The sequence below is a fragment of the Monodon monoceros genome, unplaced genomic scaffold (assembly GCF_005190385.1).
Source record: "Monodon monoceros isolate NGI ecotype Baffin Bay Population unplaced genomic scaffold, NGI_Narwhal_1 Super_Scaffold_13, whole genome shotgun sequence".
In the NCBI taxonomy this organism is placed as follows: Eukaryota; Metazoa; Chordata; class Mammalia; order Artiodactyla; family Monodontidae; genus Monodon; species Monodon monoceros.
This window is the reverse complement of record NW_021703769.1, coordinates 70136887-70271723: the sequence shown is the minus strand read 5'-3', so window position 1 is coordinate 70271723 and position 134837 is coordinate 70136887. Positions and strand designations below refer to the sequence as shown.

The following is a 134837-nucleotide window of genomic DNA, read 5'->3' as shown; positions in this document are numbered from 1 at the left end:
GCCACACTCTGGAGCAGGCTGCCTTGGTTCAGTTTCTGCCTGTGTGACTGGCCGCTTTCTTCATCTGAGCCATAGGAGTCATCACAGTGCCTGCCTTCGAGGGTGGTGGTTTGACCTGCATCATCTGTGCAGAGCTCTTACTACCGTCCTGGCACGTGGTATGAACTGAAGTGTTCACGGCTGCTGTGATCATCAAGGACAAGATCTGGAAACACGGCACTACTTACTATTAGGTGTCTGTAACGGACAAAGCAATTTCATGTCAAGCTCACTCAGGTAGAAGTTGACTGCACTGCAAGGAGAAAGGGAGGACAAAGTCCTCACTTCCTCTAAATAAATAATAGAAAAGCATCAACAGCGTATCACTTTGAAGGTGCCTCCGATGGCCGGCCTGCCCAGGGCACCACCCCTATGGCTTGGGACAGTCCGGGAGGAGGCCCCTGTGGTGGGGAGAGAAGGGCTGTAAGAGCTCAGCCAAGGGCACGGTCTCTGAGCAGAGGGCCCTGTGGAAAGGAGGAGGAGGACATCTGTTTTCTGGGAGTAAGTGCTGGCTGTGTGAAAGGGAGCAGCATGGAGGGTCAAGGTTGGGAAAGTCCCAGACTCCTTGCAAAGGCTGAACAAGAGCTTGGGCTTTGGCCTGTTGGCAGCAGGGAGCCACACACAGAAGGGTCTCGAGCAGTGGGGCTGTGGTCTGGCTATCCTGGGGAAATTGCACACCTCCGACCTGCCCCCTAGAGGTTCAAGGACAGCCTCATATCCTCCCCTACCCCGCAGAAAAGGTCAGGAATAGGGTTGGGCTGGCTCGGCTTTGGTGACCCTGGTCTTCTCCTGTCTCCAGAGAGATCTTGGTGGAGGAGAGCAACGTGCAGAGGGTGGACTCGCCAGTCACAGTGAGTACCCGCTGTCCCTCCACAGCCTGGCTTGGTCTTTTAGGCACGTGGTCATTCCCGTTAATCTTGTGGGCTCTGAGGTCTACCCCTCATCCCTGAGAGCCCCATCTTCAGGGGAGCTTTGCTAGAAGAATTGGCTGTTATGGGCAGGGTCTTTGGAGTCGTTGGAGGGATGCTCTTGACCAGGGCAGAAGAACTCAGTTTGGTGAGTGATGACTCCATGTGTTCCTGTGTGTTATTAGTGACTTTATCCTGGGTGCCTGGTGGGGAGTAGGGAGAGGAGGGGGCCAGGTCCTCTGGGAGCTGCAGGTCTAGCTGGAAAGAATTGGCTCTAGCTCTTGGCACTCAGTGCGGGATGGGGGGATTGGAGTAGGAGAGTAGATTTTTGGCCCTGAGAAGCAGAGGCTTAGCCGAGAGAGATAAGGATCTTCTCAAGCAGTGGGTGTTTTGAAGGACAGCCCCTGGTAGCAGAGGCTTTCGGACTGTTGAGTTTCGACCTGCTTTCTCACTTCCAGGTATGCGGTGACATCCATGGACAATTCTATGACCTCAAGGAGCTGTTCAGAGTGAGTGTGGGGAAACAATGGGAAAGGTGACCTGGGGGATGACTGGAAGACCCCTTTAACTGAGAGTGGAAACTTTCGAGTTTGGTGAGTGGAGTGGAGGCCAGAGGCCCCTAGTCAGGTGGGCCCATTGTGAAAGAAGGGCCTCGACTTGACTGGAAATGGGCCACCACAGTGGGTCGGGGACAGTTTAGGACCAAGCAGAACCTTCTTCCTCCCTCCCCAGGTGGGAGGCGACGTCCCTGAGACTAACTACCTCTTCATGGGGGACTTTGTGGATCGTGGTTTCTACAGTGTCGAAACGTTCCTCCTGCTGCTGGCACTTAAGGTGGGACCCCCCGACTTCTGGACCCCAGACCTGGGCCACCTCAGGCCTGACCTGTCTGCATCCTTTCCGCCCTCATCTCCTGCCCATCCACCCCCAACTCTTGAGCTGTGCTGCTGGTGACGGACACATTCTGCTTGGGTGGTCAGAGAAGCTTTCCTTGACTTGGGGACATCTGATTGGGCCCCTGGAGGATGAGGTCAGAGGGACGGCATTGTAGGGGAGGAAATAGAGGCTCATCCAGTTCAGAAAGTGGCAAGGAGTTGAGTTCAGCTGGGTGCATTATCCATTGGGGGAGAGAGGCTGTAAGGGACTAGATGACAAAGTGCTCTGAGTGTCTCGCTAAGGGCTTGGTCTGTACCTGGTGGATGAAGGAGGGGCCATTAGGTTTGTAGTTGATGTGAGGGGGGCAGGAGGTGGGAGAGGATTCAGCTTTGCATCCTCTGGAGGAGGGACTGGGAGTGTGTGAGGTGGATGTAACACAGTTCAGGCAGAGGTGACATGAATCTGGGCCACGGCAGTAGTGATGAGGATGGAGCGGGGCTGGCAGATGTGAGGACATCTAGGAGCATGAAGCAGAGCCTCGACCCCAGGCCTGGCATGGTGCCTACCTCCAGGTTCGCTATCCTGACCGCATCACCCTGATCCGGGGCAACCACGAAAGCCGTCAGATCACCCAGGTCTACGGCTTTTATGACGAGTGTCTGCGCAAGTACGGCTCAGTGACCGTGTGGCGCTACTGCACTGAGATCTTTGACTACCTCAGCCTGTCGGCCATCATCGATGGCAAGGTAGGCCCGCCACACAGCTCCCGGGGATGGGAGAGATGGAAGAGGCGCTGGGCCTCAGCCTCCCTTCCCACCTGTCTCGCTCTCCCCTGTAGATCTTCTGTGTGCACGGGGGCCTTTCCCCCTCCATCCAGACACTGGACCAGATCCGGACAATTGACCGAAAGCAAGAGGTGCCTCATGACGGGCCCATGTGTGACCTGCTCTGGTCCGACCCTGAAGGTGAGGGCAGGAGCTCTACTCTTAGTTTAGTGGGTGACTGAGGGGGTCCTGTGGTTAAAGCAGGTGCCTTGAAGGGACAGCCCGAGCCGGTGAGTTTGGGGCAGAGCAGAGCGGGGCTGGTCCTCACTGGCGTCCGTGCTTGATGGCCAACTGGCTGGCACCCTTGAGGAGGAGGAGAACATGGGGAGCTGGGTGCCTTGAGCTGGGGGATTGGTGGGGATGATTGTCATTGCTCAGGGGCTTGTTGAGGACAAAATCATCGGCTCCCTGAATGTGAAGGGGCTTCTGCAGAGGTCAGACTCCCAGAATGGTAGCCCCCTGAGGACCCCTCACTTTGTGGGCCTCCTCAGCTAGTATGGAGCAGAGCCGGGATGAAAGCCAAGCCTCCTCATCCCCGTCTAGGGCTCTTGTGCTGTAACAGCAGCCCCTCGCTGCCCTGTTACTACCTCCCTGCCGACTGGGCAGCCCGGGGTCACAGGTGCTGTCCTGGTGTGGTTACTGTCAGCACCTCCTTTCGCTCTTGTGTGTACCTGTTTGGACAGTAAATTACATGGTCACCCTGATGGTGAGGTGGCTCAACTATCAGGAAATTCTTTCTTCTTTGGAGCTTATCTGCTTCAGCATTTGCTGTCCTGCCCCCAGGCTCCCTCAACGCATTCGGGCCCTGTGCTCCTGCTGCACAGGCCTAACTGGGGGAGGGACAGGGCACTCTCCTGCAAAGGGCCGCGGATAGCCACTGATGCCCTGAAGACACCCTCTCGGCATCCCTACCCTCATCTGCCTCAGACACAACAGGCTGGGGCGTGAGCCCCCGTGGGGCTGGCTACCTATTTGGCAGTGACGTGGTGGCCCAGTTCAATGCAGCCAACGACATTGACATGATCTGCCGCGCCCACCAACTGGTGATGGAAGGTTACAAGTGGCACTTCAACGAGACTGTACTCACTGTGTGGTCGGCACCCAACTACTGCTACCGGTGAGCTGCCTGGGCCGGGAGGTCGAGGTGGGGATCGAGGCTGACCCGCCCCGCTCCTTTAACACTGCTGCCCTCCGACTTCCAGCTGTGGGAATGTGGCAGCCATCTTGGAGCTGGACGAGCATCTCCAGAAAGATTTCATCATCTTTGAGGCCGCTCCCCAAGAGACACGGGGCATCCCCTCCAAAAAGCCCGTGGCTGACTACTTCCTGTGACCCCTTTGGCCCCTGCCCCCTCCAGCCCCTCTGGCCCCTGGACCACTGTGACTCTGCCCTCTTCAGACGAAGGCTGGGGGGCTGTCCCCGGCTATGCTGTCCCCCCAAAAGAGGGCACTTCGCGGGTGAGGACTTTTCTGGAGAGGCTTGGAGCCTTGGCTCCATGTTCCTCCTCCTGTGTCTCCCCACTTGAACCGTGAAGTTTCCAATAATTTTGTTTTTCTTTTTTTTTCTTTTTTTTTTTTGTTTGTTTTTAGATAAAAATTTTGAGAAGAAAAAAAAAAAGAAAAAAATCTAATAAAAGAAGAAAAATGGTCTTTGGCTTTGTGTCAGAATTGATTGGGGATGAGCAGTGGTGCCAGCGCAGCCTGGTAGACGTCAGGACATTGACTGCCCTGGAACCCCAGTCCTGCCAGCAAGGTGCGGCTCAGGCCAGTCAACTTGCCCAGAGCATCCTGGTCCCCATCCAGTGACAGTGACCGCTCCCCAGGGCTTCCTGAGTGCTAGGTAGAGGGGCGGGTTCTCAGGCAGCCCTATTTAATTCTCAGAACATTGAGTGTCAAGACACTGATTCCCCCGTTTTCCTGAAGAGGAAACAGGCCCAGAGTGTTGATTTACATGCATAAGGTCAAGCAGCTGGAAATGACAAGTCTAGACTGGGGCCTGGGTCTCCTCACAGAACCTGTGCTCACACAGCCCCACTCGGGCCGAACACCATCAGCTCAATGTTTCCAGAACACTGATGTCTTCGGAGTTTTATTAACAAAAGGTACTCTAGTCCTGAGAAGAGACCGGCGTGGCTTGCACTGGGGCGAGGGGGTAGAACTTGCCGGGCCCAAGGGTGAGGCTGGGAGGTGGGAGTGCTGGTCCCAGGTCCCATTTGGCCAGGCAGAGCCTCCCTCCATTCACACTGAGGTGAGAGCCGGGAAGGGGAAGCTGGCCCCAGCTGGACTCCCAGCGGCTTAGCCAGAGCTTTGAAGCCAGAGGGGGGTAGGAGTGAAATCAAAGTGTGAAGTGGGGTGGGGGAGGCCCGAGGCAGCCATTTGGCGTGGGGGATGGGGCCAGTGGAAGTGAGGGGGCAACAGGCCTGGGGGAGGGGAACTGGAGGTTTGTGATGGAAGATGGGGAGGGAGGCAGAGGGGCTTAGCAAAGGCTCAGTACATTGGTTTGGAGCCCACATCCAGGTAAGCCCCAGGCCCAGGGTAGGGCAGAGGGAAGGGGCCGCCTTGGAGGAAGTGCGAGGCAAAGGACGCTGGGGGTGCCGCTGCTGGGTATCCTGAGCCTGGTGGCCCGGGCTGCAGCTCCAGGAAGGCAGCTGAGTAGGGGGCTGGGCGCCCAGAGTCTGGAGCCTCAGGGAAGCTGGGGTTCCTGAAGTGCAGAGAGGAATCAGAACAGGGGAGAGGGATCCCCAGCCTGGAAGAGCCCAGCCCTGTGCCCTTGTCCCACTCACCTGGTCGGAAGGTGACCAGGGGCCCCGTGGAAAGCTGCAGGGTGCAGAAGGTAGGCCTCAGCACTGGGGCCACCACAGGGAGGAGCTGGGGCCGGGGCAGCTTCCCCGGGCGCTGGGGCCTGCTCTGGATCTGACTCACGAGCGTCCCCACCCAGTGTGGAATCACAGGGACCACCCGGTGCATCTGGGGAGACAGAAGGGACAGTGTGGGCTAAGGAGGATCAGCATCTCAGGCCTGGCCCCATCACCACTGGGCCTACACTCACCACTCCCATAGGTCGCTGTGGCTACTGGCTCTGGGCCCCGCAGTTTCCTCTTCACACGGGCGTCTCGCTCCCTGGGGAACAGTGATGATGATGATTGATGGTGATGACGATGACGATAATGGTGATGGTGATGGTGGTAATAAGAGCACTTACCAGGTGCCAGGCATTTCACCCAGGGACCCTATCAGGTAGGTGCCACTTTATACCCATTTTACAGAAGAAGAAATGGAAGGCCAGAGAATTAAATGACTAGGAAATAGCAGAGCTGGGATTTATTCCCCACTTACAACTTTCTAATGGTTTCCTATTGCATTTAGAATCCATGGAGACTCCTTCCCAAGCAACAAGGCCAGGGCATGGTCTGATCCCAGCTCATGCCACCTCGTTCACTCTGCCCATCTCCACTAGCTGCCTTTCAGCCACACTCTGGAATCCCCGTCTGTCCCCTCTTCACCTGCTTTACTCCTCCTTCTTGTCTCAGTTCAAGCATAACTTCCTCAAAGGAGCCCTCCTGACTTGCCACGGCACCACACGCCCTCCCTGATAACCTTTGTCGAGAGTGATACTGTTATATTTGTTAGGGTGATCCTTGAATTAATATCTATCTCTATAGCCTGACTCTAAGTGTCTCGAGGGCAAGGGCCAGCTCTGAAGGGGTTAGTTAGAAGCCAGTGTCCTAACGAATGAAACCTTTACAGCCCACCATAACCTGGCTACCCATCACCTCTCTCACTCCACACCCACCATACCGCAGGCATGCTCCCACCTCAGGGCCCTGGCATGTTCCCAGATATCCACCTGGCTCCCTCCCATACTTCCTCCGAGTCTTTTCTCAAATGTCCGCTTAGTGAGGCATTTCCAGGCCTCTTATCTAATAAATACCTCTCTCCAGTCCTGATCCTCACTTGCTTTCTTTTCTCCTTAGAACTTACCCCTAACATATTATATATTTATTTCTCTTGTCTACTCCGCCCACTAGAGTATCATCAGTTCCATGAGGGCAAGGGCTTTGGTTTGTTCACTGTTGCATCCTCACTGCCTAGAACTGTGCCTGGCACATAAGCTGGTGCTAAATAAGTATTTGTCAAATCAGTGAGTGAATACATGCTTTTACTTACATTGTGTTCCTGGCATCCAGCACAGTGCCTGGCACACAGTGGACGATTAATAAACATTCGATGAATGAATGAATGAATGATGCCCACCTCTTACAGTTTCTGCCATTCTCCCGGAAGCCCTTGGCAAAGGGGTTGGCTGCGATCTTCAGTTGTGTGATCTGGGGGTGCACATCCAGAGTCAAAACTCCCACAGCCTGGGCAGGGCACGGCCACCCCCTCAAGCAGGGTCACTCACCCGTGGGTTCTGGTAGGCTGTCACGGAGATGAACATGGTCTCGGGGAAGCGGAAGGAGGCAACGCCCCCCCAGTGTTGGCTGCAAAGCTGGGCGGCCCGCACCAGGTGTATGCGGGGCTGATACTTATGCATGGAGTGCAAGATCAGCTGGGAGGGAAGAAACAGGAGTGACCCCCTACCCTGGTCCCACCCCCAACCCTTATCCGGGGGTCCCAGCCTGGGCCTCACGTGGCCATGGGGGTCCAGCGTGCTGTTGGTGAGCTTGACACGATGGAAAGACACAGGCTGCCGCATCCAGTGGGCACCGGTGGCAGGAGAGTCAGGATGAATGTAAACGCGGTCAGGCAGGCGGGGCTCTGCCTTGCCGCTGGGCTCCCAGCGCCGGCCCTGCCAGCGGTAGCGAGCCCCGTCCACCGGAACCACATCCAGAAGAAACAGGTAGCGGGCCTCGGGGTCCAGGCCAGTGACTGATACTCGGCAAGCAGGGAACATGCGCCTGCACAGGGGAAGAGATGGGAGAGGCCTGGAGCTACCCAGTGGCCAGCGGTGGGCACAGCACTCGCAAGAAGGCATAGCCACTGGCTCACGCAGTTGTCACAGAAAATCGAGGGATGCGGAATCAGAACTTAGAGGGCGGGATCTTAGAGCTATAAGCTTGTCTCATCCCATTTTACAGATGAGAAACAGGACCAACGGGGTCAGGTGATCTGACCAGAGTCACACAGCAGGTTAGGAGCAGAATCCGGACTCCTGACCCCTGGCCCCTCAAACTCCATTTGCAGAAGCAGGAGTGACACACTTTTCTTCTGGAAATCTTGCCAGGAGCCTTCTGCTCCCCACCCTGGTCTCCTCACTTCATCTCCAGCACCAGAATCTACAGCTGCTGGACAAACTTGCTTCAGAGAAAATAAAAAGGGGACTCACCATGCTAGTGCCTGAGCTCCTGGCCTACATAAAGACTGCACACTGACCATATCCCTGCCTCCAAGGTGACCCCCTGATCCTGGCCAGACTTCCCTGATGCTGGTCAGTGGCTGGCCCTTGACCCCAGTCATAGTCTGAATGCTGACTCTAGGCACAGACTGACCCCTGATCTAGGCCACGTACTAACTCATAACCCAGCCCGACCTTCTGCCCCCGGCCCAGACTGACCTAGGACCCTTGCCATAGGTTAGTCCCAAAACCAGCCACAGACTCCACAGACTGACCCTTGACACTTGCCACAGAATGACCCCTGGTCCAGCCACAGAAGAACCCCTGACCCAGGCCACAGTCACACTCTGAACTCAGGCAGAGCTCTAGCCTTCCTAGGAATCCCCACACGTAGCCCCATCACCGGGGACTCTGCCTTTCCCAAGAGACCCCCACCAGGAACACACTGGGTCTTCGGACCCTGGCCCAGACCCCTCACCTCCCAGCTTTGGTGATGATCATCTCTGTTCCCACGGAGTTGAACTCTTTCCACAACTCCCGGTTGTCCAGGCTCAGGCTGACTCCGGGGAGTGGATGAAGGCTCTCTGGGGCTGGAGGGGGCGCCTCAGTGCCCAGGGTTGGGGGCAGCGGGGGTAGAGGTGGGGGAGCGGCCAGAGTTCGGGGAGCAGCCTCAATCCCGGAGAGGAAGCAATCCAGTTTGGGAGTGTCCAGATCTGGAGATGGGAGGAGAATGAGCCAGCTGAGGGCCACAGCCTCCACCCCAGTTCCTACCCAGGAGCTGCTCCCACTGCTCACCAGGGTAGCGGTAGCCCTCTGCCAGGGCAGGCGGAAAGCTGGAATCTGCTCCGGGCTGGGGGGCCCCTAGGCGGTAGCCGGTCCCCAGGGAGGGGTACAACTCTCGTGGATGGTACATGGAGTAGTCCTGTCTGGCCTCAGGTCACGCTGCCTAGAGTGCCCCAGTGCTGAGAGATGCCCCCTTTATAGCTCACAGCTCAGCCCCTTCCAGACCCAGGATCACAGCCCCTCCCCTCTTTGGGGCCCTGGAGTTAGGCTGGGGTGGAGACCCCTGGGGCCTGGAAGGGGTCCGAGAGCGGGCCGGATACCTGGGTACCCTCCCCTCCCCCCCAGGCTTCATTAGCCCCGACCCCCTGCCCCCTCATTACATAATTAACTCCTCGGCCTGATTGATCCCCGGGGCTCGACAGGGACGCAGTTTGGCGCTTCCGGCCAGCTGGTCCCCGTTCCCACGGGGGGAGCCCCGGCTAGGGATAAGCTACTGAGGGGCGGGGCCTGGACCCTGGGATGGAGCCTGGAGTCCTGGGGCAGACCTTGGCGCCCCAGACTTTTCTGGCAGGTGACCCCCCCCCTTCACTTGGAGGATGAGACTTGGAGGGACGAAGCATGACTGGAGGGAAGGAGCAGGGCTGGAGGGACGCGACCAGAGCTTGCTGTTAATGCGGGGCACCGGGGACCTCGAGGAGTCCGCAGACGAGGCCTGAACTCTGGAGTCCTTCCCAGTTCCCATTCTGAAAAACCTCCAGCCTCGGCCAAGTCTCAAAAGTTTAGAGACGCCGACAGCTCGACGATCTCTGACCGCTGACGCCCGGGTTTCCCAGAAGGTCCCGCGTTGGGGAACCCTCGGAACTACACTTCCCAGCAGGCCCAGGGCCGAGGTTTGGCGCGAAGGAGACAGGCAGGTGCCGCTGGGGCCGCTGGAAGTTGTAGTTGGGACGAGGGGGGGGGCCGTGAAACCCGCGGAGCAGTTGCCTCTCAGGAGAGCTGCCCCTAGGCGGCGTCAAAACCTTTAGGCTGAGAAGATGCAGATCAGCTGAGGTCAAGGCCTAGCGAGCTAGAGTGGGCGCGGGAATCTCCACCTGCAGTGAGATCCGCCCCCGGTGCTAGAGAAGGTAGCTGAGCCCCAGGAGCGAAGGCTCCCAGCTTTGGCCGCCGTGCCTACCACCCCATGTTTCTGGGACTCAAAGGGAACAGGTCTATAGAGGCAGGCACCTGCATTTGCGTCCCCCCCTTCCCGGATTCCACGTGAGCCTGGGGCTGTCTCCACTCCATGGTTTTATTATGTACAAACGCTACAGAACAAGGGGAGCAGACACGTGTGGGGTAAGAGGTGCCCGGTGGGAGGAGAATTTCACAGGGCAGATGGTGCACTGGGGCCAAGAGAGAAGCACACAGGCCATATCTATAGGGCAGGCGGGGCAGGAAGGGGTTAAAAATGAGATCCAAGCCAGCCAGATCGCAGGGAGGTGCGGGGGTGTCGTCCACCTTGTCCACCTTCTGATCTCCCCCCAAGGTCACAGTGCATGCAATAAAATATATGTACAGGAGCTGGATCCTTCCTCTGCAGAGGCCCTGATGGTCCAGAGCTCCGTTCGGGTGAAGGGAAGCCAGTGGCGCCCCCTGGCGGCCAGACAGGGCTGGAGCCACATGCATCAGGAGCAGGGGTCAGTCCCAGCCATTGTCTTTGATCATGTGGTTGAGTTCAATGATGTACTTCCCCTCTTTGTACTTCTGGCTGCTCTCGAAGGCCTGTTCCTGAAAGGAGGGGAGAGGCTGTCATCCCTGGAGCTAGGGCCTTACCAAAAGGAATAGGGGTTGGGGAGTGGACATGATTGGCCTCATTTTACATATGAAGAAACTGTCAACCAGAGAAACCAAGCCACCCGCCCACAGACACAAAGCTGGTAAATGGTAGGGCCAGGTTTCTCACTAAGAGGGGATAGACAGAACTCTCTGAATCCTAGGTACTTTTTAAGTACTAATGTTGGCTCCAACAGAGAGGATATGGAAGGTTCTGAAAGATCCAGGGATGGACTTCCCTGGTGGCACAGTGGTTAAGAATCCGCCTGCCAATGCAGGGGACACGGGTTTGAGCCCTGGTCCGGGAAGATCCCACATGCCACGGAGCAACTAAGCCCGTGCGCCACGACTACTGAGCCTGCGCTCTAGAGTCCGCGAGCCTAGAGCCCTTGCTCCGCAACAAGTGAAGCCACCGCAACGAGAAGCCCACGCACTGCAACAAAGATTAGCCCGCCCTCGCCGCAACTAGAGAAAAGCCCGTGCACAGCAACGAAGACCCAATGCAGCCAAAAATTAATTAATCAATTTTAAAAATAATAATAAATAAGTAAAAGATCTAGGGACTACAAACTGGTAGCCTGAGGGCCAATTTTGGCCTATACATGTGTTTTGTTTGGCCAACAGAGAGTTTAATAAAAATAACTTTCAAACAGTAAAATACGGGGCAGGCCATGCTCATTCCAGTTTGCCAGACTGACCCCCTCTCCAGATCTATGTTGCCCCTTTTGCAGATCCACAGCATCTGCTTGGCCCTGCAAGCACTTGAGTTTTTGATCTCCGGATCAGGCTACTTCTTTATTTTACTGAGGTCCAGAGAGGTCAAACCACCTGTCCAGGGACACAAAGCAAATCTGTGGCAGGGCCAGGGGTGAACTCAGGTCACGGTTCTGTCTCTGCCTGGGGCATCCACCTCACAGAGGCACCACAGCTCCAAAAGATGCCTGAGGATTCCTGTCACTTGCAGTTTCCCAAGAGCATCTTCTTTTGCTGCATCTAATCTGATCCCCGTAACAATTTTGGGTGCCAGGTGGTGGCTTTATCCTCCACTGCCAGATAAGGAAATGATGCTCAGGGTGGTGAAATCAGACCCTGAACAACAGCAGTGGCAATGAGGGCAGTGGAAAAGGAGGCTCATGGACCCAAGCTCCATGTTGCTGTGGGGTCTTGGGCAACTTCTCTGATCCTCTGAATGGCAACAGAAGCTGGGGGTCAATGGTTTGGCGTTAAAAAAAAAAAAAGACAAAACGAGGATTCTGGTCCCTATTCTGTTACTTACCAGCTGTGTGACCTTGGGGAAGTTACCTAACATCTCTGGGCCTTCCTTTCTTCTTCTGTAAAGTGGAGATAATAACAGACTACCTACAGGATTGCTGTAATGAGTGAATGAGATAAGATATGCCAAGTACATAACAGTGCCTGGCACATAAGCATTCAATAAATGGTAATTCTCATTATATATCCTCATCTCTAAAATGGGAATGTTTGTGCCTGTAAGGAGAAGGATGAGTTAAGAGAAAAATTCTAAAAGCCCTTGCAGGATGTGAGAGAAGAGAACATGGTCTGGGGATGAAAAGACAGTTTGACTTGGGTGAACTGGGCCTATACAACCTGAAAGACTACCAGATGACTGCTGTGAGGAGGAAGTGATATGAGGTCAGGTCAAAGGCTACCCTGGGGTCAGAGGTCACTGACTCACATATTTCCAGCCCAAAGTGGTCTTGCAGTTTTCGCAGTGGATGTCAGCAACAGCATGGAGGCCTGTCAGCAGCACCCGCTCCTCGGCTGGCCCGCAGCCCACGTTCACCCTGTGGGGACACGGGGGCAGTCCCAGGGAGGGTCCCCACCATCACAAAGCCCGCCTCTAGCTTGTATCCTACTGTGTCTGTCCTTAGCATCCAAAAGAAAGGCGATCAAAGCTTCCTGCCCAAACCAGGGGACTCTGAGAGTCTCAGTATGATGCCAGGGGTCACAAGTCACAACAGAGGTCAGGGAAAGAAAGGGAGATTGAATACTCACACAGAGTTGAAGAGGTAGGCACGCCCCTGACTACCCTGGAAGGACTAAAGGGTGGGAGGGAAAAAGGAGAGGATGTCAGGGCTCTTGGTGGGGAGCTGCCAGGCAGCCCCTCTAGCCTCCCAGTCCAGCCCCAGCTGTGACCTGGTTACCTTGGAGATGAGGTCGTCGTGGTTGGCCAGGTGAGCACGGCAGTGGGCACAGCTATACCTCCGGTGACAATCATCCAAGTAGGCCTGAAACGTCTTGGGCTTTGAAATCCGCACCATGGCGGGGGCCGGGGGCAGTGGCCCCACGCGGGGAGCGGCCCACGGGGAGCAGAGGGAGCCCAGTGCCTGCAGCGGAGGGAGTGGGCTGTCAGGACCCGGGCCACACACATGCAGGCATGCCCTGGACCACGGGGACTCTCTCTGTCACACTTGGCTGCTTTCTCCTCTCCCCAGAGCCAGCAACCTCTCCAGGGGCCAGAGCTATCTGAGTTTTGACTCACTGAGGAGTGCTCAAGTTGCATCAATGGGGAAACTGAGGCTAGGAGGAGCCCAAGATGAGTCACCCACCTACTTTCAGCCTCACCCCCGCTGACCTGGCAACTGAAGCTGGAGGAAGGGGCTCTAGAGTGGATGAGCTGTCAGTTCTCCGTTTAGGGGGAACATGGAGGGGGTTAGAAATTGTATGGTCCTTAAGACCTCAGCTGAACTGCCGGAGGTGGGGACGACTTCACTTGAGGCACAGGGAGTTCACCTGGGGAGAGGATGCCTCACCCTCCTGGAGAAGGCAGGAGGCCTCAGTGAAGGTGGAGGGTCACCTAGGAGGGGACGGGCTCTTACCTGGGGGCGCTGAGGCCTTGTTTATGCCGAGGGGATCTTACCTGCATCGCGGAGCCTTACCTGAGACCCTGGGGCTCACCTGGGGCGCGGGGACGAGGGGCGGGCGCCGGGAGGGGGAAGGGGGCAGTGCTCGCCGCGGGACCGCGGGGCGACGCGCAACCCTGACTTTGCGGGCCTCACCTCGCCTGGGCGCGCGGGGGTCCAGTCCGCCGGGGTGGCCTGGCCTGCGAGTGGGGGGCGCTCCTGGTGGGCGCCGTCCCCCCCCCCACCCCGGCCCGGGTTCGCAGCCTCCGCGACTTGTTTACACCGAGACCAGCTGCTGCCGCCGCTGCGGCGGGAGGGGGAGGGGGACAGCCTCTGGTCCCGGCGGCCGCTGTGGCCAATCGGCGTGCAGTATGCAAATGAGGGGGGCGCGTCACACAGCGGCCAGCGCAGGCCTGGGCTGCCCTTCCCCCCCTGCTCCTGGCTCAGGCCAGTCCGGAAATGCGGCTGCGGCCCGAAACCCAGGCGGCTGGCCCCACGGCCGGGGCCTGGTAGCCCCCTTTTCCTCCCGCGGTCCTCGAAGGGACGAGAATCTGAGGTACCTGACCTGACGTAGGGTTAGGAAGGAGATGGTGTCTGGACGCACGACCCCGGGAAATAATAGTCATAATTATCTGCGTTTACCCACCGCCCGTGCCCCACTCCCTTAATCCCCACAGCAGTCCTAGGAGGTAGCTTCTGCTATTGTTCCCATTTTACCGGGAAACTGAGGTCCACAGAGGTCTAGCAGCTCTCCAAAGCTTATCCAGCTGATAAGAGGTAAGGCTGAGATTCTCACTTTGGCCCGATTCCGTGGTTCTTGCCACAGCATCAGGCCCAGGTTCTTGGATGGGAAGAGCTAAAGGTATCCATCCGTGTTAGAACCCTGGGAGCCAGAGCCTCAGAACAAGCCGATTCCTACTGTTGTGCATCACCTCCTCCTGGCAGTCTCCTGATGTCCTGCCCATCCAGGCTGGGTTAGGTGTCTTTCCCTCTCACCTCTGAACTGGGTTGAAAATGACAATGTCCATTTAAACACGTGCCTGCCATGCTAGGCTTGTCTTGTTCCCTGCACTGGCCCCAGTACCCAGCCTGGCCTATAGTTAATAACTTCTTTGTTTAATATGTGATTCATTAAATGAATAAGGTAGTAGGGCTAACGAGGGTTGAGGAATTCGAGAAGCTTCTGGAGTGGGACACCTGGTAATGGAAGGTTGGAATGGCTGAGGTAGCAAATGGGCCAGCCATGCCCATCCTCTGAAGCCAGGTGATGTGGCTTACAGGGGCAAGGCAAGTCTCTTGCTGTGTGCTTGGGGCTCTTAATGTCCTCAGGAGAATGGAACCATTGTCTGTGGCTCTGAAGGGGCAGGGGGCCTTGCAAGGGACATTCCTGAGGAGAGTGGAGGCCAGGTTGGCACAGGGTGTGGCATTACTCTGGGTCTGGAATGTGGTAGAACCAGTGGGTCAGGGTGGTTAGGGCCTCAGACTCTAGCCCTCAGCGGGCCTCTTCTGCCACAAGCTGCCATCTTTGTAGTCTTCTAGAATATAACCCCTCACACCTTCCCCGACTCCCCAAGCACAAAGACGTGACTGAAAAGAATACATTTATTGGGGAAGAGAAATAGAGGAGAGGGTGAGCACCTCTGGGTTAGGAGGCCGGGGCAGGTGGTCCATGGTTGTCCAGGTAGCGCCTCAGGGCTGTCGGGTAATCAGTTATGACGCCAGTGGCCCCCAGGCGGAAGGCCACTTCAAAATCTGACTCTTCATTAAGGCACCAAAATACCACCTAGTGGGGAGGGAGGGGCTTGTAGTTTCCCAACAAGTTTACCTAGCGCTTCCCCTTGTATCCAGATGCTGGGAGCTCTCCTCCTCTGTGGAGACCTCCCAGCAGTGCTATGCTGGAGCTGACTGTCACATTTTCAGGAATTTTGAAAACTGGTTATTAAATACAGTCATTATTAAGTATTACATTACATAAACATACAATTCAATAAATTATATTAAAAACAAAGGTAATAAATACTCAAAACTCATCACTTCCTAATTATTTTACCACATTTTACTGTTACCCATGTTCTGGAGGTTATCTACATCTATCGAATGTATAAGACGGAAATAGTATATAATGGTGTGCTACCACACCACACATCTCTTCCCCACTCTGTTCTGTGAATTCATGTTGGTAGCCTGAAATTAGCCAAGGTGGGAGTATATACAACAGGGAAATTACCTAATGTTCAAATCAAGGGGTTTCTTTCCCCCTGGGACAGCTGGTAGTGGAATGTTTACCAGCCTGCCTCCCAGCCTGCCTCCCAGCCTGCCCATATCCTGCTGCTCTACATCTTCCCTGCCTTCTGAGTCCTCTCCTGTGGGCACTGAAGTAGGCTGAGCTGGTATTTGTACCCTGGGCTAAGTCACTGGATGGACATCTCAGTTTCTTAATTTCACAAATGAGAGTGATGGTCTATCCTCCCAGTGTTACGGTGAAGACCGTGGAGCAGGAGGCCTGACCTGAAAGAGCTATGTCATCCCCATGCCTTGCTCACCCCAACATCCAATCAGTGGCCGAGTCCGGCCCGTCTGTGACTTAACCCTTCCATCCATCCCCGCTGCTGCCACCTAAGCCTCAGTCCTGTCAGTGGCAGCATCAGGTGCCTAGTGAGACTCTGCTTCCACACTGGCCCCCACAATCCCTTCTCCACGTGGTGGCCAGAGTGGCCCTCACTCGACAAGGCTTAATTGAATCAGGTCTCTCGCCTGCTTAAGGCCCTCAAAAGCTTCCCTCTCCTTTGGGCTGAAGTCCAGGTTCCTTACTGAGGTTCACAGGCTGCCTGCCGCAGCCTCTCCTGCCTTCTCCAGCTCCCCTGGTGCCACTTCCTCCAGACTGCAGCCTGGTGGGACCCCTCTCAGTTCCTCTGCTGGCCTCTTGCTTCTCATGACCTTCCCACATGCTGAGCCTCCTGCTGAGATGCTCTCTCTTTCCCCTCCCTGCCAGCCGGCTCCTCACTGCTTCTAGAAGGCCTTCTCTGACCCCACAGACCACAGCACTCTTCTTCCTTTCTGTCCACTGGCTGCCCCTGCGATGCCTGCTTTTCCTCATCCTCTGCCCCTGATGGTAAGCTCCCTGCTCCTTCCCTGGGACCACGGTGCCTGGAACTGTGTTCTCAACACAGTCAGTTCCCAACAAAGGTTTGCTAATTAAATGACCTGGTCAGAGCTGATGCTCAGTAGGTTGGAGGAGGGGGGGTGGCCTGGGCTGGTCTTCCCCTTTTCTGGTCTCTTCCCAGCCCCTCTCATCAGGGATCAGGACAGTTCAATACATCATCATTATCGTAACGGCTAGCCTTTATCAAGCCCTTACTAAGTATCGGCTACATATCCAGAAGAATTAAATATATCATTATCCCCATTTTACAGATGAAGAAACTGAGACTCAGAAGGTGATCTGTCCAAGTGACCCAGCCAGTTAATAAAAGAGCTGTGACTGGAATGTCGTGCTGGGCCCACACTGTGAACAACCCACTTGCTCACCTGCACCCCTCGCTGCTCCAGGTGTTGGATCAGACTTTTCCTCATGATGAGCCTGGTGGGGGGCGGGGTAGCAAAGGCTGTGATGAGAGGGGACTAAGGAGAAGGGCGGGTCTCTGTGGGATCCCTCCACCTAGCCTTCTCGCCCACCTCACCATTTGGAAACCACAGCCGCCAGCTGATTCAGCCCAGAGCAGGAAAATGGGAAGTAGGTCCTGTGGAGAGGTGGTGTCGTGGTCAGCCCCTTGGGTCTCTCTCTGTCACAGGGGTGGGGTGGGGGTGGTAGTGACCGCCCCCCCCAACCCGTATAACCCTATTCCCTCTAGAAGAACCTTTGCGGCTGCCCAGAGGAACAAGTCACCCATTGCTCAGTGACTTCCTACTCCGGTATCCTTGACTCCATGCTTTGAGGGTGTGCCCCTCCCCTCACCGTTTTACAGAAGAAGAAACTGAGTCTTGGAGAACTAAAGTGACTTGCCCGAGGTCACACAGCAAATCCATGGTGGGGCCAGGGCCAGGACCCAGCTTGATTCCCAAACCGTATACGCAGCTAGAGGTCCTCCTGGTTAGGCCTGACCAACTTCCTGAGACCAGACAGCATTTTATTCGGTCGGCTACTTGTCCCTAACTGTTCCACTCCAGAGTGACTTTATTTATGTTTTTTTAATGATGAATTTTTTTTTGTTGTTGTTATTGTCATTTTTTGTTTTGTTTTGTTTTGTTTGGCTGTGCTGTGAGGCATGCGGCATCTTAGTTCCCTGACCAGGGACTGAACCCGTGCCCCCTGCAGTGGAAGAGTGGAGTCCTAACCACTGGACCTCCAGGGAAATCCCGGGGTGACCTTAGAGGCTTTCACAGTGTCCCAGGGCAGGCTCTGCTGTGTGACCTTGGGCAAATTACAGAACCTCTCTGAGCCTCAGATTCTCCATGGGGGTCATGATTCCTGTTATCTCCTGAGGGTGCTGCAAGGTAAGGCTCAAATAAACTAAAGGATGTGAAAACACCTTGCAAACACCATATAAAAAGTTAGGTATACCAAGTTTGTAGTATAATGATCTCTTTGTGGCAAGGGATGATGGGGGCTGGCTGGGAGCTTCCCTCAGGACGACAGAGGGGAGCAGAAAGCACTGGGGCCGCCACAGAGGAGGTCTCAGAAGGCAAAGGGAGGCTCCTGGCCTGAGAGCTGGTGAAGTATCCAAATTCCTGATACTTTGCCCAGCTGTTACTTTGTTAATCCTTGTCCCCAAGCAGGAAAATGCTTGCCTTTCTGTTTGAGAATCAGAGTGATGCTGTAATTAATAAATATTTGTCTTCCCACCCAGACTGTAAGCTCATGAAGGGCCTCTCCCCACCCACATTGGTCTTATTTACTAGTGTAAGTGCACCTGAAACAGAGTAGGCATTCAATAACTCTTTGTTGGATGACTAGATGAACAAATGAACCCTTGTCCTAAAACTCCACCCACATCAACGCACATTTGCATAGGATTTCAGGGGGTTCGTGTCCCCTTTAGTATTCATGAATGCTTGGTGAGACCACTGTCTTCAAAGGACCCCGGATGGGAGATTATCCTTGAGGGTAGCCAGGGAGCTGGGGACACTGGATCTCCTGCTCCACACGGGACCCTGCACAAGGGGGTTTGAAGTGGGGGGTGTTTTTTGCTTTTTTTTTAAACTTTTAATTTTATGTTGCAACATAATTGATTAACAATGTTGTTTTAGTTTCCGGTGTAGGGTGGAGGGGGTGTTTTTGAGGACAGAAGTCTGGGGGAGAATGAGGAAGGGAGACGGGGACCCTGTAGGTACCTGTTGATGATGGTGGGCAGGAAAGAGATGAGGAACCTCTCAGGGATCGAGATGAAGGGCAGCAGCCCCAGGTAATAGAGCAGCAGCACCCAGAATCCTCGGCTTATTGTGAAGGCGGTGGGCATCTCAGGGTTCTGGAAGCCAAGGGGAAGTGAGAAAGGGGATCAGTCTGCTCCTGCGGAAGCGGAGAGGAGGCTTGGGCTGCACAGTTTTCAACATTCAGGAAACCCTACTACCTGCAGGATCAAAGCCACATCTTGGCCCAGCGTTCCAAGCCCAGAGCCCGCTCCTGTCCCTCTGGCATGCCTTTGCTCACACACCTTCCCCACCTCCCCCGCTCTCCAAATCCCACCCCTGGAGACCCTGCTCAGGGCTCCTGCAGAACCCCCAGACCCCTCTGGCCTAAGCCCGTTTGGGAGGGGCAGTGGGCGCAGGGAGGGATAAGGGACTCACAGCGGCCTTGCACTTCTTCATGACTGAGCTCTTCTCCGAGGCCCAGATGGTGATTTCATCGCGTTCATAGTGCCTCACCAGGCCCGCTATCTGGGAGGAGGAGGAGGTGATGGGGAGTCAGGCCTCCATCCAACCCTGGGCCCTCGCCCACACCTGCCCACAGCACCACCTTGCAAATGAGCTCTTCATTTTCCTCTTTGACCTCCACGCTCATGGGCATCCGCGGAAACCTCCGGAACACGTCCTCCAGACGCACCATGTGCCTGTCTGACCCGTGTGCAAAGCGGCCTGAGGGGTTGTGGGAAGAAGGATCAGAGAAGGATTGCTGGGGTGGGGGGCTGCAAGCCTGGGGGGTGGGCATGGGTCCCAAAGGGGAAAAGAGGGCAGGAGGTTGAGGCCGTGACCCCACTCCAGCTGGCTCAGCCCGGCGCTGACAGCCCACACGCTCACCCGGCGAGAAGTAAACCTCCAGCTCTTCCTTGTAGAGGGGCAGCTCCTATAGGGAGAGCAGGGAGCATGTCACCAGGAGTCACGCGTGGAGGCACGGTGGTTCTCTGGGCACGGTTGGGGTGCTGGGGCAAGGCCCACCTCAAAGTCCAGGCTGCCCACATCCCTGTTCACGCCTGACTGGCGGGACAGGTTCTTGTCGTGTGACACCACCACCACGCCATCCCGAGTCAGCTGGCAGTCAACCTCCAGGAGGTCGGCTCTCTGGGCCACGGCGCTACGGGAGCGAAGGTCAGTGAGTGGCCGAGGGATGGGGGATGCGCCAGACAGCAGGGCGGTGGGGGTGTTTAGGGGAACGTGAGGCAGTTCTGGCCGGATGTGCAGGCTGTGCCCTGCACGACTCCAGGGGGCTCCAGTCACCCAGAGCAGGAAGTGAACGGCGCCCCTTAGCGTCACGCCTCGCACAGCTGGCACAACCTTACCCGGCAGCTTGGCTAGTCAGGTGGACTCACTTTTCCATGGCCTCCATGGTGTTCTCCAGGCGCTCTCCAGATCCTGTGTGGGGCATCCAGGGTGGGTTCCCGCGGCCGGGCCCCGCCCCCTGGCCCCGCCCCCTGCCTCATCAGCCCCAGGCAGGCCGGGTTGAGCAGCCTCTTCTTCCCTGTTCACATCCTGCCCTGCCACCCGGCTCTCCGCCCACCTCGAACTCTGCCCTCCTTTAACATCCTGCCCTTTGGACCTACCCCTCTCTGCTGTCCACCCTGGCACCTGCCTTGCTATCCTCACTCCATCCTCAGAAGCTCCCACCCCGTCTACCCCAGCCCAGCTCACCTCCCCGGTGGGCCCCCAGGCGGGGACAGAAGGCTGAAACCCAGGGCGTATGCAGCAGGCGAGGTCGGCGCAGGAAGAAGATGGAGAGCATGACATAGCTGCTCAGGGCGGGCAGGGCGTAGTACAGCAGAGGGCTCATGGCCGCGCCGCTGCTTCAGGCCCTGGCTGCCGCAAGCCGAGCCATTCCCGATGGGCTGTGTTGCCTCGCTGACTGCCCGGCTGATGTAGGCTGGCTCCACCACCGGCTGCCACCACACCCCTTGGGACCTGCTGAGCCTGCTTCTGGCCTGAGGCCAGACTGCAGGGCTCAGCTGGGGTTGGGGTAGAGGCAGGAGTAGAGGCCAGGCAGCTCTGGCCCGCGTACCCCCAGGCCCTTCACACACCCCAGAATCCCTCTCTCCGTGGCCACACTGGGGAATCAAGTCCCCCCCCCGCCCCCCACCAGCTCTGCTACAACACTCCCCCTTCCCACTGGTATGTGCGCCCAGGGTATGTAACATGCCACCCCTTGCCATTTCCAGAGAAGCCGGGGGTGTATAGTGTGTCCCTGAGTCACTCCAGAATCACCCCCAGCCAGATAAGACAGGAAGCCATTAGAGTGGGGACAGAATAGTGACTAAGGGGGAGACTGACCCCACTCCGTCTAGGAGTCTGGAACTCCTTACACTCCCAGCCTCAACCCTGGCCAGCGGGGGAGCCAAAGGCCACCACTCCAGGTAAAGCCACAGGTGGGAAGCAGCGGGGCTGGAGACTCAGTCCTCAAAGCAGCAAGGATTACGGTCAGGGCATCGGCGAACACAGACAGAGCCAGGGCCATCCATAGACACACCTCTATATTTATATATTAGATACAGGCACGGGGTGGGCAGGGGCACTGGGCTCTCCACGTGCCCCGCCTCCACTTCTGTTCACCCACACACAGAAGCAGCGGGGACGTTAGATGTGGCAGCTTTGTGGGGGAGGGTTTAGGTCTGCTCCTCAGGAACACTAGTCCTTGAGCCTTAGGAATGTTCCTTCAGGGAAAATGGGGTGGGGTTTTAATGGGCTGAGTGGGGCAGGGCTGGCCCTGAGTCCCCACTCAGTGTCCTCCATGTCCCTCCCCCACTGCCCCTCAGTAGGTCTCGGGGCAGCCAGAGCCCTTGAATTCCAGAACTACCAGAGACTGGGAGAGCCGGGCAAACGGTGGCAGAGCAGCAGAGGGGAATTTGCTTTGGGGCCACCTGAGCCCCTCGGGTCCTCAGGTGAGGGGGGAGGGCGCGTTGGCCTGCCTGAAGCAGGATGCCTGAGCAAAGCAAAGGGAGGTGGCCAGGCCTGCCCTCTGCCTCGACCTGGGCTGTCGGGGTCTGGGCTGGGCACAGAGTCCATTTTCTAACAGTCCGGCAGGGGAGGGGCAGGCAGGAGGCAGGGCCTAAACAAAAAGGCAGGCAGGAAAGGAACCATTAGCACCCATGAGCGGACCTGCCAGAGCCCCGACCTCCACTTCCCTCATTTCGTCCTCACAGCCTGGCCTCTACTCCTGCCTCACGGTGAGTGTGATGCGGCTGGGTTTCCTTTCTGTGAATGCGGATGACATTAGTACCCATTTCAAGGTACTGCTATAAGGACTAAGTGAGTTAATACATGCAAATCTCTTACAACAATGCTTGGTGCTCGGGAGGTGTTTGCTCTCATTATCAGGACTGTGTCCAGGAAGCTGAGCTGGAGAAAGGTGAGGTGTCTTGCACAATATCACACAGCCCTTATTGAGTATCAGAGCCGGGCTTTGAACCCAGGTGTGTCTGCCTTGCTGCTATCAGGCCACAGCTGGCCAGAGACAGAGAGGAAACTAGAGGAGGGACAGAGAGCAGTGTGGGTGGCGGTAGCCCCAGCCGGGTCCCCCAAAGGTATGGGAACTGCTGACCTGGACACCAGGTGTGAAAAAGCCTGGCATGTGGGTCAGGCCGGATGCTACCGGCTCCTCCCAAAGCAATTACTGCCCCACCTGCCTCTCTGCCCATCCTGGGGGAGCCAAAGCCTGGCTCCGTTCCTCAGATGGGTGAGAGGGGGCCCTCAGTGACCTGGGGCTGGAGTGTGCAGGGTGTTGACAGGTGGGAGACATGTGGGGCTGGGTGACCACAGGTCTGTGGCTGAGGCAGGCTCTGGCCCTTCTGTTGCCACCGTACACGTGGCTCATGGACGTGAGCAAGCTTGTCACTGCATGGAGGCATGCTGGGCACCCTGGTCTCAGGGTGAATCTGTGCGTGGGTGGTGGGGAGCACTCACCAGGCCCCAGGGAGCAGAGGCATCTGTCCAGGTTAGGGGGCCTCCAGCACCCCAGGCTGGAAACGGGCTGTCTCCTGGAAGATGAGCTCCTTCAGCCGCTCCTTGGGTAGATCATCCAGCTCCATGTCGAAGGTGAAAGGTTCCTCGGCCACTGGCTGGGTGGCAAAGAAGTGGGGAGGCTCAGGACAGGGACTGAGGGATGCCCACCCATCCACCTACCTGCCAGCCCTGCTGCTGGTGGCTGGCCCACCTCATCTGTTGGGTCGTAGTACTGCTCCAGGTAGGGGTGAGCCAGTGCTTCTTCCACTGTGATCCGTTTGTTGGGGTTAAAGGTCAACATCCGGTCCAGCAGGTCAAGAGCTAGGGAAGCGCAGGTGTCAGGGGTCAAAGGGAAGGTCAGAGGAGCTCCCAGAAGCATTGCTTTTCTTCTCTGTGTCCAGAGGCCCAGGTAGCTACTGGGCCCATGTACCTTCTTCTACACCCGGTTTTTATCACACACCAGCCCCCAAGTCTCTCTCACCTTTGGGGTCCGACTTGGGAAAAAGCTTGGCCCAGGCCACCTTGGTCTTGGAGGGTAGAGACTGTAGGTAGTTTCGGGCCTTCATGTTGATGATACAATTCAGGTCCTCCTGGGAGGGGGAGCCCAGGATACCTGTAGGTAAAGCAGGTGACTTGGTGAGCAATCTCTCCCTTCTGGGAACAGAAGGCGCCAGGAACAAGAGCCTCCACCAACCTGCTCCAGGCCACCAGCCAGTACTATGGTGGTGAAGAGCAAGGGGTCTGGATTCGGGCGGCCCTAGGTTCAAATCCAGGCCCTAGCACTTCCTAAGCATGGGGTGTATGTAGCCTTACTGTTCCCATCTATCAAATGGGGACAGTATCTATACCTCAGTGAACTACTGTGAAATGCTGTAGGGGCCCCACACATGGTCGTCCCCCTGACCTGACTCCCACAGACTCACTGACCCTGACCCTAAAGAAATCTCACCTCCAATAAGTGAAAACTCCCTCCCACTCAGCTGGCCAGTCCCCCCTCACCCAGAATGTGGTTGAGCTGGTCCAGGTAGTGCTTGCCCGGGAAGATGGGCCGGTTGGAGAGCATCTCAGCCAGAATGCAGCCCACAGACCAGATGTCGATGGACTTGGTGTAGCCCTGGGGAGGAGGAGAAAGTGGTGGGCTCCTGGGCCAGCCTCAACCTGTTGTTGAGCCAACCCTGATGTTTGCGCCTACCCACAACCCCCGACCTAGGTTCAACACCAGCCAGGGAGGCAGAGGGCAGAGGCCCAGAGGAGCTAATCCACAGTTTCTTTCCAGAGCCCAAGGACCAGAATAATGTGACAAGGCCTGGGGGTAGACTTCCTGCATCATGGGGATCACTGCCTGGCTTAGAGGCGGCTCCAGGGCTTTGTGGGACACAGCCCCTTCCCTTCAGGGGTGGGTGGCCCCCCTACCTTGGAGTTAAGCATGATCTCTGGGGCCCGGTACCAGCGTGTAGCCACGTATTCCGTCAGAAAGCCAGTGTGGTCGTGCTCAGGATCGGCAATCCGGGCAAGACCAAAATCACAGATCTAGAATGCAACCCAGGCTACTGAGCTCGGTGCTCAAGGCCTCCTGGGCCCAAGTAATCATATCACCGCGTCTCTGCCCATGCTGTTCCCTTTGCTTGCGATACTCTCCTACCTATGGGGTGGGGGTAGGGGTACTGGGCACCTGCAAGCCTGAGACCCCAGGGGTAGGAGGAGACCGGCCCTCAACTCTCTGACCTTAAGGTCGCAGGTGGTGTTGATAAGCAGGTTGGAGGGCTTTAAATCCCGGTGGAGCACGTTGGCGGAATGGATATACTTGAGGCCCCGCAGGATTTGGTAGAGGAAGTAGCAGATGTGGTCGTTGCTCAGCTGCTGGCTTTTAAGCAACTTGTACAGGTCTGTCTCCATCAGGTCTTGCACAATGTAGCTGAGGTTGGTGCCAGAGACCCCCCAGATGGGGGCAGCGAGAGGCACTTGGTTAAGAAGAAGAGCCTTTGGTGAACAGGCTTCATATCCCTCCAGCTGATGCCCCTGGGACTCAACAGATCTGCCAACTCATATCATGAGCTGGGCAAGGCCCATACTTAGCAGTTGGGCTCAAGGCCTCTGCCGGTTCTCAGCCAGGGACCCTGACCAAAGCACTTCAGTTCTGTGGCCTCAGTTTCCCTACTGGGAGAATAGGGCTACTCAACTGTGGGAAGCAGGAGAATGTCCCATTTAAGAGCACTAACTCTGGAGTTCACCTGCCAGTGTCTGAATCCCCATTGCCCTGCTCATTGGCTTTATGGCCTCAACCTGTCTGCACCTCTACTTCCTCATCTGCAAAGTAAGGGGAAAAAATTGTTCTTTAGAAAGTGGTTGTGAAGATTAGCAGAGAGATGACCCATGCAGAGCAGCCAGCCCAGTGCCTGGCATGTTGTAAGTGCTCGGCAAACATGAACTAGTACTGCTGTTATAAAAGCCTGAGCCGCATGGCTCTTGAGAAGGTTAAATGAGATAATGTATGAACACCATCTGGCATGCAATAAATGTTTGCTTAAAAATAAATGCCTGCATTATGGGAATGGTTTGTGCAAGACGATGAGGAGAAACTCCCCATTGCACGCTCCTACTCAGGGTGCTTGGCCATACATCCAAAGACAGAGGAGTAAATGTCCTTTTATATTCTAAGATAAAAAGACTACACATAAATAAACAAATAAATGTCACGTGGTTTGTTTCTGGAAGACTAAATTAGGGCTGTCTTTCAGAATCAGCCTCCAAAGGGCCTTCTGAGAACACCTGGACCAACCCTGCTGTTTTAAAGATGAGGAGGCCCGACACGATGCAGTGACCTGGTTAAGGTCACACGGCAAGCTGGGGGTGAGCGTGGAGATTTCCTGCCCTCGGTTTGTGGTGGAAGCTGCGAACGGTGCAATACTAATCCTCACTCTTGGGTGGAGGACTGGAACTGGCTGGGGTGGGTGGGGCAGGGGAGAGGTGATGGGTGTTATAAGCTGCTCACTGAGCCAGGCAGGAAGTGGACAACAAACTAGGAAAGCAATATGGGGGGAGGACAGCAAAGGCAAGGCTGTCCCTCCCGGGGCAAGGTGCAAGTCCACAGGGGATTGGGGTGGGGCTCTGAGCGGGAAGTCCCAGAGAGAGGACAGGTTCTCATTTGGGGGAGAGGAGGAGGTAGCAACAGAAGCACTTGATTTTATTGAGGCTTTCTGAGTCTCAGTTGCTTCATCTTTGAAATGGAGCTGATGAGACCCATCTTATAGGGCAGTTGGGAGTTAGAATAAGAAATGTCAAAGCACTCGGCTTGCACTGCACCAGACTCATAGTAGCCCCTCCAAAAAGGGCAGTTTTCTTCCTTCCTGCCTTCCTTCCAGTCTGAGGACCCAGAGGAGAAAGAATCACCATCTGTTAAACAAAATAACTGACTGTGGGCAGAGGCTGGATCTCATCAGAGAACTGCAGATGTCAGAAGACAAAGCTCCCATAGAGACCATCTTGCCCAGCCCCCTACTGAGGCAGAACTCAGAGAACAGACTTGCCCAGGGCCATACTGCCTGGTTGCAGCAGGCCAGGACTCATCTGAGGCCTCCCCGTCGTCCTCTTACACTCTGTGGCCTCTTTACTGCTGGAAAGTTTCTTTTACTGGGTTTGTTTTGGAGGGTGGTAGGGAAGAAGGAAACAGAAAACAAGCCAACAGTCACCCAGCCCAGCTCTGAGGCTGTGCCTGGCCAGCCATCTGGCCAAGGTGAAGGATACACATCCCTCATGGCTTCCAGGGTGGGTGCCCGCAGAATGTCTCGGATGCCGATGACGTTCTCATGGCGGAAGCGCAGCAAGATCTGGATCTCTCGCAACGTACGCTGGCAGTAGGTCTGATGCTCAAAGGGGCTGATTTTCTTGATGGCCACTCGAGTCTTGCGCACGTGGTCGTAAGCTGAGCTGAGAGGGCCAGAGATGTTGTTGGCATGGCCTTACGAAAGGGGGAGTCCAGGCCCGGTGGCCCCACCCAGGTCTTGGCAGGGAGGGGAGGGAGCAGGAGAGGCTCTGGCCAGTTATAAACAATGCTGGTTCCTTCCTGCTGTGAAGGCCTGGGATCTCCAGGGAGAAAGCTGGGGACCAGCCAGGCAGCCCTTCAGTGACTTCACAAACAGAGGAAGAGACTGACCGATCACTGACTTCCCCTCTCCTCAACCCTTTCCATTCTAGTTGCCCTGACCCCTCATCCTCCCCTTCCCAGGATGGGCTCCCTCAGCCCAAGGCAGGTCCAGGGGTTGGGAGGTGTGGAGGACGTACAGTGAGGTAAATACAGTGAGAAGGAGGGAATCATAGGAGGGACTGGAGAGAAGGGATAGGCAGGGCAGGGGTGGGTGTCAGGGGGAGGTTCCTGGGCAACAGAGTTATTCCCAGATGAACAAAGGCCCAGAGCACCCAGTGGGGCTGGGAGAACTCACAGACCCCTCCTAAAAGTTGCAGGAAGGCATTCCTGGACCCCTCATTGCTCACTGGGTCCCTGGCCCCAGGCCCAAAGCCCCACCCCACCCTGCCTAGCCCTGAGCTCTGCTCTTTTCTCCCAAACTCCTTGACAAGCCTCACTGAGGGGGTGTTCCAAGGCATCCTCTCCCCAGTGAAGGGTCCTTCACTCCTTCTTCACTAAGGATATTACCTCCCCAAGAAGACTAATTCTCTTCTCCTCACCCCGTGTCTATAGGGCCCCCAAGGCCCCCACAGCTCCCCCACATATACTCAGATGCCCCTCCCTTTATTACAGAATGGTGGGTTCAAAGTTCCCAAGCCCCCTCTCCTTAGATTTTACGCAGCGCCCCCTCCCCCAGAAAGCACTCAAAGGCCCTCTCCCTGGGACGCTCCCCAGCCTCCTGAAGCCTCAGCTTCTTCAGGATGCTAAGAGTCCCCAAGGCCCAGAGAGCTCTCAGCAACCCTCCCTGCCCCCTCCCTCGCAGCCCCCTCCCCAAAGACGCCCCCTCCCCCAGAACGCCCCTCACCTGACCATGCCATACGCGCCCTCGCCGATGTACTGCAGCTGCGTGTAGCGCGGGCCCACGTCGAACGGCTGCCCCTTTACTATCTCTACTTCCCCCGGGACCCCCGGGCCGACCCCGTCAGTTCCCCGGGGCTCCCCGCCCCCGCCCCCCTGAGCCGCCGCCGCCGCCGCCGCCGCCATCTCCACTCCTCCCCTCCCGCCCGCCCGCCTGCCTCCCCCCGGCGGCCCCGCCCTAGGCCCCGCCCCTTCCCGCCCGCCCTGTCACCCCCGGAGCCTGGCGCTCCAGGCCCCGCCCCTGCGCGTCCCCGTCACGTGACCCACCACCCCGCGCCCAGCTTAAGGAACCTGGTCCTTGGCACCTGTCGGCTCCGTCTACTCCAGTCAACCTTAGAAGCTCCCCAGGACCATCTTGAGACTGTCCAGACCCTCCCCCCGAATGCAGACCAGTAGGGCCGCCCGATGACCTCACCCAGAGCCACCCAGCAAATGAGTGCTGGACCGGGGACCAAGACCGGGCCACGTGGCCCCGCTGCCCCCGCCAGCCCCACTCAGCCGGAGGAGTGGCCCGGGCCTCGAGATGGAACCTTAAGGGAACCCTCACCAGCCCTCTGGAGTTTGGCCTCCCGGAGCCAGGCCCGATGCTAAGTGATCCAATGCGTATTTCACGGTGCCGGTGGGAGATGGATGCCTCACAGATGTGGCGTGCTTTTCACAGATGAGGAAACTGAAACCTGAGCTGGACAAGGTGACTTGAGAGCTGGAAAACCCAGGCTTCCAGACTCCCAGAGTAATGGCTTTCAGAAGGAGGCCTATCTGAGTGGGCTAGGGACCTGGCCTCAGCAACCAGGCTGTGCCTGTATCCTGAGGACAGATACTCCCAGCCTATCCTTACATGGAGAGCAGGGGAGAGGTGAGAGAGCTGCGTTGACTGGGTTTGGTGAAAATATACTATTAGGTTTTTCTGAAAAACAGCAAGATAGCTAACGTTTTTGTTGTAGTTGGGTTTGGCAATCCTGTCAAGATCGTCATCTATTGATTCTGTACTAGACTTTACACAATACTTGGTCCACTTCAGTTTCTTCATTAGGACAACCCCACAATGCAGATGTCATCTGCTTTTCTGAGCTGGATGAGCAGGAGCCATGTCTGTCTTGTTCATTGCTGTATCCCCCACCCCTACACCCAAACTCAGACCCTCAGAAAATTTTTTTTTTTTTTTTTTTGCAATACGTGGGCCTCTCACTGTTGCGGCCTCTTCCGTTGCAGAGTTCAGGCTCCGGACGTGCAGGCTCAGCAGCCATGGCTCACGGGCCCAGCCACTCCATGGCATGTGGGATCTTCCCGGACCGGGGCACGAACCACTGCACCACCAGGGAAACCCCTCCTCAGAAACTTTTGAATGGATGAATCGACTCTTACAGAATGGGAAACCTGAGAGTTGGGGAGCTGAGACTCAGCATGGTATCTTCTGACACATAAGTAGATGCTCTTTTTCATTTCATTCTGTCTCCTGGAATCATAGTCTGTTAAAACTGAAGAGAGGGCCCTCAGAGACCATCCAGTCCATCTCCCTCACTTCACAGTGAAAATGTGAGCTGGGACCTTCACAGAAACACACCTCCTAGGCTTAAGTAATGTTGTTTTTGTCTTCCTTAGAAGCTGGGAGTAGGTCCTTGTATGCATTAAAGATCAAGAGACAAAATGGAACTGTAATTATGATTCTGAAATTACTCATAATTAGATCTATGGTGAGGCTCTAATTCAGATTGAGACCAAGTTGCTGGTTCCCAGTAACCCACAAGTCAGTGAAGGTTCAAGAGGTGCTAATTAGGACTTCCCTGGTGGCGCAGTGGTTAAGAATCTGCCTGCCAATGCAGGGGACACTGGTTCTGAGCCCTGATCTGGGAAGATCCCACATGCCGCGGAGCAACTAAGTCCATGTACCACAGCTACTGAAGTCCGTGCGCCACAGCTACTGAAGCCTGCACGCCTAGAGCACATGATCCGCAACAGGAGAACCACCGCAATGAGACGCCCGTGCACCGCAACGAAGAATAGCCCCCGCTTGCCGCACGGAGAGAAAGCCTGCGCGCAGCAACGAAGACCCAACACAGCCAAAAATAAATAAATAAATAATTTTAAAAACAAGAGGTGCTAATTAGATCCTTTTTTTTTTTTTTTTTAGTTATTCATTTGATAAGCTATTGAATGGTACTGTGTGCAAAGCTCTGAGCTAGGCACTAGGGCTGATAAAAGATTACTGTATAGTGTGAATTAGTGGTGAAGAGCAAGAGCTGTCTGGTGTCAGATTGCCTGGATTAGAATCCCATTTTTGCCACTTGCTATGTTATCCTGGACAGATTACACACTGGCCTCTCTACTCATCGAATTTCTAATCTTAAAAAGAAATGATAGGACTTCCCTAGTGGCACAGTGGTTAAGAATCCTCCTGCCAAAAGCAATTATACTCCAATAAAGATGTTAAGAAAAAAAGAAAAGAATCCGCCTGCCAATGCAGGGGACATGGGTTCGAGCCCTGGTCCTCCAGGAAGATCCCACATGCCATGGAGCAACTAAGCCCATGCGCCAAAACTACTGAGCCTGCACTCTAGGGCCCTCGAGCTGCAACTACTGAGCCTGTGTGCCACAACTACTGAAGACAGCACGCCTAGAGCACGTGCTCCGCAACAAGAGAAGCCACTGCAATGAGAAGCCCGCGCACTGCAACGAAGAGGAGCCCCGTGGCAACTAGAGAAATCCTATGCGCAGCAACAAAGACCCAACGCAGCCAAAAAATAAATAAATAAGTAAATAAAATTAATTAATTAAAAAAAAAGATGCACATACAGAAATCAATTTAATACAGGATAGATGGATGTAATATATGTGATATATAGTTGTAAGATCACTCTAGAGAAGTGAGGAGGGAATAATGGAGGAGGTAGCATCTGCCTCTCTGAAAAAGAAGTAGGGTTTCAGAAGGACAGTAGGAGGAAAGGCATCAAGAAGAAGGAGCAGCATGAACCACCCATAGAGGCAGGAGCATGATTTGTCCCGTGTGGCTGCGGTTAAGGGGAGTTTAGGCTGGAGAGGTAGGTTGGGGCCAGGTTGAGGAAGGCCTCCGATTCCGGCAAGGAGTTTGGATATTACTCAGTAAGCAGTAAAAGCCTTTCAGGGACTTTTGCCAGATCATTTTGCAACTATGGGAGAACATAGTGACTCAGGGAAAACACCATGGAGTTGAGCGTGGAGCCAGGTTTCCTGAGTAGGAGTGAGTTTCCCGGCATGGGAAAGGCTGGTGTATCCGGAGGGGTGCCTGCCACCTCAGCTGTATCTGAGCCTCATTTGAAGACGTGTGACTGAGCGCCCCCTCTAGTGGCTGGGGTTGGTACTTCCTTCTTCCTTCTAGATTGGATTGGGATTTCTTAGTCTATTTCATAAATTCATATTCAACTAATAGAGACTGAACATCTATTCTGTGCCAGACACTTATTTTCTTAATAGTTGGAGACTTCAATACTCCACTTTTTTTTCTTTTTGTTTTTCTTTTTTGGCTTGCTGCACAGCTTGCAGGATCTTAGTTCCCTGACCATGGATCAAACCCGGGTTCCTCCTGGCTGTGAGATCACCAAGTCCTACCCGCTGAACGGCCAGGGAATTCCCTGTGCCAGGCACTTTTATGCACTTTATCTCCTGTCATCCTCATAGCAGCCATGTGAAGTAGATACTATAAACATTTAACAGAAAAAAAATAAGCAGCAGCTCACTGAACTACGGAGTTGGAAGGAACTTTAGAATCATTTCCTCTGTCAGGTAGTGCAGTACCTCCACAGCCTCTGGATCTACCCAGACTAAGTCTTTTTAAGTCCTTTTTTTTTTTTCTTTTTGACCACACCACACAGCATGCAGAATCTTAGTTTCCTGACCAGGGATCGAACCCTCGCCCCCTGCAGTAGAAGCATGGAGCCTTAACCACTGGACCACCAGGGAAGTCCCAACCCAGACTAAGTCTTAAACCAGCTCTTATCTCTTTGTGATGTCAAGGTCACAAGAGAGGCCAGTTGGTAATTTGCTCAGGGTAATACAAACGAGTAACATTGGAAGAACACAAATGAACAATCCCATTTCAGCTAACTCAGCTCACCAGCACAAACCGAGAAAGGAGCAAATGTACAGGAATAGGGGTCAGAACACAATGAATAATTTATTAAGATTTAAATACTGATCTCTGTTTTAAATCCAAAAAAAACCTCATTATAATTTTCTTGTGACACTTCTTCATATATGAGAGATTAGCTGGGTCTAAACATCTCTCCCCTGGTATAAGCATTTTCAGCTGATCCCTTCTCTGAAATCTTTGTGGTCAGCTCTGCCTGCCCCCACTGGGCTCCTTGCCTGGGCTGTCCTCACCGGCCTTCTTTCTTGATGTCTCTCTCTTAGTCATGTCATACTCCTGTGACATCAAGTTTTTCCTTTATGTTAAATCTCTCCTTAGCCATTGCCTTTCATCCAAGTTCCAGTTCCAAAATTTCAGTGTTTGATAGACATATTCACCTGGAGACAAGCTGATATAGAAAATTTAGGATGTCCAATGAAAGTCATCCGTTTTACTCCCAAACATGCTTCTCTTACAGACTCTGTTTCAGGACAACCACCATTCTCTCAGAGTTGAACCCTGTTATTTTCTCATTTTCCATTTCTCTCCACGTCTAGCCAACTCCTTGTCATTTTATTATCACAATATTTCCCAAAGCCATCTCTTCTACCATTGATCAAACCCTAATTTCAGGGACTTCCCTGGTGGTCCAGTGGCTAAGACTCCACGCTCCCAATACAGTGGGCCAAGGTTCCATTCCTGGTCAGGGAACCAGATCCCACATGCCACAACTAAGACCCGGCGCAGCCAAATAAATAAATAAATATTTTAAAAAACCCTAATTTCATGTTTTTATTCTTTTACTTTCTAACTCTTTAACTAACTTCAGCACTTACCAAAAAGTTGCAGAAATAGTTCAAAAAATTTCTGTATACCCTTCATCAACACTCCCTAAATGTTAACATTTTAAATAAACATAGTACAATAATTAAAATCAAGACATTAACATGAACAGAGTTAATCTACAGGTCTTTTTCAGCCACCTGTCCCCATAATGTCCATTTTCTAGTTCAGGATCCAAATCAGGATCACAGGTTGCACTTAGTTGTTATCACTCAATTTCCTTTAATCTGGAATAGTTCCTTAGTCTTTTTTTTTTTTTTTTTTTTGTCCTTCTTGACCTTGACACTTTTGGAGAGTGTGTCTGATGTTTCCTTGTGGTTCCTCCTTTCACTTTGCCTCTACTATTGTGTGATGCTACTACTATTGTACTAACCAGCCTCCTTTTCTTCAGTCTTCTTCCTCCTCAGATATGCCTAAAACACAAGAGCTTATAAGGTGTGTATGAAGCAGGAATCTTTCAGTAACAAGTGGTTAAAGATCAGCTCAAACCCACTTAAACAAGAAAGGAAATTTATGGGTTTACTTACTGAAAAGTTTAGAGGTAGATGTTAAGGCACAGTTGGCTCCAGGGACTTAAACAATGTCATCAGTACTTTGGTCCCACCTCTGACCTCTGCTTTCTTCTGAATTGTTTCCATTCTCTGGTGGTTCCTTTCATGGTGGCAAGATGGCTGCCAGCAGGTCCAGATTCATATCTGATGTTTTTTCCAGTAACTCCAGCAAGGGAAAGGCTCATCTCTGTCTTTCTGTCTCCTTGTAACAAAAATGCCAGATTTGACTCCCATTGGTTATTGGCTCTGTTTGGAGCCTGTGCAAATCCCTGAACCAATCAATGTAGAACTGGGGATTTAGTTATCTCTACTTGCATGACATGAACTGGTCTGGGGGAAGGGATGGTTTTCCCAATGAAAATTGGTGTGCTATCCTCAGAAAGTGCTGGACAGGCAAAATAACAGTATCATTACAATGTTTCTCTTTAGAGATTCTTCATTCCTCCTTTAACTACCAAATTAAGTCCAAATTCCTTACCAACATCCAAGGTCCTACTTCCTTTGATCCAAATCCTACCTTTCTCAGGCTCATTTCCTACATGAACATTTCTCTCTAGGAAAACTGAATTTCTCAATGGCTTTCATGCCATACACATTCCTGCTTCTGTACCTTTGCTCATGCAATTTCTGTTATTTGGGTTGCCCGTTATGCAGGTTTTTCAATAAAAGGAATCCTTTCCATTTCCAGGATGAAGTGTTTCCTGGTATCCTCCAGATACATGTGCTACATCTGCAGCTCTTATGTCTTAGAGCAAATGTCAAATGTGTATTATATTTATGTGCTCATCTTGCCCTTCCTACTAGATGGTAGAATTTCTTGAAGGCTGTAATGATGGTGTCTTTACTTTGCAACCCTCTTCAGTACCAAGATGTGTTTTGCACTCAATAAATATTTGTTGAAAGAGAGAATTGAATATTTATGGAATGGTCTCCACACTCTTTGTCAGCTGGGATGATGCACTTTTCTGTATGAGCTCAGGGTTGACTGTGTTCCTGTTAAAAATGCAAAACCCAAAATAGAATACCATTTTCTATATGTAGTCTGACCAGTGGGAGTACAGTAGGAGTATTGCTTCCCTTGTATTGGTCCAATATTTTATTCTCTTCCACACAGAGACTTTCCCTGAACCTCATATGCCTCCTCACAGTGTTCTTTTCTTTAATGGGACTTAGCACAGTTTGTCAGAGATTTACTTGTGAAGTGGTAGAACACAGTAATTAGAAGTGTGGGGACTGCAAGTTCTCTTCTCTTTCTGCCTCCGTGAATTCACTTTCCAGAACTGCAGAGAGATGAGCTATAATCCTATTAACTGCAGAGGCTTGGGTTATTTTATTTCAACACACAATGAAATTGAGTACGTTAGGGCCAGGTAGGCAATGGCTAAACTGAAGGGGAAAACTGAGTGCCTCCCAAGTGCTAGATTTTTGAGGGCACATGATCTTATTTGATATTCACACAAGCCTTGTGAAACAGATGTCATCTTCTTTTCACACATGGGAAAGCTGGGGCGGAAAGCTTGGGTGACTCGCTGGAGACCATACCTGTGATAAGTGTCAGGCCTGGGACTCAAACACCTGTCTATCTGATTCTTCACTGGATGCTGTAAACAGGTAACTCAAGGCCATATTCAGCCTGCAGATGTATATTACTTGACTCATGTCATTTTGCTTTCCTTTAATTTAAAAAAAATCAAAAAACAATGCAAAACAAAAATTCAGGTCCTGGAATCAAACTGCTGGAGTTTGAATCCTGTCACCGCTAATCAGTTGTTTAACTTCTTCCTCAGTTTTCTCATCTGAAAAAGAGGATATAGTACTTACTTCATAGGGAGGCTGAGATTTAAATGCTTTTAATATGTGAACCTGGGTGGGTGGCATAACTTTTCTAAAATTTAGTTTTATCAAATCCAAATATGGGATCATAAATTGATTCTGTCTACTTCACAAAGTTAGGTACAGTAAAGTTTTAGAGATTTTTTAAAAAATAAATTTTATTTATTTATTTTTGTCTGTGTTGGGTCTTCGTTGCTGTGCACGGGCTTTCTCTAGTTGTGGTGAGCAGGGGCTACTCTTTGTTGCGGTGTGCGGGCTTCTCATTGTGGTGGCTTCTCTTGTTGCAGAGCACGGGCTCTAGGCGTGCAGGCTTCAATAGTTGCGGCACGCGGGCTCAGTAGTTGTGGCACAGGGGCTTAGTTGTTCCATGGCATGTGGGATCTTCCCGGACCAGGGATTAAACCCAGGTCCCCAGCACTGGCAGGCAGATTCTCAACCACTGCGCCACCAGGGAAGACCCTAGAGATTTTTAAATATGGAGGCCTTAAAAACTGCAAAAGATATATAGACGTTATATGTCTCTTATCATAAGAGGTAACTCCCTAAGCTGACATCAAATTTTTGTTGTTTTTAAAATTAAGATGTTAATTACAATCAATAAAATCCACCCATTTTACATATACAGCCTTGATGAATTTTGGTCATTCAGTACAATTATGTAACAGTCACCTCAATCAGGATATAGAACAATTTTTTCAAACTAAAAAGCTCCTTTCTAGGGACTTCCTGGAGGTCTAGCGGTTAAGACTCCGCGCTTCCAATGCAGGGGGCATGGGTTCGATCCCTGGTGAGGTAATAAGATCCCATATGCCCGTGGTGCAGCCAAAAGACTTAAAAAATAAAAATTAAAAAAAAAGCCCCCTTCCAGTGATTCTCTCTTCCAGGCAATGACTGATCTACTTTCTGTTACTTCAGTTTTGCCTTTTCTAGGATTTCATATGAATGAAATCACAAAGTCGTGTTTATGTTTCACTTCTCATGCTTAGTATATTTTTAGATTAAATTACGTTGTGCACACTAATATTCAACTTTTGAATTGAGATATAATTCATATACCATAAAATTCACCTTTTTTTTTAAATTTTGGCCACGGCTTGCAGGATCTCAGTTCCCCAACCAGGAACTGAACCCCAGACCACGGCAGTGAAAGCGCTGAATCCTAACCACTAGGCCACCAGGGAACTCACAAAAGTCACTATTTTAAAGTGTACAATTCAGTGGTTTTCAGTATATTTACAAGGTTGTGCCACCATCACCACTATCTAATTCCAGAACATTTTAATTACCCCCCAAAGAAAGCCCGTACCCATTAGTAGTTACTGCCCATTCCCCCAACCCTGCAGCCTGGCAACAATTAATCCCTCCTGTCTCTATGGATTTGCTTATTCTGAACATTTCATATACATAGAACCATATAATATGTGGCCTTTTTGCATCTGGCTTCTTTTCCTTAGCATGTTTTCAAGATTCACCCAGGGTTTGGCATATGTCAGTACTTCATTCTCATTTTATGTCTTAATAATATTTCATTGTATGCAGATACCACATTTATATATCTATTCATCAGTTGGTGGACGTTTGGATTGTTTCCACTTTCGACTATTATGCATAATGCTGCTGTGGACTTTTGTGTACAAGTTTTTGTGTGAACATATGTCTTCTGTGCTCTTGGGTATATATCTAGGTGTAGGGTTGCTGCATCATATGGTAACTCTGTTTAACCTTTTGAGGAACTGCCAAACTCTTTTCCATGGTGGCTGCACCATTTAACATTACCACCAGCAGTGCATGAGGGTTTCAATTTCTTTACATCCTTGCCAACACTGTTATTATCTGTCTATTTTTTATAATACCCATCCTAGCAAGTGTGAAATGGTATCTCGTAGTTTTTATTTGCATTTTTCTGAAGGCTTTGTGCTTACTGGCCATTTGTATATCTTCTCTGGAGAAATGTCTATTCAAGTCCTTTGTCCATTTTAAAATTGGGATGTTAGTCTTTCTGTTGTTGAGTTGTAAAAGTTCTTTATGTATTCTGGAATATTAGACCCTTATCAGATAAATGATTCACAAATATTTTCTCCCATTCAATGGATTCTTTTCATTTTCTTTAAGCACAAAATGTTTTACTTTTGATGAATTCCAATTTATCTAGTTTTTCTCTTGTTGCTTGTACATAGGTTTCTTAGATAAGAAACTGTTGCATATTCCAAGGTCATGAAGATTTATGCCTATGTTTTCCTCTAAGAGTTTTATAGTTTTAGTTCTTACATTTAGGTCCAGCTGTTTATCTTATTGTAACCCCCTTGCATGTGATAATTTTTTTTCTCTTGCTGTTTCCAAGATTTTCTCTTTATCTTTCAGTACTTTTACTATGATATGTCTGGATGTGGATCTCTTTGCATTTATCCTACTTGGGATTTGTTGAGCTTCTTGGAGGTATAGATTAACACTTTCCAGCAAATTGGGGAAGTCTTTAGCCAAGTTTTCTTCAAATGTTTTTCCTTTCTCCTTTCTCTTTCTCCTCTCCTCTGGTACTCTTATTGCACATATGTTGGTGTGTTTAAAGGCATCCCACATTTCTCTGAGGCTCTGTTCACTTTTCTTCATTCCATTTTCTCTCTGTTCTTTGGATTCCATAAGCTCTATCCATTTATCTTCAAGTTTGTTGATTCTTTCTTTTGCCAGTTCAAATCAACTGTTGAGCTCTTATAATGAATTTTTCCTTTTGGTTAACATACATTTCAACTCCAGAATTTCTTTTTGGTTATTTAAAAAAATAATTTCCACCCCTTTATCTCTGTTTGATAGCCTCTGGTCTCTATTTGATGAGACATCATCATCATACCTTCCTTTATTTCTTGAAGCATATGGTTTCCTTTCATTCTTTGAACGTGTTTGTAATAGCTACATTGAAGCCTGTTAAGTTGCACATTTAGTCCCTCTCGCAGGCAGCTTCTGTTGCCTGCTTTTTTGTCTGTGCATAGGTTACACTTTTTCTTTACGTGTCTCATAATTTTTGTTGAAAACTGGACATTTTAGGTACTATAGCAACTCTGGATAGTGATTCCCCTCCTCCCTCCCTGGGGTTGTTTTCGCTGTTGTTGGCTTGTTTGTTTTGTGACTTGACTAGGCTATTTTAGTTAGTTTTCCCTCACCTTGAAAGCTCTGGTCTTGCTCCTTGAAGGGCATAGCCTTGGACTCTGCCTTCCTGTTTCAGCTCTTGTCACCTTGGGGTGACAGGGGTTATAGGAGGCTCTCCATGTCTCTTTCCCGATTTCTCTGGTAAGTTGTCTGCTTCATTTGATATTACACACTGCCTATTAGGCTCCACTGATTACTGGCTGATTGCTCTATTGTTTTTGACAATGCCCTGGGGCATATATTGCTCAGCAGTCTGATTCAATTAAATTTGGGCAGGGGTAGGTGTTAAGGCTGGTCTTTGAGGTTTGTTCTGACCCCAGGAAGGCTCTTTTTAGCTGTCTCTTTCACTGGTTCTCTCTGGTGAATTAAGTGGCTTATGGTTTAGCCTTGTGGTTCTTAATTAAGAAGAGCTTTTTTTTTTTTGCGAGTGCCCTTAGGCTTGAGCTTTCCTATACTAAATTTCAAATAAAGTCAATCCCTTTGGGGAGAGCCTCAAGTCTCTTTTCTATGCACTGTCTCTCCCTGGGCAAAGTCTCTCAACTACTGCTCTGGGCACTGGCTAGGGCAGTAGCTTCTGGTCTTCTTGGATTGCTTCTCCCAGCACTGGATCTCTGCTCTACAAGCAAGCTGGGATGAGGATGGTTGGGGCCCCAGTGTCCTTGGACCATCACACCAGGGACAGAGCCTCCACCCTATGAGTAGGGGCTGCATGGGGGAAGGGAACCCCCTACTTCTCTGCCACACTCACCAGAAATTTAGCCTCTTCAGCTTGGAGTTGGAGGGGATGAAAAATGCTGGCAGCCTGTCCCTCATGAGATATGGTAAGGCTTGATTGGGAGCTGAGGGGAGAGGGAACCCTGTCTTCTTGGCCACACCTACCTGGGGCAGAGTTTCCTTTAAGATGAGCTGGGGGGAGGGTGGGAGGGAGAGAATTCTTTTGGCTCCAATGCCACGGTCTCTTCCTAGTTTTACCAAGTTTTAGTAGATTTTCCTGAGTAAATGCCTCTTCATTGGCTATGTGCCATTAGTACAACTTCCAGAAATTTTAAGTTTTTTAAAAAATAATTTCCATCAATTTTGCTTGTTATTCTGGGGAATGGAAATGCAGAGCTCCTCACACCGTCATCTCAGAGCTTTGATCTCCCCTAGCTTTTCCTCTAAAGCTTTTTGGTTAGTCCATTGTTTGCCCTAACAGCTATCTACTACCTCAGGCAGATGCAAAGTTAAAACACTTGCCTTTAAATGTTTTTGACAAATGACCCCTGGGAAGAGGACTTCTCACACTGGGCAAGCTCCAAGTGAAGTCAAATACAGACAGCCTTGTAAGCTGGGTCTTCCAAGGAACCACAAGACAGTGCCAATAATGACAATTCTTTGGAAATAAGACTTGGAAAGAACTGTGATAAACCATAATGGAAAAGAATATGAAAAAGAATATATATAACTGAGTCACTTTGCTGTACAGCAGTAAGTAACACAACATTGTAATTCAACTATACGTCAATTAAAAAAAAAAAAAAGATTTGGAAAGTGCTCCAGCTCCATTCTCTTCCCTCCAGTGTCTTCCAGGTTGTACTGGGAATGGGGGCTATTTTTCAAGGTTTCAACAGAGCTGGAGAGTTAGAGGACAGGACTTAAGCAAGTTAAAATGTCACAAAGCTCAGTGTTCTCACCAAGATTCAGCAATTTTTCTTGAATAAGCATTCCTCAAGTTGCTGTTAGCCTTTGGTTAATTTATAGAGTTTTTAAAAAGTTGATTCTGACCATTTTTGCTGGGTTCTTTACTGCTCTTATGTAGGAGTGAATTTTCATAGGTCCTTTCTCTGTCATTTTTCTGACATCACCAAAATAAGCATTTAATTAATATTAACATTCAAACTACTACAGACCCACCAAATTCCTGAACTCATGACCACGTTCCTTTATATGATCTGCAAGGATGTCCTGAAAGACTGTGCTTGCTCCTTGAAATCAAGGTAGAAAGCAAATAAAATCCTAAGGGTTCCCCTGTCTCATCGTGGGATAACCCTATCATAACACTATGAAAAAGGGAAAAGAGGTTTATTTAACATTAGTTCTCACTACTTGGTGCTCACAAATAGTGCTCACAAATTATCTGAAGAATATAGGATCTAGACCCTTGTCAGGGAGACTAATACCAAAGTCATTGGTGAATAGTTTTAAAAATCACTTTTTAAAACTTCTTGAAAGTAAGAATGGTGTTTGCCTATCTCCGGTACTTTTCCTATTTTCTAAAATTTCTCAGAGTTTGTCTACCATGGTTCCCAAACCATATCTCCAGTTTCCTTCAGTATCCTGAGGATGGATTGCATGCAAATCTGGGGTCTTGAACATTTTAATTGAGTTAGTGTTCTCATATCATTATTCTTCACTTTTGGGGCTTCAATTTCCTCTGAACCACAACCTAAAACCATTTTAAAATCTTGAGCATCATTTTCTTTATAGAAGGCAAACCAAATGAAAGTTGAGAGGTTCTGCTTTCTCTTGGTCATCTGTTAATATTACACCATCTACCCTAAGCAATGGGCCCATTTCTTCCTTCTTCTTCTTGCTCCAAATATAGCTTTAAAAGCCCTTTTTGTTGTCTATAGCATGTTTCACAGTCTCAGCCATCCTGATAATATTCGTATAGGTTTATACCAGTCTTGTGTGTTTATCCCTGAGTAGGTAGCTCTTCCATATTCTCTTGTAGAATTTCCTGTGCAGTCAACTTAGTTCCTTTAAATGTTCTCCCATTGCATCATCATCAGGATCTAAAGGGGATGAAGGAATGACTTCTTTTTCTTTGTTTATTTTTGGTTGGATGTTCTTGAAGTGATAATTAAAATTACACATATTAGTTTAGTATTGGAACATAAAGAGAAAATTATTTAGTACATGCAATGAAATAATTGTTTATGCATCAATTTAGCACCCAATGATTAATTCAGCATTGTAATGGTTGTAGGCATTGTCTTCTTCATGCTGAGTACATTAATACATAATTACTTGCCACTATTGCCCTTAGCTTTTGTTTCATTTATTACTCTGTAACACACCATTCCAATACATATATATATATTTTTCTGTATGCGGGCCTCTCACTGTTGTGGCCTCTCCTGTTGTGGAGCACAGGCTCCGGATGCACAGGCTCAGCGGCCATGGCTCACGGGCCCAGCCTTTCCGCGGCATGTGGGATCTTCCCGGACTGGGGCACGAACCCGTGTCTCCTGCATCGGCAGGCGGACTCTCAACAACTGCGCCACCAGGGAAGCCCCATTCCAATATTTAGTGGTATAAAACATTTTTTTTTTAAATGCTCACTGACTCTGTGGGTCAGTAATTTGGAAAAGGCATACACTATACTCAGTTTCATGATGTCTGAGTCTCAGCTTGGATGACCTGAACAGCTGGGAGTGACTCTGCTGGGGTTGGAACAGCTGGGACTGGGGGATCCACTTCCAAGATGGTCTCTTCACTCACATGACTGTGGCCTGGGCTGGGATGGCTGAAGGACAGGCTCAACCATAGTGCCTATGGGTGTCCTTACCAACATGACTGTGGCAGGGTAACTGGACTTCCTACCTGGGAGTTCCAGACTCCAGGAACAAGTGTTCCAGTGAGCAAGGTGAAAACTGCATGACCCATCCTTGGAAGTCACCCGGCATCATTTCCACCACACTTTTTATTGAAGCAGTCACAGGCAGCCTAAATTAAAGGAAGGGGACATAGATCCCACCTCTTTTTTTTTGGCCGCGCGGCATGACTTGCGGGATCTCAGTTCCCTGACCAGGGATTGAACCTGGGCCAGGGCAGTGAAAGCCTGGAATTCTAACCACTAGGCCACCAGAGAACTCCCCCAGACACCACCTCTTGATGGGAGGAGTGTCAAAGAGTTTATGGCTCAGAAGAACTGTTCAACCAACCCACAGAATTGTAAGCTCAATAAAATGAATATTGCTTTAAGCCATTAAAAAAAAAGATTTTCTGGCCATATTTTAAAACTGCCTCAGCTTTACAAATAATTATTTACATTTATAAAGGTGAAGTATATGTCCCTGGCTAGAAGGTTGCCAAACCAGTGACCAGAAATACTTTTCAACCAATTTTTTCTTTTGATCCATTAAAACATCTTTTCATAAAAAATAAATATATGCTTCTTATAAAAATGCAGACATAGGGGCTTCCCTGGCGGCACAGTGGTTAAGAATCCGCCTGCCAATTCAGAGGGCACGGGTTCGATCCCTGGTCCGGGAAGATCCCACATGCCGTGGAGCAACTAAGCCCGTGCACCACAACTACTGAGCCTGCGCTCTAGAACCGGTGAGCCACAACTACTGAGCCCACGTGCCACAACTACTGAAGCCCGTGTGCCTAGAGCCCATGCTCTGCAACAAGAGAAACCACCCAATGAGAAGCCTGCACACCGCAACTGAAGAGTAGCCCCCGCTCACCGCAACTAGAGAAAAGCCCACGTGCAGCAACAAAGACCCAACGCAGCCAAAAATTTTAAAAAAAAAGGATCCTGCATGCCACAGCAAAGATCCCATGTGCCACAACTAAGACCTGATGCAGCCAAATAAATAGATAAATAATATTTTTAAAAATCACCTTAAAATATATATATATGTATAACTGAATCACTTTGCTGTATACCAGAAACTAACACAACATTGTAAATCAACTATATTTCAAAAAAAAAAACCCAATAAAATGTGTGTTCCTATGGTCTTCTCTCATTCTCATTGTTCTTGTGGTTTTGTGGCATTAGAAAAATCTTCTTACTGTCATTTTGTTATAGTTCTGGCAGGAAGAGGGGTAAATACATGTGTTAATCTACCATCTTTAACCTGAAGTGCTCCTTTTTTTTTTTTGGCTGTGTTGGGTCTTTGTTGCTGCACGCGTGTTTTCTCTAGTTGTGGCAAGCGGGGGCTACTCTTTGTTACGGTGTGTGGGCTTCTCATTGCGGAGCACGGGCTTTAGGTGCGCGGGTTTCAGTAGTTGTGGCGTGTGGGCTCAGTAGTTGTGGTTCATGGGCTCAGTAGTTGTGGTGCACGGGCTTGGTTGCTCCACGGCATGTGGGATCTTCCCGGACCAGGGCTCGAACCTGTGTCCCCTGCATTGGCAGATGGATTCTTAACCACTGCACCACCAGGGAAGCCCTGAAGTGCTCCAATTTTTAAAAGTAAGCCTTTTCAAGGGAAGACTGCCTCCATGTCATGCCTGCTATCTGCCGTACATGGTGGGGTGTCACTCGACCTTGTTTCAGACATGTAAGATTCCCCCATCCATTAAACCATTGATGTCTGTGAAAGAAAAAAAAGTAAGGGAATTCCCTGGTGGTCCAGTGGTTAGGACTCCACGCTTTCACTGCTGTGGCCTGGGTTCAATCCCTGGTCAGGGAACTAAGATCCCACAAGCTGTGCAGTGTAGCCAAAAGAAAAGTAAACCTTTTCTTGAAGTATAAGATGCAGACATCCAGTTTGTTTATGACTGAATTGTTTTGATTCCTAATAAATTATTTAGAAATTCAGAAAAAAAAATAACTTCATGGAAAAAAATGGAACTTCAGGGAAATGGGCTGGGTTTGGGTAGGTAAAAGGGAGTGATGATAAATACCAGATGAATTTACCTCAAGTGAAGAGGTCAAGAATAAGAGTTGTGTGGAGAGGACTATGAGAGGCAGATTACAAAGAAGCTCTGAGGACTAAAGTCAGAAGGTTGGATTTTCTGCTAGAAGAGAGCGTTTTATCACGTTACTCAGCTTCAGAGGGTTGCCAAAAAAAACGTTTACACATCTCAATGTTGATGAAGACATTTACAAATACAGATAAGATGTGATCATTTGTACTGTTTCCCAGGTGGGTGTTAGTGATGTCATTTGATTACATCAGTTGCAGCATGGGTGAAAAAGTAGAGGTTCAGGATGTCAGGATTATACCTGATGTTTGAGCATCCTAAGTGGATTTTAAGGAAAAGGAAGATGTTGTCAAGGGCTCAGCAATGCTGGAGACATGAATATGAAACTCATTTACCAACACATGCAGCCACTTTTAGGTTACGTGATAGATTTGAGGCAGAACATATCAGGTACTCATTTATGAAAGGAGGGAACCAGTGAGAGAAAGTATAGAAAACTAAATACTTGTCAGTTCAGGGGTCACCATTCTCAACAATCTTTGGAAATTAATGGTGAACATTTTGAGCATTTGCCTCTAAATATGTGTGCTATAATATTACAACATAATTTTAATTTCAAGTCCAAAGACACAATTTTCTCTGCTTATTCAACTCGTACACCTTTATAGGAAAAGCCAAGCTGTACCCAAGAAAAAGCATGTGCCACCTCTGCTTGAACCAACAGATGGAATTAATGGTTGTGTGCAATCGTTTTAGCATTATCAAGCATCAGCATTATCCCTTAGTCTTTGGTGTGTTTCCTGGGTTTGTGCTTGGTTTTGAGGTGTTTTACAAACATTGTTAACCCTGCTATGCCTCATCAGTGTTAATATCCTAGTTAGAGGGCTGCCCTGGTGGCGCAGTGGTTAAGAATCCGCCTGCCAATGCAGGGAACAGGGGTTCCAGCCCTGGTCTGGGAAGATCCCACATGCCGCGGAGCAACTAAGCCCGTGTGCCTAAATTACTAAGCCTGTGCTCTAGAGCCCGTGAGCCATAACTACTGAGCCTGTGTGCCACAACTACTGAAGCCCGCATGCCTAGAGCCCATGCTCCACAACAAGAGAAGCCACCGCAATGAGAAGCCCGCACACAGCAACGAAGAGTAGCCCCCGCTCACCGCAACTAGAGAAAGCTCGTGCGCAGCAACGAAGACCCAATGCAGCCAAAATAAATAAGTTAATTAATTAAAAAAAGACAAAATGGCAGTGACATTAAAAAATATCCTAGTTAGAAAATGTGGTAGTAGCAATAAATAGGTCATAAAAATATGGTGAATGGTCTTGCATACATGGGATGAATTTTTCCCCAAGAGAAATCCATTCTGAAGAACAAAGATCCAAATATGCAAAGTGCAAAAATGTGTCATTGACGTTTATCATCAAGAGAAGAGGAAAAGTGACTGGCAAATGCCTCTAAGACCTATTAGCTTGATATTCACTAGGAAAACAGGCAAAGGTTGGTGAAGGTACTGTTTGGAAACTTTAGTCACCTGACTCTGGTAGTTTCATACGTCAAGGCCCTTCCGACATAGCCAACATCCAAGTGAGTAACCAGGTGGCAAGTGTGGACATGTGTAGCTGCGAGGATTTCCCACTAACACCGAAATATCAAGGAAGGAGTTTTCCTTCTGCCACGGATGTCAACAATAGTATCTATAAAACATTAGCTGCGAGGAGGATCAAGGAGCTTGTTCTAAAGTTTGAGGTCTGATACACAGTCCTGTTTCATGGAAATAAACTAGGGAACACAGCCGAACTCCCACTTACTTCCTTACAAATGAATGGACATGGGAACTGCCCTCATGATCTAACCTCCTTGTAGATTAATGAACTTCTTTATTAGTTACCAAAGTTCTTTCTTCCAAGTGGGACATGTAGGGACCTTCCTGGTGGTCCAGTGGTTAAGATTCCGTGCTCCCAAAGCAGGGGGCCCAGGTTCAATCCCTGGTCAGGAAACTAGATCCCGCGTGCCGCAACTGAAGATCCCGCGTGGGGCAACGAAGATCCCACATGCCGCAGGTAAGACCCAGCACAGCCAAATAAATAAATAAATATTGTAAAAAGAATGGGACATGTAAATAATATTTATGGAGCATCCACCGTAGAGGGCACCCGGGAAGCAAAGATGAATAAGATTTGGGGCTTCCCTGGTGGCGCAGTGGTTGAGAGTCCGCCTGCCGATGCAGGGGACACGGGTTCGTGCCCCGGTCCGGGAAGATCCCACATGCCGCAGAGCGGCTGGGCCCGTGAGCCATGGCCGCTCAGCCTGCGTGTCCGGAGCCTGCGCTCCGCAACGGGAGAGGCCACGACAGTGAGAGGCCCATGTACCGCCAAAAAAAAGAAAACAAAGAAAAAACAAAAACAAAGATGAATAAGATTTGATCCTGCCCTGGAGGAAGTTACAGCCTAAGCAGGGATCCATGCAGTAAATGGTTCATTGTAATACTTTGTAAGTATGTCATTATTATTATTATTATATTGTATTATAATGAAGGAACCATTCAGGAAGTGCTATGGAACACAGATCGGAGAGTCTTCCTGGAGTAGGTGATGCCTAGGTCTAGTCCAAGAGAATGAGAACGTCATACTATGGACAGGAAGGGAGGTGAGAGGTAGCAGGGTGTGTGCAGGTGGGAGAATAGCTTCCAGCTTATGAGTGAGTCAGGGTGGGGTGGGGGTCAGGTCATGGAGGGCCACATGTTCTGCATTAAGGAGTCTAGACTTTATTTGGTTTTAGGCAACAAAAAGTCATTAAAAGTTTGAAGTGGGGTCTGACATCTGATTTATAATTTCGGTATTGTATTAGTTTTCTATTGCTACCCTAACAAATGACCGCAAACTTAGAGACTTAAGACAACCCACATCTCCAGCCTCACAGTTCTGTAGTGAAGAAGTCCAGGTCGGCCCAAGTGGTTTCTCTGCTCTGGGATCTGTGGGCTGAAGTCAAGGTGCTGGCTGGCTGGATGCCGGCGGGGAGGTGCTGGGAAGAATCCACTTATTCAGGCTGTTGGCGGAATCTAGCTGCTTGTGGTTGTAGGTGGGACTGGGGTCCCCACTTCCTTGCTGCTTCACCTGGGGGCCGCCCTGGTCTCCTAGGGTCCTCACTAGTGCGCGTGCGCAGAGCCCGGTCATCCCAGAGCCAGCAGTGGCTGGCGAATCTCCGCCTTCTTCTGCAGCATCTCTATTGCTTCCAGCTGGAGAAAGTTCACCGCTTTTAAGGAATCACGTGATCTGATTGGGTTCATCTGAATAATCCAGGTTACTCTCCCTATTTTAAGGTCTGTAAACTTAATCACACCTGCAAATTCCTTTTATCAATGTCAGGGAACATATCACAGGTTCCAGGGATTAGGTGTGGACATCCTTGCAGGGGCGTTATTCTGCCTGCCATGGGTGTCTAGGTAGGTTCTAAAGGGCACAGACCTCTGCTCACAGAGAAAACCAGACCCTGGTTTTCTTCCTATCTTCCTGGCTATTTAAAAAACAAGACAACAACAAAACGGCAGCCAAAACAAAAAAAACCATCCCAGCTTTATTGAGGTATAATTTACATTCACCCATTTTATGTGCACAATTTAATGACTTTTAGTAAATTTATGGAGTTGTGCAGTTTCATTACCACAGACTGGCATTAGAACGATTTCATCACCCCCAAAAGATTTCTCAGGCCCGTTTGCAGTCCACTGACTCTTCCTTTTTATTCTCTTTTCTAGGCTCCTTTGCATGCTTATGTTATCCAAGACTTTCTTTGGCTCTCTGGGAAATAGCCACACTTAGCATATTCTTTGCCAGGTGTGCAGGAAAACACATCAAATTGTTGACATAGTTTACCTGAGGGCAGTGGGAATGGAGGGTTAGTGTTGAAATGACTTTTTCTTTATGTATCTTTTGGGATTTAATATACAATTAGCATGTGTTACTACTGAGACTAAAATGCTTAATTATGAAAACATTAAATATGTAATTCTTTACTATTCTGTGGCTGAACATTAAAAGAGGTGCTTCAAATGCCAAGGAGCAAGAGAACCACCTGAATGTTTTGTGATAGACCCTTCAGACTCAGGTAGATGCCAAGGCCCCACTTCTCATACTCCGTGTCATCGTCTGACCCTGAGGGGGAGGTGAGCTGATGTCAGTCCACATCCAGGTCCTCAGATGGTCGAGGCCAGACTCAGGGAACACACTCTGTTTTCTTAGTTGAGTCTTTGAGATAGAAACTTCAGGAGAAAACCAGTTTTAGGAATGTTGGCAAGGCCAATACAAAATAGTGCCATGCAGTAGTTGTGAAATATTAACAAAGTTCTAAGATATGTTTAGGTCTAGAAAATGTCATAGGTACTGTTTTTGTTGTTTTAATTAAACTTGTTTTTTTAACTTCTGCAGAAGGAAGATAGAAAATTGTGTTGACTATCTCAAAAACTAAAAGCTGTATCAGCTTTTTACAGTTTGAAGGAACAAAAGAAATTTTGAATGGGAAATCTCACAAATGTCATGGTAAATCAGGATCATCTGAAATGATGGAGTAAAATTAATGAAATATCATTAAACTCCTACACTAACTGTGATTAATAATTTCTCATAATTATTAAAATATATTTCACCATTCTTGTTTAAAAAAAGGTTTATATTTTAGAGGGGCAGTAAAATAAGTTATTTTTTTGCCCAGCAAAAAGTCCTTATCTCTTTTCATTGAATGGTAGAAAAATATAGCATTTAATTCCTTAACATTAGGAAAATTAGAGTAAGGCCACATATAATCTATTTTTTAAAAAACAGCATTCTTGAAATATACTATATATTATATAAAGTTTACCTTTTTAAAGTATGCATTTCAGTGGTTTTAGTCCTTAGTATATTCACAAAGTTGAGCATCAATCACCACTAATTCCAGAACATTTTCATCTCCAAGAAAAAGAAAAATCTATACTCATAAGGAGTTACTCTCCATCCCCTGCCCAGACCCCATGTCCCTGGCAACCACTGATCCAATTTTTGTTCTATGGATTTGCCTTTTCCGGACAGGCCACATGTAAAGTTTTTGCTTAACCCGATTAGTTAATTTCTGGATTCCATTTTTTGCAGGTAGCTTTTCTTGTCAGCAAAATGAAAGAGACTGAAAACATAGTATCTGACCCCCTCAAAAGTTATTTTAGGTTCAAATGATTTATTTCAGCTTCCATTTAATTGAAGCCAATTTCTCATTAGATACGTTGGGGGACATTACTACCAACTACATAAATAAAAAGGATTATAAAGGAATACTATGAACAATTATATGCCAATAAATTAGATAGCTTAGATGGAATGGACAAAGTCCTAGAAAGACAAAAACTACCATCGAGAAAGTGAAAAACAACTCACAGAATAAAATATTTGCAAATTGTACATCTTATATAGGAATTATATCCAAAATATATAAAGAAATATATATATAATACAATTCAGTATTTTTATTTATTTATTTATTTTTGGCTGTGTTGGATCTTTTTTTTTTTTTTTGCCGTACGCGAGCCTCTCACTGTTGTGGCCTCTCCCGCTGCGGAGCACAGGCTCCGGACGCACAGGCTCAGCGGCCATGGCTCACGGGCCCAGCCGCTCCGCGGCATGTGGGATCTTCCCGGACCGGGGCACGAACCCGTGTTCCCTGCATCGGCAGGCGGACTCTCAACCCCTGCGCCACCAGGGAAGCCCCAGTGTATCTTTTTTTATGAGCAAGGAAATCTTTACATGAAGCACCTGCTAATGACTTCTTCTGGTCTCATTGGCCAGTTTGAGGCAAATGTCCATCTTTGAACCAGTTACTGGCACAGGAATAGGATTTCCCTGACTGACTAGTCATTGGAATGAAACGGAGGTTAGGTAGGCAACGATCATATCATCACAAAGGACTTGCAAAGGAAATTCTAGTTCCTATTATAGAATAGAGAATAGACGACAATCAGGCAAAAACAGCAGGTATCTCCTTCGCCATCAGAAACAGCTGCAATGTGGTGAGAAAAACCATTAACTTGGTTACTGGACGCTGCCGCTACATTACTGGGTGCCACTCCGTGCCACTTGCGGTCTTATTTCCCTGACCAGGGATCAAACTGTGCCCCCTGCAGTGGCAGCGCGGAGTCTTAACCACTGGACCACTAGGGAATTCCAGGCCCTTAGTTTCTTCCAATAAAATGGTTCCTTCCAGCTTTGAAATACGGCAATTAGCATATATATTGCCTTCTAGCAATGGAAAACAGCTCACATGCTTTTCTGCAACTCAGAGAAGAACATAAAAACAACCTTGGTAACTATCATTCAAAATCTTATTACCCTGATATATATGTACCGTAAGACTCCTATATCATCAGAAACATAGGTGACTGAGTAATAAAAGCTGCCTAAATCACGCAGTTTGGTCTGTATTTTTGCCTGCTAAGTGCTAGTCTTTCTTCTGCCCTGATTTTACTTGGGGAACTGTAGTGGTCATACTTGCCTCCCAACATTCATTCTATTTTAAATGATTGGTCTAAGCCCCTGTTCTCAGTCCTAGTGCTTTGAACATTGTTGACTCCACTGTCCCAACCTGAGAAGTAGGCACTTGACTGAGACTTGGCCACTCAGTCCATTCATCTCTCTGGCCACAAGGGTTGGTTCAAGGATGGGTAAGTGACCCAGGTTGGTCCCATGATAGTCTGTTCATGACTTTTGCTGGGAAAGAGAATCTCTCTTCTTCCAGGGTTGCCCATCTGTTAAGTTATAAACCTGGAGCTCTGGTGGTCGTCTTTGGTATCAATGGAGAGAACCTGCCCAAGAATTAAACGCATAAGAAAGAAGAAAGAGAATCCTGATGATCTTGATAGCATCATTTGAGCAACTGGATTCAGTCTCTGGACTTGTCAGTTGTGTGAACCCCTAAATTCCTTTTTTTTTTTTTTTTGGCTTATATTGATTTAAGCTGGGTTTCTGTAACTTGTAACCCAAAGAGGCCTGGCTAATGAAGGCAAATTCCTTGCTTACAGTTTGAAATAGATGCTCTGATGCTGTATAAATATGAGAGTAAAATCTGGACATAGACAAAAGGAAATGGGTTCAGAAATAGCCTCATATGAAGTGAAAAAAATAGTTTACTCAATAGCCAGTGCACCCCCTTTTCTTTCCCTGTTTGTTTTTATCCACCATAAGCAAGGAAGCAGGACACCTTATGGGTCTTTGAAAAAGCCTGAAGACTGGGTGTCTGTTTTGTGTCTAAGCTGCAGCTGGGTGTGAGAAAGAAACAAAGATCTTGTCTCAAACTTGGTAACGTTGTACTGTGGGAATCCACGCCCACAGCTCAGACTCTGTGACTCTGTCTAATTAACTGTGGTCTCTGGGTCTTGGTTTCATTACCCATAAAAAGAGGCAGCTGGACTAAGATCCCTTCTAGTATTAATGTCCCAAGATCTTATCGCAGAGCTCCCAAGGGAGGCTATAGGAGAAATTTGTGTCACGTGGAGAGACCCTACCTAGGGTTGGTGAGGCTTGGTTTGTCAATTCCAAAATGGAAGTGGATCAGTGGTGGGTGTGGTTCTCTGAAAATGCAGCATGGTTGAAATGAATCAATGTGGGCATTCTTTGATGAATGTCCTTGTTTTATGTGCGTATCAATTCTGCTTTTCAGACCAGTCAAACCAGGCCCCCAAGTCTAGCCAGAGGGCTGTTGATCTCACCTTGACTCTGAGAACTGGGAAAGCCTGGGATGAGCCTGGCATCATGCGAAACTACATCGAGGGGCTCAACAAGGTCATCAAATCAATCTCTCGGGCTTCCCTGGTGGCGCAGTGGTTGGGAGTCTGCCTGCCGATGCAGGGGACATGGGTTCATGCCCCGGTCCGGGAAGATCCCACATGCCGCTGGGCCCGTGAGCCATGGCCGCTGAGCCTGCGCGTCCGGAGCCTGTTGCTCTGCAATGTGAGAGGCCCACGTACCGAAAAAAGAAAAAAAAATCAATCTCTCCTCTTCTCTCTCCCCCTCTGTGTCTCTGTCTCTCTCTCCCCAACTCCTCATTCCCACTTGGTTTTTGCCTGTCAGCTTCATTCTCAGGAAGGCTTTCCCCACGTGGAGACAGAAATGGCAACCAGCAGTTCCAGAAAAAGACCCAAGGCAGACATTAAATGGCCCTGCTTCTACCCCTGAACCAGCTGGGCTGAAGAGGCACAAAACCTCCATCCACTAACCCTGTCCACAGAGTTTGAATTTTATTCGGAGGAACAAAGGAGGAATCTTAAAACATTTGAGTAGGGGATTGACATGGTCAGATCTGTGCATTAGGGAGGAGTCTGGCTGAGGCGCAGGGATTGGGGCAACAGAGGAGATGGAGCTAGAGAGACTTGTTAGAGGCTCTTGGAATCATTCTGGGCAGAAGTGAGCAGGGGTTGAACTAGACTACAGTAAGTCCCCTATATAGGCACGAGTTCTGTTCCGAGAGCGTTTGTAAGTCCAACAAAGTTAGCCTTAGGTACCCAACTAACACAATCGGCTATATAGTACTGTACTGTAATAGTTTTATAATACTTTTCACACAAACAATACACAAAAAATAAAACACGTTTAATCTTACAGTGCAGTACCTTGAAAAGTACAGCAGTGCACTACAACAGCTGGCATACAGGGGCTGGCCTCGAGTGAACAGGCAAGAAGGGTTACTGACTAGAGGAGGGAGAAGAGGGAGGAGATGATAGAGCTGAAGGATTGTCAGCAATAGGAGACAGAGGGCAAGCTGCAATTTCACGTGAACTAACTTACGTGATTGGACGTGCGAACACATGTTTGAATCTTTGAAAGTTCACCACTTGAGGGTTCATATGTAGGGGACTTCCTGTAATGGCAGTTGGGACGGAGGATGTATCAGTCAGGGAAGAAATTGGTGTCAGCAGAGTGGAAAAGAGTTGCTGGTTGAGGGAGGGTGGGAGGGAGACCCAAGAAGGAGGAGATATGGGGATATATGTGTATGTATAGCTGATTCACTTTGTTGTAAAGCAGAAACTAACACACCATTGTAAAGCAATTATACTCCAAAAAAGATGTTAAAAAAAAAAAAAAAGAGTTGCTGGTTGATTAGCAGCATTGGGAAAGAAAGAAGTGTTGTTTATCGAATGCCAACCACGAGTTGGGCCCTGGGCCTGGCAGTCTGGTGGAAGAGCTGGACCTGTAAACAATTACTATCCAATGTACTAATCACTGTGAGAGAGGGATGCATCGGGAGCCACTAGTACAGGGGAGAAAAGAAAGCATTTGAGGAGTGGCTGTGTGGGGGAGGGAGGTATGAGTCCTTAGCAAACAAGGACAAAGACATTGCAGGCCTGCGCCAAAGGCAAAGAATAGAGTCCAGAAATATTGTTGGCCAGAAAAACCACATCCAAACGAAAGATATGTATATATATATATATTTTTTTTTTTTTTTGGCTGAGTTGGGTCTCGGTTGCTGCGCGGGGTCCTCCTCTAGTTGCGGCGAGTGGGGGCCACTCTTCATTGCAGTGAGCGGGTTTCTCATTGGGTGGCTTCTCTTGTTGCGGAGCGCGGGCTCTAGGTGCACAGGCTTCAGCAGTTGTGGCATGCGGGCTCAGCAGTTGTGGCGCATGGGCTTAGTTGCTCCGTGGCATGTGGGATCTTCCCAAACCAGGGCTCGAACCCGTGTCCCCTGCATTGGCAGGTGGATTCTTAACCACTGCGCCACCAGGGAAGCCCCAAAGATATATTTAATTTTGCTCATCTAACATTTTTAGAAATTTTTGAATTGGTTGCCGATGTAAAGAGATCTGGAGCTTTCATTTAAAAATCCATATTTCTAACTTGTCTTGAAAAACCAGAAGCACCAGAAGGTTTAGCTACACAGTGCCCTCATTCTTGCCCAGTGACAAAGGGCTAGAGCAGCTGCAGTCCCTCCAGTCCCGATTAGAACTCACCTGGCCTGCATCAGCAATTCGCGTTACCCATGGTGGCTTAAAGATGGCTGCAAATCCTTTGTAACTCTTGCATCAAAAGGAGGAGTTAATTTTCCCTCTCCTGGGATCTGGGCTGGTCCTGTAACTGCTTAACTAAAAGAATGTGGTGGAAGTAACCCTATGCAAATCACAGGCCTATCCTCTTGGAGCAGTCTCTCAGGACACTCCCTTTCCAAACTCTAAAATAATGAGAGCTAATAAAGCAGTTATCATTTTAAGTCACAAAGTTTTGGAATGGTTTACTCCGTACAGGTAACTGGAACACCCACCTCCACTCCTTCCCTTGTAGACATCTGAGGGCTCAGCCTCTGGACCAGAGGAATGAGGGAGCATGTTGAGCTTGGGTGACGATGAACAGCAAGGCCAGAAGGGTGGATGGGGGAAGATCATGAAGGGCTTTTGATGCCATGCTGAGAGAGTTTCAGAGTTTTCCCAGAAATGTTCAGGAGCTGGTAGCGTTTTGTAAGGTCGGCATAGTATGACTGGGGAGGTGACTCTAGTGATGCTGTAGAACAGGGGTCCCCAACCCCTGGACCACGGACTGGTACCGGTCCATGGCCTGTTAGGAACCGGGCTGCACAGCAGGAGTTGAGCGGAGGGCGAGCGAGTGAAGTTTCATCTGTATTTACAGCCGCTCCCCATCGCTCACATTACCGCCTCCTGTCAGCATTATGGTGAGTTGTATAATTATTTTATTATGTATTACAATAATTTAAGTAATAGAAATGAAGTGCACAATAAATGTGATGTGCTTGAATCATCCCAAAGCCATCCCCTCCCGCCCCGGTCTGTGGAAAAATTGTCTTCCACGAAACCAGTCCCTGGTAGAAGGTGAATCAGAAGAAGGCGATCGGGCAGGGAGCTAGCACAATGGTCCAAGCAGCACAGCTCAGGCGGTGGTGGTGGGCATGGAGAGAAAGGGAGAGATTCAAGGTCAAGACTTTCTCCTCTTGTGAGGCTGTCCCTGAGGTCCTAATGGGACATGCCGGTCGAGCCATGGAGCTGCTAGTCAGAACTAGGGAGCACAGGCAGTAAGACTGAGCCACAGAGACAGACTGGGGACTGTCAAAGTTTGAACTTGTGGATGTGGAAGAGATGGTGTAGGGAGATTGGGCGCATTGGATGAGGTGGGGTCCTGGGAGCATCCTACAGACAGTTGTGTTAAGCAAAGGGAGAGACACCCTGCAGGGGACTGAGAGAAAGCTGCAGAGCAAAGAAGGGAACCAGGAGATGGTGGGGCCCAGACACAAAAGAAAGGAAAGTTTCTAGAGGAAGGGAGTGGTAGGTAGCATCAGATGATCACCAGAACGTGCTCATTTGACGTAATGACCAGGAGATCACTGGTGGCTGAGGCAAGGGCACGTCTGTGTGGAAAGGTGGGAACAGAAGCCAGACTCATGAGACTAAGTAGGAAATGAGGAAGTGAAGACAGTAAGTGTAAACAACTCTTTCAAGAAACTTGATTGTGAACCGTAAGACAGAGATAGGGAAGTGGTTTGAGGTTGCCAAGTCGAGAGAGGTTCCCCCAAAGACACAGGGGAACTCAGCTTGTTTTCAGATACTGAAGAGAGAGGGTCTGTGGAGAGGAGAACTTGGCAGTGCAGGAGAAAGGGGTTAAACGATGGAGTGAGGTCACTGAGGAAGTGGGAAGGAATGTGTCCCAAGAGGGAGGCATCAGCCTTGGGCCCTAGGAGGACACCTCCCCTGTAACGACAGTGTATGGTTGTTTCTAGGAGCTGGAGATGTTGTTGCTGTTGGGAGTAAAGGGGTTGAAAGAATTCTTGCCTCTTTTCTCCATAAAATAGGAGCAGTGATCATCTCATAAAGGTAAGGAAGGCAGCCTGAGGAGGTGGCTGGCGAGAAGTGGCCAGCAAGGTTGGCTTAGACCTGAGCCTGTGGACAAGGCATGTTTACGTGCCTCCTGCTTAAGGCCAGGATGGTTCCTGAATGTGGGTCAGGGCGGAGCCTGAAGGTGGATGGAGGACCACGGCTGTGAGAAGGCCTGGGGGCCACAGGGGCAGGGTCCAGGCTGTCAGAGTAACTTCTTGCAAATGAGACCCTGTCACTTCTTTACTTAGAGACTTGCATAGGGAGCAAACTCCTTGAGAAGACACAGCTTGAGGTCCCTCATGAGCTGCCTCCTGGGGATTTTCCCAGCTTCACCACTTTCCCCTTCATCCCAAGCACCTGAGCTCCAGCCATGGTGAAGAGCTCACCATTCCCTTAAAACGTCATTGTCCCTTCCTTGCTTTTCTTCCTCTCTCTTCTCTGCTTGGCAAACTCTTATTCAAGACCCAGTATAAGTGTAATTTCATTCACCCGTTCCACCACCATCTACGGACCATGCTTCAATCCTGGTTCGCCCTCCAGATCCCACTGCTCTTGGCTTTTGTGCCCTCCTCCGCTTCGAGAGGTCGACTGGTGTTGGGGAAATTAATAAAGCAGTCTTGTTCAGGCTTCAGAGGTAGAAGCAGGCCTCTGACCGACCGGTGACCCTGCCTGGACTGTGGGCTTACTTGCACACGCAACAATTGCTGCTAGCAAGTCAAGCAGCGCTTACGATAAGAAAGGGAGTGGGTCTTGGAATTCCTTGAGCCCTGGGGACCTGGCCAGTCCCCCAGGGTCTGGAAAATCTTGTGACCCACATGGTGAAACCAACAGCATTATTAAAGTAAACTCAGAGCTCCATCTTTGCACGCAAACTGATCGTATCGGTTTGCGGCCTGGAATTATAAACGGAAGCCCCCAGAACTCCAGTCTGAAGTCTCACCTGTGGGGTGGACGCACCGCCCGGGACCCTTCCCAACTGGGGCTCCAGATTGCTGTCCCTCGGGACTTCCCAGCTGTTACTTGGATCTGGAAGTAGGTGTCGGCCCAATTCGGTGATGTATATACCCTGTTATGTTTCTCTAATATTCTTGTTCCTTTCCTTCTAACGATTGTATATTAAAATTAAGTTAAATCACCTTTCATTAAAGAATTGATTAAAGCTGTTTATTTGTGTGAAACGAGTGGTTATTTTGTCAACAAATCCAACGAACCTTAAAACCCTTAAAACCGAAAGCAGGCTTTCGGCAAAACAACTGGAAACCGTGAATGGACTCATGGGTTTCAAGGGTCACACAGACTTGTATTTGGATCCCAGTTTGTGTGACTGTGGGTAGGTCATTTACTGCCTGTGAGCCTCATTTTGGTCATCTGTAAAAGAGGGGCAATAAAACACATCACAGAGCTCTTGAGACTCTTCAGTGATGGAATGTTGGTGCAGCACCAAGGACCCAGTGCTGCTTGGAGCATTCAGGACTCTTGGTTGTAAGTGACAGAATCTAATTTTTAAAAATCTACTTTTAGGGACTTCCCTGGTGGCACAGTGGTTAAGAATCCACCTGCCAAGGCAGGGGACATAGATTTGAGCCCTGGTCCGGGAAGATCCCACGTGCCACAGAGCAACTAAGCCCATGTGCCACAACTACTGAGCCTGAGCTCTAGAGCTGGCAAGCCACAACTACTGAAGTTTGTACACCTAGAGCCCGTGCTCTGCAGCAAGAGAAGCCACCACAATGAGAAGCCTGAGCACTGCGACCAAGAGTAGCCCCCGCTCGCTGCAACTAGAGAAAGCCCACGCGCAGCAACGAAGACCCAATGCAGACAAAAATAAATAAATGAATAAACAAACCAGGGTCTCCCTGCTTTAAAACTCATGCTTTAAAAAAAAAAAAAATCTCCTTTTACAGTTGATTTGTTTGAATCAGGATCCAGAGAAAGTTCACATGTTACCGTTAGTTGATATGTTTCTTAAGCCTCTTTTAATATATTTCCCCTCCTTTGAATGCCATTTATTTGTTGAAGCCAGATCGTTTATCCTATAAAATTTTCTACATTATGGATTTAGGTAATTGCTTCCTCCTGGTATTGTTTCACCTGGTCTTCTATCCTTTTTATTTCCTATGAACTAACAGCGAGATCTAGAGGCTCCATTAGATTCTGGCTGGTTATGATGATGGTGACAGGGATGGTGATGATTTTGGCAAGGATACTGCAAAGGTGATGCTACATACTTACTATATCATTTTATGGGAGGCATGTAATATCTGGGTGTCCTACTTTTGGTGATGTTAAGAGTCATTTCTGGGTTCTTTTATTCTTTTCTTTTTTTAGGTAATCATGGAGATTTGAACATAAATTGGGAATTAGATGATGTTAAGAAATTATTGCTAGGGACTTCCCTGGTGGTCCAGCGGTTAAGAATCCGCCTTCCAGTGCAGGGGACGCGGGTTCGTTACCTAGTTGGGGAACTAGATCCCACATGCCGCAGGGTAGCTAAGCCCACACACCGCAAATACTGAGCATGCACACCACAACTAGAGAGAAGCCCGCGCACCGCAATGAAAGATCCCGCATGCCGCAAGGAAGGTCCCATGTGCCGCCACTAAGACCCGATGCAGCCAAAAATAAATAAATATTTTTTTAAAAAATAAGAGAGCTTCCCTGGTGGCGCAGTGGTTAGGAATCCGCCTGCCACTGCAGGGGACAGGGGTTTGAGTCCTGGTCGGGGAAGATCCCACATACTGCGGAGCAACTGGGCCCGTGCGCCACAACTACTGAAGCCCCCACGCCTGGAGCCCGTGCTCCACAACAAGAGAAGCCACCGCTGTGAGAAGCCCGCGCACCGCAACGAAGAGTGGCCCCCGCTCGCCACAACTAGAGGAGGCCCACGTGCAGCAACAAAGACACAACGCAGCCAAAAGAAATAAATATTAAAAAATTTAAAAAAAAAAGAAATTATTGCTAAACATTTTAGGTATAATTATGTATTACACAGTGGTATTGTGCTTGGGTAAAATAAAAATCCTTATCTGACATACAATAACACGGATTAACTTCAAAACATTATGCTGAATGGAAAAAGACAGGCCCATACTGTATGATTTCATTTGTATGGAACATTCTAGAGCAGGCAAAACTAATCTATACTGACAGAAAGCAGGTCAGTGGTTGCCGGGGTCTGAGGGTGGAAACTGATTGTAGAAGGGTGTGAACTTTTAGGAGTGATGGAAATATTTTATATCTTGATTATGGTGGTAATTACTTGGGTATATACATTTGTCCAAACTAATTGAACCATGCACTTAAACTGAGTGTGCTATATTGTATGGGAATAAAGATGTATTTTATTGTATGTAAATAAAGTTGATTTTTGAAAGGAAATAAAATAAGGTTACAACTAGAATGAGAAGAATCCATTCAAAATAGCCACAAAACTATAATACACCTATTGGGGGGGGAGAAATTTAATGATATACTAGACCTTTATAGAGAAAATTATAAAATCATATTAAGGGACATAAAAGAAGACATAAATATATGGAGAAATACACTATATTCATGGATGGAAGTCTTAATATCCTTCTCAAATTAATCTATAAAGTTAATGCAATTTTATTAAAAACTCTAAGAGTTTAAAAGTCTTTATCTGTTGGAAATAAATGCAGAAGTACTTAAGTTGAAATGCTATGATGTCTTGGATTTCTTTTAATAGATGCCAAGAAAATAATGTGGAAGAAGGAATGAACGAGTATTGGCCATGTGTTGGTACTTGTTGAAGCTGGGTGATGGGTACACACTCTAGTGTAAGTGAGCAGTGCTGTGCACCTTTACTGGTGAGGAAACATCGCTGCGCTGGGGCAGCAGGAGAACCATGAAGGAAAGGTTCTCTGGGGCTGACACCATCATGCTCTACAGACCTTTAGGGCAGGACAGACCAGAGGAGGTCTTGTGGGCCTTGCTAAGGAGTTTGAACTTTATCCCGTGCTCAGCATTTCAGTCCCTCTTTACTCTGTGTATCTGGCACCTTGGAAGGGCCCCTGGTCCTGTCTCCCTCCATGGTGGGTGTACCAGTCAGAACACTTTCAACTGTAAATGCCAGACACCAACCCAAACGTAGTGACTTATGTGGAAAAAGGAACTTATGAAAGGTTAAGGGACTCAGGCACAGCTTGACCCCGATACTCAAATGATGTCAAGAGTATGGCTGTCTTCATATCCTGTGTCTGCAGTCCTCTGTGTGGGCTCATTCTGGGTGGCTTTTCCTGCATGGTGTCAAGATGGTCACTAGCAGTCCTGGGCTTACAGCCTTTTAGCTTACTAACCCCCAGTGGAGAGAGGGCTCTTTTTCCTAGCAGCTCCAGTGAATCTACTTCTGCATGCATAGACTTGATTTAAGTGTCCACCCCTGAACCAATCAAAAAAGGTAGCTTTGACTGGGGAAACGTGGACTGTGTGCCTACCCTGGACACCCTCTCAAACCTCAAGGATTGCCAGTGCATAAAGGTTGGTTTCTTCAAGGAAAACCCAGATGCAGCCTCCAGGAAAGAGGGGATGGTAAGATGCTGGTCCAGTGGCATCTGGCAGGAACACCTTCCCAACACCCCTCACAGGAAGGATCAGCCTTATCTTAATCACATGAAGAGCCGCATGGCAGGGCCCTTCAGCACCCGCTACTGAACTAACGCTCACTCTTGTTTTGCTGGGACAGCTGCTGCCTCACAGCCTCCACTACCAGCTCGCGTCTGTGCCCCCCGCCCCACAGCAGACCAGCTGGAATGAGAAAGTAGCCTCTGCGCATCCCCACCTTTCCCTCTCCATGCCTGTCAGGCTCTGCCTCAGGGGGCATGGTTTTCAGGCCCCTCACAGCGTGCTTGTCCTCTGCCTGGAAGTGAGGTGCCCCAGGACTGAAGATCATGGGCGCCTCAGTTTCCTCTCTTTACATTAGAGGTGGTACCTGCCCCCTGGATGTGTTGTGAGGACTAAGTGAGTGCAGCGCACTTATAGTGTTAGAGCGGTGCCCAGCACACGGTAGGTGCTCAGTACATCCCAGCCGTTATTCTCATCACTTCCGCTGGAGACACAATCCCTGCCCATCCCCATCCAGTCCAGTCCAGTAGCAGGCTCTCAGGTGAAATACAACACAGAGATTCTTACAATTGGATGCTTGAATGGAATAAAAGTGTGTAGGACACTTTTATAACCACTCGAGCCTCATAACTGTGAGCTGGACGGGACAAATCATATTTAGCCTCCATTTACAGATGAAGAAACAGAGGTTTAGACCTCTTGCCCAAGATCACGCAGCCAAGCTGTGGTGGAGGCAGGATTTGAACCAGGGGCTGAAGGATCACATCGTTGGGACTTTGCTCAAGCTGCCCCTCTGCTGGCAAGACCTCCTCCGGTCACGCCTGTTGGCCCCTTCTCATCCTTTCAGGTTCAGTCCCAATACTCTAAACAGTAACAGTGGTGAGAGGCAACATTTATTAAGTGCTTGCTACACTTTGGATGAGGTGCAGAAGGCTTTCTGTTCCAATAAAGTCAGGGGGTAGGTATGACGCTGTTACAGAAAGAGAAACTGAGGCTGACAGAGGTTAAGGAACCTGACCAACGTCACTCAGTAGGTGTGCCGGCCGGCCAGGAGTCAAGCTTGTAAAGCAGTCTGATTCTAGAGCGGGTCTTTCCACATTGCTACCTCCGATACTCTGATGCCAAGGATGGGAACTAACTCCTTCCTCTTAGTCTGAAGTCTGGGCTTCGGCCTCTACTTAGCTCTTGGAGCTGTTATTTGTGCCTCTCCTTTCAGTAGACTGAGAGCTCTTTGGGGCAGGAACTCAACTCTGACTTTTTCACTTTCGTAGCCCCTGCGCAAAGAGGCTCTCCATAACACCAAATTATTTCATTCGCCCCTGTGAGGCAGGCAGAGGTGCTCCTAGGTGAGGACAGACCCAGAGAAGTTAAGTGACTCTCCCAAGGCCACCTGCTTGTAAATGTAGGAGCCTGGAGAGGCCCCAGGCTTCCTGGGTGCAGGTGGGTGCAGGGTTCTCCCTCCTCCTTGTCCTCCCCGCCTTCCTGTTCCCTGAGCGTCGTCAGTGGGGGAAGAGATGGCAGAGCATAGCCTTAGCTGGGGCGGGGGGGGGGGGGGGGGGGGGGCTGTACCAAGGCCCGCTGGGAGGACTGATGGGCCCTTTTATGAATGCCAGGCAAAGGATGGCGAGTAGGCTGGGGGTGGGCTGAAGGAGGGAAGAAGGAACGGGTATTTTTTACATTTTGACATTAAAAAGTGCAGATCAGATTGTCAGCGACGGGCCAGCAGCATCTGTTTTGGTTTCGAATTGGCAGCTAAGGCGCTGAGCTTCTCCGCGGAGGGAGGGGAGGGGAGGGGAGGGGAGGCTGCGGGCTGGTGGGGCGAGGCGGCGCCTCTGCGGAGGGAATGGCTCTCCCCTTTAAGAGCTCCGCCCAAAGGGGCGCTGCCACCCCTAAGGAGGCGGGCGCCGCCGCTTCTCATTCATTGTCTTGACAAGAGCATCCTCAGCCGGCAGTCGCAGGCTCCTCCAGCTGCTTCCTCCTCCTCCTCTCCCTCCTCCGTCTGGGGGGTCACTCATCTCTCAGCAGCAGGTAAGGCTGGAGCCCGGGGACGGGACTCGGCATCGCTGCCCTGGGCCACCTGTGGGGCAGGCGGGAGCCTGGCAGAAGCCCTCTGCGGGGGCCGACAGACTGTCAGAGCGAGCTGGCTCGGAGGCGGGGACAGAGCCCGTTCACGCCCCGCGTGGCGGGACTCGCCTGGGGTGTGGGTGCGCGGAGGAGGGTCCGTCTGCGTGTCTGAGAGCTCCGGGAGCGGGCGAGGGTGAGGGACCACCGCAGCCAAGATGGTGGTGGGGGAGCCCGGGGGTCAGGACACGCGCCGACCGGACTCTCCCCAGAATGGGAGTCTTTGGGGTGGCCGTCGGGGGCAGGGTGGGGTGAGCCCAGCAGCTGCCCTGAGCTTGGAGACAGGAAGGGGTTGAGAGCAAAACAAGAAAAGACCAAGTTCCCCTTTCCGTGGTTTCCGGGCCTGGTACCTGCGGTGGGGAAGGAGGTGGGGTGGCACGATGGCTTCCTGTCTCCCAACCTCCGATTTGCGGCTCCCTCTCCCCAGACCCAGGCTTCCCATCTGGGATGGATCCCCTGCCCCCAGACTGCTTCTCCTCACGCAAGCTCCTCACCTGCTTTCTGGGCAGGTGGACCCCGGAGCCTCCTGGAGGGTCACGGGATGGGCGAGGCTGGCTGGAGCCCCCAGTGAGAAGGGCTAGGCCTGAAGGGGGGGCAAAAGGGTGCAGCTGGGGCCGTGGAGGAGAGGCCCTGGGGGGGCCCCCACGGTGAGCTGGAAGGTGATGCTGTTGGGCGCCAGGATGGGGGCCTGGAGCCTGGGGAGCCAGAGGCAGGCCCCTTGGCTTCGCTGTCACCCAGCCCGGGGGGAAAACCATCCTAGCTGGACCTCCGTCTGAGAAGTGGGTGCCGGCCTCTCCCTTCCTGAGGACAGTTCCACCGGGACTGGAGAAGGCACTGAAGGGCACCTGCTTAAGCAGAGGCGAGAAGCAGATGTGCGTGGAGGAGGTGATGCTGGGACCCGAGCCATCCGCTTGTTTCTGGAGCCCGGAGACCTGCTGGGGAAGCCCTCCTGCCACTGAGGACATGCCTCCCAGGCAAACCTACACGCTGCTTCCCTCAGCATGTCCAACCCTGGGCCTGGAGGCGGGGAGGGCCCCTGCCTTTAGGCAGCTTCTCATGTGGGTGTGAGGGTGTGAGGTCTGGACACTGAGGCTGAGAGAACCCACCCTCCAAGCTGTTGCACTGAGGCCCCAGAGTGTGACCCGTCAGAGAGGAAGGGCTCTGTGTCCGTCGACCATTCTGTGGTCAAATCGGCACTAGGTGCTACCCCACATCAGGCTCTGCTGGGGAGGCTGAGGGTACAGAAGCCAGGCTTGGGGCGGGTTGAGAAGGTGGGCCTTGCAGGTTAGCCAGGGGTGAGGAGGTGTGGGCAAGGCGAGTGTGAGCGTAGCAGGATGTCAGTTACAGAGGAGAGCGGCAAGGGGCCGGGGAGACATGCTGGGGAAGTTAGCTGAGGCCGTGACTGCCAGGCTGAGGAGTGTTCTGGGGGAGATGGGGGCCACTGTAAGGTCAGAGTTGACCTGAAGGGAGAAAAGCCCTCCACCTGTGTGCCTTCCAGGATGAGCCGGCAGGTGGTCCGTTCCAGCAAGTTCCGCCACGTGTTTGGACAGCCGGCCAAGGCTGACCAGTGCTATGAGGACGTGCGCGTCTCACAGAACACCTGGGACAGTGGCTTCTGCTCTGTCAACCCCAAGTTCGTGGCCCTGATCTGTGAGGCCAGTGGGGGAGGGGCCTTCCTGGTGCTGCCCCTGGGCAAGGTGAGCCCCTGGAGCCCTGGGGGGGGGGGCTCTGGTCATCTAGTGGCCCCCTGGGGGTCCTGATGAGGTGATTGACTGTCCCCAAGCCTTCCCAGGCCACAGTGTTGTCTGTAAAGTTGAGCTGAGCCAGATGAACCTTAGGCTTCCTTCAGCTCCTACATGCAGTGGGCGGACGGAAGCTAAAGCTCAGAGGGGAGATGACACGGGAAGGGACGTACAGTGAGTCCTGCAGACCCAGGGCCAGGCCTCCCAGTTCTCAGCCTGGACCTTTCTCCCCTCGGGAGCACGAAGAGGGCTGGGATGGAGTCTGGGCAAGTGCTCTTAGGGTTTGGAGGGACCTTTTGGAGCCCTTGGGAACGCAGCAAGCTCTGGCTCCCCGCTCACAGGCAGGGGTGATGTAAGAGACCCTCTCGGCTCCCCCAACCCGGCCTCCGTCAGATCTCGCCTCCCCTGCCCTGTTGTCTGCTGACCCCACCCCCAGCACACCCCTGTGCTCTTGGGTGGTGAGACAGGAAGGGGAGACAGGCCCTCATCTGTTACCTTAAAAGGGCCGATGGAAACAAGAGAAGAGGAAGTGGTTGTCGGGGTGAGAGCTGGGCCCGCTCTTCACACAGGAAGCCCTGCTGCAGCAGCTGTCCCCGGAAGAGCCCATTTCCAAACCTCTGCTCCTGCCGGGGGGCCGGTTATGACAGACTTCCCCATCCCTGTCCTTTTGGAAGGACCCATCCCTACAGCCCCATCATTCACACACACTTCCTTGCGGAACTCCAGCCCCAGTATAACTACCCCCCGCCAGCCTGTCCCATGCCCAGGGCCCTGGCCTGTCTTCCCATGGGGGCCTCACCTGGGGAAGCTGGGGTGGGAGTACCGGGCCGTGGGGCATGGATGAAAAACTGAGCTAGAGATGGCAGGAACTTGGCAAGGCTCTGACGGCAAGGCAGGACCAGCCCCCTGTGCCCATCCTGCACTACTGAGTTGCCCAGACAACTCTGGGGCAGGGGCAGAGGACCAAACCCTCCCACCCCAGGCCCTGCTCTGCCTCCCAGGGACCTCACAGCTTTTCTCTCCGTGCCTCGTGGAGGGGAGTGGGGAGGTTGGATTGGGTTTGGAGGGCAAAAGCACCTCCCTCAGAGGCCCTGCTGTGTCCTCTAGACTGGACGTGTGGACAAGAACGTGCCTATGGTCTGTGGCCACACGGCCCCAGTGCTGGACATCGCCTGGTGCCCACACAATGATAATGTCATTGCCAGTGGCTCCGAGGACTGCACGGTCATGGTGAGTGTGGGGACACACGGGCCAGGAGGGGGCTCCAGCACTGGAGCTGACGTTTGGAGCCCCCAAGACTCACTCGCCACTTCTCTGCAGGTGTGGGAGATCCCTGATGGGGGCCTGGTGCTGCCCCTGCGGGAGCCTGTCGTCACCCTGGAGGGCCACACCAAGCGCGTGGGCATTGTGGCCTGGCACCCCACAGCTCAGAATGTGCTTCTCAGTGCAGGTGCCCGGGGGGAGAAGCAGGGAGGGCTGGTCCCCTGACAGCGAGGGTGGGAGGCTCATGACCTCTGACACTGGGGGCATCGCCCAGGTTGCGACAATGTGATCCTGGTGTGGGACGTGGGCACGGGGGCGGCCGTGCTGACACTGGGCTCGGACGTGCACCCGGACACAATCTACAGCGTGGACTGGAGCCGAGATGGCGCCCTCATCTGTACCTCCTGCCGCGACAAGCGATTCCGCATCATTGAGCCCCGCAAAGGCACCATTGTAGCTGTGAGTTGCCTTGACCCTTGACCCTGAGAGCTTTGCCCCTCCTACCCACCACCAACCAGGCCCCTAGATGCTACCCACTCCCAGCTGGGGCCTGGCCCTTAGGGGGTGCGTGCGGATGCCTGACCGGTCCCCTCCCTTTCCTTCCAGGAGAAGGACCGTCCCCACGAGGGGACCCGGCCTGTGCGTGCCGTGTTTGTGTCAGACGGAAACATCCTGACCACAGGTTTCAGCCGAATGAGTGAGCGGCAGGTGGCGCTGTGGGACACGGTGAGTGCCCGGCGGGGAACAGGCTTAGTCCCAGCCCTGCCAAGTGTCTGGCTGGAAGGCCATGGCCTCAGTTTACCCACCGCGAGATGGGGTTTTCCGCTGGTTGGTCTATAAGCCCCCCACCCCACTCCTCCATCACTGGACCGCACCTGGGCCTGACGTGGTCCAGCTCATTATAAACCCCTGCCCGTCTCTACAGAAGCACCTGGAGGAGCCGCTGTCCCTGCAGGAACTGGACACGAGCAGCGGTGTCCTGCTGCCCTTCTTTGACCCTGACACCAACATTGTCTACCTCTGTGGCAAGGTGGCCCAGTTGGGCAGGGGGTCGGGGGAGCGAGGTGGGCAGGGGGACTGGGAAAGGACCACGGCTGGAGGCATCTGCCCGTGTTGATCCTCCCTTGCATCCACCACCTGCAGGGTGACAGCTCTATCCGGTACTTCGAGATCACTTCCGAGGCCCCATTCCTGCACTATCTCTCCATGTTCAGTTCCAAGGAGTCCCAGCGTGGCATGGGCTACATGCCCAAACGTGGTCTGGAGGTGAACAAGTGTGAGATTGCCAGGTAACTGCCCCTGACCCTGACCTGAGTATGCTCCTTGGGCGGTGCCGACCGCACGCCGAGCTTCAGTCCCAGCCCAGCCATGCTGTGGGTGCTGATCGCCTTCCTGTTTCCGCAGATTCTACAAGCTGCACGAGCGGAGGTGTGAGCCCATCGCCATGACGGTGCCTAGAAAGGTGATGCTCCAGGGTCCCTCCCCGGGCTCTCGGAGTGGCGGGTGGTGGTGTGGCCCACTTTCTTAACCAGCCTTGGCCTTGCCCCACAGTCGGACCTGTTCCAGGAGGACCTGTACCCGCCCACTGCAGGGCCTGACGCTGCCCTCACAGCTGAGGAGTGGCTAGGGGGTCGGGATGCTGGGCCCCTCCTCATTTCCCTCAAGGATGGCTACGTGCCCCCAAAGAGCCGGGAGCTGAGGATCAACCGGGGCCTGGACACTGGGCGCAAGAAGATGGCACCTGAGGCCAGTGGCGTTCCCAGTTTGGTGAGAGGCAGATGGGAGCCCGGGAATCAGGACAGGAAGATGGGGTAGGGCAGGGGCTGCTACCGATGTGGTCACTGACCCAGTGGAAAGAGGCTGGCATTTGGGGCAGCCCAAACTCACAATGTTGGGGATCCTTTGGGGGCTGGGAGTGGATAATCCTGAGGCCTCAGAAAACAGGTTTCAGGCTTATAGGCCTGCAGCTCTCTGGCTGAGAGACAGAAGGGCCCAAGCCCTGGGGCTCTTGGGAAGAGGCCTAGTGGCCAGGGAGGAGCTGGGCCTGATGCAGCCCTGGATCCCCCAGGATGCCGTATCCCGGTTGGAGGAAGAGATGAGGAAGCTCCAGGCCACGGTACAGGAGCTACAGAAGCGCCTGGATAGGCTGGAGGAGACAGTCCAGGCCAAGTAGAGGACCACCGGCTGAGGCCAACGGCATCGCCTCCCTCCCTTCCACTCCCACTCCTCAGGCCACAATGGCAGATAAGAAAATACTAATAAAATGGCTTTATTTTCTGGTACCTCTCGGACTCCAGTGACTGGTCACCAGATGCTGGGTCTGCTGAACTGACCTGCACTTGAGCTTCCCCCTCCATAGCCTCGATGAGCTTGACCCATGGCAGGGGCGGGCTGGGGAGATGCCTCTGAATGCCCTAGACCACAGACAGGAACAGGCCTTTGCGGGTGGGAGCCATCCTGTGCTGATGTGGGTTGGGAGCCTGCTGTGTTTTCCAGCTGGTAGGTCGAAGCTGCTCAGGGATCTAGCCTGGAGCCTCGGTCATTCTGTTTACCCCAAATCTGCCTTTGCTAGTCAACCACAACACCAGCTTGCATGCAGCTGTCCTGACACTGCTGCCTGCTTGTGGGGAAGATGAAGCAACCAGCACTTACATCTTTCAAACTGTAAGCCCAAGGGATCAAAATAAGGGGTCCTTTTGTAAGAAGAAAGCTTAGAATCAAAGCGATAGGCCCTGACCCTAGTTTACAAGCGAGGAAACCGAGGCTGAGAGCAGAAGCTGGGCTTGCTAAGGGACAGATCCCGAGTCAAGATGCAAGTCTCCCCTTCTAGTTCAGAGCCTTCCCTGCACCACGTGGCTGCCTCCTGAACCCTGTCTGTGGCTTCCACCTGGGTCTGGCCTCAATCTGTCAAGCCCTATCAAGGGGGGACTTGGAAATGGGTTTCCGATGGCCAACTTAGCAGGTGATCCCCCCTGAGCTGGGACACAGGACTGTTGGGGATGGGTGTCCTGGCCACAGCAGGGCTTTGTTCATCCACACAGGGACCACAGCAAGGACTAAATGTCCCTTTTGAACCCCCATTCCCCTTTGGCATGCTGTACAAGTGTCCCTGTCTGCCCATTTGGGTCTCAATCTCTATGCAAACCATGTGACCCTGGGCAAGTCACTTCTCTCCACGCCTCAGTTGCTCATCTAGAGAATGGGGAGGGATTCCACCACAGCTCTGTGAACCCAGGGGGTGGATCCAATCAGGGGTGTGGTACAGAGAGAAGGAGACCATCTGGAGCCTGGGCCTCAGTCTCCCACACAAAGGGATGACGGGCCCTCCTAGTGAAGCAGACTTGTGGGTAGTCACTAGTTCTCCTGGCCCAGGGAAACGGAAAAAAGTTCAGGGAAGGATCCTTGGAACTCAGAAGGGTTAGCCCCTACTCACCATGATTTCCAGCTTCCTCTGAGAGAAACAAGAGAGGGAGATGGGGGTGGGGGGGGTGGTAATTTAGGGGCCAAGAAACTGGCCTTGAAAACAGGAGAACAGGGTGGGTGGGATGGTTGAAATTTGCAATTTCTCACCCCCAAAGAGTTCTGGCCCCAATTAGCACACTTCCTATTTCTCCTGGGTCTCAGGGCCCTCACCTATGCAAGGCCTGATCAACTCTGGCACCTGTGTCGACTCTAGGGCATCACATGCCCCAGTTTTGTGGCTCTGGTCGGCCTTACTTTCCTGCTGTAACCCTATGCCCATCCCACCCCTCCATTCCTGAAAAACCTCAAACAGCTCTCCAGGGCCAGCTGTGGCCACATCAAGCCCAGGGCCAAAGGGTCACTGGACTTTCTCCAGGGGCCAGAAAACACTGCCATTCCAGGTGTTGGGAAGCCCCTGCTGGGGTACCAGGTCCCTGAGGCTGTGAAGGGCTTGGGGAACTAACAGGAGAAGTGTGGAATCTTCTATAATGCCTCTGACATTGGGATGATATTAAGGAGAGGGAGAGGTTTGTTAAATTGCCCAAGGCCCTAAAACCGTGAGCACTTCTCATCTATGCATCTTGAAGGAGGACAGAGCAGGAACCCCCAGCAATGGTCAATGAATGGGTGGGTCGGGTGGGTAGTGGCCGTACCCCTAGGGGGTCCACCAAGGATTACAAAGAAGACCTGTGAGGCCCACCCTGGAAGGGACTTTAAGAACTGAACTTTCACATTATAAGTGGGGACACGAAGGCCTCTGTGTGGAGAGGGACTTGCCCAAAGTAAAACAATGGAGAGTGGAGGGCAGGGAGAAGCCAGGCCCTAGACCCGGCTTCTGCACACCTCCCACCCTCCTACACACAACACACACTGACACAGAAGCTGGGCCTGACTCATAATTTAATAGATGTGCAGGTCCGGGTCCCTTATTTCTGCTGCTCACGGGTCCACTGCTCTGGAGTCAAGGTTTTCTGCTCAAAAGCATGGATGTGCAGGAGCTCTTCTGCTAGGCAAGTGTTCACAAGCCTGAGAGAGAGATGGGATTAGAAAACGGCAGGCTGGGGCCTGGGTCGCAGACCCCGAAGCTAGGGTGAGCCGGGAGACTGGAGGTGTCCCCCAGGTTGTAGTCCCTGGAACCTGGCAACAAGAGAGGTAGAGGGCTGAAGTCTCAATATTTGAAGCAGAGGCCATGAAGGCGGGATCGCTAGGGTCGTGGTCTGCGGTGCTGGGCCGCATGGGTGGGGGTGAGTTAGGTTTCGGGGAGCGGCCGGGGATGTGGTCCTGGAGCTGGGGCCGCGCTGAATGAGGTGTTCCTGGGGTCTCACCGGTGTCTCTGAAGCAGCGGCTTCCCCTCGAACTTGGCCGACACCACGAGGACTCGGAAGCTAGATGCGCAACGGTTGGGAGTCGTGTCCTCCACTTCCTATGGGGCAGAATGAGGTGGATGGTGCCAAGCCCGCCCCTCAGGAGCCCTGTTCCCCTCGCTGGGCGAGTGTCCACGCCGCTCAACTCACCACGTGTTCCGCCTCCAGGTCCCGCTGCAGCTTCTCCCGGAGGTACTCGGCGCTGAGTTCCATTGTGGCAGCCCAACAGGGTTGACGGCCCAGCGGGAACAGTACCCCTGCTCGGACCCCTGCCACACTGCTTCCGCCCTTACTAGCGCCACTTTCCGTTGAGGTCTCTACTTCCGCCCTTACTAAGGCGTCAGTAAACACAGCACTTCCGCCCTCTTGCAAGCCCAGTTTTCCAACAGTCTCCGGTTTCTGCACCTACCATCAGTCAGCCAATCAGAGTCTGCATAAGGCCCCGGCGGACGCTAATTGGTACCCGCCGCCTGCACAGCAGCCCGGGTTCTGCGCCGCGGTTTGGACACCCTAGCTCCAGCTAGTAGAGGGTGCACGAGCCTGCATTGCTGTGGCCTCTAGGGTACCTCGGGATTGCCCCCAAGCGCTTTTTCCGAGACAAGCATCTTGCGTCCCTGGCAACCCAGCTCTCCCCGGGGTCACAGGCCAGAGCAATCAACCCCCAAGTTCCGATGGGCCCCACAGGGGGCGCGTCGAGGCCCGGGCGCTTCTTCGGCGTCTACCTGCTCTACTGCCTGAACCCTCGGCACCGGGGCCGCGTCTACGTAGGGTTCACGGTCAACCCTGCTCGTCGGGTGCAGCAGCACAACGGGGGCCGCAGAAAAGGCGGGGCCTGGCGGACCAGTGGACGCGGGCCCTGGTAAGAGGCGGTGGGTCACTGTCAGGAGAAGAGCTTCTAGGAGAAGGCCGGAGCCGGCGGAGGGGAGGCCCGCTGAGAGGGGCGCGGCCGGCGTGGGGGCTGAAAAACAGGGCTGCGGGCGGGGTCCTAGTGACGAGGGGGGGACTATCGCGGGGGAGAAGGGGTAGTGGGGAGGCGGAGCCCTGTGAGTCTGGGCTGTGGGTCTCAGAGGAGGGCGTTGGGTGGGAAGGGGATTGATGATCTAGGTTTGGTCCACCGACACGGGGCTTGGTGAACAAGGCTGGGTTGGAATAGAGAAAGCCTGGAAGGGAGAGGAACTGAGGAGGGCTGTTAAATACCTGTGACTGGAGGCGGGGCCTGAGGTTAGCAGGTGCGAGGGGACATACCTCCATGAAGGGGGCAGAGCCTCGTGGGCTAGGCTTGAAGCCGGGTGTGACTCCCCTCTCGGGTAGGACCGGAGGCGCACCATGGCGAGGGGATTCGGTTTGACACGGGGAGGGGCGAGGGGCTCACAGGCCGCACCCCTCATTCTCTTCCCCAGGGAGATGGTGCTCATCGTACACGGCTTCCCCTCCTTAGTGGCCGCCCTTCGGGTAAGAAAAGAGACGGGGGTGCCGGGAGGACGGGGGCTAGGGCTTAGGGCCTTCCTCGGACGGCCCTGAAACTCAGTACTCCCCGCCTGCAGTTCGAGTGGGCCTGGCAGCATCCGCAGGCCTCGCGCCGCTTGGCGCACGTGGGTCCGCGCCTGCGCGGTGAGGCAACCTTCGCCTTTCACCTGCGCGTGCTGGCGCACATGCTGCGCGCGCCGCCCTGGGCGCGACTCCCACTCACCTTGCGCTGGCTGCGCGCCGACTTCCGCCAGGATCTCTGCCCGCCGCCGCCGCCTCACGTGCCGCTGGCCTTCGGGCCTCCGCCGCCCCGGGCCTTAGCCCCGAGGCGCCGCGCGGTTGACACCGAGTCCGAGCTGGAGCATGACGCCGAGACCCGCTGCACCCTGTGCGCGCGTGTGCTCCAGGTAAGACTCTCCACCTGGTCTCCGGGTCAGGGCGGTCTAGAATTCAGAGGACTCAAGATCAAGCTGTTTCTTGAGGGACTGGGCAGCCCACTGACACCCTTTGGCCAGTCTGCCCCCATCTCGAAAACGGGGATCATAGTGCTTGCGGCCATTCCTCGACGCCAGTATTCTCCTTTCAGGGCCTTTGCCCTTTCCCTTTGACTGAAAGGTTCTTCCCTAGACCTTACGTCTTGATAAAATGCCACTTTTCCTCCGTGAGGTTTTCCTTGGTGTTCCATCTGAAATTGCCACTCTTTCTTGTACACTTCCCTGGCTTCCTTTAACACTTATTATTGTCTGACATACTGTATATTTTATTTATCTTGTTATCAGTTTCTGCCCACCCCCCGCCCATTCTAAACTCTGCTGGGGCATTTAGTTCCTTTTCACTACTGTAGAACAGGGTCTAGTACAGAGCAGATTGCCAATAAATATTTAATAAATTAATTGAGATGATGAGTCTGGCTTCTACTGAGCCCTCAGTAAATGTAAGTTGAGCTCTTGCCATTCAGAGCTTAAGTGACCTGCCTGAGATTGCTCAGCCTTTAAGGAACTCTAGGTCTGGCTGCCCTGCCATGGTGTTATGTAATCGCTGCTAACACTCAGAGAAAACTGGCCAGCTTAGTCCCTGTGGGCCAGTATTTTAACGTCTCCGTGCCTCAGTTTCCTCATCTATAAAATACAAATAATAGTATCAAGAGTGCATGTCTCATAAGGTGGTTTTATGTAAAGTCTTGGAACAGTGTCTAGTCCATAGAAATTCTTCACCATTGCTAGCTACATCATTACTCCCCATTTTCTCTCTTACCTGCCTGCCACCTCTGACAGGATGAAGAAGACCCCCTGTGTTGCCCCCACCCTGGCTGCTCCCTCAGGGCCCATGTGATCTGCCTGGCAGAGGAGTTCCTGCAGGAGGAGCCAGGGCAGCTTCTGCCCCTAGAGGGCCAATGCCCTGGGTGAGTCCAGCACCCCTACCCCAGCCTGGTTTAGCTCTGGGAAGATGGTGCCCAGTTGTCCAAGTCCAGGCCTGGGGTAGTCCTCATCTTAGCACCCAGGTCCTGGCCTGGAGGAGGCTTGTGATCCTGACTCTTTCTCCTACCAACCACACCCCTGGTAGCTGTAAGAACTCACTGCTGTGGGGAGACCTGATCTGGCTGTGCCGGATGGGCACCGAGGAGGAAGAGGAGGACTCGGAATTAGAAGAGGTGAGAGGTGGCTTGGGCCCCAGCCTCACTACCCCACCCCATCTCCTGGGCTGCCTTTCACCAACCCTCTTGTCTCCACAGGAACACTGGACCGACATGCTGGAGATCTGATCCTCAGCGTCTCTACCCTCTGCCCACTCCTTTTCTGTGCCACCCCCTGTGGGTCTGGGCAGTTTTTACTTGAGTACAATAAAAAGTCTGAGTTAAGGTACCTTCTGGTGTTTGCTGGGGGGTGGGAGAGTGGGGTAGGAGGCAGAGGCCCTGCCAGTCACTGGGGCCTGAGGAGGACAGAGTGGGGAACGGCCACTGGCCCCAGCACGGACCAGCCTCTGAAGTCACATGGTCCTTTGAGGGCTTGGGAGACTCACACCCTGCACACAGAGCCCACCCACCTCCGGTGCCCAGCTTGACTCCAGACTTTAATCCAAACAGTAAGGACAAAGGCCGAGGAGGAGAGGGGGGATGCTGTTGCCCCACGGGGTCCTGTGGCTCTCTAAGCCCCAACTCCTTCTCATCTCTGTCTGCAGAGCCTTGTTCAAACCCACAGAAAAAAAAGCACCTTCTGGGGGCTGTTGTGTTACCAACCACGAGTGAGGCTCCGTGCTGTCCCACGGGAGCCGCCTTCCCACGGGAGCCATGGAGCTGGGGCTCACTCCCAGGGTTATTCGACTTAAGCATTCTGGCTCTTTCCTATCCTTTGCTGCCTCGAAAAGAGCCTGCCCTGCTGGGCTCTGCCGCAAACCCCATGACCCGGCCCACGCACATCCCTCTGGACTGGCCTCGTGGTCAGAGCCAGAAGTTCCTGGAACAATGTTTGGGCTGCTGGGGGCCTCTGAGCTGCCTTCCACCTGAACCCTTGGCCTCTTCAAGACTGGCCGGGAACCAGCAGGAGGGTGAGTGTCCCACATTTCCCCTCCACTCCTCTGCCCTTTCTAGACTGGGTCCATTAGGTAAAGCTGTCTTTTGGCCCGCTTTTCAGGGGTGGAGTTCAGAGGGCAGGTCAGGAGCCAGGATTACAGCTCGAAACACCAAAAAACAAAAAAGAAAACTATTGCACCCTTGTGTCTAGTTTCAGTCTTCTGTTTTCTACACACTAAACCCACATCTTAGGTTTTCAGGCGGGTCTAAGCTTGATTCCAGCTGGGCACTGAGCAGGGTAGCACAGAGGGGCCATCCCACCCCAAACTTCACCCTTTCCTTTCTGGACAACAGCCAAGTCCCAGTGCTGGCTCCAGATCCCTCCCACTTTGGACCTACAAGACCTTCAGCTCAGAGAGCAGTTCTGCCCTCACCATACCACACCCGTTCTACGTTCTAAGCCGCAGCACGCAGACGTCAGGAGGCCAAGATCCAGAGAAGTCAGGTGAGAGCGAGGTGGTGGGCCGGCTGGGCTGGATCTCCCTCAGCTTGCGCTGCTGGCTCTTATCCTGTCGCTTGAGCTTTCTGGTCCAGCTTCTCACACCCTGCCCTTTCCATGGATTGCCCATCTCAATCTACAGCCTGGCCTGAATAATCCCCCTCCTCCTCCTTTCCCTCCCACTTCACTGTTCCCTCCCCTCCCCCTCCTCCAGTGAGTCATGAGTTTTGCCCATTCACATACCAGATTCCGGCTCCCCAAACAGTTGCTCAGTTGGCTGTGTTTTTCTCCAAGCTGGGGAGGGTAGCTGGGCAAGCGGGGTCTCAGGCCCAACTGGCCTTTTTGGAGTTTTCCAACATATGTGAGGGGCCAGGAGGGGAGCTGAAGGAGGGGACGTCAGGGAGGAGCCCACCAGGATTAGGCCCGGAGGCAAAGCAGGAAGAGAAAGCAAGCTGGGGGCTGGCAGGAAGTTCAGACAGGCAGGACCTAGAGTGGGTTTTCTCAGGTGCACAATGGAATCCCCTGGACAGCTTCCAAAAAACTGCTATCTGGGTCCCATCCCAGAGAGTGTTTTAATTGGTTTGGGATTTTAAAAGCTCTGCAGGCAAATAAAAATGAGCCTGGGTGTGACCCACTGTGTGAGCACTGGATCTGGCTTTGAATCCCAGCCCCACCACTCACTAGCTCTGTGAGCGTGGGCAAGTGGCTCCCTCAGCCTCAGTTTCCTTACCTTAAAGCAAGAATTCAACAGCTGGCACCACTGTGATATTGTTAAGGGAAGGAAGCTACACTCTGGACCCTGACGTGGCAGCATGGAGCTGGTCCAGGACACCTCCCGCCCGCCACTGGAGTACATGAAGGGGGTCCCTCTCATCAAGTACTTTGCAGAGGGACTGGGGCCGCTGCAGAGCTTCCAAGCCTGGCCCGATGACCTGCTCATCAGCACCTACCCCAAATCCGGTAGGCGATGAGGGCACCAATGCCTCTCCTGGGCTGCAGTCCCCACCTTGGGCCGGGAGGGGCGTGCTCAGCCCTGCTCATCTCCCATTTCCCTCTCTCTCCAGGCACCACCTGGGTAAGCGAGATCCTGGACCTGATCTACCAGGGTGGCGACCTGGAGAAGTGTCAAAGAGCCCCCATCTTCGTCCGGGTGCCCTTCCTTGAGCTCAGGGTCCCTGGCCTTCCCACAGGTATGTGGTGGGGTGCTGGGAGGTAGGACTCGGGCTCCAGCTCAGCCGGCTTTTCCCTACCTATGGCTTAGGTGCTGAGCTTCTGGAAGATACACCAGCCCCACGGCTGATCAAGACACACTTGCCCCTGGCTCTGCTTCCACCGACCCTGCTGGATCAGAAGGTCAAGGTGAATGGCAGAGGAAGCCAGGGAAGGAGGCTGCTGGGGCCATCCCAGCTTTGGCCCTACCTTCTGGGGAGGTCTCCTCACCTCCTCCAGCCTGGTCTCATCTTAAGGGAGGCGGGGGGCATCTGCCTGATGGCTCTAGTGGGGTCAGATAATCTGGTGAAAAGGGGACTCCTCTGTGCAGAGTCGGGCTCACAGGCCCGTGGAAGAGGGGCTGGTGGGAATCCAGCATGCCTTGTTCCAAATTCAGGCAGAGTGGCATTGAGGGGATTAGATTAGTATAAAATATGGTTTCAGGGAGCAGCCCAGAGTTCGGCATCAGAGCAGGGTTCAAGCCCCAGCTCAGTCTCGCCCACACCATGGGACTGTAAGTGAGTCAGCCTCTAGACCCGTTTCTCCCTCAGCCAAACCGAGAGAACCTCCCTGGCAAGGATGCTGTGAAGGGTGGGACACCTAGTGCCCAGTGTGCTGTGTGGTGATGGTGCTGGGGTGTCGGGGGGGTCATCTGCCCCTCCAGGTGGTCTACGTTGCCCGCAATGCAAAGGATGTGGCCGTCTCCTATTACCACTTCTACCACATGGCCAAGGTGCACCCTGACCCTGGCACCTGGGACAGCTTCCTGGAGAAGTTCATGGCTGGGGAAGGTGGGGCTGACTCTGGAGGAAGGAAAGGGGTGGGGTGGAGCTGAGGGGCACCAGCTACAACTTATGCCAACCTCTGTGTCCATGCCCCCTGCCCTTTTCTCCAGTGTCCTACGGGTCCTGGTACCAGCACGTGCAGGAGTGGTGGGAGCTGAGTCACACCCACCCTGTTCTCTACCTCTTCTATGAGGACATAAAGCAGGTGAGGCCGCCTGCTTCTGCGTCCCTCCATGTCACACGCAGAGAGGCAGGAACCTCACAGTGACCTGCCAAGGCCCTCTCAGCCCCCCTCCCCTATGACAGCCCACAGCCCAGTCCTCCTGGATCCCCTCCGCAGGACTGAGCAGCAGTGCCCCCTTGCAGCAGTGCCCTGTATAGCTCTTATCTCCTAGCACTGGAGTCAGCAACACGTGCACTCATCCATCAGCTAGTTACTGCTGTTGCTTCTCCTGGGGTCACGGTTATGAAAGAGGACTGTCCCTTCTCTCATCCAGCAGGAACCAGACATCTGTAATAAAGGACCACAGGGCAGAAGGCAATCAAACCTGCCCTAGGGAAAGAGGACCAGAGTCAAGGAACAGGGTCTGAGGTCTCTAAGCAGAAGTGGCCAGATCCCCACAGGGTTAGAAAGGGACCTCCCTTCTGTTTGCTCAGCAAGCAATGCAAACCTCCACTGAGGAGCCCCTCTGCTGCTCCAGAACCCCAAAAGGGAGATTCAGAAGATCCTGGAGTTCGTGGGGCGCTCTCTGCCAGAGGAGACCGTGGATCACATCGTCCAGCACACGTCTTTCAAGGAGATGAAGAAGAACCCCATGACCAACTACAGCACCATACCCACCAAAGTCATGGACCACAGCATCTCTGCCTTCATGAGGAAAGGTGAGAGCTGCCCCAGGGAGTGGGCACGGGCATCTGGGGGGAGAGTGGGGGAGCAGCAGCTAGAGCCGCCGTTCAGCCAGTCAGGGCCTCCTCTGCGACGGGGACCTCTCTCCTGTCGTCTCTCCCAGGCATCACTGGGGACTGGAAATCCACCTTCACTGTGGCCCAGAATGAGCGCTTTGAAGCCGACTATGCTGCGAAGATGGCAGGCTGCCACCTCCACTTCCGCTGGGAGCTGAGTGGTGCTCATCAGGGTGAGCGTGAAACAGGCCTCAACAATAAAATCTGATGTGTGTTAAACAGCCTCTGCTGGAAGCAAAGGACGAACCTGAGCCAAAAGGGTACACGCCCACTGGGACCAAGTGAGGCCATCTTCCCTGGTGGCCTCCAGCTCGCCCTAGTTGGGCGGGAAGGAAGGGTCTGGAAAAGTAAAACCCAGGAGACATGGACAAGGGAGGAGGAATATTTATTGATCACAGAATCTTGTGCTGCATCCCCTTCGAGGGTGTCAGGAGATTGCGAGTCCGCTAGGCTGCTTCACTTTTTCTTGGGCTCCTTACAAGCCACCACGTACCGCTGGGCCACATTGAGGGGAGGGGAGTAACCATCTGCATAGGAGGTGTCCTCAAACAGGACCGAATAGTCATCCTGGGGCTGCAGTAGGGGGCAGACGGGAGTGACTGGCCAGAGACCTCCAGGCGAGGCCCCCCCAAACCTAGACAGACAGGAACCTCTGGCTCGTGGGCCCCCAGCCTCTCCTGTCCTCGTAGTCACTCAGGAAGTCTAGATGTTTGAACCTAGTCCCTGTTACTACAGAGCTCTTTCCTCAACAACAAAGGGCCAAGGGTAAGGGATGAAGAGCAGGGAGAAGGGAGACTTGCCACCTACGTGGATGGGCCATAACTGGAGGCTCTGGTACCAGGGAGCCCGTGTTAAAGGGATCAAGGACAGCCTAGAGGGGGACTTCCCTGGTGGCAGAGCGATTAGGAATCCGCCTGCCGGTGCAGGGGACATGGGTTCGATCCCTGGTTCCGGAAGATCCCACATGCCTCGGAGCAAGCAAGCCCGTGCGCCACAACTACTGAAGCCCGTGTGCCTAGAGCCCATGCTCTGCAACAAGAGAAGCCACCGCAATGAGAGGCCCACGCACTGCAACGAAGAGTAGCCCCCGCTCGCTGCAACTAGAGAAAGCCTGCACGCAGCAACGAAGACTCAACGCAGCAAAAAGAAAAAAAAAAAAAGACAGCCTAGAGGGCAGCAGGCAGGTATCCTGGAGGAAGAGGGGAGAACAGCCTTTAAACTCCCATCAGGTGATGGGTGACCAGGGTGTCAGCAATGTCAGGAGCTCGAGAGAAAGCAGCTCAGCCAAGGAAAGGGCAGTGGTGCAGGAGTCAAGGGTCCAAAACAGGCCCTGGGCATTGAACTTCCCATCTCAGTGCAAAAGCGAGGTTAGACTAGAGTATGCTTCGGGTCCATTCCGCTCAGGGCTTGCTAAGGCTCCGAAGCTTGGAGAGAGGAGGGCTGGCTGGTGCTGACCTAGAGGGCAGGGCTGTAGGGCAGACTAAGCAGAAGACAAAGGCCAACTTGCAGGACCCTCCTAGCTCAGAGAGGCTGTAAGATGAGGAAAAGGGGACGGAAAGTGGGAAGATGTTCCATGACCCAGCTGGTCCTTGTAGCGGGGCCAGTGTCTCTCCCGTGAAGGCTGGCTTACCCGTTGCGGGGGCGTGTGGATCAGGGCACGGTAGAAGCAGGTGGTCTGGGGATACAGGGCCAGCACGAGCTGCTCCTTCTGGAATAAGGCTTCGGGGTCTGTCTCCGGGTTGGCCTTCCACTGCGGCAGTGGGATGATCCGCCGGCGGCTCAGGGTGTGTCTCCTGGTGGGGGCGAGGGGGAGCTAAGGTCAACTCATGGCCAGGTGGGGGCCCCATCCCAGCAGCTTAGCTGCCCCCAGGCTTCCACAGCCCCCCCATGAGCTCACTCACTCTTTGCCTTCTTCGTCAATGTCATCTACCTCATACCTGTGGGTAAACAAAAGGAAAGCGGTGGATGCAGGGAGGTGCATAGTCCAAGTCAGGGAGCCCCGAGGAAGTGGGGGAGGAGGGCAGGGAAGGGAAGTAGCCCAGGAGCCCACTTCACACACCATCCCCACCGGCACCCAGGGGAAGCTGCTTTTCTCCCATCTTGCAGACGGGTGAGAGTCGCAGCCCAAGTGGGTGTGGTGACGGGAGAAGGGCCCACAGGGCTGGGCGTCCACTCACTTGTTGGTGGTATGGCTGTAACTGACCACCTCGGCCAGGATCCACTGCTCATCCCCATCCACAGCCTTCACCCGGGCAGCTACCTTGTCTCCAGGTTTGGCCACGTAGTCCCCAGAAGCTGGAATGGCCCCACAGAGGGGCGGGGGCCTGAGGGTGGAATAAAATGTCACTTCCAGTCCCTTCCTTGCCAGCGCCCCCAGCCCCGGGCCCGCCCTCACTTGTCACCAGGCTTCCCGATCCACAGGGGCAGCGTCATGGCTGACTGCTGCAGCAGGGTCATCAGCACCCCCCTGCGCATGGTCTTCCGAGGGGGCTCCGAGTCATTGTACAGGCCCGCGATCTTGGCCGCTGTGGGAAAGAAGCGAGCCTTTGAGACACCAGGGACAGGGTTCCCGCCCCCAGGCCCACCCTAGCCTGCCTGCATCGGGCCGTCAGAGCTCAGCCTGCAGCCCCACCACCCAAGTTAGCACCAAGGGCCCAGGTGCCATCCTGCCCCTTCCACCAGATGCCCACAGTTAGACCGCCCAGATGGTGAGGCACCAGGAGGGGGGAATACCCTAGGGAGAGGGAACTAGAAAGGGCAAAAGCTGGGATTCTGGGGTGCTGGTCACGTTCTATTTCTTGATCTGGGTGCTGGTTGATCTGGGTCCATTATGTTCAGTTAGTGAAAGTTTCGGTGAGCTGTATGTCCACTTACGTGTACTTTTCTATGAATATATGTTGTAATTCAACAAAAAGTTTAAAAAACAAACTCTCAAATGTGGACAGACCCCTGACCTCCTCAGGCATGGTTCAACACACCCAGCCACTTCATACAAACCCAGCTGGCAGTGTGACAGCATTGTTGATGGGTGAGGAGTTGCACACGGGGGGTTCACTGGGGCAAGAGAGGTGGGAAAGCCACAGCAGCCTGAGGGCTCTGGAAGCCAGTGCCTCGTGTAGGTAAACTCCACATGGAAGGCTGGCTTCAAGACACCCAGGGTGCAGCTCTGGTTCTCCCCACAGCAAGAAATGGGAGTGGGTGGCAGTAGGAAGGAGGGAGGTGACTGACCCAGGCAATAGAGGGAGCAGGGGAATCAGCGTGGTCTGCAGGGAGCTCTGGGGATGATCCCCTTTCCCTTCCCCACCCCAGGCTGCCCAGGCGCTTCTCTGTCAGAAGCCCCCGGAACAGTCCCACCAGACTGAGGTCACAGGCTCCCCTACAGGGAGACCTGACTGCTGCTCTCAGGAACCCTCACTCCGCCTGGTCCAGGAATGCCGGCCTGGTCGTCTCTAACTCACCAATCCGCCTCTCTTCCAGCAGAGACTTGATTTCCGCAATCTTATCTAGGGCTTTCCGGAGGATGCTGAGGGCAGGGAGAAGGGAAAGAAGAGGTCTGGATGAAGCACAAAGCGCAGACTTCCTTTTCTCGTTACGGCAGGCTGGCTAGCTCAGACCAACCCTGATGTTGGAAACTATAAACCCTAAGCACGTGTTTTTTAATCTTAAAAGCATAAAAGGCAAGAGGAAGTGGCAGGCCAAAAAACCTAAGAGGGTCCTGGAGAGGTAAGCAAAGCAGAGAGCTGCCTTGGCCGCAGTGCATCCGACAAATCCTGAAGAAGTGTTGCTGGGTGCCAGCGGACTCTAACAACCTTTTGCGATTCGGAGGACAGAAGTTAAAACTTGGGGTCTGCCCTAGTGGCACCTGTAAAAGAGACACTCCAGAGGACTGTGGGGAGTTGTCTCGGCTCAGAGCAGGGCTGAGGGTGGAGGGAACTCATCCCTGAAAGACTGCAGCCCCAGGAAACCTCTGGAGTTCGATTACGGGGGTTCCAGGGTGGCTGGGACCCAAGCAACCTGGCAGAAGTGCACACAGATCCTTGCGGGAAGAAGGCTTCTTTATCCTAGACCTTTGGGAACCTCCCCCAAAGAATATCTCAACAGCAGTAAGCAGCAGAGAAGCCAGTTCAGGTCATTTATTCTCCAGCACATTCCTCTCGCAAACCTTTAGTAAATGCCCACGTGTTTCTGAAGGCCTTGGTTCAGACCCGTGAGAACACAGCACAACAGTGTCACAGGAGGTGTCCCAGAGGGTGTGACTCTTGTGGATCCATCAGGCAAAGAAAGGCCAGAAGATCGGGCAAGGGGCAGCCTTGGCAGAGGGAACTGCGCAAACCAAAGCAGGGAGGGATGAACACCATGCTGACAGGCTTGGAGCACTGAAGCTCAGCGTGGCTGGTGTCGGACGCCAGGATGACTCAGCCAGAGCCACCTCGGGCTTGTGCGTGAGCACTGGTACACGGGGCAAAGCAGAGGAGGAGGTAAAAGCCAGCAGGCCAAAGGGAACTTGCAAAGTCTGATCATTGCTGCTGGGCCTGTTTGGAGGACATCCTTTTACGTAGTATGTCCTAAGCTGTATTCTGTGAGATATTAATGGAGTGGTTCTCAACCCTAGCTGGACATCAGAACGCCCTGGGGAGCTTTTTAAAAAGAATCCCAGTTGCTTTAAGTAAGAATCATCAACAGATGCCGAAACTAGTGGGTCTGATGTGAAATGGGATATGTACACAGTCTCCAAGCATCTCTCATAAGATACTTATTAATCACACAACGGACAACAGTGATAACCTGGCACAGGAGAAACCTGGAAGAGCCCACCTTAACCAGTGGGAGTCTTTTGGCCTTGTAATATGATGACGGAGGACGACATCACTTCCATGCTATTACTTCCAAAAGCGTAAAACCTGAATCTAATCGTGAGGAAACATCAGACAAACCCAACTGAGGGCCATTCTACACTGGCCTGTAATCTTCAAAATGTCAAGGTCAGGAAAAGCAAAGACAGCCTGGGAACTGTTCCAGATTGGAAGAGACCAGAGAGACATGAAAACTAAACACAGTGCTGATCTGCACTATAAAAATGTTCTGTTCTTTTGCTGTAAAGGTCATCAGTGGACAGTGATGAGACCTGAATAAGATGTGTAGATCAGTTAATAGTTTTATATCTGCAATTTCCTGATTTTGAGAAATGTACCGTGGTTGTTTAAGAATGTCCTGGTTTTTAGGAAATGCCGACTGATGTATTTAGAGGTCAAGAGGCATCATGCATCATGTCTGCAACATAAATGATTCAGAAAAAAAAAGATTGTAAATACATATATCTATAGAGTGATAAAGCAACTGTGGTAAAAATACATTTCTGTAAGTCTGAAATTATGTAGAAAGTTAACATCAGTGCATGAACTCCACCCCAGTTAAAGAAGAACCTCTGGGCGCAGCCAGACTTGAGAACCAGTGTATAAATGTATTCCACTGTCAAGTAAGTTTGTGAAATACTGAGTTAAAGAAATTGCTGTTGCAGAACTTGGCAGAGCCTTCAATACTTTAATACTGCAGCACTTTAATACTTCAGTTCTTTAATACTTCAGTGCTTTAATTTGCATTGTGAATCTCTAAGGAGAGGAATGTAATATTCCGTTTCCTAAAGTGCCACTGCAGAGATCTGAGGAAACAATGTTTTAAGATCATTTCCTATTTAAAGAGCAGTTTTCTGGAGCTGAAACTTCTCCATCTCGGAACCATACAGGCTTCAGGTCAACCAGGATGACCACCCAGCGAAGCGTGGGTCCCTACCTTCTGGGAGGCAGCCTGCCAGCCCGTCAGCAACCCTCAGGGATGGTGCCATCCCAAGAGCCCCACTTCACCTGGGACAGCAGAGGAAACGCCTCTTGCTGGCTGGCCTTCCTTTGAAGGGTCCTCAGCCAAGAACCCTGAGCCTTAACCTCCCTCCCCGCCCAAAACCCGGCCCCCGTCCCCAACCATTCGTAAGGGGCTAAATGGTGTGGGCTCTTTAAAGTAACCCAATACTGCTGCATACCGATACACAGTAATTATTTGATTGGGGTGAAAAATAATTCCTTGTGGGCCTTCTCTCCTGCGCCCTCACAGAGCCACACCTGGAGAAGTGCCTTCTGAACCAATGTTAGAAAATATCTTGTTCCCACCCAGAATGGCTGCCCGTCTCCACTGGAACACGGAAAGTGACATCTTTGATCTGTTTCCCTTTGACTCCTGCTGCTAAAAGAGATGACTGTTAAATGAAGACACAGGGGTTCCTTTCTGTTTTCTGCAAAAGCAGGAGGAGGAAAAGCAGCCAGGACTGGATAGAAGGAACAGCAAAGCATCACAGGCTTGGGCTAGCTCATGAAGCAGGCTCTTGGCGCCTCTTCATTTTCCCAAGAGGTTTAATGCAAATATTTAGAAGATGAGCTGATAGGTGCTGCAGCACCTGGGTCAGTGCCACAGGCACACACAGTACCATGTTTTCCCCACCCAGATGCGGAGCTCCCTGTGGGCAGGGGTGGCATCTTATCTGTCTCACCCACTCTCCTGTTCCCAGCATGGTATCTGGAGGTGAGGACACCTTATTCATTGTTTAGTGAATGAACGTGTGAAGGTCTGAGAGTCTGAAAAAGTGAAATGACAGCAGAACTGCAAGGGACCTGCACTTATGAAACAAGCTTTAAGTGTTAAACTCTGGTTAAGTCAATGCCAGAGAAGAGCTCACACCAGCTGGTTGCAGAAGCAGCTGCCTCCCTCTGCCGGCAGTTAAGCCGGGAAGGGAAAGTCTGCCTTTTACTTTCAAATGAGCGTTGAGTCACTCTGACTTACACAAGCCAAACTCCAGGCCCACTAATGGGAAAGGGCCCAACTATGGCTACCCGATGAATTTGCAAATCAGGGAGAAGATGGGGGTGGGGAAGGCTCGCCTGGAAAGCCAAGCAAGCAACATCTCCAACCAGAATTCGCCGTGTCCCCTCCCCGCCAGTCGGCCCCACCCTTTTGTTCTCTTCCCACCCTGGCAAAGGGAGCCCCATCAGACCCCTTTGTTCAAGCTAAAAACCTTGGAAATCTTCTCTCCCAACTCGTCCTCCAGTTTGATCTCAGAATCCACCCTTGTTTCTCTATCCCCACTGCCATTGTCTCAGCTCAACTCCGTCACTTATCTTTTGCCTGGTCTCCAAACTGGCCTTGAATCTCACCCAGTCTGCTCTCCATGCGGCAGCCAGGGGTTTCTCTCCTGCTCTTACATCGCCTTTGGCTCGCTATGGCCTCCACGATAACGTCCAGGTATTGGAGGTCTTCCACATCCTGCCCTCCCCTCCCCCAGCCATGCAAGGACTAGTTCTCATTCCCCAAATGCGCTCCTCCATAGTCCTGGCACACTCTGTCCTCCACTTGGGCGCTCTGACTTGTCTGCCTACCCATCCCCAGCTCAAGTTTCTCCTCCTCCCTGAGAGGGTCTCAGATCCCCAGGCACAGTGAACACCATCTCGGCCGGGCCACCAACTACACTGTCCTGTAACGTTTTTAGGGTGTCTCTCCTTTCTGGACTGCTTGCCCTTGAAGGCAGGATCTCACTATCCTTGTGTCTCTCTATGGAGACTGCCCAACACCAGGCATAACCATGGGTTATGGTCAAAAGAGTTTGAAAAATACTGGTATTAGGCACTTTACGTGCATTATCGCATTTTACGTTGACAATTCTACAGGTAGTTATTATCTCTATTTTAATGACGGAGCAACTGAGTCTCAGCTGAAATGACTGCCCAAGGTCAAGTGACTAGAAAAAGGCATCACTGGGATTTGATCCACACCTTTCTGCCATCTATAAAACAGCAGGGCCAGGGAAGAGAGGCCAGAGTGGGCTCTAGGGAAAGTGGGCCCTAAAGGAGAAGCTGGGGAGTCAGAATCTGCTTATCCATGGGAGGAGAGGCAGGCTGGGGCTATGGTCCACAGGCTCCTACAGCCCAGCACCTGGATGTGGAGGGGAGGCGACGGCAGGGCAGTGGGACGGTACTCACTTGCACTCAGCCTCTGCATCGGCCTTGGCGGTTGTATAGAGGCCACGCAGCTTTGTCCGGTAATAGGGAGAGACTGCAGAATAAACAAAGGGAGAAAGATGCATGGGTGAGGGGCAGCTGGCAGCAATGTGGCACTGCTTCCAGTCCGCCGGAATCAGACTCTGGGAGGCACCGAGGAGCCATGGGCTGAGGTATGATGAACTTTACTGGCTCAGAAGTGCCCCACGAGGCCGATACCTCCATGTTCACATTTTCATATGGTACAGATGCCATCACAACACCTAGGAGAGGACTCTCTAACCTCTGCCAGAGTGTGACCCACGCAAACAGAAAACAATTCTCCAAGCTCCTCAGAGTTGGAAAGCACCAGCCCGGGAGCCTGACCTCAGGGCATGTGCAGGGCACACGAGTAGGGAAGCTCTAGAAAATGTCGGCTAACTGGGGGGTCCTGTGCGCTGTAAGGGGGTTCCCGAGACGCAGCGTCATTTCCCGACTTCCCAGTCCTCAGAGTTGGGGGATTTTAAGGTTCCTTAGTGGCTAGACAGTCTGTCATCTGTCTCCTGGGTCATCTTAGGTCACCCAGCCTAAGGGAAAACTGTCCCTCAGGGATAGGGAGCAAGCAGTTCATTTTGGATTAGGCAGATACATGCAAAAGTCCCTTTCGAAAATGATGACCGCCACGTTCCCAGTCTTGGCCCACTCCTTTCTCTCCCGAGCCCAGCTACTCACTCTTGTTCTCTGTCTGCATCCGCTCATGGGTCTTTTGGATGTTCACTAAGTTGTGTTCGCTCCTCGAACGCTCTTCCTGCAAGGATGAGGTCAACAGGACATGAGGGGAGGCCCTTTATCCTGCTGTGGCAACTACCCTGCAGCCCAGGCCAGAGGCCCCATAAATATGACCCTCATTTTGTAAATCCAACTTCCAAATCCGTAAGTTTAAAAGCATTTTCCCCCCTGACTAATGCAAAAGCAATACAAAAGGCATCAAAGTTAACTTACAAGTTATACATTTAATGACTCTACTTTATCAAAAAGACAAACTGACCCACAGATTCAATGCAATCCCCATCAAAATTCCAGCTGACTTCCCTGCAGAAATTGACAAGCTGATCCTCAAGTTTATATGGAAATTCAAGTGACCCAGAACAGTCAAAACAATCTTAAACAAACAACAAAAAAAAAACATTGGAGGAGTCACGTTTCCCAATTTCAAAATTTCCTACAAAGCTGCAGTAGTCAAATGGTGTGATGCTGCCATATAGGTCAATGGAACAGAGCCGAGAGTCTAGAAACTAACACGTGTATCTATGATCAATTCATCTGGGGAAGCGGGGCAGGTAAGGACGCTGATACAATCCTTCCCCACATCAGTGGTCCTGGGACCAGGGCTGCAAATGAAGATGCCGGAAGCAGGGATGATTCCTAAGGAAGAAGCTATAACTATACCTTTTAACCTTTATGTCAGAATTTCTAAGTGCCTGAGTGGGTAGGTACTTTCACCCCATCTGGCAAAATGGAGTTAACAGTGAATGCAGCTATAATGCCTAGTGGTGAAAACAGCCCACTAGTTCCGTACCTAAGTAACCCTACCTTACATGAATGGGAATGGACGGGGGCCGGGGTGGGGATAGGGGGAGAGTCGGAGGAAGGTGAGGCACTTGCTAGACTAGTGTGTTGTTGCTGGCAATCAGGACCAGCACGGTGGCTGAGCCTAACGTCCTTCAGAGTAGAAAAATCTGGGTAAAAATCAATGACAAATGCAGAGAAGGAGAAAGAGTAGCTGAGGGTAAAAGAATGAATAAATGGGTTATGCAATGATGGAAATTCAGTATTACATTAATACCTGAGAGAGGCTCAGAGCAAGAGAATAACATTGACTCTTAACTCAGTCATACCAGACGCCCTGAAGGTGACGCCGTGTGTCTGCCAAGACCACCTCCGCTTTTAGACCCCAACAAAGTCAAATGGAAGCCTGAAAACCCTCTGAGAGACATTTTGGTTATATAATATGATGATAAACTAGACAAACTGTTGATGACTGACTGGAGTTCTAGTAATGTGCCAGTATCTTTTTTTCTTTATCTTCAAAATTTTATTAATAAACTATTTTTAGAGCAGTTTTAGGTTTACAGAAAAATCACGCAGGTAGAAGACAGAGTTCCCGTACACCTGCTTTCCCCTGCACAGCTTCACCTATTATTAACATCTTGCATTAGTGTGGAACATTTGTTACAATTACTGAACCAATATTGATAATTATTATTAACTAAAGTCCATAGATTACATTAAGATTCACTTTTTGTGTTTAACATTCTATGGGTTTTGACAAATGCAAAATGTAACGTATCCACCATTTTGGTATCATACAGAATAGTTTCACCTCCCTTAAAAACCCTCTGTGCTCCCCCATTCATCCCTCCCTCCAAGCCCTGCGCAATCACTGATCTTTTTATTCTCTCTATAGATTTGCCTTTTCCATATTGTCATATAGTTGGAATCATACAGTATAGAAAACCTTTCAGACTGGGTTTCCACTTAGCAATATGTGTGCCAGAATCTTCTGACTTATTTTTCAGGTCACATTCCACTACAAAGGATACCATTTGGAAAGGAATCTCTGGAAACTGCTCCCATGGGGTCGTATGGCGGCTCCCAGCAGACTGATCATCGTGTCACTACAAGCCTGGATGATGGGATGCTTAGAAAGGTCCCTGGTTATAACGGACACGATATGCCACAGCATGCTTGCACAAATACATATCACCCTTGTCTTTGTGAATGAAAAGCAAGTAAAGACAACAGGGAAAAAGTGGGTTTCTGACAGGATTAGAGCAGTAGGCACATGGTGGGTCCAAATTCCCCTGGGGAGCAGCCCCATCCCCTGCTCCCCTAGACGAGGAAGGTTTTGAGAGGCCTACGAGGCCATATGATATACTTAGGCTAAATTACATCTAGGTGCGACTACCACTCATCTAACCCTAGTATGGGGCACCCAACATTCTTGGGTACAAAATATGTATCCTAACTGCAGTACCCAGGCCATTAGTACACAATGGCAACAAAATGCATAGTGGAGTAAGCAACATTGGCCCATAGACAGAAAAAGGCTTTAGGGGACATAGGTACTGTTGTGTTCATTGTGGGGCAAGCTGAACTCATTTTCAATGAGAAGCAGCAATCAGAGGGAAAAGACCGTTGATTAGAATAAACAAACAGAAGTGAGTTCTCTCGTAGGAGGAAAGCCAGGGATGGGAGTCAGTCTGGAAAGATGATGAGGCTTTAGTGAAGTGGTTCAGGCCAACCCAACAGGTAACGTGGATAGTTCTAGGACCCACCTGTTGCTGGGAAAGGGCTTGCACCTTGACCCACCAGGGTTTCTTGACTATTTAAAAATGGATAATACTTTAATAAGTAGCCACGAGCAGCGGCCCTCCATCCTAGCTGCTGAGCCCCAAGGGGCACACTTATGGGAATTTTGTGGACCTCTAAACCTATGGAAGCCCTCAAGGGGCATGTGCAATTTACATCAATGCACCATGACTACCCTTGACCCAAGAATAGATCAAAATAAGACATATCCTGAAGTCCAGTTAGCAGAGGTAGGGCTTGTACTCTGAACACCACCTGTGTCCTCCCCACAGGAGGGAGGTGGACTCTGTTATACAACAGTGTGCAATGGAAACCAGTCTCAAGACGAGCCTGAGCTGAGACAGAGTGACTGGCTTTATCCCCAGCTGACTTCGAACCCAGAAATAACTGAATCATGGCCAACTGTAATAAAGCCTTTCCGTAATAAAATCTGGTAAATGGGCAGGGCCAATTCTGTTGCAAAGGCCTAACAAATAGCTCTGTAATTCTTATTGATTTGTTCCATAATGAAACTGAATTTTACCATGACCATACTTCAATATGGTGTAACACACTGGCACTGTTGGTAAGATTCAACTACCTTATGTAAGTCAGTCATAGGGTAATACTGATATTGATGACCAAATGTATTGGGAGATTGAGTCAAAGTCTTCTGAGAATGTAATGCTGATGGAAAATGACTGACCTGAGGAAGAACTGGATTTAACTCACCATCAGCTAATTTCTACGCTAAACAGTTTCACACAAATTTATCATAAGGTACAGGTGGTGGTAGATGAAGGAGGAAAACAGGTAATCAAATTAGTACAAAAATATGAAAGTGTATGTAATGGCTCTATAGGACAGATTAGTTGTTTCTTTAAGTCTATCCCTACCCTATAAGGATTCCTGCCAATGTTAGGCATATTTATCCTGATACTATTGCTGTATCTGTTATATAAATGCTATACTAAAGGTAAATGCTCAAATGACTGTTTTGCTGTAACAGAGCCTAGGCCAAGGGCCAGGGGGGTGGCAGGTGCAGTTAAAGATCAATTCAGCAGGCCTGGGTGTTCAAACACTACACATTCCAAAAAAGGGCTGGCCCTTGACCAGCTCTTAGTAGATAACCTCTAAACACGCTTGGAATATCTTGCCTGATAAGAGTGTCTCTGTTTACCTGAGGTGGAGGCACAAGGAGAATGACTGCTATTGGGTACAGGGCATTTTTGTCAGGTGATGAAAATGTTCTGAAATTGATCATGGTGATGGTTGCACAACTCTGAATATGGATTCAAATTGGACTGTACACCTTAAATGGGCGAATTGTATGGTATGTGAATTATACCTCTCAATATAGCTGTTACTAAACAAAACGAATCATGAAATCCTGCACATGACAGAAAATCCAACAGGAATGGAAGTCATACCCTACATTCTCCTTCTCCTCCCACCTTCATTACATCACCGTGGTTCCTGCATGTCCAATCTCTTTGAACACAACCACCCCCGCCCCCTCCACAGCTCAGTATCACAGCCCACGTTCCCCTCTAGGAGTGGAGGGCTGTGGATTTTTACCTGGGTTTGCTTGATCAGCTGATGGAGCTCTGTGAGCAGTTCTGCAATGCGGGAATCAGCAGACACAAGGGCCATGGTGTGGTATACGGGGGCGCCTGGGGTGGAGGGGGAGCAGAAGAGAGCCTTGTTAGTGGCTGTTGTGGGTTAAACCATTCTCCTGAAAGATATGCTGAAGTTCTAACCTCTGGTACCTCTTACTTGGAAACAGGGTCTTTGCAGATGTAATTAAGATATATGTTAAGATGAAGTCACCCTGGAGTCGGGTGGGCCTTAATCCAACATGACTGGTGCCCTCATAAGAGAAGAAACAGAGACACACATATAGAGAATGCCAGGTGGAGAGACAGACACACACAGAGGGAAGACAGCCATGTGACAGACGCAGAGAGAGAGTGCAGTCATGCAGCTGCAAGCCAAGGAATATCAAGGATCGCTGGCAACCACCAGAAGCTGGGAGAGAGGCACGGAACATACTCTCCTTCTGGGCACCCAAGAAGGAACCCACCCTTGATTCTGGAACTAATACAACCCCTTGATTTTGGAATTCTAGCCTTCAGAACTGTGAGAATACATTTCTTTTAAGTCACCCAGTTTATGGTCGTTTGTCATGGCAGCCCTAGGAAACTGATACAGCGGCAAGGTGTCTTGGATTTCCTCCCTAATCCAATGATGCTCCTATTCGATATGTTCAACCAAGTCAGGAGTACTTGTTAAGTATCTTCAAAGGCAGTATGTCTTAGCCCCAGCTCTGCTGCTACTATCCTGACAAATGATTCAAGCATTCTGGTTTCCTCTTTTTCTTTAATGTGTAAAATGAGGATTCAAATAAGATTTTATATGAAGACACTTTCTAAGTTATAAAGCATTGTTACATTTTTTTACTGTAGAGGGAAGAGAAATTAACTACTAAAAATATCTGACTTAAGGTAAGATGAATGTATTGTGATGAAAATAAAATGCAACAGTAGGTAATTAGAAAAAGAATAAGAGACAATAAAAGGTAATTTTAAAAGTAAGCTATTGTATAGCCAACACATGGAAACAACCTAAATGTCCACTGACAGATGAATGGATAAACAAGATGTGGTACATACACACAATGGAATACCACTCAGCCATAAAAAAGAACGAAATAATACCATTTGCAGCAACATGGATGCAACTGGAGATTATCCTACTAAGTGAAGTAAGTCAGAAAGAGAAAGACAAATATATGATATCACTTATATGTGGAATTTAAAATATGACACAAATGAACCTATCTATGAAACAGAAACAGACTCATGGACCTAGAGAACAGACTGGTGGTTGCCAAGGGAACCTATTTATGAAACAGAAACAGACTCATGGACATAGAGAACAGACTGGTGGTTGCCAAGGGAACCTATCTATGAAACAGAAACAGGCTCATGGACATAGAGGGTGGTTGCCAAGGGGGAGGGAGTTGGGGGAGGGATGGAGTGGGAGGTTGGTGTTAGCAGATGTAAGCTTTTATATACAGGATGGATAAACAACAAGGTCTTGCTGTATAGCACAGGGAACTATATTCAATATCCTATGATAAACCATAACAGAAAAGAATATGAAAACAGAATGTATATATACATATAACTAAATCACTTTGCTGTACAGCAGTAATTAACACAACATTGTAAATCAACTATACTTCAATAAAAGTTTTTTTAAAGTAAGCTACTGTAACTAGGTAAAACTGGACATATGCCTAAAGATAAAAGTAGACTGGAAAGAAAGAACTTTTTTTTAGGATGCTGAAATTTTTACTTTATACCCTACCTTCTTATAAAGGTCATTCAATTAGTACATCTCCATATCCACAAAGATCAGATTCACACTGCATGTCCCCCACCCCCCCGGTAATGAACTGTGAACTCTATGTATTTAAATATGCATATCTTCTTAAAAATCTCTGCTTTTGCTTATTAAAAGAGTAATACACAAACCAGGAATAGAGGGGAGTTTCCTCAACCTGGTCAAGGGCATCTACGAAAACCCACAGATAACATCATACTTATTGGTGAAAGACTGAAAGCTTTCCCCCCTAAGATCAGCAACAAGTCAACATTGCTCTAGAGGTTCAAACTAGGGCAATAAAATGGAATAAAAGAATCAAGATTGGAAAGAAAGAAGTAAAACTCTCTTCATCTGCAGATGACATGACCTTGTATATACAAAATCCTGAGAAACCCACTAAACAACTCTTAGAACTAACAGAGAAGGTTAAGGGACAGAAGATCAAGAGGCAAAAATCAACTGCATTTCTATACAGTTGCAATGAACAACCCAAAAATGAAACTAAGAAAACAATTCAATTTACAATAGCATCCAAAAGAATAAAATACTTAGGAATAAGTTTAATAAGAGAAGTATACAATTCTTATACTGAAAACTACAAAACATTGTTTAAAAAAATTAAGAAGATCTACATAAATAGACATCCCATGTTCATGGATCAGCAGACTTAATATTGTTAAAATAGCACTACTCCCCAAATCGATCTACAGTTTCAACGAAAGCCCTATCAAAATCCCAGGTGGTTTCTTTGCAGAAATTAACAAGCTCATCCTAAAATTAATATAAAAATTCAAGGGATCCAGAATAGCCAAAATAATCTAGAAAAAGTTTTGCCAATTACAAAACGTACCATAAAGCTATAGTAATCAAGATGGTGTGGTACTGGCATAAGGGTAGACATAAAGATGAATGGAACAGAATCAAGAGACCATAAATAAACCCTTATATCCATGGTCAACTGATTTTCCACAAGGTTGCCAAGACAACTTAATGGGGAAAGAATAGTCTTTTTTGATAAATGGTGCAAGGACAACTGGACGTCCACATGTAAAAGAGTGAATTTGGGGCCCTACCTCAGACCATATATAAAAATGATCTGAACAGACAGTTCTCCAAAGAAGATATACAAATGGCCAACAAGCACATGAAAAGATGCTTGATATCATTAGCCATCAAGGAAATGCAAATCAAAACCACAGGAGATACCATTTCACACTCACTAGGATGGCTATAATGAGAATGAGACATAATAACAAGTGTTGGTGAGGATGTGGAGAAACTATATGAATGGGTAAAGTGTGGTATTATCCATACAATAGACTATATTATTACACTAAAAAGGAATGAAGTACTGACACATGCTACACATGGATGAACCTTGAAAACATTATGCTAAGTGAAAGAAGCCAGACAAAACAAACCTCATATTGTATGATTCCATTTATATGAAGTATCCAGAATAGGCAAGTCCATAGAAAGCTGTTGGGGGGGCGGTTGAGGGAGGAAGGGGAGTGACTGTTAATGAGAATCGGGCTTTTTGGCCAGGCGGTGAAAATGTTCTAAAATTGACTGTGGTGATGTCTGCGTAACCCTGAATATACTAAAAACCACTGCATTGTATGCTTTAAATACATGTACGTCTCCGTCCCTTCCAGCCCCAGGCAAACACTAATCTACTTTCTGTCTCTACCGATTTGCCTGTTCTGCACTTCATTTCTTTTTATTGTTGAATAATATTTCATGTTTGCAAATACCACATTTTGTATATCCATTCATCAACTGATAGACATTTGGGTTGTGTTCACTTTTTGGCTGTTATGAACATCGCTGCTATGAACACTTGTGGACATGTTTTCATTTCCTGGGTATACACCTAGGAGTGCAAATGTTGGATCATATGGTAACTCTATGTTTAACCTTTTGAGAACAGCTAGACTGTTTCCAAAGTGGGTGTACCATTTTATATTCCCATCAGCAATGTATGAGGGTTCCGATATCTCTGCATGTGCACCAACATGTGACATTCTCAGTCTTTTTGATTATAGCCATCCTACTGGGTGTGAAATGGTAACCAGTGGTTTTGACTTGCATTTCCTTGATGGCTAATGATGTTGAACATCTCTTCATGTGTTTACTGGCCTTTGTGTATCTTCTCTGGAGAACTGCCCTTTGCCATTTTCAATTGGTTTTTTTTAAAATGATTACTGAATTGCGTCCTTTGAAGCACAAGTTTTTAATTTTTATGAAGTCCAACTTATTTTCATTTGACTGCTTGTGACATATCTTTTTTTCCTCACACGTGCAACACTATTTATTTTTACCACCACAAGCTTTATATAATGCATTCTAACCTAGAGAAGAACATGTCCCTTAAAAAAAAAAGTCTGGCTGCATTAATTAGAACCACACAAAATCAGGGATCTAGAGTTTAAGAGATTCAAAGTGGATAAATTTGAGAATGATCAGCATAGAGGTCGTTGCTAAAGTCTTGGGAATTGATGACGCTAGGGATGATCTGCTGAGTGAGCAAAGAGGAAGGGGGAAAGAGCCCCAATGAACCACAACCAAGGTGAACGTGTGGACCAAAGAAGAGTCCAGTGGGAAGATCCCTGGAAGGAACGGATCAGCACGGAAAAGGGTTGTTCTCTCCTGACACATAAAGCAGAATCCTGGTCAGAACCATGCCTTTTACATGCCTACACTGTGCATATTAAAACTGGGGGAATGGGGCTTCCGTGGTGGCGCAGTGGCTAAGCATCCTCCTGCCAATGCAGGGGACACGGGTTCGAGCCCTGGTCCAGGAAGATCCCACGTGCCACAGAGCAACTAAGCCCGTGCACCACAACTACTGAGCCCGTGCTCTAGAGCCCGCGAGCCACAACTACTGAGCCCGCGTGCCGCAACTACTGAAGCCCATGCACCTAGAGCCTGTGCTCCACAACAAGAGAAGGCACAGCAATAAGCCGGCGCACCACAATGAAGAGTAGCCCCCACTCGCTGCAACTAGAGAAAAGCCCGCGTGCATCAACGAAGACCCAATGCAGCTAAAAATAAATAAAAGTAAAGTAAAATAAAAATAGAACTGGGGGAAGCCCCCCCCCCCCAGCCGGACAGTGGGTTTTACTTTATACAAGCATTGATAGCAAGCACTCCCACTCTGCTGCCAGGTAAATCAGTTACCTTCCGAGAATTCTGACACTTCAAGCCTTCTCCCTCCTAATACCTTTGCTCCTGCCCTCAGACCCACCACCATGCAGGAGGGGTGTGGTAGCAAATAAAGATAACAATTTCCTGCTAGCCGGGCTGTGACGCAGAGACAGAGGTGGAGCCTTGAAGGGGAGGCCAAGCAGAAGGAGGAGGATTTACAGGTGGAGGAAATGTGAGCCTGTTGGCTGAGGGGCGGGAGCACACTGAGAACAAGTCCAAGGACGAGAGAATGGGGCTGCATCTGAAGAGGCCGGAGGGTGAGGGGTGGGATCCAGCCCTGAGACATATCCAGTGTCATCTGTCATTATTTGCTGACATTTCTTCTGGTCTGTCTTATCTACACACACTCAAACGCAGATGTCTTGTCCCATTCCACCCTACCCTCCAAAGAGGCTGAAAGGGTGTGCCATCTATACCCTCTCCCTCTCTGCCAAGGAAACAAACATTACACTTTTTTCAACAACCAGATCAAAACTGGTCTTGTCTGACCATCCCTAAATAAGCCTAACTTTTCTCTTGACTTTTCCTGGAACCTACCTAGACCTATAAACTGGCTTTCCAGCCAGTGGATGTAGGTAGATCTTTTCTTCCCCAACCAGCCTGGAAGCTCCTCAGGCAAGAACAGTCATCTCTGCTGTCATCAACAACCCTTTTTCACCAATAACCCCACTGGTAAGTAGTGTTGGAAAATCGACAGAAACTTCATATTTTTACTCCTTCACACACCACCTCTCTCCTGCCCTGACACCCCTCCCCGAAGTTAGGTCCATTTTGAAATTCCCGTAACAATGATTCGTGTTGGCTGGACATCTCCACCAGAGGAGACCCCAAATCACTCTGCCCAGCACAGACACTCCTTATGTGATTCTACTTCTGTATGTTAGAAATGTTCCATAATAAAAGAAATTTTGTTAAATCAATGTACCCAGAAAATATTCTAAAATTAGATGATAATGGTTGCACAACTCTGAATATACTTTAAAAGACGCAATAAATTATACATTTTAAATGGGTGAGTTGTTTAGTAGGTGAATTATATCTCAGTAAAACTGTTCAAAAAAAAAAATCAGTATGTCCAAAAGCAAGCTCATCCCCTCCCTACTCACCCCACCCCCAAACCCCTAGGTGGCAGCACACTCCTCCTAGCCCATTCAGCCGCCTACGCTGGAACCTGAGTTATTTTCAACTCCCCCTTCTCCCTCGATCCTCATGTCCAACCAATCGCCACTCTGGCTGATTTACTGCCCCAGTATTTCAGGCCTCCATCCACTCCTTTTTCGTCCTTCACTCGTTGGTTCAGGCTGTATCAGGTCCGTCTCACCGTAACTTATACGGCAGCCTCCTAGCTGGGCTTCCTCCCTGCTTTCTCGTCTCCCTCAAACCCACCCTCTGCAGAGCTCCAGGACTGTCCATCTAGAAGACAAGTGTGGCCATGTCATTTCCCTACCAAAAACTTTCAATCCCCTCCCACGTTCTCCCGCCAGGAAAAGTCAAGCCCTTAATACAAGACACAAGGTCTCCACAAAGAGGTTTCCATCCTCATGTCTCCCCCACTCGAACATCGCTCAGCCCTGTCTGCCTCACATTTTATATTCCAGTAACACTGAACTGTTCCGCTGTTGACTGGGCGCCATGTAACTTATGTTTGTGCTGCTCCCTCTATCTGGGATGTTCTTCCTGCAGGCAGATTACCCCTAATCCTCTGCCTGATTTAACTGTTCTCTAAGACCTGGATTACTACCAAGTCACCCCCTCCCCTAATCATAGAAAGCCCCAGTCTCCTCAGCTGGGTGAAGTTACCTTTCTCTGTGTCCCCATTATACCCTGTGCACCTCTCCACCACTGTGCCCATCAAATCGTATTGCAATTCTGTGCGTGTGTATATTTGTCCCCTCCCCCAGCGTGTCCAGTCTCTGACAGCGGGGATCACTTTATCCTCCGTACCTAGCGCAGGGCTGGCACGGTACCCCCCATCCTCACTTCTACTCCCATTTAATCTTTTTTTTTTTTTTTTTGCGGTACGCGGGCCTCTCACTGCTGTGGCCTCTTCCGCTGCAGAGCACAGGCTCCAGACGCGCAGGCTCAGCGGCCATGGCTCACGGGCCCAGCCGCTCCGCGGCATGCGGGATCCTCCCAGACCGGGGCACGAACCCGCGTCCCCTGCATCGGCAGGCGGACTCCCAACCGCTGCGCCACCAGGGAAGCCCCCATTTAATCTTTAACCATTGCAGTCCGGCGCTCCCTCAGTGCCTGTGATCTCCTGCCAGCTCCTGGAACTTTCTGCTGCACTGAACACCCGACCACACGCTGCTCCTCAAAGCTCTGTTCTCTGGGTTTCCAGGCCTCCAGTCTCCCCTATTTTTCTGTTGCCCTCCTCCTCCACCTCAGTGGACGGTCACCCTGGATCCTCTTCTCATTCTCTAAGCACTCCCTGAGCACTGTCACCAGCTTCAAGCACCCATATTCTGAAACTTCCACATCAGTATCATCAGCCCTGACTTCTCTCCAAGGCTCCCAGCTCAGACCTGCAGCTGCCGCCTGAACGTCCCAACCATGATGCGCCTCAGACACCTTACACTCCCTGCCCTGCACGGCTCTGCCTTCCAGACGTGGGTGAGTGGTGCCCATCACTGTCCAGCCAGCTTCCCAAGCTGGAAATCCTGGGGTCTTCTCCTTGCTCATCTCCAAACCCCATGCCCTTGATCAATCCCCATTCAAATTCTATTGATTTTGCCTCAGAAATTTCTCTTAAATCCAGACCCTTCTCTTCCATCACACCTGTCACTGCCTTAGTTTAGGCTCTCATCACATTACTGCCATATCATCTGTCTCTTTGCCTTACTGTGGTTACACACAAAGTCTGTTCCGCCTAAGGGGAAAAAAAAATAAAAGAAAACCGTTAACTACCAGATAATATATGCACACAGTAAAAAAAATTCAAATGATTAAAAGAAACACAATGAAATCTCCCACCCCTTGAGGCAACCCCTGTTGTATATACAAGAAGAAAAAGTATGTTATCTCATAAAACCTTTTGCAATTAGTAGATGCAGAGACAGACAATGAAATTGACGTTGAAACTTTCAGCCAACCAAAGTGAAAAAGTTGACCTACTTGGTCTGGAGGGAAAGGGGTAGGTCAAATACCAAGCCAGGCAGGGCCTAATCCTGCAATCAGAAGGCAGAGGTGGGAAAGGAGGGCCCTGTTTTTGACAAGAGACCTGTCAGGATGCCTTCACATAAAAACACTGACTTGTGACTTTTAAAATGCTCTCTTCTCACCTCATTTCTGTTCAGTGTGAAGTACTGGGTTGGCCAAAAAGATCTTATGGAAAAACCCTAACGAACTTTGTGGCCAACCCAATAATTCTGAAGTAATGAGATGAGTGCCAGGATTCTGGAGGCTCACTTTGCCCACTGGGTAGTGCCCTGCCTAGGAGAACCTCATTTTATGATTTTATCATACAATGAACTACTGCTCTCTCTGGAAGCAGTCGGTACTGAGCTCTCTGAAAGGACCATCAAGCTGTTTCCACTACCTTGAGGCCCCTCCCCTGGGACTTGACTGACAAAAGGCAGCGAGTTCTTCCTACTCCAGTGCCCTCTCTTCTCTGGGGTACTCCTTAACCAGCGAGGCAGTCAGAAACTCCCCTGGCTCTCCAAAGTACTCTGGTCGCAACTCTATTTCCATTTTTCCCTAATTTAGATGAAAAAAAAGAAAAGTCAACAACATCAAAGAATATCTTAAAGCAAATCCCAGCAACCTACAATGATTTTCATTTTGTATGATACCTTCTGTATATATAATATACAGATCATCCCTGACTCACCATGGAGTTATGTTCCGATCAACCCACTATAAGTTGAAAATATCATAAGTTGAGAATGCACTTGATACACCTAACCTACTGAACGTCATAGCTTAGCTTCGCCTACCTTAGACGTGCTCAGAACACTTACAGTATTAGCCTACAGTTGGGCAAAACCGTCTAACCCAAAGTCTATTTACAATAAAGTGACTATCTCATGTAATTTATTTATTTAAATTTTTTTTAAAATTTTAATTAATTAATTAATTTATTTATTTTTTTGCCACACTGCACGGCATGTGGGATCTTAGTTCTCCAACCAGGGATTGAACCCACATCCCCTGCACTGGAAGCATGGAGTCCTAACTACTGGACCGCCGGGGAAGTCCCCTCGTGTAATTTATTGAATACTGCACTGAAAGTGAAAAACAGAATGGCTGCCTAGGTACAGAATGGTTGTAGGTGTGTTGGTTGTTTCCCCTCGTGATTGCCTGCAATACAGCCATCAGGGTAATGAACTGACAGGCATATTTTAGGAGTGTTCCAAGGAGAGGAATGGGGACAGAAGAGCTATAGAGTTCTCACCCTGAGAAAGTGCTCTAACCTTTCTGAGTCTCTATAAAAACCAGAGCACCCACTTGAGGACTAACCACACAAGTAAGGTGATAGACAGTGCCTGGCGCAGAGCGTGCACTTAGCAGACACGAGCTGCCTCCTCCTTACCTGTAGATGTGGGTCAGGGGACTGCCAGGAAAAAAGACAGGGACTGTGTTAAGTTGAGCAAAGCAGTCAAAGGCACAAGGCACAGAAAACGCTGATACATCCCAAGCCTGGGGAAGCAATCACTGCCCCCGCCATTTAAGGGCCCCTCCTGCTTAAGCTCTGCCTACTGGGTGCGCCCTGCCTGGGAAAACCAACTCATTTTATGATTTTCCAATAAATTACTGCTATCTCTGGATCCAGTCAGCTGTGAACTTGAATTTCCCCAGAAAGCACATTCTCAGTAGAGGCAAAGGCTTCTGTGGTTCTCCACTCTGAGGACACTAAGCCTGGCGGTGCAAAGCCAGAATGCAGACTCAGGACCACATCTAACTGAAAGTTCAGGCAGCTCCCAGCTGGGAGGAAACTGAATGTTCAGCCCAAGCTGCCCATTATCTGAGTCCAGGGGTCCCAGCTGATCTCAGCATTAGCCTCTAACCAAGAAGAGGTTAGGTAATTCCTGTAAGTTTCAGAATTCTTATGAATTTTGAAGCAAGGCCCAGTACCCTAAACCTTCTGGGTCCTAGAACCCTCTTTTTTCCACTTAGATGGCCACACTTTCTATTTCTACCCACAAGGGGAACCACTGTTCTGATATTTTCCACTACAGACTAGTTATGCCTATTCCAGAATTTCACAGAAACATAATCATGCCATCCATATTCTTTAGTGTCTGGATTCTTTCACTTAATGTGTTTTGAGATTCATCTGTGTTGCTGCGTGTATCAGGAGTTTGCTTCTTTCTATTGCTGAGTTGCACCTATTGTATGAACAAACTGGTTTGTTTAACCTGTTCTCTCTGAATAGCATCTATTTCCACTTTTGGTCATTATGAATAAAACTGCTATGAGCAGTCATATGTGATTCTTTTTAAACACACATATTCATTATTCTTAAGTAAATATTTAGGTCTGGTAAATAGCACTCTTAATTTCCCTTTGGGAAACCACCCCTCACCTTGGCTCCAAGGCTGTGTATACCACCTGGGCCCATGAAAGTATTATATTCTCCCTGACCACCATGACTGGTTCAGGAAGAGATATGTGACCCAAATCTGGACAAAATCAATTTCAGATCTTTTGCTAGAGCTATCTGCAAAAAGATAACCTCTTTCTGTTGGTTAAGAGTAGCATGGAGGGCTTTGCTGGTGGCGCAGTGGTTGAGAGTCCGCCTGCCGATGCAGGGGACACGGGTTCGTGCCCCGGTCTGGGAAGATCCCACATGCCGCGGAGCGGCTGGGCCCATGAGCCATGGCCGCTGAGCCTGCGCGTCCAGAGCCTGTGCTCCGCAACAGGAGAGGCCACAACAGTGAGAGGCCCACGTACCGAAAAAAAAAAAAGAGTAGCATGGAATATGACCCAGCAATTCCACTAATGGGCATATACCCTGAGAAAAACCATAATTCAAAAAGAGTCATGTACCACAATGTTCATTGCAGCTCTATTTACAATAGCCAGGACATGGAAGCAACCTCAGTGTCCATCGACAGATGAATGAATAAAGAAGATGTGGCACATATATACAATGGAATATTACCCAGCCACAAAAAGAAACGAAATTGAGTTATTTGTAGTGAGGTGGATGGACCTATAGCCTGTCATACAGAGTGAAGTCAGAAAGAGAAAAACAAACACCGTATGCTAATACATATATATGGAATCTAAAAAAAAAAAAGGTTCTGAAGAACATAGGGGCAGGACAGGAATAAAGACGCAGACGTAGAGAATGGACTTGAGGACATGGGGAGGGGGAAGGGGAAGCTGGGACGAAGTGAGAGAGTGGCATGGACATATATACACTATCAAATGTAAAACAGGTAGCTAGCTAGTGGGAAGCAGCCGCATAGCACAGGTAGATCAGCTCGGTTCTTTGTGACCGCCTAGAGGGGTGGGATAGGGAGGGTGGGAGGGAGCCACAAGAGGAAGGAGATATGGGGATATATGTACACATATAGCTGACTCACTTTGTTATACAGCAGAAACTAACACGCCACTGTAAAGCAATCATACTCCAATAAAGATGTTTAAAAAAAAAAAGTAATTATACTCCAATAAAGATGTTTTTAAAAAAGAGTAGCATGGAAGCCTGGAACTGATGGAGGCTTTTACCTGCCTGAGGGAGAAATCAACATGGACAAAAGCAGAGCTGAGAAGACACAGAAAATATTGGTGACATAGTTTAGGCTTCTGGATACAGCCATGCCTGAAGCTGATGCATCCAGGACTCCAGATACAGTCAACAGATACTCCTTTTCTGCTTAGACTAGTTTGGGTTACCTTTTTGTTACCTGCAACTGGGAAGTTTGACTAAAAAGAGGTAATTCTTGGGGACAAAGGCTTGAGGTGGAAAGCACATACCAGCTGCTAAACACCCAGCTTAAAACTGTTCTCTGACCCTCTACTAGCAGCCAAGGCCTCATACAAACAAATGCAAACATCCTACACTTAAACCACTCTAAAAAGAATCCCACAGGACTCAAGACAATAAAAGCTTTGTTATGAGTCAAAGGGAAGCAAAGCATCTAAGACTCTACACTCAGATCCCATACCCTCAATTTAGCCACCATCAGTAAGAAGCTACATTAATCAATTAGTTTTTTTTAAAAAATTAAGACGATGATTTCCACTTACCCCCCCCCACCCCCGCCCAGTACCTACCATGCTTCTGTACTGAAGCTTACACAGGTGATTCTCCTTTAAACCTACATCAATGCTACAAGCCCACCTTCTTTACAGCTGGGGAAACTGAAGTTCAGACAGGTTAAGTTATGCTGGTAACTCAGGAAATACAGGTAGTTGAGCTGGGATTGCAAGTCTGCAAACTATAAAATCTATGCTCTTCCTCCCAATTCTAAGTTTTGTCACAACTTCAGCATATTCAATAGCAAAAGAGATCATGGAAGTAGAAGCAATTTGTCTACTGTAAACTGCCAATCAACTGTTAGGTTATTACGATTACACTGAAAGTATCACCAGCAAGACAGTGATTCATTGTGCCATCTGAAAAAAAAAGAGGTAGGAAAATAAAGGTAACAATGACAGCTATTCCTGATTACCTACCATGTGCTAAGCACTCTTGCGTAGATTATCCTTTTTAACAATCCTGCAAAGTACTGTTCATAGTACTGAGGAAACTTGAGTCTTGGAGAAATGAGTGACTTTACCAAGAAAACACAAACAATAAGTGGAAGAGGTGGGATTCAAATTCAGGTTTGTCTGACTCTGCAACCTAAGCCTTAAGGGCTCAAACAACTTAGTATCAACATCCAACTCCCACTGGTTCAGTGTTCACCATTCTACCTTCCTCTCCACAGATACAGTGACCACAAATCCTGAAGTGACATAAATTGGGTATTTTTTCTGAGGCAGATGACTCATCAAAATTCCAAGTGAGATTCATTTTTAAAACCTTTGTAAGAATCTTTGTATATAAATTTAGAAATCAGAAAAAAAGGACTTTGACTTAACATCCCTGCTTCTAGCTCCAGAAAATTGGTCTCTAAAACTATGGACTCTAATTGGACCTACCCACTGAGAAAAGGGTGCCTCGTGGTGGGCCAGGTATTTATAAAATGGACACTCTGGTTTACCAAACACTTCCAAGGCACTGCTTCAGATCCTGGAGGGCACCTCTCAACTGACCTACAATATCCACGCCGAAAAATCCCAGGGCCCCAGCCTCAAACAAGCACAGGCTTTTATGCTTCTGTTATGCCTGCCTGAAATGCCTTTGATCCTTCCCCCTCTTCCCCTCTGGATCTCTCAAATTTACTCATTTTTCAGGGTCCAAATCAAATGGCAGCAAAATTAACACTTTTACAGCAGTACTTGCCAACCTTTTTCACACCATGGCACTCAGAGAACACAATATTTGTATGGCATACTAGGATAGAAGGACAAAGCTGCTTATAGCCAGAAACAACTGGCAGGGAGATCTGGCTGTCCCAGGCCCCTCTCATCTGCCCTGATGCCAAGGGCAACCAAAACTTCCAGAAACTTCCAAAACACGGTACACCAACTTCCGTTCTGGCACCTGTCACACATACACCCGGCGACTAATTGTTTCACTTGTCTCTCCTGCCACACCTCTTAGAAGAGAGGGATGCAGTTTTATTTATCTTTATATTCCCAGCAACTAGCACAGGGCCTGGCACCTACCAAGTCCTCAAAATAGACTGCAAAACTGAACTGAATCCTGGAAACCTCTTAGAAACACTGCAACAATTCTGAACCTGGGCTGTTCAACACCTTCTCCTCCCGGACCGCAGAAAACAAATTAGTTGTAACCAATATCCTCTTAAGAGGGATTGTCTACTTACCACCTATGGAGAAAAGGTACTTTCCCTTTGTAAATTCATTCATTCATTCATTCATTAACATTTATCAAGCACCTACTCTGTGCCAGGCATGAGGGGTATACAGCAGTGAATGAGACAAACAGTCCCTGCCTTGATCTTAGGAAACTTACAGTCCAGAAAGGAACACAGATATTAAACAGTTTGGTATACTTAATTGTAGGTGAAATAAACACTCTAAAAGGGATGGATCAGAATACATAAATGACTAAATCTGAATAAATGACAGAGAACGCCAAAAATGAAAACAGAAATTCTCAGGCAGAAAGGACTGACCAAATACCAAACATACCTACAATTGGACACCCAGGAGTGAAACTTCAAAGCCTCAAGGATAAATATGTGCTGACTGATGGAGGAGGAGAGAGAGGAAGCAAAAGACACCTACAATAACTCAAGGTCCTTGGCCTAAGCAACTGGAAGAAAGAGAAAACTGAGCAAGGCGAAAGGTAAAACTCAAAATTTCAGGAAGAGCAATGACTTGAAGGCAGAAATTTGAGAGTTAAGCACAGTAGACGGTATTTATATTTAAAGCCCAGGAAGTGAACACTGAACAGATATCTAGGATGACGCTTTGGGGCAGTACAACCATTAAAAGTAAGGAAGAGCAAGAATCAGCAAAGAAGTCAGAGAGAGCTGAAGCTAAAGACGAGAATGTTCCACAAGGCCAACAAAAAACGCGTTTCCATTAAAGACAGTGACAAACTGCATCAAATACTGCTAGGGGTCTCAGAACTAACTTAACACTGAATTTGGCGACCTAGAGATGATCGGTGGCTTTGACAAGGCTCTATTTCAGAGGAGGGGTGGGGGCCAGGCCTGAATGGAGTGGGTTTGGAGGAGAAAAGGTGCTGGTGAATACAGGTTGAAATTTTGGCTGCAAACAGGGGCAGAGAGATGAGCCACCGGGAGGAATGTGAAGGAAGAATGAGGTTGTTTGGTTAAGATGAGCACATCTTGAGCAAATAACAGAAGCTGCCAAGGTTCGGGGCCCATCCTCTGCCCTCGTCTTCTCGCACCTGGGCTGGGTACCCCACCTCTCCCGGCCACCAAGCCAAGCTCCACGTGGGGCTGCTTCCCACCTCCGCAGGGCGGGCGGCGCAAGCGCAGGCCTTACAGAAGGTCTGCGCCAGCCCTCCCTCCCTCCCCGCGCCCCGCCTCTCCCCGCCCAGGGCGCGTGCGCACCGCCCCTCAAGAGCCGCCTCAGCAAGGCCCGGGAATGGGGATCTTCAGCCCTCCGCTCCCGCCATTCTCCGGGCGGGGTGGGCGAAGGCTGGGGGGTGTCCCAGACCGCGACCCATAGCCACCTACCGAGCCACGGGTGGAAAAGCACGTCGCGCTGGAAACTGCGACAGCGGGAGCAGGCGCGCGGTCGCTCGAATGCTTTTCAAAGTCTGCGGATAACAACGCGCTTGCGTTCAAAGATTCGCGGCAGGGCGAAAATCACACACGCTTTTTTGCCTTTTATGAGCTTGGTCGCAGCGCGGAGGACCTCTCTACGCATGCGCTGTCTTCCTCTGTGACATGCCGTGCTGCCCCTTGGGAAATGTAGTTTTCAGTTTACACACTGTTCCCGACTCAACTGAACCTTATTTTACCAAACCAGGGTCCTTGTGTGTTTTCAATATCCTCTCCCATTCCCCAATAAATGCCTCTATAAAACAATAATACTTTTTTTAAACGACCAGATTGTTGATTGAAGTGGGAGCAGTGGGCATATGAGAATTCTCTGTACTTTCTGCCTCAATTTTGCTGGAAACCTAAAACTGCTCCAAAAAATAAAGTTTATTTTTAAATTCTTTAAAAACAAATAGAAAGAAGCAGATCTGTAGACCCAGAAATCATGCTTTTAGGGAATCTTCCCAGGAATGTACTACAGTTGGGTGAGCAAGTATTTAACTACAATGGTCTACATCCTAGCATCTTGTAATTTCTTACATAACCCCTACCAAAGTTTATAATTATATATATTTTTCGATTATTTGATACACTTGCCAGCTCAATAAAGTCAGGATCATCTGTTTTAGTCACCTATGTATTCCAGCTACCTAGCATAGTGCCTGGTATATAATAGGCCTTCAATATTGTTTTATTCATTAGAAGAATCTCAGACATCAACACAAACTGTTTCAGTCCAAAACTTAATGCATCATTTTCTTCCTGCAAGCTTGCTTTTCTTTCTGTGGTCTCTCAATAAATGGCATGACCATCTACCCAGTCTCAGCTTTATATCCTGCATTTTATGAGGCTTATGCTAGCAAGGATTTCACATTTTTGTGTTTGTAGGAGTCTCAGAAGCTATTTCTCCTGAATGTCAAATACCAACTTCAGATTCTCCTCAGGGGAGATTTGGCACTCACAACTTTTTGTTTGTTTGACTTTAATTTCTTATGTTTCCTACAATAAACATGTATCACTTAAAATGTATCACCTGATTAATTTTTAAAAGTGTTTTAGAGTGTTGCCCATATTGTAAGAGGTAGCTCTGTCCTCCCCTCCACATCCAGATTTCTCAAAAGAATCATCTGTCCTCAGTTTTCATTTTCTTACCTTCCACTTGGCAGCAATGGCCCAAGCCGGCAGCTGGGAGTTACCCTTGATATCACATTTTCCTTCCCAGCCCATATTCAGTCCATCACTAAGTGTCTGCAGTTCACATTTGTTGGGCACTTACTATGTATCAGGTACTGTCATATAGGAGAAAGCTAGAACTGTGGAACTGACCAGAACACTCCCTTTGTCTGGGCAGCATAGTTCCGTCCTGTGAGAAAGCTACAGCATGGCAAAGAAATCTGGGCCTTCTTCATCTATCCGTTAAGTCTCATCACTTCAGAGCAACACACCTGAAATGCTTTTCCAAAGAGCCTTGAAAAGTCACAGCAACCTTCACTGACGGTCTCTTCAGGGCATGTGGAGAGAGTTACATACCATACTTTCCTAACAATCCCTTTACAAATTCCTCCCTTGACACAGAGTTCCACTGCTGAGGGCCATGCTCACATCCTTCTCTGCTCTTTGGTTTCTCCCCCTTCAGGATTGGCTTTTTACATGGTTGCTTCAGCACCTTCTATGTAAAGCCAGCCTCCAATCTCTCAGATTGTCCCTGTTCATGCTCACCCATCACCCACTTAAGCAAAACAAAAAGCTCTCTTCAACCTGACCTCATGTGGCAGGCAGGTGGGAGATATTGTAATTACTGTACTCGCATTTAATGGTGGTTTTCCTTGACACAGACAAAAAAAACATATCATGACCAGAAGGTGGCATAGTATGCATGGAACCCAATGGAGGAAAGGGATGAAATAAACTGACACTTAAAAATTTCCTTTCGGAATTCCCTCGTGGTGCAGTGGTTAAGAATCCGCCTGCCAATGCAGGGGACACGGGTTTGAGCCCTGGTCCGGGAAGATCCCACATGCCGCGGAGCAACGAAGCTCGTGCACCACAACTACTGAGCGTGTGCGCCCTAGAGCCCACGCACTGCAACTACTGAGCCCACCTGCTGCAACTACTGAAGCCCGTGCGCCTAGAGCCCGTGCTCCACAACAAGAGAAGCCACCGCAATGAGAAGCCCGCGCACCGCAACGAAGAAGAGCCCCCACTCACCACAACTAGAGAAAGCCCGTGCGCAGCAACAAAGACCCAACGCAGCCAAAAATAAATTAAAAAAAAAAAAGTAGATGATTTAGGTCAGTTCACAGACAATGACCTCTTTATTGACTGCACCAGAGTGTCAGGCTGCTCCCATTGCCCCCTCCCGTCACTGACAAAGTGACCCCTTATCGTCCCTTCCACATTTAAGAGCTCTATGGCACGACCTGATTGATATAAAAATTTTAACTTAAATGGAAATCTATACTATGAAGTGATTATTCCTCTAAAAAGACATTTCAGGCAAATCAAAACTACAATGAGGCGCCTCTGGTACCACACCAGTCAGAATGGTCATCATTAAAAAGTCCACAAACAACAGGTGCTGGAGAGGATGTGGAGAAAAGGGGACCCTCCTACACTGTTGGTGGGAATGTAAATTGGTACAGCCACTATGGAGAACAGTATGGAGGTTCCTCAAAAAACTAAAAGCAAAGTTGCCATATGATCCGGCAATCCCACTCCTGGGCATATATCCAGACAAAGCTCTAATTTGAAAAGATACAAGCACCCTTATGTTCATAGCAGCACTATTCACAATAAGACATGGAAACAACCTAAGTGTCCCATCGACAGATGAATGGATAAAGAAGATGTGATATATATATATATATATATATATCACAATGGAATGCTTCACAATGGAATGCTACTCAGCTGTAAAAAAGAATGAAATAATGCTGTCTGCAGCAACATGGATGGACCTAGAGATTACCATATTATACTAAGTGAAGTAAGTCAGATAGCGAAAGACAAATACCATATAATATCACTTACATGTGGAATCTAAAATATGACCCAGGGACCTCCTGGTGGTCCAGTTGTAAAGAATCCGCCTTCCAATGAAGTGGACGTGGGTTCGATCCCTGGTCGGGGAACTAAGATCCCACATGCCTCAGGGCAACTAAGCCTGCGCGCCTCAACTAGAGACAGAAAACCAACCAGCACACCACAACTAGAGAGAAGCCCGTGAGTCACAACAAAGAGCCCACATGCCACAACAAATATCCAGTGTGCCGCAACTAAGAGACATAGGCAAAAACTTTTTTAAATAAATAAATATTTTTTAAAAAAATGACCCAAACTAACTTATCTACAAAACAGAGACAGAAACAGACTTACAGACATAGAGACAGACTTGTGGTTGCCAAGGCGGGTGGGGGGGATGGATTGGGAGTTTGGGATTAGCAGATGCAAATTATTATATATAGAATGGATAAACAACAAGGTCCTACTCTATAGCACAGGGAACTATATTCAGTATCCTGTAATAAACCATAATGGAAAAGAATATGAAAATGAATATATGTATATAAATAACTGAATCACTTTGTCGTATACCAGAAACTGACATAACATTGTAAATCAACTATACCCCAATAAAATAAATTTAAAAATAAAATAAAAAGACATTTTAAGCAACAGGGTTTGGAAAATCTTAACGTCTACACCTGGGTAAGCATGAGCTATGTGTGTTTTATTTTCTCTATGTGAGAAAATTGACAGATGGGCTGAATCATCATATATTTGTCAATAGACTTAGAGAGACAGGTAGTACTTAAAAAGTAGCACTGAGGGCTTCCCTGGTGGCGCAGTGGTTGAGAGTCCGCCTGCCAATGCAGGGGACACGGGTTTGTGCCCCGGTCCGGGAAGATCGCACATGCCGCGGAGCAGCTGGGCCCGTGAGCCATGGCCGCTGAGCCTGCATGTCTGGAGCCTGTGCTCTGCAACGGGAGAGGCCACAACAGTGAGAGGCCCGTGTACCGCAAAAAAAATAAAAATAAAAAAATAGCACTGAACTGGGAAACAGGAGACTATTGTCTCCTAAATCAAGAACTAAAACTCTCTTGTACTCCAACTCCTTTGGTTAACTAAATGCACTACACTTTCCCCGCTTTGACTTTCCTGGGACACTGTTCCACGATCTCCTGGTCCATCTGACTTCTGCTCATCCTTTCCAGTAAGCTAACACATGACCTTCTCTGGGAGTTACTCACAAGTCTGGATTAGGTGCACCTTGCAGCTTGAATGTGCTTTTCTCGCATTACTTATTACACTGCATGGGACCATGTTGGACACTAGCCTGTCTATGAGCTAGTTGGGTGTGGGTACCATGTTCTGCTTTTATGTCCCAGCACCAAGCAAGTGCCTGGCATATGGTTAATGCCCTAACATATGTAGAGTGAAGAATGTCAGCCTCTCTGGTCCTTCCTTCCTCATCTGTTAAATGGGGTTGGGTTTGCTGATCTCTAGGGAGACTTCCAGTAATAGAATTTCTTATTCTAAAGTCTTCTATTATTGTTTTATCTGGTCATGTATCTTCCTTAGTTACCAGGAGAAATGTGTGACACCTGTATTATGCTGACAACAATGTATTACTCATTATCTCTATTATTTCAATAAATGTAATGCAAAATTTTGGATTATAGTATACATGATGTTCTGTAGACTACTTTTTTCATTTAACAATGATTTATGGACAACTTTCTCATCAGGGCTAGAGACATAGCTTGTTTTTTTTAATGGCTACAGAATATTTCACAGAAGGGTGTTGATCAATTGCATACCGATGGACACTTAATTTGTTTCCTGTTTTTCACTCTACAAACAAGGCTGGGAGCATTTCTTTTTTTTTTTTTTTTTTAATAAATTTATTTATTTATTTTGGCTGCGTTGGGTCTTTGTTGCTGCGCGCGGGCTTTCTCTGGCTGTGGCGAGAGGGGGCTACTCTTCGTTGCGGTGCGCGGGCTTCTCGTTGTGGTAGCTTCTCTTGTTGCAGAGCACGGGCTCTAGGCGCACGGGCTTCAGTAGCTGCAGGACGTGGGCTCAGTAGTTGTGGCTCGTGGGCTTAGTTGCTGCGCGGCATGTGGGATCTTCCCGGACCAGGGCTCCAACCCGTGTCCCCTGTGTTGGCAGGCAGATTCTTAACCACTGTGCCACCAGGGAAGACCTGGGAGCATTTCTATAGGAGACTTCTCAGGGGGTATGTACATTTAACATTTTTATCAATATTGCATCCATTTATACTCAAGGTGAGGTTATCACACAGTCAAGAATAATTCCAAGCACAGCAGCCAAGCTTGAGGGTTTCTCTGGACTTGGGACTATAAGGTCATACAGAGGTATCTTGTTTCACCTCATTGAAGCTTCTTGAGTCCCCTTGGTATACAGTGATGTCACCAACTCACCTTGATGACATATCCTGCCTTCAAGGGACGCTCCTGATCCTTCGAGCCAAAGACTTCTGCACATCCCTCAGGCTATCCAGGATTTCCCGACTTGAATGGTTTAACTCCTGGAGTTGGGCATGTCTTGCTGTCTTTCTCACAGTGGTTCTTGTTCAAGCTTCACTGCCTCCAGGAAGTCTGCCCTGATCCTCTCACAACACCCTCCTCCTGCCCCACCCCATGCCCTGCTGGGTTAGGTGCCCTCTGGAGAGCTCCCCCAGCCCCCTGTGTTTACTCCAGGCTGATCATACTGGGTTGTAATAGGCATGCTTGGCAATCTCCTGGAATGTCACGAAGGTATAGTCATAAGCAGAAAGAAAATAAACTTCCTTGTGGCTGGCCTATGGTTAATGGCCTAACCACACCTGGAGGCAAGGGGATGGAAAACACACCTCCTGACTTTTCCCACTGAGTCATCTTTTGGGTCCTATAGGTCCAGCTGATGGGTTCCCCAAAGTCCCTTCTCTCTTGGGTTATCCTCCCTGCCTGCCCCTCCCCCTAGGGTCTAGACTTCATTCTTCCAGCACGTGCACGATCAAGGCCAGAGTGACCTTCTTTCCTGGCTCCATGAAGGACAGTCGTGTGTCTTCACAGTCCTCTGTGGGACTAGGATTGGGCCTCTCTGTTTCTTCAGAACAGAGCATCTGGAAGCTGAAAAACCAATATTGGTCTCAGCATAGCTCTATGTATTCAACTAGTCATTTATTGAGCGCTGACTGTGTGCCAGGCATCAGGGATAAGGTAGACAAGATTCCTGCTATCATGAATAATGATAATGATAGCTAACATTATTTAACGCTTACTGTGATCTAGGTACTGTGCTAAGCCTTTATAAAAACTGGTCCCTTAATCCTCACAGCAATCCTCCTAGGTAGGTACAATTATTAATCTCATTTTACAAATGAGGAAACCGAGGCACAGAGAGGCTAAATAACTTGTCTAAGGGCATACAATTGGTAGAACCAAAGTTTGGACCCAGGCAGTCCCGCTTCAGAGCCTACTCCTTTATTTTTTTATTATTTTATTTTATTTATTTATTTATTTTAGCTGCGCTGGGTCTTTGTTGTGGCACATGGGCTCTCTACTTGCCGTTTGTGGGATCTTAGTTCCCCGGCCAGGGATTGAACCCCGGCCTCCCGCACTGGGAGTGTGGAATCTTAGCCATTGGACCACGAGGGAAGTCCCAGAGCCTACTCCTTTAACTGCTAACTAAACTAAACCAGTGATTGTATTCTAGTGGGGACAAATCATAGAGAAGTAAACAAATAAAAAAGAGATTTTTGATTAGTAATAACTGAATGCCCTGGAGAAAGTAAAATGAAAGGGTAATGTACTGAGGGGATGCATGGTATTCTGGATAGGAATGTGCACTAATCTTGCTGAAGACCCACCTCCCCCAGAGCTTCCAGAGGGCGCAGTGTGTAGTTCGGTGCATCTTCAGTACCTGGCCTGGTCCCAAGCAAGCACTGACTGTTTGGGAGGAAGGGAGGAAGGAGGAAACCCTGACAGATGCCTCCATACACACAGCTGTCAAACTTTTGCCAGTGTTTGGTCAGCTGTGCTGACTTAGAACGAGCCCCGGAACTAGGGTCGGGTAGACCGGGGGAGGAATCCTTCACCACTCACCAGCCGTGTGACCTTGAGCAAGTCACTATCTGAGCCTCGGTTTTCTTTATTTGAAGACTGGGGGAAATAGCAGTATACCGCGGGCCGGGTCTGGAGGAGGCCCTTTCACATACCAGGGGCTGTTGCCGTTCTCCCTTTACAGATGAGCTCAGAAGTGGGCTCAGGGGCTTCCCTGGTGGCGCAGTGGTGAAGAGTCCGCCTGCCGATGCAGGGCACGCCCCGGTCCGGGAAGAGCCCACATGCTGCGGAGCGGCTGGGCCCGTGAGCCATGGCCGCTGGGCCTGCGCGTCCGGAGCCTGTGCTCCGCAACGGGAGAGACCACAACAGTGAGAGGCCCGCATACTGCAAAAAAATTAAAAAAATTAAAAAAAAATAAGTGGGCTCAGGATCTCGCAGCTGGTAACCCGGAGTCCTGGTGGCAGAAGTGAATGAGTGAAAGACCGTCCCCTAGAGGTAGCTCGGGAATTTGTGGGCGTGTTCTCCGTAGTCACAATGATCTCAGGTCACTGTCCTGCTAGACATTCACGAAGCTATCAAAAAAAAAAAAATTTATTTCAGTGAGCCGACCCCACCCCATCTCATGTCATGCTAGAGGGAATGATTTTGCTACTACATTTAGTGGTAAAGCCCACTACTTTGCAAGAACTCCGTATTTCCTAATTTCTCCACCTTAAATTGCCTGGTCTGTTTGTATTTGGGGGGTTGATTTTTGTTTTTCTTTCTGGCTGCACCGGGCCTTAGTTGCAGCATGCAGACTCTTAGTTTCGGTATGCGGGATCTAGTTCCCTGACCAGGGATCGCAAACCCAGGGCCCCGGCATTGAGATCCCGGAGTCTTACTCACCGGACCACCAGGGAAGTTCCAGTGTGTTTGTTACTTTTGTTTAAGTTATGGTTATTTTCCTCTTTCTCTTATCATCTGGCCTTTTATTATTATCCCCATTCTGTTTTTATTCACTTTCATTTCCTGGGTGTTAAAGAACTCACAAATCACCCAAATCTGGAAAACAGAGGCTGAATTTAATTCTGGCTCAGGCCAGCGAGAAGAGCAAGTCGAAGTGACGCTTCTTGTTCTGCAGAGGACGAGACCGGGTTATTACTGGGTTATTATTCCGGGAAGAATGGAGTTTAGGTAACATTGAGATGAAACAGTGTTTCGATGGGCTCACAGCAAAGTGGGAATGTGAGCAGGGAATTAACACCTGCCCTGGGCTGAGAAGGTCCTCTTGCACTGGAAACCACAGAGTTTAAAAAAAAAAAAAAAAAGTGGAATGTTGTGCCTGCTTCCTTCCCTGCCCCTGGTGCTGAAACCTCAGCTGAAGCATGAGTGGGCAGCCCAGGGTGTGGCCTCTCTGGGTCAACGTGACCCACACAGTCAGGTCCTTCAGGCAAAAGAGGAAAATTCCACTTTTCCATGTTTCTTATCCAAACCCCTTCTTTTAATTCATATTAAATTAGCACAAACATCTGTTTACTTCACAATGTCTTCTACCTCAGTATATCTATGGTTTGAAATACATATTATTTTATTTTAAATTAATCTCCTCTACGTCTCCTTTACATTACAGGGAGGGCATTATATTGAATTGTTTGGAAACTATGTGCTCAACTCACACAATGCAGCTTACACTGTAGCAGGCACTGTTGCAGGTGCCATGCCATGGATTATCTCATTTGATCCTCTCCCCAAATCTATGAGGTAGATACAATTATTATCATCCGCAGTTTATAGAGGAAAAAACTGAGGCACAGGGAGGTAAAATGACTTGTCCAGGGTCACACAGCATGTAATGGATCAAGGGTTTGAATACAGGGCATCTGGCTCCAGAATCAGCTTAACCACTCTGCTAGCCTCCCTCTCAGGAGTGGGAGATTACCTAGGGACCCCCATTTCAGGATGTTAAGGGGGGGTTCCAAGGTGTTTCTTATAAAAAAGTTGGGTTGGGTGTGATCGGGGTGAGAACCAATGACACAACACAGAGTGTGTTGTACCCTGTCCCAGCTCATTCTTCACTCCATGTTCTGCCACCACGGTCCTGAGTCTGAGCCAGAAGTGGGTGGGGGTGAGGGTCAGCTGTGCGGCTATGACCCCAGCCCAGGAGGGGCATGTGGCAGAAGGCAGGAGATGGATAGGAAGGAGTCAGCCAGGTAAGGCCCTCAGTTCCCTGCGGCCCTCCATCCCAAGGGCTGTTTATGCCCAGACCCTGCCTCTTACCTCCCCCCACCCCCGAGGGGCGGGGATCTCCTCAGTGGAAAAATACCCAGCTGGGCGAGCCCCAGTGAGAGGGAGGGGGGCAAGGGGAGCTGGGACTCACAGGACCGACTCTTTCCCCTCTCTGACTGATGTTTACTGGGCTGGGTTCTGGGAAAAGGTCAGATTGCATCAGACAGGGCCTGAGGGGTTGGAGCCAGACTGTGGGCCGAGGAGGAGACTGTGGCCTTGTAAGTTGGGGCCAGTGAATTGGGAGGTGTCAGCAAAGCAGACACAAACAAAGCTTTAGAAGACGAGAGAGAGAGAGAGAGAGAGAGAGAGAGAGAGAGAGAGAGAGACAGAGACAGAGACAGAGACAGAGACAGACATCATGGCCACCATCCCGAGAGCAGCCAGCCCGTCCAGGCAGCCCCCAGGCCCAGAGGATGAAGACCCCAACCTGGATGAGTATGACCTCTACAGCCTGGCTCATTCTTACCTGGGTAAGGCCTGGTCCTGCCACCTTCCTGGTCCTTCCGTCTCCAATGCCCACCCTCACAAATGGCCTGACCACCCCCCTTCCCAAACTAGGATCCCTCCTTGGGCTCCTGCCCATACATCACCCTTCTCCAGCCTGTTCCCTTGACCCCTCAAGTCACCCCCTTCTAACCCCTCATCCAGTGAGCTCTGTCCTACTCAGCCCTGGGACCACACGCACTCCTAGAATATTAGAGCAGCAACATCATTCCATAGACGGGGAAACAGGGACAACGACTGCCCTAAATCTACATGGTGATGCCCCCCAGCCTCCCGACTTTAACCCGAGCTCTTTCCATCCCTGCCCTCTGGACCCCCTGCGGCTCACCCCTCTGCCCACCTCACCACCGCCTCTCACCTCGGTTCCCAGGAGTGGGCGGCCGGAAAGGTCGCACCAAGAGAGAAGCCGCCGCCAATACCAACCGTCACAGCCCTGGTGGGCACGAGAGGAAGCTGGTGACCAAGCTCCAGAACACGGAGCGGAAAAAGCGAGGGGCACGGCCCTGAGACAGAACTCGAGGTAAGGCGTCAGGGGGCCCCGTCCGCAGCACCAGTAGAGGTCTCTCTGCCTGGAAAGGACAGGCCTGAATGGGCAAGGTTGGGTGGGAGGAGGGATCCAAGAATTGTTGTCTCAACATGGAATACAATGAGAGAGACTTTTGAGTTTCCTAGTGACCAGAGCAAAGGGAGAAACAGACCCTTTCCAACTGGAGCAAAATTTGGTTTACAAAGAGGGAAACTGAGGCCCAGAGAGGGTAGGGTCCTTCTCTAGAGTCACGGAGCAAGTGAGCAGGAGAGGCAGAATTAGAACCCAGGCCTCTGTGCTTTCACCACCTGCTTTCCTTCCCCCAGATGAAGTCAGAGCACGGACACCCCACAGCGACGGAGACAGAACTGCGAGGAACCAGCCCCGGGGGGCGGGATCCAGGCCTGCTTGCCCCCGCCCCCAGGACTTAGCCCACCTGACTGAGGTTCCGAAGGGCCACCAACGAAGCAGCCCCAGCCCCAGAAAAAAAACAAGATGGGGAACAAGAGGCAGAGAATAGAGAGAGGCAGAATCATGAAGGTACCCCTCAAAAAGAAAGAAGAAACCGGAGCTCCCCAGGGTGACAGCGACAATAAACAAAGTACAGCAGCTGCAGCCTGTGTGTGTGTTTTTGTCCTCTCTCTTTGTGTGGCTTTTTGGGTGCACATTTCTGCCAGCAAGTGTCTGCATTTGCATGAACCAATGAGAGCATTTTGGTGAGTGTTTATTTTGGTTGTGTGTCTGGGAAGGGGCGTTTCTAATTTTGTATGGCCGTAGAGGTGAGCATTTTTTTTTTTTTTGTATACATGTGTTTTGGTGCATATGTTTCTGTGGTTTCTTATGAGGTGCAAGGGAATTTCCTCTGTTTCTTTGTAATGCTGCCCATGAAACAAGCCCCCTCCCCAGCTTCTCTCCATTTTCGGAATAACAATCTTGTTGTTTATCTTGTATTCATATAAAACCACCCTTTGAAGTGAATGTTATTTATTGATGCCATCTGCAAAATGGCAAAAACTGAGATTTAAAACATTAAGGGAGGGGCTTCCCTGGTGGCGCAGTGGTTAAGAATCCGCCTGCAAATGCAGTGAACACGGGTTTGAGCCCTGGTCCAGGAAGATCCCACGTGCTGCAGAGCAACTAAGCCCATGCACCATAGGTACTGAGCCTGCGTACCACAACTACAGAAGCCCATGCGCCTAGAGCCCCTGCTCTGCAACAAGAGAAGCCACCACAATGAGAAGCCTGAGCATTGCGAAAGAGTAGCCCCCACTCTCTGCAACTAGAGAAAGCCCGCACTCAGCAGCGAAGACCCAACGCAGCCAAAAATAAATAAATAAAATAAATAAATTTATAAAAGAAAAAAAATTAAGGGATTTGCCCCAAGTTATTCAGGACTCAAATTCAAGGATCCTTATTGTCCTCAAGTGTGACATGGGTCCGTTTGCCAAGGGGGTTTTTGCCAGGACAGGGTTCTGGAAAGTCACCTGAGGAGGAAGAGTCTTATCTAGTGTTGTCAGTCTTGGAGCCAGACTTCCAGAAGAATGTGGAGCAAATAAGAGGTGTGATGGGAGCTGAGAGGATATATTGATTGAGGTAGAGACTTAGGTTGCTGAAATGAAGACTCAAACGAAACAGGATAGAAAGTTCTTTCTCTGTTACATAACAGCTCCAAGGGTCAGTACTCCCGGGCTAAAATGGCAGCTCCATTGTGGCAGGAATTCCAGCTACTTCTGGCTCATTTTTCTGCCATCCTTAAAACATGGCTACCACTTTGCGGTCCGACCTAGCTCCTCCAGTACCTGCCATCTCATCTGCATTCAGCGTACGTAAATGGAGTGGGGAAGGGACCAGGGGAGGCCACACTAATTTATTTATTTATTTTGGCTTAGTTGCTCCGCGGCATGTGGGATTCTTCCTGGACCGGGGCTCGAACCCGTGTCCCCTGCTTTGGCAAGCGGATTCTTAACCACTGCACCACCGGGGAAGCCCACACTAATTTATTTTTAAGGCCATAACCTAAAAGCAGAACACATCACATCTGCTCAGAATTTAAACACATAACCACGCCCAACTACAGGAGAGGTTGGGACATGTAGTATTTAACTACTTAGCCACGTGCTAGGCAAAACTGAGGGAGGGCAGGGTTTTATTACTGAAGGAAGCAGGAGACAGTGAATATCAGAAAAAAACTAGCAAGCAACAAGGGGTATAAAGGGTGGCCCTCAGTCTAGACCTGGGCATAGCCTTTTTCCTTTTCTCCCATCCCTTTCTGGGCTGCAAAACTTGGAGTTAATTGTTCTTAGGGACCCAAGAATATGGACAGAGGAATAAGGCAGCTGTTGGAGCAGTAACAGATGCATAGCTTGAACCTTTAAGAGCCTTTATCCATCAGCTTCCCCTGAGTCCAACCTAGTAACAGTCTCAGAATCTCTGACTTGGGAAGGACGTTAAAAGACATCTAGTCCAACCTCACCCCACTTCACGCTGGGATACTCTCTGCTTGCTTGAACACCACTAGGGGTAGGAAAATTGCCGCCTTTGTGTTGCCTGATTCCTTCTCAGAGTCACTCCTTAATGTGGACTGAAATCTGATTCTCCCACCTGCCCCTTGAGCAAGCTTCTGTTTTCTGGTCCTTTCTGTCTGAGATGCTTTTAATCCCACCCATCCTGCAAGGCTCAGCTCTTCAAAGTCTTCTCCTACTTGCCCTCCACCATCTGACTCCTCCCCTCCACCCCAGGGAGAGACCTTCTCTGGGATGGCACCCACAGCAAAACTACGACCAGAATCTCACAGTCATTTTGGCATACAGCTCCTTCAGACTTTCCCTCAAACCCCTCTTTCCATGAGAGATTATTTATTCGTTCAGTTAAGGTTTATTGGATGCCTACTCTATTACCAGGACCTGGCTGAAGGCATGCATGCAAGGAGGGACAAATGGGACCCTGATAGGATTGGAACCAGGCCTTAGGGTTAGTGTCAGCTCTTGAACTCAGGAGGCAAATGGCAGGAGCATCACTGGGCAGTAGCTCTCTGCCCAGGACAGATCTGTGCATCAGCTTCAGAAAATCATAGCAACAGCTCCCATGCATTGGGCTACTACTCTGTGACATGTGTTTTATAGACATTAACCCATTTAACCCTTACAATAGCCCAATAGGCATAGGATTATTGATCCCATTTTACAGACCAGAAAACCGAGGTTCAGAGAAGTTAAGTAATTTCACCAAAGTCTCACAGCTGCAACCTGCAGAAGCTGGGACTTTTAAAATCTGGTCTGGGGCTTCCCTGGTGGCGCAGTGGTTAAGAATCCAGCTGCCAATTCAGGGGACACGGGTTCAAGCCCTGGTCCGGGAAGGCACCACATGCTGCGGAGCAACTAAGCCCGTGCGCCACAACTACTGAGCCTGCGCTCGAGAGCGTGCAAGCCACAACTACTGAGCCCGCGTGCCACAACTACTGAAGCCCGTGCGCCTAGAGCCCGTGCTCTGCAACAAGAGAAGCCACCACAATGAGAAGGTCGCATACCACAACAAAGAGTAGCCCCGACTCGCTGCAACTAGAGAAAGCCTGCACTCAGCAGCGAAGACCCAACGCAGCCAAAAATAAATAAATATATTTATAAAAAAAAAATCAGGTCTGTCTGATTTTCAAAGTTTGGGTTGCACCCTTTTTTGACTACATGCCTGAGAAGAACTATGTACTGACAATGAAGAATTCTAGATGCTAGTTAATTTCTAGTCAACTACTCCAGTGTGAGCCTCAGTTTCCCCACCTGTCAATTGCTGAGACTATCCTCTCTTCTGTCAACTTCAAAGGAGAGAACAGGCTGGGGAGTGTTGTGTCTCTAGCTGGACGTGGCCAGTCCCTGGGTAATGGGTCCTTTGACACTTGCCAGGAGGCTCCACACATCACCCCTCACTCCTGGCCTCTGATTGGCCTTCCCTGGCCTTGGCCTTCCCTGGCACAGCCTCTGCCTGGGTAGGCCTTTAAGTGGCTGTTCCAGGAACCAGACCATTCTTGGAATTACAGAATGTTCAGATCTGTAGAGCCGCACTCTTTCTCCTTTGCGGAAGGGGAAATCATGGCTCAGGGTGCAGGGGCCTGGGCCTGGCTTAAACTACATGAAGACTAGGGACCCCATCAGGATGAGAACCCTCCAGAACCTCCCTCTTCTGTTCCATTCTTTTCTTTGTCATTTCCTGGTTGTATGTAATACGTGTTTCCCCAATTTCTTGGGTCTCTCGTGAGAACTGGAGAGCTGATTGACCTCTCTTTCCCCCCAGGGGCTTATGGGAATTTTCCATCAGGTTGCCACAATCCAAAGGATTCCTGGCTCCTTCATGTGCTTTACGTGCTTGTCCTCATCCGCCCACTCCAGAGGCCAGCTCTCAGATGTCTATTTTTTAAAATTTCAGAATCACCCAAAGTTGATTTTCAACCAGCACTTTTTTTATGTTTTGTTTGCGGTACGCGGGCCTCTCACTGTTGTGGCCTCTCCCGTTGCGGAACACAGGCTCCGGACGAGCAGGCTCAGCGGCCATGGCTCACGGGCTCAGCCGCTCCGTGGCATGTGGGATCTTCCCGGACCGGGGCACGAACCCGTGTCCCCTGCATCGGCAGGCGGACTCTCAACCACTGAGCCACCAGGGAAGCCCCCTCAACAAGCACTTTTTAAAGGTGATACTAATAAGTCATAGTCCTAGATACCATTATTGATTACCTGCCTCAGGGGTTTCCCAGCTTTACCATTCACACAGCACTTTTGTGATTTCTACCCTATGTGCATTCAAGCTGCGTCATTATTTACTTAACATTTTATTTATTTTTTTAAAGATTAACTATTTCCGGTTAAGGATTCTGATGACGTCTCATATTCTGTTTTGAACAATTTGTATGTACATATACGCACAAGGAGAGAATGTTAATTAAAGTTGTCATTTTTTCAACTTCTTTTTTTTTTATTTTTTTGGCTCCTTTGGGTCTTTGTTGCTGAGTACGTGCTTTCTCTAGTTGTAGCCAGCAGGGGCCACTTCTCGTTGCGGTGCACGGGCTTCTCATCGTGGGAGCTTCACGTTGCAGAGCACAGGATCCAGGCACACAGGCTTCAGTAGTTGTGGCTCATGGGGTCTAGAGCACAGGCTCAGTAGTTGTGGCACACAGGCTTAGTTGCTCCACCTGTGGGATCTTCCCGGACCAGAGCTCGAACCCATGTCCCCTGCATTGGCAGGCGGATTCTTAACCACTGTATCACCAGGGAAGTCTCTATTTACTTAGCATTTAAAAAGTTACCTTCTTACCTTTTTTACTTAAATGTATTTTAAAAGAAACTACATAACCACCAAAAAAGGAAGCCCACAGCCACGTGTCATAATTAGAAAATAACTGTAAAAAGAAACACCTAACTAAAACTTCAAGTCCACCTGTGCATTATCTATGACAACTTTGTCTATTAGGAGTCATAGGTGTGGGCTTCCCTGGTGGCGCAGTGGTTGAGAGTCTGCCTGCCAATGCAGAGGATACGGGTTCGTGTCCTGGTCCGTGAAGATCCCACATGCCGTGGAGCGGCTGGGCCCGTGAGCCATGGCCGCTGGGCCTGTGCGTCCGGAGCCTGTGCTCTGCAACGGGAGAGGCCACAACAGTGAGAGGCCCGTGTACCGCAAAAAAAAAAAAAAGTCATAGGTGTTTACACTTGGGGGAAAAAAAAAAAACAGTTGCTCACGAGCCAAACACTGTGCCAGGAGCTTTGCATACATGGGAGACGGCCTCATTGTAATTACCCAGACGTTAAAGAAAATATTGCTTCCTGGCTCTCTCTCCCTGATTCTGATTTCACTGGTCTGGGGTATAGCTTGGGCACTGGGACTTTGAAACATGATTTGAGCTTGCAGTGAAGTTTGAGAATTGCATTTATGAAAGATGGTCACAGCAAGAGTTCCCACCCCACCTGCTCTCCTTACAGTACGCCCTTGACCTCCCCTCCATCAAATGGGAGACACGGGACTATGTCTCTTCCTTCTGAACGTGGGAGGACTTCTACGACCATGTCCTCTCGACTGACAGAGGACAGCGGAAGTGGTGCTTTCATGAAACACCATGCGCTTCTACCTTGCTCCCGGTGGTTCTTGGACCCCAGGCACCCTGCTGTGAGGAAGTCCAAGATAAGCACACATGAAAGATGATATAGAAAGGTCACATATTGTTGTTGTTCTGGCCTTCGGTCCAGCTGAAGTCCCAGCTGAAAGCCATCCCCAACCTCCAGACACGTGTGTGAAGGGAGCCTGCAGGTGGGTCCAGTCCCAGCCGTCAAGTCACCTCCAGCAACTGAATCTTCCCAGGTGAGGCCTGAGATATTGTGCAGCAGAGACAAGCCGCCTCCAATTCCCAACCTGCAGAAACTGGGAGCATAATTAAATGGTTGTTTCACACCATTATGTTTGGGGATGGTTTGTTACACAGCCATAGTGACTGGACCAGCCTTAGAGTCCCCCAGACCCATGTCCAGATCCGGCCTGCAAACTTGGCTGTGACCTGGGACAAGTTATTGTTTACCCTGCATCTTAATTTCCTCATCTGTAAACACTCACCTCCCAGAATGGTGTTTTATTGTTGTTGCTGTTGTCTGTTTTTTGGTTTTTCTGCGGCTTGCGGGATCTTAGTTCCCTGACCAGGGATTGAACCTGGGCCCGGGCCCTCAGCAGTGAAAGCAGCAAAAGCCTGGAGTCCTAACCACTGGACCACCAGGGAATTCGCACCTCCCGGAATGGTTTTGAGAATGCAAGGAAACTGTGTTTTTCAAGCACTTAGCAGGGGACCCGAAAAAAACCTTAAAAGGGCGGCACAGTGGCAGCAGACAGCGTGGGCTCCGGGCCCAGACTCCATGGGTTCAAGTTCCAGCTCTCTTACCATCTCTGTCCGACCTTGGGCTAGTTACCTGACCTTTCCATGCAACCGTTTCCCCTGGTGTAAAATAGGAGTGCCAATAACATTCAATATAGGATTGTTGCTGTGGTTGGGTTAATGCTGTGAAATGCATAGGAAGCATCATGTGAGTGCACTGTTACAACAAGGATACAGAAACATGGGCCAGGTGCGCAAGAAATGTGATCTGTCTGTTGTTTAATTGAATTGATATTTCCTATTCCTTTTCTGCTGGCGGCAGGTGTTTGAAGGGGTCAGTTTGTGTTTTTATCTCTCCTTTTCCCAGGGCTCCCAGTAGCAGAGTTAAGAAGGGGCATGGATCCTCTTGGCCTTGACATCCTCTGTACACTGGCATCTGCCAAGACGTCCCCCCTTCTGCCTTCCTGTCCTTTCTGTCTGTTTTTTTTTTTTTCTTGGCTACGTTGGGTTTTCATTGCTGCGCGCGGGCTTTCTCTAGTTGGGGTGAGCGGGGGCTACTCTTCATTGCGGTGCACGGGCTTCTCATTGTGGTGGCTTCTCTTGTTGCACGGGGCACGGGCTCTAGAGCGCAGGCTCAGTAGTTGTGGCACACGGGCTTACTTGCTCCGCAGCATGTGGGATCTTCCCGGACCAGGACTCGAACCTGTGTCCCCTGCATTGGCAGGCGGACTCTTTACCACTGCACCACCAGGGAAGCCCCCTTTCTATCTGTTCTTTACTGTCAGCCCACACAGCCCCTCCTCTTGGTCTGTGTGCTCTGGGCCACCTCACACAGCCTTTGTGTCACACTGGGGTGTAGAGGCACAGCTGAGGTCTGTTCACCTGGAAAACGGGGTACAGTTCCTTCCATCCTCAGATCTCACCAAACTCTTCAGGACAGGCAGGACACAGGCACCCTTTCTTAAGGACACATCTGTTCTAAGATCTCTCTGTGTCCTTTCCAAATTCCTCCTTCCTCCTTGACTTGGGGAGTATTTTAAAATTTGCCCACTCCCCACCCCACCCACCTTGCTCTTGTGTCCTCGTGATTCTCTGTGCCTTGAGTCCCCTAAGGCTGTTGAACTAAAAAGGAAAATTCAGTGACATCCTTTTACTGTAGCCATGAATGTCCTCCCTCAGTAATGGGATGAGTGTAAAGGAAGAGGGGGAACACTCCACCTTGATTTGTAGATTAAAATATTAGGGCTTCCCTGGTGGTGCAGTGGTTGGGAGTCCGCCTGCCGATGTAGGTGACACGGGTTCGTGCCCCGGTCTGGGAAGAACCCACGTGCCGCGGAGCAGCTGGGCCCGTGAGCCATGGCCGCTGAGCCTGCGCGTCCGGAACCTGTGCTACCACAACGGGAGAGGCCACAACAGTGAGAGGCCCGCGTACCACAAAGAAAAAATAAATAAATAAATAAATAAATAAAATATATATATATATATTATACAGCCACAATGACTTTTATTATCACACTGAATATTTACCAAAGCCCTGTGGAAGAGAAAAGACTTGGGTCATGGGTTCACCGCCTGTCACAGGCTGAGCCAGGAGTAGACCAGGTGTGCCGACAACCACACCCAAGCTTTCTAGAGTTCTGTGGTCTTCAGGGAGTCTGGGGGGAGCAAGCAAAGAAACAAGAGCACCTCACCACCCGCCCCCACCGATCCCCTGAGCAAGCAGCCAGACTTGACAAAGGAGACCATTCCCCAGAGGCTGGACCCGGAACCCAGATCTCTGCACCTTCTTTTCTTTGTAAAACAAGTTCTCTTTGCTTCTCTGATTACAAAAGCAGCTGATGCTATGGACCAGAAGATAACCCCTAACCCCTCGTTCCGTCCTCTTGACCAAACATGTTCTCCTTCCAACTTTGGCAAAACACTTAAGTTATAAAATTAATCACTTTGTGGAATGTTTGCACCAGCTCTGTGCAACCTTATCCTGTTCTCTCTTTTCTGGAGAATAGTTTGGAGGGTTGTCATTTTAACTGTTCAAGGAAAGAATCATTTATTCATTCGACAAATATTTCTTGAGCCAGGGAATATTCTAAAAGCTACGGATACCCTGGTAAGTGAGCTCTTTTCTCATGAAATTTACATTGTAGTGGGGGCAGACAAACGATCACAAGTGAACAAACAAAAACAAGAATTTCGACCGGCTTGTGCAATTTACAACGCCTTGGTTGGGCTTCCCTGGTGGCGCAGTGGTTAAGAATCTGCCTGCCAATGCAGGGGACACGGGTTCGAGCCCTGGTCCAGGAAGATCCCACATGCCGTGGAGCAACTAAGCCCATGCGCCACAACTACTGAGCCTGCGCTCTAGAGCCCACGAGCCACAACTACTGAAGCCTGTGTGCCTAGAGCCCGTGCTCTGCAACAAGAGAAGCCACCGCAATGAGAAGCCTGCGCACCGCAACAGAGAGTAGCCCCCACTTGCTGCAACTAGAGGAAGCCTGCGCGCAGCAACAAAGACCCAACGCAGCCAAAAATAAATAAATAAAAATAACAAACAAACAAAACGCCTTGGTTAAGGAAAGCCTCACCGAGAAGGTGGCATTGAAGCAAAGACCAGAAAGAAGTTAGGGAGTGATTCATGCTAAAATTCCTGTTTATTTCCTTAAGAGCACGTAGTACCATCTGACATACTGTATATTTACTGATTAATTTATTGTTTAGAGTTAGGGGAGGGGAACACTGGCAGCTAAGAAACCTGAAGCCATAGAGAACAAACTTGTGGTTGCCAAGCGGGGGGAGGGGGGAAGGAGAGGGATGGACTGGTAGTCTGGGGTTGGTAGATGTGAACTATTACATTTAGAATGGATAAACAAGGTCCTACGTATAGCACAGGGAACTATATTCAATATCCTGTGATAAACCATAATGGAAAAGAATGTATGTCTGTGTGTAACTGAGTCACTTTGCTGTACAGCAGGGATTGGCACAGCATTGTCAATCAACTATCCTTCAATAAAAATAAATAAATAAGAAACCGGAGGCAATGAGAAGGGCTGGAGGCTGAGTGACCACAAGCAGAGGGTGAGGGTTGGCAGGGCCCTAGGGGCCAGGCAGGTAGGCCTAAGTGTCCTCTTTTCTACTTATGTCTCACCCACCCTCCCTGCAGTCAGGAGCTGCCACCCCACTCTGTGGAGGAGATACGCCATCTCCACCAGGAGTCTCTGTGGTCATTGTCAGAAGGCCTCTCTGTCGCCATCCTTCTTACCATGGCTCCCAGCTGCCCCTTTGACCCAGTCCATATTCTTGAGTGTGGCATTCCAGGACCTCCATCACCTACCTGCGCCTTAGTGTAAGTGCCCTCTGGTTCCCCTGCTTCAGAGCTGGTACCTGGCACTAAGTAGGTGCACAATAAATATTCACGAATCAATGCGTCAGAAATAGTCTCGCTTAGCACAGGGAACTATATTCAATATCTCATAATAAACTATAATGGAAAAGAATCTGAAAAGGTGGGACCTCAGGGCTGGGCCTCTTGCTGTCCCTCATTTCCGGGCCTGGTTTCTGTTTTCTGGTCCCTCTTCATTCCTTTGTTTATTCATTATAGGTCATATGCACTAGGGGTTAAGAGTACGGACTCTTGTGACTATAGTTGATTACACTGTATTGTATAATTGAAATTTGCTAAGAGAGTATAACTTAAACGTTCCCCTCCACACACACACACACACACAAAGATAAGTATGTGAGGTGATGGATGTGTTAATTAACTCGATGGGGGTAATCCTTTCACAATGTAAATGTATATCAGATCCTCACATTGTATGCTTTGTTATCTTTTTTCTTCCAATTTTATTGAGATACAACTGCATACAACACTGTGTAAGTTTAAGGTGTACAGCGTCATGATGTGACTCACATACATCATGAAATGATCGCCACAATAAGTTTAGTGAGCATCCATCATCTTATATAGATACAAAATTAAAGAAATAGAAAAAAATTCTTTGTTGTGATGATTGTTGTACACTTTAAATAACTTATAATTTTATTTGTCAATTATAACTCAATAAAGCTGGAAGAAAAAAAAAGAGTGTGTACTCTCAAGCCATACTGTTTTGGTTCAAATTTCAGTTCTGTTACTGTCATTTAACCTCAGTTTCATCCTCTGTGAAATGGATTGTTTTGAGGATTACATGATTTTATGCATGTTAAGCCATTAGAACAGTGTCTGACATAGAGAGAAGACTCAGTAAATGCTAACTGCTATACCAGGCAGTAGAGTATAGTGGTTAAGAAAGCCAGATAGGGGCCTCCCTGGTGGCACAGTGGTTAAGAATCCACCTGCCAATGCAGGGGACACAGGTTCAAGCCATGGTCCAGGAAGATCCCACATGTCATGGAGCAACTGAGCCTGTGCTCTAGAGCTGGCGAGCTGCAACTACTGAGCCCATGAGCCACAACTACTGAAGCCCGTGTGCCTAAAGCCCATGCTTTGCAACAAGAGAAACCACCACAATGAGAAGCCCACACACAGCAATGAAGAGTAGCCCCCGCTCACCACAACTAGAGAAAGCCTACGTGCAGCAACGAAGACCCAACGCAGCCAAAAATAAATAAATTAATTTTAAAAAAAAGAAAAGAAAAGGAAGCATGGGGAATTTCCTGGTGGTCCAGTGGTTAAGACTCTGCACTTTGGGCTTCCCTGGTGGCACAGTGGTTGAGAGTCCGCCTGCCGATGCAGGGGACACGGGTTCGTGTCCCGGTCCGGGAAGATCCCACATGCCGCGGCGCGGCTGGGCCCGTGAGCCATGGCCGCTGAGCCTGCTCGTCCGGAGCCTGTGCTCTGCAACGGGAGAGGCCGCAACAGTGAGAGGCCCGCGTATCGCAAAAAAAAAAAAAAAAAAAAAAAAGACTCTGCGCTTTCACTGCACGGGGGGTGGGCTCAATCCCTGCTCAGGGAACTAAGATCCCCACATGCCCCACAGTGCGGCCAAAAAAAAAAAAAAAGCCAGACATCCTGGGTTTAAATCCCAGAGCTGCCATTTACTAGCTCTGTAACCTTGGGCACAAAATCTTAACCTCTCTGGGCCTCAGTTTCCTCTTCTGCATGAAATGAACATGAATAATAATACCTACAACACAGGGTTATTGTGAGAATTAAATGAGCCAATAGTTGAAAAGTGTCTGGCCTGTATAAGCATTTGATTAAATTTTGATTACAATTTTATTCCATTTAGTGTAAGCTCCATGAAGCCAGAACTTCCAGTCGGCTTCATTCACTGCGTATCTCTAATGCCTAGAACAATGCCTGGGATATGCTGAGCTGCTCAGTCAATACTGACCAAAAGCAGCTACACTGTTTTCACTCTGTTCTTTCTCCCTGAAGTGCTCTCTCCACTGGACCTGACACAGCGCTCTTTCTACCACATAATACTATTTGACTCTGTCATGATTTTTCAAATCCAGTCTGTGATTTTTGACATTGGAAATCAACAGTGAAGGTAGACCCAGGCAGGAGAGGGGACATAGGCTACGAGTGGCAGAAACACAATTCAAAATAGCTGAAGCAAAAAAGGATTGGCTCCTGAAACTGAACATTTCAGAATTAATTGCTTCAGAAGTGTCTGGATCCAGGAGCTCAAAGTAAATCGTCATCAAGATTGTCAGCTCCTTCTCCAGCTCTCAGCTCTACTTTCCCATGCATTGACTCCAGTCTGAGGCAGCATCTTCCCTCATGGCACATTCAGCTTGACAACCTTCCAGTTTAGTCATCTCTGCCAAGAGAAAGCCTCTTTCCTGACAGCAAGTCCAGCAAGTCCCTCTCAGTGTGTTGTGTACCCATCCTCGAATCCTTCATTGTAGTGAGAGGTGTGGGGCACCCTGACTGGCTGGGCCTGGGTCATGTGCTCACCACAAGGGTCAGGGTTGTCAGCCTCAGGGAGAGAGGATGGATAATTCCCCAAAGGAAAATCCAGATACTTTATTACATTTTTTAATTTAAAAAGAAAGAATAAAAAATAATTAAATTTTTTTTAAAAATAAAAGAATGGTGGGCAGGTGGAAATGACAGACGTCAACTGCATCCCGAGCGAGGCTTTTCTCTCCTTATCCTCGTACCCACTCGCCAGTTGACAATCTTTGCTTTATGAGCTCTTAATATATATATATATATAGCCGTGCAGCCTGTGTGACTTTAGTTCCCAGACCAGGGATTGAACCCATGTCCCGGCTGTGGAAGCGTGGAGTCCTAACCACTGGACCGCCAGGGAATTCCCAATGAGCTCTCAATATTAATAGCACTTTCCAGTTTCATGAGCACCAGAGCACATGTTCATGTGTCCTCTTTCTCTGGGAGAAAGGTATTGCTATGCCCACTCTCCAGGTGAAGAAATGAAGGCCAAAGAGTGGTTGCCAGTTACAAAGTGCTCTGCTTTGTCGTGTCTTCTCTGGTTTCACATCGGGTCAGTCTGCTGGGCTAGGCAGCTGCCTCTGTGGGCAAGGACCAGGGTTCCCACACCTTAACATTCAACCCTAATTCTGTCTTCCCCTCTCCAACCTCAGAGCAGAAGTATGGAAGGAGTGGACGTTGTTCAGACCAACACTGCCAACAGGACCCAGATGGCTGATAAGCTGGGTGGATGCTCAAGGTCTGGAGAAGACTCTAGGAGTTCGGGAAGGGCCTGGAATATGTAGAAAAATTGAAAGGCTAAGAGACTAACATCTATATCTTCGGGTTGTAACAGGGTCTTAGTGTAGGTGGGAATGAGATTGGACAGTTCTCAGAGACAGAATGAAGAAGGCATTTATGAGATGTTGAGACCTGAAGGAGGGACAAGGAGCCAGTTATTTGAAGAGCTGAGGGAAAAGTATTCTAGGCAGAGGGAACAGCAGGTACAAAGGCCCTGAGGTAGACATGTGCCTGGTGTGTTTGTGGGGCAGCCAGGAGAACAGAAGAGGTCAATGGGAGGGATCACGAGGACACTGTAAGCCACAGGAAGGGCTTTTGCTTTCACTCAGGGTGAAATGAGGAGCCATGGGAATCAGTGAATCAGTTGTGCAGTTAGCCTGTTGGGACCCGGGACCAAAACTGAGGTAGAAGGAAGAAAAGTGGGTGAGCAGAAACATATATGTTGTATACATTCTTTTGCTCAGATCAGATGGTACAGAAAAATATAAGCTGTGAGTGTGTTCCATTCCTGGGGAGTGAACTGGGGGGCTCAAACGCAGGGTTCAGGATAAGCAAGGGACACAGCAGTCAGGGGTGGCTGAGACCCCAAGGAGGCTGCCAGGTGAGGGCCCCCAGATTGGGTGGGGCCCAGTGTCAGCCTCAGAGCTTAGAGCTGCTGGAGGACCTGCTGTCTGCCCGGGGCCTGCCTGCCTCTCTCAGATGCCTGGCAGGGCCTGGCCTGGGGCTCAGCCCGGAGCCTGTCTCCATTCCAAGTCCTCTCCATAGGGAGGCTTGATGAAGCCCCACCCAACTTAGGAAATGAGTCCCAACCAATGGTCCTGAGAGCTGAGGCTGTCCACACTGTGGCCCAGGGCCTGATTGGCTGTTTCCCTGAGGCGTCTGCTTCTGGCCGGAACTCTGCTCTGATGCGTCTCTGGGTTACCAGGTGCCTTCTGCCTGGGGTCCCCCACCTGCGCCCTGTACCTATCCGAACTTCCTCAGCTCTAACTGTAGCCTCTTTACCCTCTTCCTCCAACTCTCCTTTGGCTTTTCTTTGCCCATTGATGACAACCATCCCAAGTATTTATTAATGACAACGAGCATTTCTTGAGAGCTTCCTTGTGGGTCAGGCCTTATACTAATACCAATAGCTAAAACCTACGGTCTTACCACATGCCAGCCCCTGTTCCAAGCACTTTACAAACAATAGCTCATTGAATCCTCTAAACAGTCTTATGAGTTTGGATTATTTTTCTCATGTTAATATGATGAACCTAGGCACAGAGAGGTTAATTAACTTGTGTAAGATCACACAGCTACTCAGTGGCAGTGCCAGTCACTTATATGCATAATCATCACAGCTGTCCTATCTGGCTGGTAGGAGTAGCGTCCCCGCCGGGTAGAGGAGCCAAGCACAGGGAGGTTTCCTGCCTTGACCAAGGTCACCCTGGGAAATGCTGGAGCTGTGAAAGGTCTGTCTGACTCCCCAGTGGGGCCCTGACCCTTGAAGCCCTGTACCTTCCCAATTTTGCCTTCACATCTGGGCGGAGAGGTGGGCAGGGCTGGGATCGCGGGCCTCATTTTCCAGATGGGGAAACTGAAGCCCAGTGTGCTTAGGCAGAGCAGAGCCGGGACTTGCACCGGGACTTTTCCCCCCCAGGCTGGTGTTTTTTTCTCTGCAGCCCTGCCTCAGGAACTGTCTTCCTGGCACTCAACAGACCTGGCTTCCCACCTTCTCCTCACACCCTGCATAGCTCAGTCTTCCTGCCCCTGCATTCCTGTGTCATTTACATAGAACACCCAGAGATGAACATCTAGTCCCTGGCAAGGTGCCCCCTGCACTCCCTTTCTCTCAGCCCTCCGCGCACCGCACGTGCCTGCCTGGCTTTGAGAGTGCGGGGCGGGGGGGCGGGGCGTAGGAAAAAAAGAGGTGAGACCGAGTGTGAGAAACCCTTTTCCCCTTCCAGGCTCCTCCCGCCCTGCGCCTGCAACCCCAGGGTCAGTAGTCCCATAAGAGACGCTGTATTTAGAGGCGGCCCCCAAGGTGGGTGGAAGGGGGTGGGGCACCCAAGCTGCCTTGCTGCGGCCTTGAGTGCACGCTGCAGAATAAACCCTAGGTGTGGTGTGCAGCAGGGCGCATGCGTACAGTGGGTCCAGGGATTAGGGCTGGGATGCGGGGCTTTATTCACCTCTACTCTCCTGGGAGCGGGTGGGAGCTGTGCCTAGCCTCAGGGACCTCATCACTCGTGTTTGGGAGACTCAGAGGTGTGGCCCCAGCTCCAGCCTGGCCTCACCTCCCCCCAGCCTTCCCACCTTCACTGAAGCCCATCTTAGTTTCACCGAGGGGTTAGATCTGGAAGCTGAGATCATTGGGGCCCAGGGATTCCCCTCGCCAGCCCAAGCTGAAAATGAGGGACTGGAGTTCCAGTCTTCATTCTGTCACTGATCTGCTGTGTGACCTTGAACAAGACTTCCCCTCCCTGATTCCATCCTGATGTCACATCTGAGGCTTCTAACTTCTGCTTCCTGAACTCAGGATTCCCATGCAACCCCATGGAGTGCCCCACACGGCCAGAGCTGTAACAGGGCTTGGAAAATAATCAGAAAAATTGGTGGATGGTTCCTCTCTCTCTCTCTTTTTTTAATCATCTGGGTTTTAATTTCTCTATGTAATAATAGTGGCAGTATTTGAAAATTGTGATCACTTTCCAATGAGGAAACTGAGGTCCAGAGTAGGCTAGTGACTCACGTGAGGTCACCAGAAGGGTTAGCTGCACACCGGAGTCTACAGCCCTTTCCAGCAGTTCTCATCCCTCACCACATCCCTTCCATTTCCTGCTGGCCCCAACCCAAGCCTCAGCCTACTAGCAAAGATCCACTTGTGGAAACAGGCCCAGGGGGGCAGAGATGGGCCAGGCCCATCCTCTAAGGATATGGACAGAGGCTGGCACTGCCCTCACTGACCCTCTGGCTTTTTGCCAAGGCTCTAAGATCGTCAACCCACGGCCATGCAAAGCAGCCCAGGTGCTTCCTTACCCCCCTCAGCACCTGACTGAAGCCTTGGACAGACTGGGAGAAAGCTGACTGTGAGACTTCAGGACTCTGGCTGCTCCCAGACCTGCTGTTCCATCCAGGCAATTTACAGCTCACCAGCCATGAGCAGAACCTGGATTAGACACTTGTGGCAGAATATAGATTTGTTCAATGATTTATTGAGAACCTGCTGTTGTTAGCTACTGGGGATACATCAGCTCACAGAACAGGCAAAAATTCCCATCTTTGTGGAACGCATATTCTAGTGCATGGAGACAGACCAAAAAAAAAAAAAAAAAAAGAGAGAGAGAGAGAGAGAGAGAAAGAAAATGTTCAATATCTAAAAATGTTTGATATCTAAAATGCTATGTAGAAAAATAATGCAGGGAAGGGGATAGAGAGTTCCAGGGGCAGGGCTGCCCTTTTTCAGGGTAGTCAGTGAAGACCCCATTTCTAAAGGAGATATTTGAGCAGAGTAATAAGGAGAGAGTGAGCTTTGCAGATATGAAGAAGAGTGTCCTAGGCAGAAGAAACAGCAAGAGCAAAGGGCCTGAGGCAGGAGCATGACTGGAATGTTCTAGGAGCAAGGAGGAGGCCAATATGGCTGGAGAGGTATGAGTGAGGATAGAGTAGGCAAGATAAAGAAATGTGAAATGTCCATTGGAGACAAGATTTATGGCAGGAAGGGATGAGCCACTCAGGGGAGAAAGCCCATGCCAAGGGGTCTGGGCACAGAGAAGGCTGGGGAAAGAGAACTCTGGAGAAAGCAGTGAGGGCATTCTAGGCAGGGAGACCAGCTTGTGCAAAGGCAAAGAAGCAGTTGGTGGAGCAGGGAGAGGGCTGAGGCACGAGGCTGGAGGAGTCAGCTGCAGCCAGACTGAGAAGGGCTGAGAAGCAGCAAGGGCTGGGAGGTCTCTGAGAAGGTTGGGAAGGCCAGGAGGTTGTAGTCAGAGAGTGGGAGATGGGGTTCAAAGTTTGAAAGGTAAAGCAGTTCTGGATGATGGCAAAGAGTCAGGAGCGGCTGTGGTCGGAGGGGTGAGTGGGTGGCCATGCCTCCTGGACAATGGCAGGACTTGGGGATGTGAGGAAGACCAGCCAGGGCCTCTGCCTGTCCTCACCATCAGTCTGAGGATGGATGGGACCCCCCAGTGAGGAGCACCAGCTGCATGGCATGTGGGGGAATGGGCTGCCACCACTGGGGGGCACTGTAACGGAAACTGGTCTGGGCTAGGCAGGTGCCAGCCGCTCTTCCTTTTCCTTCTCCTCCTGCAGCCCTCTGGGATTGCTCCCCCGCTGGTGCTGGTACTTCCCTGGCAGTTGGTCCCAGGCGGCCCTGCCCAGGCACGGCTGAGGAGGTAGGGTATAGGAAGGGGAAGCCCCCTTGGTTTCTGTCTCACAGCAGGGACCCAGCAGGGAAACCCCATGAGTCCTAAAAGGAAAGTGGCAGCAGTGGGCTTGGGGGAAGACCAAGAAACCCCCATCTTCTCCCTGAAGATGGGAAATCCAGGGTGGGGCTGAGGGCGGGGCTGTGCTGGAAGGAAGATCTGTAACCAGCCCTGACGGCCTCTGACAGCCGTCTACAGAGCAGAAACACCAGAACTATCCTGGGACCTGGCTGAGCCCTGATCCTGACCTCACAGAACCCCAACCTGGCCACAGACTGAGCCCTGACCCTGGTCATCAACTGAGCTCTCATCCCAGCCCAAGCCTGAGTCCTGACCTGAGTCACAGGCTCAGTCGGAACCTTGGCCGCAGACTGAGGTCTGTGCCCCATTTGGATTGAGCTCTAAGCCCAATCCTAACTGGCCCCTTGAAGAGCCCCCAGGTCATTGATAGCTCTGACCCCAAACACAGGCAGAGGCAGGATGTTGGTCCCAGACAAAGCTCTGAGTCCAGCCCTAGACCAAGTCCT

The 134837-nt window shown here is 50.0% G+C and overlaps 11 protein-coding genes and 2 non-coding genes across 27 annotated transcripts in view; 6 read left to right on the top strand and 7 right to left on the bottom strand.

Moving 5' to 3' along the window:
* The window catches only part of PPP4C (protein phosphatase 4 catalytic subunit), a 7412-nt gene extending 3118 nt beyond the window's left edge, over window positions 1-4294 (top strand). Inside the window, exons 2-8 of one of the 2 annotated variants that reach the window (XM_029220915.1) lie at window positions 839-1095; window positions 1406-1456; window positions 1680-1781; window positions 2396-2569; window positions 2662-2788; window positions 3575-3764; window positions 3850-4294. In XM_029220915.1, coding sequence (XP_029076748.1) covers window positions 1033-1095; window positions 1406-1456; window positions 1680-1781; window positions 2396-2569; window positions 2662-2788; window positions 3575-3764; window positions 3850-3979 — 837 coding nt within the window. In that variant the 5' untranslated portion in view covers window positions 839-1032 and the 3' untranslated portion in view covers window positions 3980-4294. The remainder of the gene's footprint in view (window positions 1-838; window positions 1096-1405; window positions 1457-1679; window positions 1782-2395; window positions 2570-2661; window positions 2789-3574; window positions 3765-3849) is intronic. The other variant, XM_029220914.1, reaches the window with a different exon arrangement.
* A 258-nt stretch (window positions 4295-4552) lies between these two features.
* Window positions 4553-9083, bottom strand: TBX6 (T-box 6). Of its 2 annotated transcripts, XM_029220913.1 has the most exons (8): window positions 8777-9083; window positions 8460-8694; window positions 7277-7544; window positions 7049-7195; window positions 6901-6971; window positions 5696-5766; window positions 5430-5613; window positions 4553-5347 (listed from the first exon to the last, which is right to left on the bottom strand). In XM_029220913.1, exons 1-8 carry the CDS (start codon window positions 8892-8894, stop codon window positions 5134-5136), a joined length of 1308 nt encoding a protein of 435 aa, XP_029076746.1. In that variant the 5' UTR covers window positions 8895-9083; the 3' UTR covers window positions 4553-5133. The 2 variants fall into 2 exon arrangements, with proteins under 2 accessions (XP_029076746.1, XP_029076745.1); XM_029220912.1 differs by having other exon boundaries at window positions 7049-7544.
* Window positions 9084-10034: 951 nt separating this feature from the next.
* Window positions 10035-13758, bottom strand: YPEL3 (yippee like 3). Its single transcript, XM_029222241.1, has 5 exons — window positions 13597-13758; window positions 12742-12924; window positions 12593-12636; window positions 12273-12381; window positions 10035-10531 (listed from the first exon to the last, which is right to left on the bottom strand). Exons 2-5 carry the CDS (start codon window positions 12856-12858, stop codon window positions 10442-10444), a joined length of 360 nt encoding a protein of 119 aa, XP_029078074.1. The 5' UTR covers window positions 12859-12924; window positions 13597-13758; the 3' UTR covers window positions 10035-10441.
* Window positions 13759-15032: 1274 nt separating this feature from the next.
* On the bottom strand, window positions 15033-20900 carry GDPD3 (glycerophosphodiester phosphodiesterase domain containing 3). Of its 3 annotated transcripts, none has more exons than XM_029221613.1 (10): window positions 20503-20900; window positions 20184-20226; window positions 19813-19948; window positions 19675-19720; window positions 19394-19512; window positions 19225-19314; window positions 18772-18905; window positions 17121-17180; window positions 16969-17020; window positions 15033-15223 (listed from the first exon to the last, which is right to left on the bottom strand). In XM_029221613.1, the coding sequence occupies exons 1-10, from the start codon at window positions 20639-20641 to the stop codon at window positions 15086-15088; spliced, it is 957 nt and encodes a 318-aa protein (XP_029077446.1). In that variant the 5' UTR covers window positions 20642-20900; the 3' UTR covers window positions 15033-15085. The 3 variants fall into 3 exon arrangements, 2 of the variants coding, with proteins under 2 accessions (XP_029077446.1, XP_029077445.1); XR_003793281.1 differs by having other exon boundaries at window positions 15048-15223; window positions 17116-17180; XM_029221612.1 differs by having other exon boundaries at window positions 15035-15223; window positions 19394-19720.
* Window positions 20901-21316: 416 nt separating this feature from the next.
* On the bottom strand, window positions 21317-28076 carry MAPK3 (mitogen-activated protein kinase 3). Its single transcript, XM_029221610.1, has 9 exons — window positions 27792-28076; window positions 26548-26730; window positions 24529-24718; window positions 24217-24333; window positions 23803-23917; window positions 23285-23416; window positions 23015-23124; window positions 22765-22919; window positions 21317-21910 (listed from the first exon to the last, which is right to left on the bottom strand). The coding sequence occupies exons 1-8, from the start codon at window positions 27968-27970 to the stop codon at window positions 22797-22799; spliced, it is 1149 nt and encodes a 382-aa protein (XP_029077443.1). The 5' UTR covers window positions 27971-28076; the 3' UTR covers window positions 21317-21910; window positions 22765-22796.
* Window positions 28077-45875: 17799 nt separating this feature from the next.
* TRNAW-CCA lies at window positions 45876-45948 on the top strand. Its single transcript has one exon. It is a non-coding gene; the product is annotated as a tRNA-Trp (tRNA).
* A 16266-nt stretch (window positions 45949-62214) lies between these two features.
* On the top strand, window positions 62215-67773 carry CORO1A (coronin 1A). 4 transcript variants are annotated; one of them, XM_029221219.1, is made up of 11 exons: window positions 62215-62393; window positions 63985-64183; window positions 65336-65458; window positions 65549-65678; window positions 65766-65950; window positions 66098-66217; window positions 66417-66521; window positions 66635-66780; window positions 66896-66953; window positions 67043-67258; window positions 67560-67773. In XM_029221219.1, exons 2-11 carry the CDS (start codon window positions 63986-63988, stop codon window positions 67662-67664), a joined length of 1386 nt encoding a protein of 461 aa, XP_029077052.1. In that variant the 5' UTR covers window positions 62215-62393; window position 63985; the 3' UTR covers window positions 67665-67773. The 4 variants fall into 4 exon arrangements, with proteins under 4 accessions (XP_029077052.1, XP_029077054.1, XP_029077055.1 ...); XM_029221221.1 differs by having other exon boundaries at window positions 62294-63371; XM_029221222.1 differs by having other exon boundaries at window positions 62294-63460.
* A 2063-nt stretch (window positions 67774-69836) lies between these two features.
* On the bottom strand, window positions 69837-70691 carry BOLA2B (bolA family member 2B). Its single transcript, XM_029220063.1, has 3 exons — window positions 70468-70691; window positions 70279-70376; window positions 69837-69979 (listed from the first exon to the last, which is right to left on the bottom strand). The coding sequence occupies exons 1-3, from the start codon at window positions 70528-70530 to the stop codon at window positions 69880-69882; spliced, it is 261 nt and encodes an 86-aa protein (XP_029075896.1). The 5' UTR covers window positions 70531-70691; the 3' UTR covers window positions 69837-69879.
* SLX1A (SLX1 homolog A, structure-specific endonuclease subunit) lies at window positions 70673-73646 on the top strand. The gene is made up of 6 exons (XM_029220061.1): window positions 70673-71176; window positions 71718-71769; window positions 71862-72191; window positions 73059-73186; window positions 73348-73435; window positions 73517-73646. The coding sequence occupies exons 1-6, from the start codon at window positions 70989-70991 to the stop codon at window positions 73544-73546; spliced, it is 816 nt and encodes a 271-aa protein (XP_029075894.1). The 5' UTR covers window positions 70673-70988; the 3' UTR covers window positions 73547-73646.
* A 198-nt stretch (window positions 73647-73844) lies between these two features.
* LOC114893983 (sulfotransferase 1A1) lies at window positions 73845-77963 on the top strand. Of its 3 annotated transcripts, none has more exons than XM_029220060.1 (9): window positions 73845-74328; window positions 74648-74798; window positions 75574-75752; window positions 75857-75982; window positions 76054-76151; window positions 76666-76792; window positions 76897-76991; window positions 77488-77668; window positions 77797-77963. In XM_029220060.1, the coding sequence occupies exons 3-9, from the start codon at window positions 75605-75607 to the stop codon at window positions 77955-77957; spliced, it is 936 nt and encodes a 311-aa protein (XP_029075893.1). In that variant the 5' UTR covers window positions 73845-74328; window positions 74648-74798; window positions 75574-75604; the 3' UTR covers window positions 77958-77963. The 3 variants fall into 3 exon arrangements, with proteins under 3 accessions (XP_029075893.1, XP_029075891.1, XP_029075892.1); XM_029220058.1 differs by having other exon boundaries at window positions 75569-75752; XM_029220059.1 differs by having other exon boundaries at window positions 75530-75752.
* SGF29 (SAGA complex associated factor 29) lies at window positions 77004-115215 on the bottom strand. 6 transcript variants are annotated; one of them, XM_029220051.1, is made up of 11 exons: window positions 113984-115215; window positions 111476-113670; window positions 90697-90791; window positions 86500-86575; window positions 85771-85843; window positions 81208-81272; window positions 80145-80274; window positions 79927-80073; window positions 79651-79686; window positions 79380-79542; window positions 77960-78322 (listed from the first exon to the last, which is right to left on the bottom strand). In XM_029220051.1, the coding sequence occupies exons 2-11, from the start codon at window positions 111537-111539 to the stop codon at window positions 78206-78208; spliced, it is 966 nt and encodes a 321-aa protein (XP_029075884.1). In that variant the 5' UTR covers window positions 111540-113670; window positions 113984-115215; the 3' UTR covers window positions 77960-78205. The 6 variants fall into 6 exon arrangements, with proteins under 6 accessions (XP_029075885.1, XP_029075884.1, XP_029075888.1 ...); XM_029220055.1 differs by lacking the exon at window positions 113984-115215 and adding an exon at window positions 105948-106030 and having other exon boundaries at window positions 111476-111510; XM_029220052.1 differs by lacking the exon at window positions 77960-78322 and adding an exon at window positions 77004-77297 and having other exon boundaries at window positions 111476-115215.
* A 280-nt stretch (window positions 115216-115495) lies between these two features.
* On the top strand, window positions 115496-117006 carry NUPR1 (nuclear protein 1, transcriptional regulator). The gene is made up of 3 exons (XM_029220064.1): window positions 115496-115833; window positions 116238-116387; window positions 116720-117006. The coding sequence occupies exons 1-2, from the start codon at window positions 115722-115724 to the stop codon at window positions 116372-116374; spliced, it is 249 nt and encodes an 82-aa protein (XP_029075897.1). The 5' UTR covers window positions 115496-115721; the 3' UTR covers window positions 116375-116387; window positions 116720-117006.
* A 6044-nt stretch (window positions 117007-123050) lies between these two features.
* TRNAK-UUU lies at window positions 123051-123138 on the bottom strand. The gene is given in 2 exon segments: window positions 123051-123094; window positions 123102-123138. It is a non-coding gene; the product is annotated as a tRNA-Lys (tRNA).
* Between the last annotated feature and the right edge of the window lie 11699 nt (window positions 123139-134837).

What these genes read in the sequence shown, in the direction of transcription:
- CORO1A (XM_029221222.1), top strand. Translation starts at nt 63,357, where the DNA reads ATGTGCGTGGAGGAGGTGATGCTGGGACCCGAGCCATCCGCTTGTTTC. An exon ending in AACAAGTGTGAGATTGCCAG is followed by an intron (nt 66,781 to 66,895) that starts GTAACTGCCCCT and finishes CTGTTTCCGCAG; the next exon opens with ATTCTACAAGCTGCACGAGC. An exon ending in CCATGACGGTGCCTAGAAAG is followed by an intron (nt 66,954 to 67,042) that starts GTGATGCTCCAG and finishes CTTGCCCCACAG; the next exon opens with TCGGACCTGTTCCAGGAGGA.
- NUPR1 (XM_029220064.1), top strand. Translation starts at nt 115,722, where the DNA reads ATGGCCACCATCCCGAGAGCAGCCAGCCCGTCCAGGCAGCCCCCAGGC. An exon ending in CCTGGCTCATTCTTACCTGG is followed by an intron (nt 115,834 to 116,237) that starts GTAAGGCCTGGT and finishes CTCGGTTCCCAG; the next exon opens with GAGTGGGCGGCCGGAAAGGT.
- YPEL3 (XM_029222241.1), bottom strand. Translation starts at nt 12,858, where the DNA reads ATGGTGCGGATTTCAAAGCCCAAGACGTTTCAGGCCTACTTGGATGAT. An exon ending in ACGACGACCTCATCTCCAAG is followed by an intron (nt 12,637 to 12,741) that starts GTAACCAGGTCA and finishes CCCACCCTTTAG; the next exon opens with TCCTTCCAGGGTAGTCAGGG. An exon ending in GCCTACCTCTTCAACTCTGT is followed by an intron (nt 12,382 to 12,592) that starts GTGAGTATTCAA and finishes GTGTCCCCACAG; the next exon opens with GGTGAACGTGGGCTGCGGGC.
- SLX1A (XM_029220061.1), top strand. Translation starts at nt 70,989, where the DNA reads ATGGGCCCCACAGGGGGCGCGTCGAGGCCCGGGCGCTTCTTCGGCGTC. An exon ending in TGTGCGCGCGTGTGCTCCAG is followed by an intron (nt 72,192 to 73,058) that starts GTAAGACTCTCC and finishes CACCTCTGACAG; the next exon opens with GATGAAGAAGACCCCCTGTG. An exon ending in AGGACTCGGAATTAGAAGAG is followed by an intron (nt 73,436 to 73,516) that starts GTGAGAGGTGGC and finishes TTGTCTCCACAG; the next exon opens with GAACACTGGACCGACATGCT.
- BOLA2B (XM_029220063.1), bottom strand. Translation starts at nt 70,530, where the DNA reads ATGGAACTCAGCGCCGAGTACCTCCGGGAGAAGCTGCAGCGGGACCTG. An exon ending in ACCTGGAGGCGGAACACGTG is followed by an intron (nt 70,377 to 70,467) that starts GTGAGTTGAGCG and finishes TCTGCCCCATAG; the next exon opens with GAAGTGGAGGACACGACTCC. An exon ending in CCGCTGCTTCAGAGACACCG is followed by an intron (nt 69,980 to 70,278) that starts GTGAGACCCCAG and finishes TCTCTCTCTCAG; the next exon opens with GCTTGTGAACACTTGCCTAG.
- GDPD3 (XM_029221612.1), bottom strand. Translation starts at nt 20,641, where the DNA reads ATGAGCCCTCTGCTGTACTACGCCCTGCCCGCCCTGAGCAGCTATGTC. An exon ending in TGGGCAGCCTGGACTTTGAG is followed by an intron (nt 19,721 to 19,812) that starts GTGGGCCTTGCC and finishes CTCTCCCTATAG; the next exon opens with GAGCTGCCCCTCTACAAGGA. An exon ending in CTGCCCACCATCATCAACAG is followed by an intron (nt 17,181 to 18,771) that starts GTACCTACAGGG and finishes ACCTCTCCACAG; the next exon opens with GACCTACTTCCCATTTTCCT.
- SGF29 (XM_029220051.1), bottom strand. Translation starts at nt 111,539, where the DNA reads ATGTGCAGAAGTCTTTGGCTCGAAGGATCAGGAGCGTCCCTTGAAGGC. An exon ending in GCTGGAAGAGAGGCGGATTG is followed by an intron (nt 80,275 to 81,207) that starts GTGAGTTAGAGA and finishes TCTTTCCCACAG; the next exon opens with CGGCCAAGATCGCGGGCCTG. An exon ending in TACAGCCATACCACCAACAA is followed by an intron (nt 79,687 to 79,926) that starts GTGAGTGGACGC and finishes GTTTACCCACAG; the next exon opens with GTATGAGGTAGATGACATTG.
- MAPK3 (XM_029221610.1), bottom strand. Translation starts at nt 27,970, where the DNA reads ATGGCGGCGGCGGCGGCGGCGGCGGCTCAGGGGGGCGGGGGCGGGGAG. An exon ending in AGATCATGCTTAACTCCAAG is followed by an intron (nt 23,918 to 24,216) that starts GTAGGGGGGCCA and finishes CCTCCTCCCCAG; the next exon opens with GGCTACACCAAGTCCATCGA. An exon ending in TCCCAAGTCGGACCCCAAAG is followed by an intron (nt 23,125 to 23,284) that starts GTGAGAGAGACT and finishes GCGCTTCCCTAG; the next exon opens with CTCTTGACCTGCTGGACCGG.
- LOC114893983 (XM_029220060.1), top strand. Translation starts at nt 75,605, where the DNA reads ATGGAGCTGGTCCAGGACACCTCCCGCCCGCCACTGGAGTACATGAAG. An exon ending in CAGCACCTACCCCAAATCCG is followed by an intron (nt 75,753 to 75,856) that starts GTAGGCGATGAG and finishes CTCTCTCTCCAG; the next exon opens with GCACCACCTGGGTAAGCGAG. An exon ending in CTCTGCCTTCATGAGGAAAG is followed by an intron (nt 77,669 to 77,796) that starts GTGAGAGCTGCC and finishes CGTCTCTCCCAG; the next exon opens with GCATCACTGGGGACTGGAAA.
- TBX6 (XM_029220912.1), bottom strand. Translation starts at nt 8,894, where the DNA reads ATGTACCATCCACGAGAGTTGTACCCCTCCCTGGGGACCGGCTACCGC. An exon ending in CAGCCTACCAGAACCCACGG is followed by an intron (nt 6,972 to 7,048) that starts GTGAGTGACCCT and finishes GTGCACCCCCAG; the next exon opens with ATCACACAACTGAAGATCGC. An exon ending in CCTGGTCACCTTCCGACCAG is followed by an intron (nt 5,348 to 5,429) that starts GTGAGTGGGACA and finishes TCTGCACTTCAG; the next exon opens with GAACCCCAGCTTCCCTGAGG.